This window comes from Dermacentor silvarum, chromosome 11, assembly GCF_013339745.2.
Source record: "Dermacentor silvarum isolate Dsil-2018 chromosome 11, BIME_Dsil_1.4, whole genome shotgun sequence".
In the NCBI taxonomy this organism is placed as follows: domain Eukaryota; kingdom Metazoa; phylum Arthropoda; class Arachnida; order Ixodida; family Ixodidae; genus Dermacentor; species Dermacentor silvarum.
The window spans coordinates 81260188-81404366 of record NC_051164.1 but is presented as its reverse complement, the minus strand read 5'-3'; the positions used below and the strand labels follow the sequence as shown (position 1 = coordinate 81404366).

Here is a 144179-nt window from a genome sequence, read left to right as displayed (position 1 = left end):
CTTGATTTCATACTAAAGCAGGTCTCGAAATGGCGGAATCGGCGTCATCGACGTTATCGGGACGTCATGACATGGAGCGAAATTATCTGACGTCGTATAGCAATAGGGGCAGGTACGATGACCTTGATGAATAAACATTAAGCAAGTTCGCTGTGAGTCTTTTTTTTTCTGGTTGGGTACAGAAACAAACTGGCTCGCAGACACAAGTATTACGGCAAACTATTTAGGATGCTCGGACGTTTGTCAGTATTTATTTCTAAGTGTTAGATCGTTCGAATGTCTGCAATGTCATGTCAGTACTCCGTTAAAGCATGATTCTTCTGTGTTACTGAAGCACTGTACACGTCGGGAGGGAAACTGCAGATTGAAACTTTGAATTCGAGACTTCGAATTCGCTGGAATTCACCTTTTTATCAAATCCCGTATCGCGTAAACTTTTGTAGCCGACTTTACGCTGTAAGTGACGCGACTTCAAAAGTGATAATGGGAACACCAGCCATCATTCAGGAAGCGCAACTATCAGCTTGCTTTGCTTCCAGAATCAAATCAATTTCTAACCAATTAAACCAACGGTAAACTGTCATAATCTGTGCGCTCTTGCGGGGGCGACCCTGTTGTGGCACGACATATCCCGGTTGTTTCGGTTTAAATTTATTTCAATTCCTGAAATAAAGTATTTTCGTAGTTGCGCTTTCTGTGCAAAACAAACCGCCGGGCCTATGATATCATGTAAGGAGAGCGCAAAAGCACGCGAAGGGCCCACGGTGGTGTTCGGACTTTTCCGTACGCTAAGGCGCTTGAGTACGCCAATTCTAAAACTCTCTAATGAAAGAGGAAAATTATCATCGTCCGATGTATTGGTCCTTTCGGTACGGATCGTTACTTAACTTATACTTTTTGGCAGTAAGAGAAAGATATGGCAACGGGAAAGTTTGGCAAAATATCAACGTAAAATAAAGAAGCAAAAAAATAAAAAGTAAAAAGAAAGCCTCTTTCGCGGGGAGCGCTCTTTCTATGGGACTTTCAGATCCAGCGTGGCCCGTTGGGATGAATCATCGGCTGGTCAGTACCGCTTTGAAGAAACGAAAACTAAAAGACGCGGGGCATAAAACCGATCGCAGCCCCAGCCGCCTGCCTGGGTTGCGGGAAAAAAGGGGTTCGTTTCTATATGCGGTTCTCCCCGAACCCAAGCCCGCGTCCTGACCGGCCTCGCCTGCACTGCATGACAACACAAAGATGCTGACAGCAGTTGTTGTTGCGGAAAGGAGGCAGTCCGGGAGGGGAGAGAAAGTGTATGAGTTATGAAAGCCATGGGGGACCTTGACAACGCAAACCAGATTTTGGCATTTCCTATAGCTCTTATCTGACATTTGCTCGTAGTTCCACGCACTTATATCCAGAACGCCTATAATATCGTTGAGTTCATTTGCCTGTTTTAGAGGCCTTGTTGAATTCGCGGTGCAAGTTACTTCAATTGCGTGGGGGCATTTGTTAGTTAGCCGATGCCTGCACTTTGTCATGTTTGATCGAGAAGCTGCTATTATGTAATGTTGTGGGCTGCACGGTGTCAGAAGGACTTCGAGCACATCAGGCTTGCGCCATGCACTCGTGAAAGTTTAAGATGTTTGCAGTTAAAATTATTAATTCCCTATAAACGGACACAGCTGCTTGGTATTTTCTGTCGTGACTTTATCTCATCCTTGTTTCAGAGTATAGGCAGGCGTTGTGCCCCCTTTCAGCCGGCTCCTTCCCTTCCCTGTTGGTGAAATCCGTATGCCCATATGCCCTGTATTCATAAGACTACATGGTCATATGGGATCCTGTATGAAAACCTGCATGTTGTCATATGAAACCATCTGACCATATATGATTAATAAAGGGCATAGAGGTCTTTTACAAAGGGTTTTGTTTTCCTTTTTGTCTATCTGTCTCAAGCAGAGTTAAAATGTACTACCAGTGGCCCAACCGGGCGTTCGTTTCAGTTCGCTCAAAACGGTTGACGTGTTCTGATGTCTGGTGTATTAAAGTGCTTCGTGGATCAAAATTTTCTTCGAAGTGATACAACGTGAAGTTGGCTTGCTTAGAAGTTTACGTTCGCTGCTTACTTCTACGTCCTGTACAGCTGTTTCTTTGTTTGCTTCTTTTAGTTTTTACCGGATGTCGAAAGCGCGCAAAGCGTACAGATTGCCAGCGAGCGACGGGAAGTGGGGAAAAGGGGGGGGGGGGGGGGTAGAGGAGACTGTCAGTGGTCCAGTTTAGACCGGATGTCTGAATGACATGTAATGATCTCTAAGCGAGCGGGGAGAAAAAATGGAGGGAGCGGCTGGATGTGTTCGAAGGGTAGGGTTCCAATCTGCTTCATCAGCGCGGAGTGGGCAGCGCAGCGATAAGTTTCCCTCGCATGGAAGGGCTAGAAATGTGTGGTCCGGCGTAAAGGACCTGAAAGGGGTGGGTGGGAACAGCGGATGCTGAAAAAGGAACGCTCGGGAAACTAAGGGGAGGCGGCTATGGGTGGAGATAAAGGGAAAAAAGGAAAGCGGGATATATAGTCTGTAAGGCTGACGTCATTCATTACAGCAACCGGGAAAGCGTGAAAAAGGGTGCGCTCGGTGATGTAGACAGATATGCCCTGCGCGACGGTGGAATGCTTCAGTGTGCGTTGGCGCAACGAAGCCGGACGCCGATTGGCCGTAGTGAAATTGGAGACGTTGTGGAAGAAAGGCAGACACGCGAAGGTCGTGAAGCGAATCAACAGGCTATGTGTATGTGCACACGCCCGACGATGAATGACAAGAATTTTCAAAAAGGAAGATAAGATTAGGCTGCTTTTTTTAGATGTTGGGACGGCGACGAAGTAATATATAATGAAGGAAAGCTAAGCTTGCTTTTGCGTAACAGGAAATCCCTCCGCAACGGTGCCTATGCATACATAAGCGCTTGGTTAAAGCGTTGGTTCTGTAAGCTCGTTTTGCGAGAGGAGATGAAATGGGTTGAACTTATGAAGCGTGCCGAAATTACTATGCATGGTTTCATTGTAGGAGTACGAGGGATCAGTCAGCTGGATTTATTCTTTCTTTTGTTCTTGGTTTTTCTTTGTGGAGGGCTATTACGATGAAAGATAACCGCCATTTTCGGTTTGGCGGGCTAGTTCCGGTATCCTTAGCCAGGCTGGTTAAAAGGCCGGTGCAGCTCCAGTGATGACGGTGCGACTTTGCCTGACACAATTGATTTTCGCAAAAGATTGCTGCCCAATATCAAGATAGGTGTAATACCGGCCATCCTCAGTGTATTTCGCTCCAAAAGCGTCTGTAGGAGCACATGACGTCTAGACGGCGGTAAGAGCCGTAGAAGAGGTATATGTCAGGAAGTGGTCAGACGCTATTCCTCTATTAAGAATCTAAACGCTCTTTCCATCTTACAGTCGCTTTATTGTTACTTCAACTAAATGTTAATGTTTACTTTTATTGAGTCAGACAGTAATTTGGCTTGATTCTTTTTGTCGAGCTGAGTGCTTGAGGAAACGAGAGGGCGGGATTGGAGTATGGCAATAGGTTCTAAAAGATATTCCTTTTCCCTTCGTACGTACACGACAAAATCTTGCGTAATCTTGGCATAATTTTAGGGATAGTCAAGAAAAGTTGAAATTCTACAGTCAAGTTTCTACTACTGCAGGGCTACCATGAGATGTATTAGATATACAGGGCTTCTGAGGAACAATAGTGTTTCGTTATGCTCGCTTATCTTTTATCGTGGAAAGAGACGAAAGATGTTCATTCGCGACATATCTAGTACTCAATGTTTAGTATTCTATCATACTCCACGCCATAGAAGTGCCGACGAGCAGTGACGCCAACCACTCGCTTTGTTCAGCTTTTTAGGTTGTAGTGACACAGCAAGTTAAGTAAAGCACTTAACCTTATAGATACCTTAACACGTGCACACGTTTTAAACAAAGAAGAAACATCTGTAACATGCCGGAGGCCTTGCCAGAACTCGGTCCGTGAAATTACAGGGCGTATTAAGCAACGCGCTAACCGCAACTTCTCCGAAACGCACAGGAGCTCGCAGGAAATGCCAACGCACTCCCCACGAAGCGGAGCGGTCGCAATACCGCGAAGCGGTGTAACCAGCAGCGGCAACTTTAATTGGAAGCCTCGTTCGCCTCCGAACAGTCTCGGCAAAAGACTGCTTTTCCACGGGCGCTCGCGCGCGCCTATACCAGCGGATTTCCTTGTCCGTCGTCTCGCATGTTTCGCGGAAATGCCAGAGATGTCAGTCGATGAGGAAAAGGGGAAAAAGAAGGAGACGGGGAAAACGATGGGAAAAGTAGGAGAGGTTGTAGGGAAGGAAAGTGAAGGGGAGGCGTTGGGATGAGACGATTTCGCTGCCAGCGAGAGCGGCAACGCTGTATCTTGTCATTACGGATCGAGCTTTTCTGGCCGGCACATTCTTCCCGTAAGGGCGCAAAAAGGTAGGGAGCCGGAAAGCAACATAAGACTCGTCGGGGAAAAAAGGGGGGAAAGAATAAAAAGGGAACTCAAAGCGGCGGACGCAGAAGCGAAGCGAAGAAGCCGGGGCTCTTGAGGGAGAAGAGAGGCCGAAGTGGTGGGGATGGGCTAGCGAGCTAGAGCTCTTTGTGATTGGCTGTTATTGGACGCGCGGAGATCCAATTACAAGGGAAGAAGTGGGAGGAAAAGGATGAAGGGGAAAAAAAGGAGCTGGCTACACGACGATGTTGCGAGAGATGGGGACGAGAGGGGGTGAAGTGGTATAGCTCGTCCGGCGGACGCGAATATAGCAAGCAGGCCGTGCCGTTGGAGCCGTCAAAGTTTCTCCTTGTCGGCGCGATAGGGGCCGGGGGCCCCGGACGGGCGGACGGCCTGTAGCCGATCCGAGAGACAAGTCAAGCCGAGTCCACCACCACCAGCGTTGCTGCTGCTGCTGCCCCGCCATCTGGCCTTTCTTTTTCCCCTCTTCGCGCGAAAGGCTCTTATCCAAGCACGATGGGTCCGGACGGAAACATAAGGAAAATAACTCTCCCGCTGCCGGAGAGAAGCCGCCGCTCTCGCTCTTTCTCGTGCACTCTCGCGCGCGCACGCGCGCGCTCGAACGCGGGGTGGCACGCACTTGCAAGCCATTCCCTCCTTCTCGTCGGAACGAGATCGAACGAGAAGCGAGAGAGGCGGGGGGTGAGCGAATAGGGGGGGAATAAGGCTGGAAGGAATAAGCCGCGATGCAGTGGTAGATGTTGGCAAAGAACGAGATGGCAGTCAGAAGAAGTGAGCGGATAAGAAAATGAGAGATGTAGAAAGGAAGAAAGAAAACTCCTCCCCAAGCGGTAGTTTCTGCGCAACGTGGAAAACACGCCGTTGCCTCGGGATCACAGGCATCATCCCTCGGTGACACATTGATTCATCCGCATGTCAGTCTGCACGCTGCGGGCGAGCATGCGAGCTGCTGCTGCTGCTGTTGCTCTTGCAGCTTCGCGGTGCCGTGCTGCCTCTGTTGCTAGGATGATTAATATTACAATTGGGACGGGGTCACCCGATCGCGTGTTTTGAGATATGCCATCCCTGGGACGCCAATCCTTTTTTTTTTCTTTCATATGCCTCTAGTACATTGTTTTCTGGTTTGGATTCTTTGTTGCCCCGTTACCCTTTCTGGGTTTCATCCGTAATGCCAACCACATTTATTATTTTTTTTTCTTACTCCGCTAGTGGTTCTCCCGTTGCCATCGTCCTGCCATGACCACGTATACTTTCATCGGCCAGAAGCCTCTGCTTGTCCTTGTTTGCTTCTTACCGATCACCACTTCTGCGGGCAGCTCCTCTCCTAACGAATTAATAATGAACTTCCTTTCGATAGCTACCCTTATTTGGAGCTTTTATGTCACGTGATTTTTAGTCCAGTGGTGAATGCACTTTGCTGATTTTATGCGCTTTGTACTTGTTAATATACTTTAAATACCTAGAGTGTTCTCTTAGCTATTTTTCTTGCGACTAAACTTTGCTTACTAATACGTTGGCGGACGATCTCGTTCAAAATGATCAAGTCAGGGAAAGATTAAAATCTAGGGAAAATTTAGAGGTTATCCCGAGGATATCCACAGTTCGCTACCCTGCGCGCTGGGGAAAAAAATACGGGGACAAGTGGCAAGAGAGAACAATACAAAAATGTACGAAAGAAGGAAATATCTGTGTGGGCGCTGTCACACATATAGGAACACGTCAGATCCAAGTCGCACTGTTTAGGCTTTGCCTTTGCTGTTGAACAACCAGACGTTGGCCATTCATTGACCGGTTGATTGTTCTCGGGTGCGCAAATTTTCATGCGGTTTTTTATTCACGTTTATTTATTCATTTTATTTTACTTTTTGCTCCACTCAGCTCTAACCTTTTTTCGTCAACTCTTTATTCTTTTTGTGCGGGGTTGGCAGATTTCCGGAGAGAGACAGAGAGAAAACTTTAAGGATACGAAATGGCACCGCGTGTCGGCTCTCTGCCTTGGGAGGAGCCCTCACTCCGGGACCATACGAAGCCGTAGGCCGCACTCTCCTGGCCAGATCAAGCTGGTTCCCGGGAGTCCCACGCTGGACAGCAATGGATTTCCGGAAGCGCCGGAATAATTGCGCCGTCTAAGGCGGGCATAGTTAACGTTAACTATGCGTCGACGCTTTCGCGGCGATCGTCGGAAGTGTCGGGAAGCCCGCGCTCGGCTTCGAGCCGCTCGTCCTGCCGAAGCAAAGCCACTCACTTCCGCGGAAGCAAAGACGGACCGCGGCCGTGACGCCACTCGTCTTGGTTAGGTGGGCGTTTACGGCGCGTCGGCGCGGCCCCTTTACGAGCGCGTAACCCGCCGCACTTAGCGCTCACTTAGCGCGCTGCTCCCCCTCCCCCACTTTCTCTCTCTCTCTCTCTCTAGGACCGAAGGAGAACGGGGCGTTTTTTTTTGCTCCAGGCCGAAGAACGGCCGGCGTTGCAGCTGCTAAGTAGGCCGCTCTTGGCCGGCCGAACAGCACTGGGCTTATATACTGTGCCCTCCTCCTCCTCCTCGTCAAACTCCTCCTCTCTCGCTCGACTTCGCGCGCGCACCGCTGGCTCAGAGCGTGCACTGCAAGCGGCCTGCGTACCGCCTACAGCGGTATCTTTCTGCCCGCCTGTCTCTGCATTTTCGTCCAATTGCAGAGAGCCCTCTTCTGACGCCTAATTGGCCTAAGATCGCACTCGGAAAAAAAAAAGAAAAAGAAAGTTATCGGGTTACGTAAGCAAGCGCCTTTCCTCGTATTGGTGCAAGAATGCTGGACTACAACCCAGCCGCAAGCCAACTACACCGGCGAGTCCTGCAATTGCTGGGGAATTTCGCCCGTGTTACAGGCATCACCGTAATGTCTTACGCGTTTTTTTTTTTTCTTTCTCTTCTCCCTTTCCTCTAGCGTAAGACAGTGAGCCATCAAATTCTACAGTCTCACTGGCCGGCGTTCAGGTGCCCGTTCCTCGCGACAGCCTTTGCCCAGTATGTATCCCTCAGTGAGGGATACATACCGATTCCTATTGGGAAATCAATCTTTATTGCGATCAATAACCGGAAGTCAATTTCATTTCAAGGAACAACTGGAATTGACCGTTACTTAAAGACCCATTGATAAAACTACAAGTTTCAAGTAGATTCCACGGAACCACGAAACTTAATTACCGCGAAACTTGGTTATTAGATATGCGCTTGCCCGAGACGCGGCGACCGTTGGCACGAGCGAAGCGGACAAAAACGGCGAACCTGGTTTCGACGGCCGCGCTAGTGCGAGACCACAGAGCTCGCAGGACCAGGTCGCACAGGCCGTCCGGCGGCAGCGACTCCGACGAGCGAAGACGACGATCCCCGAGCGTGCAGACCAGGTCTGCGGAGTGCAGACCAGGAGTAATCGTGCCACGAGCGGCCGCGCCGGTAAATGGCCGCCTCGAGTGGGTCGTCGTCGGCGGCGTGCGCTCGTGTTGCCTTGAGAACGCGGCCGCGCGCGGAGATGAACGCGGCGACGCCGATCATGTGGCGACGACTGCGACCACGGTCGCGAACGCGACGAGCTCTATGAGCCTGCCGGGAACGCTAACGCTGTGGGGCGACGCAGGCAGCTGTGGCGAGGCCCCAGCGCCGACCGTGGCGCCGTGTGCGCTCGGCGGTTCCCTTGTGACGCGGTCGACGCTCTTGGTTTTTGGGGTAAATGGAAGCAATGAATGCAAGAACAGCCCAGCCCGCCTTTCAAAAGCAATAGAAAAAAAGAAAGAAAGGAAACAAGAAATATGCTTCGTGAAAAGCAAGGAGGGAATGGGAGAAAATAATTACCATAAGTTTTTTTCCATGAATATCAACACTAAACAAGTACGGTGAATCAATAAATCGAAGGGGGCATCGTAAGTCGCAATATCGGCTTAAAAAAAACTGACGTTACCACAGCGAACAGCGTCGCGAAGTTTTCTTCCTCTTCGCCGCCCTCCTGCTTCCTAATTTCAAAAAAACCGAAAGCCCGCATCCCGGGCTCCAATGCCACCGTATTAGTACTTTCCCGTGCCACATAAACTCATTACTGTCCCATTTCCACAGTCTACGTGAAGACGATCTCGCAAGAAAGTACAGAAGCCGATTTTGGCCTTGAATATAGCTGCGGACGTGGATATATTTACTGGCTCCGTCGGCGGAGTCAAATTCAGCGTGTTCATTTCTAATTCATCTCCTCGGGGTTGGTAATTTTGGCGAGTTGGGTTTCCATGGTGAGCTTAGCGCTGATCATAACGGTGACAGATATGGACGAGCGCTTCGTTTGTCCTCTGCCCCGACTCTGACACAAGTTCATCGCACGCCCTTAATTTTGTTCCTTTTAGGTTACGCCAAGCGAAACGTATTTTAAAAAATGAAATTAAGCTTATTAGTACACAATCCAATGTTAAACGAATACTTTTGAGCTTCAGCTGTTCCTTTGGTGGACGTTCTTGTATCTGATTACTATGTATCGCTCTTCCACTAAGCAAACGGGGCTTATTTGTGAGAATGTTCCGCTCGCGGTGTATGGGAACCCACGTGGAGCAAGATTGAGGGTTTACAGGTCGCGTTTCTGCCTGAACCTCACACCTTTCCACTGAACCAGAGCTTACTAAAAGCACCCACGTTTCCGCGAACTGGGCAGCTAAACGCGGCACTACTGATAAACGGCAATGCCAGTCTTCCCGGAAAAGAAAGGTCCTGAGTTGTCTTTCCAAGAAGTAAGCATGGGCAGGCTTGGCTCAGAGCTTCGCCCAGTTTTCCTTCCCTTGGGTCCAATAGGGATGAGAAATTGTTGCGCCGATCGCGCATGAATGAACAAAAGAACTACGGTTCCTCGCGTTTCACCGCATCCCTCGCAACGGTTGAGGAGGCTCCGGAAAAATCGCCATCTTTTTATCTTCGGCGACGGTTTGACATTCGCGCGTGTCGGCGTTGAGCGATGCCACGCGCAACGACAGATAGAAAGAAAGAAAAAAATACGGAAAATACGAAAGCGAAAGTCGGGCAATCTCAGTGCGGCAGCTTCGGTGTACTGACGGATGACTTAGAATAATGATTTTTTTTTCCCCGGCGGGAACCCGAAACTGCGAACTGTGGAAGCATCGTCGATGGTGGAAGCGGCGAATGTCGTCTCGTTCCTACGTCGCCTGTACATTTCCCGCTGTTCCCACTCTCCCATCGGCCACCACTCTGTCGACACCCTATACAGTTCTCTTAGCTGTCCCCGTTTTTTTTTTTTTTTTCCTTGCACTGCTCGCTGTCGGTTCCTTCGGCTCGCTTGTCTACTATCTTCCTGACAGCTTACTTTATTATTTTTTCTTTCTTTCTTGGGGAGTCCGCACGTAATTCGAAGCCGCGCCGGTCAGCGCTGGTCACGCGACGTTTCTCCCCGGTCACTCAGACAGACCTCGCATCGTGTGCAGCCACAAGGCCCCGTCAGTGAGTGAGCCAAAAATGACAGCGTCATAGACGGGATTATCAGTGGAAGAAGAAGTGTCAGAGGACGTCGTATTTCGATTGTAGGCGAGAATGAAAGAAAGGAAGGAAGAAAGAAAGAAAAAGAAAGCCGGGTTACTCGGCACGCGACAGAAGTCAGATTATTCGGGATTTGCTGAACCGTCTTTCCTTGAACCGCGACATTTCAAGCCGAATGCAGAAATGGGAAGAAGTGGGCTTGGAGGTTGTAAATTTAGAATTTTCGAAGTTTAAAATAGCATTTTGTATAGCTTTCTCAACATTTTTGCGCCGACCCGCTAGTAGCTAACTCCGCTAATAACTCTGTGCAATTTTCTGCGACCTGACCGACAGGCGCTGCCAGACAAGCCCCCTGAGGCTTTGGTAGGCCTGCTATCTGTACTTTGTTTTCCTTTATGCACAATAAAGATTGTATTGTCTTGGAAATATTTTTCTTTCTTTATTTTTATGTATTTTTGTAGCGACGAAGAGCACTGCGAAAAGAGCACTGCACTGCATTATGAAGCTAGCCGTTCAACCGCACCGTTATTTCTTCAGCGTAACCTCGGCCACCTTATCGTGTTAGCATTTTTCCATCTCGCCTTCCGTAAAATTTTAACGGCCAATAACTAGTTTCGTTTAACGCAGTAAGATGCCGATAACACATCTCACTTTCTGTTCGACGCGAAGACCGTCGCTATGCACTGACCCAGACTGCAAACATCATCGTAATAAGACAGCTGCAATAAACTTTTAACGTCTGGGCATCGTTCAGTGTAGAGCAAGTGGCGCTAGGAAAAGTTAATGCAGTAATCTAGCTATGCCACCGGGAACTAATTTAGTAATGTGCGCAGCATTGCGGTTACGGCACTCATTTCGTCATGCATCGCTAGCAGTTGTCGGTAAAAAATTCAATTTGAACACTATTTACCAACGGTGCTAGCCAAAGGCGTTGCTGACAAGATTACTTAAATGAAAGATCGATTCAAGGCGTTCCTCATTTTCTCTTACGAAATGTCATTCGTCATGCAACCATGACTGATGCGCGCAAGTAAAACCTCTTGTAGGTGACGCAGAAGATCAAAACCTCCCTCCCCCACGTGATCTCACTGTGAGGCTGAACATAAAGATCATCGCGCTGCGGTTAGCAAAACTTGCAGCTTTGCGACGTTCCTTAAACACGTGCGCGGTATACAGTATGTGTCCCTGTTGAATGAACATCGCTAAAGACAAAGCCCTAACGAGTGCATTCCCAGAAACGCCGTAGAATAGGCTAAAAATAAAACGGAACAAATTCCGTGTGACGGGAACACGATCCCGAACTCTCCTCCCTCCAATTCCACGTCTGTCGCGTGCCGGCTGGTCTTTGGCGTATAGACTTTATTTGTCCCTGCGTTGCCGCTACCTACACCTTGGGTAGAAGCGCAAAGTTTCCCGACGGAACGAGAATAGCGAAGGGGCGACACGGGTATTCAACCTTTCTTCAGGCCCTCCATTCCGGAAGTATAGGAAGTCTGTTTCCGCGTTAGCCCCCCCCCCCCCCCTCCCTCTTCCGTCTCCTACTCCTCCCTGCTTTATTCCTAACCGTGACAAAACATTCGCTTTCACCTTCGGACGCGCCTGCCACCGCTGTTGTTGACTTTAGCCTCCATCCATCCCGACTTCGCGGATGACGACTTTCTATTTCCGAAGCCGCTTTTGGGGAAGCTGGGGTAGGAAGTGAACTTCCGGGTAGCGCCACGTGTCACCGGTGTACTGTCTCCAAAGGAGCCTCCCACCCGGCTTTTTTTTTTTTTTTTTTTTTTTGAAAATCTGACGCGGTTCTCAACACGAGCGAAGGGAGACGTAGGGTCGGTCGGCCGCTGTAGAAGTGCGAAAAATCTGAACGTTGAATGACCGAGAAAAAGAAGAAAAAAAAAAGGTAGTTTGGGGGGATTCAAAGCAGCAAGGTGCGCGAACGTTTCCTCACGCGACTACTAGTGTCAGGTTCAGCGGGGAGGGAGAACAGACGAAATAGAAGAGGGGAGGGGGGGAATGGGACGCAAACACCTTCTCTCCCCCCACCCCCTTTTTCTCCCTCTTTCTCGACTAAACCGGAAATGTCGTCTTGGGTTATATTCGTAACTGCTCTCAAATAAGCAAACACGCACACACAAGTAGAGAGAGCCGGGTAGCGGAGTAAAATAAACCGCAGGGACACCCTGCTCCCTAGCCTCCCCTGTCAGCCAGCCTCCCTTGAAGCCACGGTCACTTGCTAGTAGCGCGATTGCGAATGCTCCTTCGTGCTTTTTTTTTTTTTGTTCCTTTTCACAATCCGTCACGCATTTAGAACTTTTGTTTACTATCTATATTTAAGTTTTCGTTTCAACTCTGGAGTTGTGTAGTCGTGATTGGTTTATTTCTTCTTTAAGGAAAGCTTACTTGGAGTAAGGCACGGGCGGGGTGCCGGGGACAGTGGAAGTCTGGAGGAGGAGGCGGAGGTTACTTCCGGGATGGCGCGTGGATGACCCTTGGTTCCGTTTTTAGAACTCCCGTCGCTCGAGAAGACAGGCCGGAGGGGGAATGCACGGAGAGGTGGACATTTGGTGCGCTTCGTCCGAAGAAATAAAGGAAAAAGAATTGGAGGATGGCAAGCCGGGAGGGAGTCAGACGAACGATTTCCTTTTTAAGCTCTTCTTTTTAAAATTTTTCTTTTGCGTCTTATGTCGGTGAAGGGCGAATGGCGTCTGGCGGGGAGTGAGAAAAAAAAATTGAGCGGCCTTGCAACGGGCGTCCAACCCAAACCTAAAAGTGAATGAAAAGGAAAGAAAGTTTGAACAAGAAAAATAAACTGAGTTCGACGGCACCGGAAGTAGGAAAGAGAGAGAGGAGTGAAAGAACGATTGCGTCACCTGCGTCGTGCGCAGTTCGCGTGCCGGGCACGTGCTCAACTTGGGACGCTGATATCGCGTAGCGTCCTCCATCTGTATCTGCCCTATCGCGGCGATTTTTCGGAGAGCGTGGAATGGCCTTTGTTCCACCCTGTCCATCTCAGACCCAACAAAAACCCAACGGACACGATACCTTTGTTGTAGTAAGTTCTTATTAGCAATCAGTTCTTTATTTATTTAATAATCAGTTCTTTACAAAAGGTAAAAACGTATCATTTGATGAAATGAAGCAGTATCTCCGTGTACGCGGGCAAACTGGCGCTTTCCCAGGTTTTTTCACGCAAAAAGCAATTCTTTAGTTAGCTAAATAGCAGCGCGGGGCAATTTGTATAGCACATATATATCCGGAATCGCGGTGTAATCTGATGGAATGTCAAAGGTACTTTTTGTCGCCAGTTACGCTATGGTGATCGCACCTTAAGTAGTATAAAATTTCACGCATGACCTGCAACAGCATAATTAAGGCATTGATAAATATTGTCGCATGCATTTGGCTTCAATTTAGAGCACGTTTTTTTTTCCGCTCGTCGCTATTGATTTCATTCTGAAAACAAATCAAAGTCTCAAGTCAAGAGAGTTGACAAGAGAGTGGACAGTCAGTATTAGTGGACAGTCAGTATTAGTGGACAGTCAGTATTAGAGAGTGGACAGTCAGTCAGAGAGTCAAGAGAGTGGACAGTCAGTATTAGGAGGCTAAAGGGGACGTCTCATATTCTTCGTTTTTCTCAGTTCACAACTTTGAATTTTGCCCGGAAACCGCGGATCTGTGACGTCAAGCATTCCAAAGCTCCTTGCGTGTTTGTGCCGCATTTTTGTAAAGATAAAGAAAAGTAAATTTTAAAAAAATCTAAGAACTCACTGCTATGAGTTCTTGGTTCGTTTGGAAGGCTATGTAGTCCATCGTTTTGATTAGTGTGTGTCTCAAGCAGACGCCGTCAAAATCCGTGACGTCATTGGAGCTATAGTGCGCGAACATTAAGATGGCGACGCCACTAGTTTTTTTTTTTCTTTTTTTTTCGTTTATCCTACTTCTTTTCTAGATTATCATGCCTCCGCTTACCGCACGACTGATATTTTTTGCTATTCGACAAAGTGCAGCTTACTGCTAGAAGCTTAGCCTATAATATTCATCTTTAAGAGTCTCCTTAAGACGTTTGTTTACTCGTTTCTACCGATGCTGCAAGATCATCAATAGGTGTGCTTAACGAGTTGTGCCACCGATGTGCACCATTATTCATGCCCGATTTCGCCGCACTGTTATAAGCAACCGTCGTTGGATACGGCAATTAATCGGACTCTAGCGGCGTTTCCGCGAAGCAATGCCTGATGTTTCCGGACAGAGGAAGCCCCCCCTGAACAACAGGTTCCGCGGTTTGCTGGCAGGAATTACAAAGAGCCGTGAACATTTAGTGGCTTACTGCCTATCACGCATCGAAGGTCACTCTGCTCCCACGGCGGTGAAGTTTGTGATTATATACGCGGACCCAGTATTCGAAACGCGTTTCGATTGCGAGTCCTCTTTCTGGCATCATCCCAGTAGAGAGAAATGAAAGGAAGCCGACATGGCGGGAAAGGGTAGGTATGTAGTTGTGTAGAAAAGAAAAAAAAAATGGGGGTCTCAGTAATTTCGATGCTCGAAGGACGCCCCGTGTGCCAGTATAGGGCAGAAAATGGCTCTCTCGAAAGCCGTCTATTACGACGGACGACGCAACGAAATGAGACGCCGAGGAAGACTAGGCTGACGTGGAAGTACCGTAATACCTCACGGACAATGTACTATAGCTGGACACTACAGCGGAAGATGACGAAGAAAGGTGAAACGTACATAAGCGCCTGACACATTCTATACATGTCCTCGTCCGCCGGGGCGCTGTAGTCTTAAGGTAATCAATGAACAATTAGCCAAATTATTTAGGTTGATAAAATATAATGGCATGTTTTGTTCCTTATTTCTACTCGTCAAGTGTGCTTTTTTGTAGAGTAGTCGTGTACCACACTTTTTAGGTCTTCTCTGTGTTTCTTTCTTTCCGGGGCGTAGAGGTATGCGGAGAGGTTAGGAAGACGTTATCCATAACCAAGTTAACATTACCAAGTTAACCAAGTTGGGAGACCAAAAGCTGCAGTTTTCAAGGAATGCATGGGGAAGTGACGGGACCGTATTGCAACGAGGACCTTGATATGATTTTGAATTTCTTGCTGTGATTTTACCTTGTTATGATTTTGAATTTCTTCCTGTGATTTCATTTAAAAACTCAAGGAGACAGAGAACCAAATTGGAAGAAAAAAAATTCAAATTTTTTAAAGTATAATTTTGTCTAGCTCAGTCTCTAGTCAAGCTTCTATGAAAGCTTTCAGTGAAACAGACGTACATGGCGTAGAACTTGAAATGTCTACGTCATTTTGATCGTATTGCGTAATTTTTTCAACTCCTATTACGTACGGATAACTTCTTGATATACATCGCAGTTCCACATTCGCCCATAGTATATTATTCGGCATTCGTATTACGCGCGAGATTCCACGGTATATCTGGCGCTCGCGAGCGCGCGTGTGTTTTTGATTCGAGCGAGCGAGGAAGGGCACCGGCGCACTCTCGATATATACGTTTCACCCTGGAAGCTTTCGACCTTTCGGCGTTCGATAGGAGGCGAGAGAGGCCATTGTTTTCCGCCGAAGGCTGCCGACGCTCGGTCACGATCTCCCCCGGAGGTTGTGTGGCCATTCGAGCGGCGGCGATGACGGCACTTAAAGTGCGGGTGGCAATTATATTTCCGAACCCCCGTGTTTATTTCTTTTTCTGAAGGCGCTGGGCCCGTGCGAACGGCGGAAAATATGAAACGAGAAAGACGGAGTAAAGAATGGAGGACCTACGCCCGGGCAGGGATCGGAGTTTTGTATCAAGGTCGAGACACTTCAGCTTTCAGTCCAAGCGAGGTCAGGTATTGTGTATGTGCGCACTTCGCCGGGGGCTGTGCATTTAATCGAGATGCAGCGGCCAACTGTGGTAACGGATTGAAAGCGACGGCGCTTATTCGGTAAATGTGAACTTAAATGCGGCCCACTCTCACTTTCCGGTGAGAGTGGGTCGTGGTTCTTTCTTTCTCATCGAATGTCTTGCTGTGTCTGCGAGATCTTCGATGAGATGTTATCCCAACATGTGTCTCATCGATGTACCTTCTCCGCCAGCTGAACGAGACACGCCTGCTTAATTAAGGATGCATTATCGCGTTGTACTTTCAGTTTGAAACTCGATATGAACGATCGTGTCATCGACATGTCTTCAGGTAGTTTCGTTGTTTGTCGCCTGTTGGTCGCTTCTAGTGGCCATCTTCCTGAGGTTGCGCCCTGTCATGTTTACACCGCTAAGCGAGCGACGTAATCAAAATTAATTGTACGCGACGCACGCAACATGTTAGACGCTGTGGACGTCTTTACCGACCAAACCCAGGGATATTAAAGCCCGTGAGACAGGTTTTGAAGTGCCTCTTACGCTTTGAAATGTCCCTTTCCTACCGAGTTATAAAATTTAATTTTGCTTTTTCAAGTCGCCTTTTATTGAGAGGCCAGCCCAACTTGCCGCATAACAGGAATCAATTGCAGGCGACTGGAAATTTCTGCGCCATTCGCGTATTGGCTTCTGACTTGTTTAAATTGCGAACGGTGCCGTACATGTTACTGGCCTGCCTTCGCGGCGGCGTTATAGACCGGAACGATGACTTAAGCTACAACCGACGGTCTTCGCTACAGAAGAATCAAGCAGGCAAGCGTAATGCCCTGAGTGTTTCATGCGGCGCGCTTGTTTCTCTGCTGGAGCAGTAAACAAAACGAAAGCAGTCGGAGAAAGGCTCGTCGGGCCAAGTGAGAAGATCGAGAGCGCTTACGACACCAAGGCCTACACGTCCGGCAATGTTCGAGCAACGCTGAATCCCGGAGAGACTGGCTGCTCTTCCAACGCATCGAACCTCAAGAAGGATGCCGAGGGATTGGACACGAAACAGATTGGTAGTGGCAGCTCGCTCGACTGACGGCAACGAGCCAAGGAAAACTGGCATGGTGGCGGCGATATGAAAGGGTGGTGGGAAGTGGGGTGGGGTGGGGGGACACGGGAGAATGAAGTCCGCATTGAGACTAAAGCGTAGGCGGCAGACTAGCAAGGGAATGGAGTGTGATTGGAGACGGGGAGAAGTCCGGTGGCAGCCGGAGGAAGTCGCATCAAAACGCATTTGTCACTGCATGCCTCGTTCTCCCGAGGCTTGCTTGTTCGGATACGCTTCGTTCATCTTTTTCTCCTTTGAGAGGTCCGATTGTAGGCTTTCCTGCCTTATCGCGATCTTTCGGTAAACGGTGACTGTGTTCAGCCCTTTAGTTTATTTCGGTGAAACTATCGCTGTCTCGGCTACGAACGGATTTTTTTTTCGTTCCGTCTTAAGAACGGCTTACGGATTTCGATTCTTACATGGCCGTGTTTCTTGAATATTGCCCCCTTGTACTTGCGTTTTCCTTCTTTTCGCGATCTCTGAGGAAACGGTGCCCGTGTTTTGCGCCCGGGTTCGTCGCGAACGTTTCCCTATACCTCGGCTACGAATATTTTTCTTTCGTGTTATCTTAGTAAACATCGTAAGAATTTAGATCGGGACCTGACCGCGCTGTTTAATAACGCCCGCTTGTACTTTCCCCTCTTCGCGCAGTGCCTCGATCAGCATCCCTCTGGCATGCCGTTCGCCTCTCTTTCAAATAGATTTCCATCTTCTCCCACAACGAATTCGCTATTAACGTCTTTCTGTCCTCCCTTTATCTACAATAAATTAAGGTTCCCGTAATGCGACGTCAGCGGCAGTTTTCAGCCCACAGCACCTTAATACTTTCACGTACCTTGGACCTGAGTGGGCGTAAAAGGCGAGAGAATCACTAGTCTGGGGTTGTTAGTCCGTATACCGTCCGCCCGCTGTTCCTTCTTCGTTTCTAAATAGGTTTAATATGACAATGCTCGAATATCGGAGACTTGAACACTTGAGTTCCGACAGCGTATCGTCGGAGCACCAGCTACGCCGGATACGACAAAGGGAGAGGGGAAGGGGGGGGGGGGGGGACTTGCTGGGCAGACTCCGTAACCAGGCTGCTGGTGAGTGAGTGAACGAATGAAGGAAATGGTGAAGGGTGAAAAGGGGGGAGGGGAGGCAAGTGGAGTGGAATTGTTTTACGACGTGTCAATGCCGCGTCGCGCGACTGCCGCCGCTTGCTCTCGAGTGGAGCTGTTTGTTTTCTCTTGCCATTTGTTCTCGCCTGTTGGCGCCATCGATCGCTGGCGAATCTTCCCATTGACGTCGTTCCTCGTCCTGCTGCTGCTTCTGTTACTGGTGCTGTTTATTTTTTTCTAGTGTACTTTTGTTTTCTTTTGTTTCGTTTGTTGTCCGCCTAGCGTTTGTCGCCTGCCTTTCTCTCGTCTCTTCGTTTCTCCTTCCGTTGTAGTTCATCGAATCAAACTCTGCGTCCGCTCGCTGCTCCCGAGAGTCAACGAGGACACCGCGGGAAGTTGCTCATGTGTGTGTGTCTGTACGTGTGTACGTTGCGTGGCGTGTACCAGCTCCCGCGGCTTTTCTCTCTCGTCCGAGAGCCCCGTCGACTTGGCGATTCACGTCCGTACCGTTGTTGTGCGTTCGGTGCAGGGCGCCGGGGGTGGGAAGGAGAAGAGTGCGAGAGCGTGTGACAGCGTTTTGGACGATGAGGACGTCGACAACGACGGGAAGACGGTGATTTTTCGAAATTGAGTGAGGGCCACCCGATGGTTTCCTGCTGTTGAGCACTGGGCTTACGATTTCTCGCGTCTTATTGTTTGTTCCGTTGCGTTGTGTGCTTGCTTGTCCTTTTTTTTGCTTTGGTTTGTTCTTTCTTGCTTGTCCCGTCACTCGCCTGAATTCACTGACGTCATGCGTTTCAATGTGTGTGTGTGTGTCATCCTCCCTCTCTCGAAGTTAATTGTGTGTTGCTCTTAACTCAATACTGTTCCAGATGATATCAACGGATGCCAAGTGAGACAAGCTGCTAACATTGTGAGGTGCGGGTTCGGCCATTAACAGTTCTTATCTGTACTTCATTCTTTCGATGAAGATTAAGATGTGTCTCCTGGTACATGGAGTTGGAATGTGGGGGGCCAGAGGTTGGACAGTACAGATCGCAGATATTCTGTTGGTTCCCAAATTGAATGGACACTTAGCTAAACCGCAAATACCTTGTAAAAAATAGTGTTTTCTATACCTGTGAGCTCTCGGCATTTTTCGCATCCCCGCAACCGTTTCTCGCCGAGTTGTGTGACGGATTGGGATTGCCCGTTTAACTTAATTTTATCTTTTAGTTGCGTTGGTGGCGTTGTATTAATTGAAGTGTGGCAGTACATTTCTATAACTCATAGTTTCGCTTTCCTCATTTTTTTCCCCCCAACCGCTTTCTTTCTTCCAGTGTTTTTCGCCCTACTGCCTCGTTCCGTACCCGCCTGTTGTCAAATCTCGTCGACGAGCAGTCCAGATTTCGCGACTCGGCGAAGTCGTTGGCGAGGGCAGAGCGTGATGGGTCGCGTCAGTGTTCAATCTCAGCTCGCGGAGCGTCAAGCGTAAAAAGGAGGCGGCCAACAGGATGACGAATTTGATGGTTTCCTCAATTGTCTCTCGTCACTGTTAACAGCAACCGGAGATCTCCCTCCCAACCAGCACCCGCACTGGCCTCTTAACTTAATTCGCTCCTCTCGCAAGAGCCGTCGTTTAGTGTCGCGTTTTGCGTCCTTTGCGAGTTCGTGTTTTTGCCCTTGGGCACCTCGTTGAGGCCTCGTTGAAACGGTTTGTCGTCGTCCCGTCTCTACGGAACGTCTTTCTGCGTTAAGTGAATGGCACCCGTGTTGAAAGAGTGTGCCGCTGCGTCGCGTCGCGATGCGTGTAATGTAAATTTGTCCCCGTGTACAGCGACCGTCAACTACTGTCGTCGCGCGACTCGAGGCGTTCGCGTTGTGTGTGCTGTGGGGCAAAGCTGCGGGCGTGAAACGTCGGCGTGCTTTGGGGGAGTTTTAGATATCGGTACTCCGAGGTGGATCCCTACTCCCTACTGACAAGCTTCAATCAAATAGATTTTTTTCATATTTGTCGCCAAGATATCTAATCTTATATCTACTCTAATCCTTATTTGATGCCTCCCGACCCATAAGAAACGAATGCATGAAATGAAGCAAGGGACAACGAAATACATTAAAAAAAAAAGTTTTATGTCGGAATTTATTCAAGTCCCCAGATGTTGGTTCGGTTGAAGAAGCGGTGTTTGGTGGCCAAATATTACTGTACTAAATTTTCGGCGTTCCTGACTCATACTCCATCGGATTAATTGCACGCTAATTAAGGAAAACGAACCTTCAAGCGTTTATAAAATAGTACGGACCAGCTGCCTCGATTGGTGCATAGTAGTTAGTTAATGCAGCTTTTTCTGCCCGTTCTAATACGCTTTTTCTGGGAGAGAACTTAATGCACTTCATCGTTAATTTTCTTTTTAATTTTTATTTACTGAAGTCCTTACGGCATCGGTAAAGCTTAGCGCTGACAGAGAAGCGCTCACAAAAATCTCGGCGTACACTGTTGCCGGAGCCGCTGTTGGGATATTGCAAAGCCGCGTCGTGTAATTTTCATTCATTTGTATAGGTTCGTTAACTTTCGCGCTAGTCCGTGAATCGCTTGGCGCTAATTCCTCAGAGTCCACGCTTTCGGTAAGAACGCCAATTTAGCGTCTTCGTATTTGAATCGAGCATATAATCACCCTGCAGCTTCGCTTTTCCTGCGGTGCGCTTTCTTTCTTTTAACATTTCTTCAATTACACTAGATACGTTGCAGTAGTTCGTAGGCGGTCCTATTTCGTGTGTTATCATTAGCCTTGGCCTCGTAAAATCCCCACCGGCTATTTGCGCGTTCTATCTTTGAACCCCTGTGTCGTGTCGGTAATTTGAGTCCGCACTCATTACCCACATTTTGGCTCGCCTTTCGTAGCGCGTTCTGAACCCCCCGTGTACTTCTAATGAGCGGTAAGCGGAGTTTGTTTTTGATTAATCGTTCTCGAAGTCACAGTCGCTGCCACTACACGTCGTTTGATAATTGTTGCTAACGATGTAACCGAGCTCGTTACGTACGAGTTGGTAGAGCAGCCGCGGCGTAATAACAGCGACAAAAAAAAAAAAAAAAGTAAGGGCGAATTAACGCGGGATTGCTTCGTTGCATTGCTTTCTCTCGGGCCGGTTGGGAAATGTATATCGCGTGTCTTAGATTTCCTCGTCCATACATCATTCCGTGTAGCAAGAAATTAGCATCGTAGCGTTTCTCCACTCTCTTATCTCAACTCCACCTGCGCAAAGTGCAAAGTCATCTCTCTCTCTCTCTGTCTTTTGGAGAAAGACGCGGCAATATTCTCTTGCGCTATTCGTCTGATGCGCACAGCACATTCGAATTGGTACGCAACTTATCTCAACTCTTCGAAATGACATCGTTCTCACGAATTTTCTTGTTAGTACGCAGGGTTACGCGCTGCTACAACTTAAGATGCATTTCTCACACAGTTTTGCAGAAACCAGACAACAGCAGTCGTATTATACGGGAACGGCTTCAAATCGTGTCGAATTAAGAAGTGCTCCACCACGCGCATTGTTAAAGGGTTAGGCTTTGAACGCACCTTGCCTCCGGCTTTGAGCATGCTTCCTTACAAGTATACGTTCATGTCTGCGTAGTGACGGTTCTTTTATGGTAAAAATATCATCACGGCAGGATGTTTCTTTTTGTTGTCGTGTTTTGCGTACATTTGAAGCACGCGCATCAATGATTTGTTTATTTTTATTTTTTCCACGTCGACTTTCTTTCAAAGTAATTATCATTCCTCATAGCGCATTCGCCCACACAGGAGTGCACAGCGTTCTCTCTTATACTTTCGTCCCTCAATTTTTAAGTGATGTGTTTATATGGTCATGAAGTAGGGTAGCAGGAAGCATATACATATGCTTCTCAACTTCGCCGCCTGATCACGAAGCTAAATCTATCAATCTAACGAATATGTACAGGAGTCTAACCTGAACTTGGCCGTTCTGGATTGTTTTCGGACCCTGCTTCTACAGTGATACAAACAGTGCATTTTTTAAGTTAGTTTGTTCGGCTTTTTTGTTTGTTAGTTTCGTTTTCTTTCGCTCATTCAGGCGAGTTTTGAAACGTATGCGAAGAAGCTTTCGTTCAAAATAAATGAACAGGAGGTGAAAACGCTAGGAGAAAGACAGAAAGAGCGAGAGAGAAATGAAAACAAGACATGTGCAGATGATCACGTGTTGCTTCGCGGGAGCGTGAGCTTCAATTTGTAGCTCTCTGCTGCAGAAGACCGCAGCGGTGCACGCAGGTGGAGTTTAGGAAGTTTGCCACTTGGGATTTCACTTTTATCTCGCCGCCTGAGTTTGGGGATTTAGTTATTTTTTGCCATTTTCTTTTTTTCTTTCTTTTTCTTTTTTATGATGCTTACGAAGCGCTGAGCGAGCTTTTGATAGAACTCGGCGCCCCACTGTTTACATCACCTTCTCCTCTGGAAGTTCATTCATTCATTAAGTTTTGTTGCTTTCTTTTTTTTTTTTTTCGAGGTCAGCCGCCGCAGCCACTAGTATCTCCGCGTCGTGAATCGGCCTGAAAGGGATGCGGGAGCCTACTTTTAGATTGCCGTATACACTCGTATATAACGACCACCCCCACTTCTTTTCATTTTTTTTTTCGGAATCTTGACCAGGTGTTGACGTTACTTGGGAGCGGGAAATTTCAGCTTAATTTTTTTTTTCGGCCGTGCATAATCTACGTGGTAAAGAGTGAACGCTATTCTCATAAAGTCTGTATTTGTTGACGCATAAACGGCCACGCAACTGGTGCTAGTCTATAGTCATTACTGCCATCGCTGTCGCCGCTGATAAGGGCCGGTTCGGCAGCGCCCTCGTGGATACAGTCTTCCTTGATGTTAGCTATGCCTCTTACTATAAAGCTTTTCACGACAACGTGCGCAAACACTGAGTGCCACGCGCTCGCAATCAAAATGTAGACAAGCTGCGGTGACGATGTTATTTTACAGCCTTTTTCTTTTTTCTTTTCTTTTTTTTTCGGTTTTTTTCTCAGAGTTCAGGCTTCCAAGTTGGCGGTGCCGCTCTTACACGAGTGCGGCCCTTACGTGAGTTTATATGGTATATTTGTCTTTCTTTCGCGTTTGCATTCTTTGTTTTTGGTCCTCGCGTTCGCTCAGACGCTCTTTCGTCAGCGCTGCGTGACTCGGCATTTAGCATCTGCAAAAAAGGGGGCGTTAAACAAATAAACAGAAGGAGTGAAACAGTCAGTTGGGACTCCCTGCGTCTCCTCCGAATTGAAGGAAGGCCTCGGGAGTTGGAAAAAAAAATAGAACTCGGTGAATGGTCACAGGGGTCTCTGCGAAAAAGCGTACGAGCTACCCGAAAAGTGAGAGAGCCGACGTTGGCGTCGTGATTAAATTTTACGTTTTTTTTTTTCTTCGCATGATAATTGCCGCGTTTTACCTGCTCTTAGGCGTCGTTTTCTTTCGCGCCCACTTACTTGGTCGGTTTGAACAGATGCGAAAACGTGACGCAGCGCGTTTTGCCGTGTGTGAGCTTGCGGCAGGTAAGCTACGTGAAGAACTTCTAGCTTGCTACGACGTCGGCTCCAGTCGATAGCCCTGGACCAGCATGGGTGTCAATAGAATTAGAAAAGGGAACTATGTGTGTGTGTGTGTGTGTGTGTGTGTGTGTGTGTGTGTGTGTGTGTGTGTGTGTGTGTGTGTGTGTGTGTGTGTGTGTGTGTGTGTGTGTGTGTGTGTGTGTGTGTGTGTTGGGGAAGGCTGGGTGGGCAGTAGGCGGAGTGAGGGGGGGGGGGGGGGCGTCTTCTGGCGGTTGTACAAATTTACTCTTACTGATGCATTTGATTGATTGATTGATTGATTATTTGTTTGTTTATGTTTTTCAAGCGAGCACAATCATTGCAATAGAGAAAAAGATAACATGATGTTGGCACCATGTAGTCTTGCTTAAAGTTGCAGAAAATGATATTTCTGTATGATACCGTCGTTAGCGCTCTAAAATTTACCCCCTAGTTTGTTTTCCAACTTTCATAACTTGATACAGAACCAAACACAAATTACAGAGCGTATTGTTGCCGCGGGCATGCTGTATTTGGAAATCTGGTTTGGCTTTCTCCTGCGTTGTGTGCATACCTGCATTGCACCTGTGCTGTGCGGGGCTGCAGATGTTGCGTGCTTTCTGAAACCCGTCATCAGTGGAGAGGTATAAAACCCAGCCTCAATCTTTGAGAGAGGACTCGCTGTAACTAAAGGGCGTGTTCGCCTGTGATTTAATCCGTGAAGCGTAGAAATTGTCGGCCAAAAAGCTAGCGAAATTTGCGGGAATGTCAATCATTGCGAGGACATGAAACAACGTGCGCGGCGACTTTATTAGAAATTTGAGCTCATCTTTGCATCAATTAGGAGTTTTTTCGTCGTTAGAACTTCAAATCTTTGACTCATTGTGTTATCGGAGTCGTCGTAAACTGCGATTTTTCTCATTTCCCTGCCGATTTTCATATCACCTTTCTCGATTACAGTATCCCAAACAAAACTTGCAAACACGCTATGCAAATTCCCGCTAAGAGAAAAACGTAAATTGTATTCCAGCACTGGTTGCAACTTACGTTTCTTTAAGTTCATTCAGTTGAATTCAGTTGTAGATCTGTTTGCATGCCATACATTTACTTGTGGAATACCTGGTCTGCTTCATTCTTACAAGAAACAAAAGATAAGTTGAATGAGTAAAAGTTTGTTTACAGCAATCTAGACTAAACCCGTAGTTTAGATACATCCCGACCGCGCGATTACGCGCAAATATAGATAATCTACATACAGCTCATTGTCTGCGTACAGGTATATCCGGACCGTTAGATTAAAGCCGGACGTGCTTTTGGTGAACCCTTACGTGCGAACGTATAGGACACGGGAGGAAAGTTCGTCAACGCTTATTTCATTCTAGCCGAATCCGCTGTTATTGAAATACACAAGCCAGATACGTCAAATAGAGCACACGTGCTCAGTTAGCAGAGTCCACGGAGTCCTGTTGTGGCGACACCGACTTCGCCCTTCACATGCGCACAGCTCGAAAACCGACTTGGCGCCCAACTTCACTTTGAGAACGGTATATCACATTTGGGCATCGGCTTCCAACGCCACGCGGAAGTAAAGAACTGTAGCCGAGACGTCACCAAGGTAGACAGCCCGTAAGGACAGTTCGTGACTAGAGTCACACATTTTTTTTCCCCCGGGATTAATCCGCAGCGTCATTATACAAACGCAGAGGGGGCAAGTAAACTAAAGCAGGCTAAATTTTGTTTGCCCGCTCACAGGTGAAACATGGGGTGTTTCATGAATGTCGACACGTTTTTGGAGAGATTCTAATTGCGGTACGTCTTGTGCCCGGCGACGACGTTGCACAGGAAAGTGTAGCGAACGGCGCGGTAAGCGACATCTTTCTGCATTTGCATGTGGAAGTGCTGCTGCTATCTGTCAAATCGCTTTCTCTTCTTTTTTTTCTTTATACAACAACGTCTAAACAAAGCGGCACGGAGGAAGGGTCTCATACGCACAAGCACGGCATTATTTTTCTTTTCTCAAATCTTTCTCACGATCACACATGCACACACCAAGAAACATGTCTAAACGTTTAAGGCAATGTTGTAGTCGCTCCTGAGAGCCTTCAACGTTTATCAAAAATAAGTTATTTATTTTCCTCGACGTCCTGCAGCATTCTTGTACTCTGGGGTCGTGCGCGCGTTAAAAATTTCGCCCGAGGCGAACGAGAAAATCAAGAACACATCACTCGCGCAATATATAGCCTTTCACTCCATGAAAGAAAATGAAAAGCAAATCAAGGAACAGGCGCCATACATGTGAACTTCTTCTGCTACTTGCTGCAGCTTCTACGCTGTAAACGGTGCGCCTTATGTCGTCTGCTTCCTGCCTTCCTAAGAAGCGAAAACTGGTATACGCACTTGCTGAGCAAACAATCGCAAACGGCAGCAAAACACGCGTTGAGCGGTTTCGAATATTATTATTATTTTTTTTAGGCACGCCACGGTGAAGCCTGCCTCGTTGCTTCGTGTATAGCTCGAGCAACGACACCTGTCGGCAGGAATCACCGACCTCGTCTTCTCGGTGTGTGGACTACAAAGCGCTAAAGAAAAGCACGTAAAGACGGCGCCACAACTAACATATATAGCCTCGGCGACCGGTATACGTTTGCGACGCATGACGGCTTCCAAGTTGCAGTGGTTACCGCACCACGGCGCTGCGGTTCGTAGCGGCGTGTAGGGGAGCAAAACGACGCTGAATCTCACCGATTCGCAATTGTTACACCCGTGATTGGTGTCAGCCCTGGAACTTCAATGTTACCTAAGCGCGCCGACTACAGATCATCGTTCTGATGGCTGTCTCAGAACATTTGTGAACATGTTAGGCCTAGCGCGTAGCGCTAGGCCTAAAGCTTATGCGTTGTCATATGCATATATATTTCAAAATAGTGGTTGTGCGTAATATGAAGGCAGATCTTCCCGTGTGTTGACGACCACTGACGTTTTAGAAAACGCCTATTAATTGAGATAAAAATGTTAGCTTTTGCTTCCCATTTTTTTTGTCTAACTCGTTGCTTTAGAAAACTTACCAAGAAACAGAAGAGGTAACATTATTTTACCTCTGTATACCATCAAGCAGCAAGCTTTTTGGGTACTCGGCGAATGAAACAATGACTTACCTTTTCTCCATGCTGCAGTTCTACCTGGAAGTATATAACACTTCGAAGTTTCCGGCGACGAATAGTTCTTTTTTCTATCGTCCGACCATTAAGCGTGTGTGTTCGAGCCACAGTCTCTTTTAAAAACCTTCTAACGAGTATGTCGCGACGTTCGAGCCGGGCGGGCGGCTTACCAAGACGAGAGTCTGCGGTGTAATATTTTGGTCCTCTGGGTTCGACTCCCGTCCCGCCAGCAGGCCCTGCCGACAGCCGGGGGTTCGAATCCCATTTGCGTACTGAGTTCCACCGTCGTTTCGTAGCGTAGTTGTCTCGCATCTCGTCGTTGTCGTCTTTAAGCTTTTGACGACTCAAGCTACGGATTGTGCTTTCACTCTTCCATCATCGAAAGCTGCATGTCTTTCCACTGGCTTTAGACCCGTGGTATGTGAAGTGGCTTACGCTAGACATTGTCGCATTCTTTAAGACACTCGTATAATTCGCATCTTCTTAATTTAGGTTTGAAACGTTTTTTGCTTTATTTTCCTTTTCGTCGTGAGCTGAATAATCGGCTAAACTTGCCGAGAACACAAATGTCCTATCAGCCTTGACAGCATTAGGCTAACGCCTGAATCGCCAGTAGTAAAAGATGTTTTGCATCAATAATATATTAGCTTTTCTGTGAGACTAGACATAATTATTTAATTAGCCAGCATCCTGATGACCATTACCTGAACAGAAAAGGATAAATACAACAGACCATGCACTATTCGTAGTAGTAGAATAGTATTTAACTGGGCTATTTGGTTCGAAGCTAAAGCGAGTGTGAACAGCTGAATTGAAAAACAAGAACAAAGGACCAAAATATTTTAGTACAGCGATGTCCTTCTCTGTCTCCATTATTCCTTTTTTTTTTGTTTTTTTTTTTATTTTTGAGTTGAGCTGTTCACACTCGTCTTACGGAGTATTACTTCTTGAGACAAAAATCCACTGTCCTTAAAGCCCATGTTTTCGAAGCTTCAACTTTCCTGATGTTTCATTCGTGACAGAAAACTTCATTAGTCACTCCACTTCAGTGACACTGTTACCACATTTAAGCAGGCGAATTTCGTGTCATTTCTTACGTTTTCGATTCGAAATGCAGGCGTGGCTCTGTTTCGTCTACACTAAGCCAGCTGTGCACCAGATGTCCTAAGTAATTCACCGGCCTTCGCCTCAGTCAAAGAAAATGCATACTTGGCCACACCGAGCTGGTAACAATACTGCAATTTTTGTTTCTACACATTTAAGATTAGAAGTTAAGCTGAGCCACGTTGTCGGGTTCGTTCCACAGGTCCGAGTACCACGCTTGGGGGACGGTGATTCTTGCCGACGTCAGAGTAGACGTCACGACTTCGGAGAAGCCCTTCGTCCAGGTGGGTTGTTGTAGCGCAGCTGAAACCGCGATTGGGGGCGACAGGTGGGCATGCTGCGAGCCAAGATGCACGACATGTACCATCCACGCCACGTTTTTTTCAGGCAGGCTGAGAGAGTTCGTGCAACCAGTCGCTCAGTGATCACGTGTCAGGCAAGTGCACTCCTCCAGAGTTTTCGTTCTCTCTCTTTTTTTTTTTTTGCTCGCCTTCAAGAGCAGCGGCGGACAAGGTAACTCGTATGCGATCTCGAAGACAACATGCAAAACTTAACTGGAGATCAAAACAAATGTATTTAAAGAAAGAAATAACTGAGGGTACCAGGCCACTGGCTGGCTATCGGCGCTTTCTGTAGGGCGAACAGGAGCACCGTGCATTTTCTCTTACGATGCGTTGAACTGGCTGAACAGGATAACGTTTGCGTCCTCCGAAAGTATCTGCGCAATTGGGCGCTGTGCTGTCGGCGCCAACGCCCGTGTTTTGTTTCGTAATTTATCTATTTACAAGATAAGCTCATTAAGAAGCGTTGAATCGGGGAACATCGAAGAACAGAACAAGACAACCAAAAGCGTATGAGTGCGTAGAGAAACAACGGAATTTGAATACAAAAGGCAGATGGGCCAATCAAACAACGGTGCGAGTCATCGGCGGAGCGCTTTGGAGCGCTTTCGAGCGCTTCATAATGCGCTCCATTTCATAAAATGCAGCTGTTAGCAGCATGTAGCACTGCTCGTGTTCGCCCATCCAAAAATTGCAGTTAGAAGCAAGTAAATAAAAGACACTGAGACAATTTTTTTTTGTGGTTGTTCAATGATTTTCTTCTCCTTTTTTTTCCTTCGGCGTGACGATTTTATTTATAAAAATATGTATAATATGTATATAACACTCTCTGTGGGTTTCGGCGTCATTCCTCACTATGGAGAAACGGACGCGAAAAAAAAAATATCGCAGGAAAAAAAAACAGGAAAAGAAGAAATATGGGGGAAAAGTGCACTGGGATTCGTGAAAATACTACATATGATCGCAGACAAACAATAATAATATAATAATAATAATATTCATAAGAAGGGCGTATAGCGCGTCGGTTGGTCCTTTGTTTTGATTCTGTCACAGTAGAAACGAGCAACTTAGGAAAAAACACTGCAACCAAAAACCGTTAACGTTGCCCGATGCACCGTCAGGTTTTTGAAGTCGCGAACAAAAAACAAACGAGTCACAGTACAAGCATACGCACAGACATACGCATGGAACTAAAGAGACAACAGAAAAATGCAGGCACGCATTCAAGATTTTTTTTCACTTTCGCGTGCTTCCTATAATAACATCCAGAGCAATCAAAGGAGGACAGGGTTACGACACAACAAACAAATAAACACAGAAAACAAAAAAACTAAGACATCAAGAATGAACACATGCACGCAAAGCGCTAAAAATGTTCCGGGCAGAGTGCCCATATGAAGACAAACTTGTACATAACACATAGCACTATAATCAGTGATACAGCGCGAACAGTGGCAAAGAAAACTTCACAGGGACATCATTCCATTCCGGCTAATATGTAGTTAGGCAGCCAATACGGTCCTATATTAAAAAAAAAGAAAAATCTTTCTCTGTACACACTATCATAGATCCTCTCAGTATAAGCACTCGGAAGCTAACATAAAGTGCGGTAGCGTTTTCTGCAAACAAAGACGTACGCTCTCTCTAGGCTCGCTGCGTTTGACACGGCGCGGTGTACTTAGGCAAGCACCGCACCGTACTAAGACGCGAATGAAATATATATATTAAAGAAATAGACGTGACACCTTGTAAGCATTCGACGCATAACAAAGTCGTCGGCGTGCGTCGGCCACGGCCTGACACGGCTTTAACAAAAAATAAAGCAAGAACAGCTGTCGCATTCAGCATGGCGGGAACATCCATGGTGGCGGGAACATCCACCATGGCGGGAACATCCGCTGCTTAAGACAGGCGCTCCTGGCGCTTCGACTCGCCCGTGCCCAGGTCAATAAGCCTGAGACGAGATGTCCGCTAAGCCTCGTCTTTCGCATGCACTTGCAGACAGTGCCTACATACTATAGGCAGCTCGGAGGCGAAGCATTGTAAGCCTGTATACAGCGGGCACTGTGTTCTTTACTTAAAGCCTACAAGTGAGCGGTAGTATGCGGGGTATAGCTTCATACAGTTGCGTTTGCTCTTTTGGTAGGTGAAGACTAGATGGCGTGCCTACAGACCGTAACACAAACATACCGAACGATACGGAATCCTAAAAAGTGAGGAACAAATTGTAGGGGGGGGGGGGGGGGGGGGGCTAGAAATGCGGCTACTGCCGTAGTAACCACACTGGAGGTTACTGTGAGGAACACTCTGAATAAACGCGGCTATAGTAATTGGGAAGAGTGACTGCACCGATCGAAGTGTGAGAAAAATCTTACGATTTGACGCTCACTAAACCTTTCGTACGTGTCATTTTGCTATTTCGTGCACTCGAATGAGGAGGCATATTGGCGGTTGCGGTAAAATAGTTAACGACTTAGCTTCGCCCTGGGATTTCGGTCGACGACAGCTGGCGATTACGAAGTGAGCTTGAATACAGAAAGGGCACGTCTCGCGTACAGACACTTCTAAGGTATCTTGCAAGAAGTAAGTGTTAGAATAAACGAGAAAGAAATTGGGGGGCAAGAAACTATGTACACGTGTCTAAGGCAAGACAACAAAACGAAGAAAAAAAAATGGGACACGAACTCGAGACGTAATGCCGTGGTATATAAAATGTAATAAATAGGAAATATACAAAAAGAGGGGGGGGGGGGGGGTCATGTATGCATAAAAGGTATGTTGTGTATTGGGGAGGGCGCGGGTGCGCGTGTGATGCGATAAAATAATAATTAAAAAGAACAACGTAGCGCGCCATGTACAAGAAACGAAATAAAGTTAAAAGGAAAATTGTGTTGCGAGTGTATGCGTATGCATCGCGTGGGATCAAAAGACACTGTTCTCGCATAAAAACAAAAAAGAAGGAAGACCTCTTAAACTAAGCGTAGTATTAAGAAAGGTTTAAAAAGGTGTTTGATTGTTTAAGAGGGAATGCAGTGTTTGTTTCTGAGCCTCCCGGAAGTGGCGTACTTGTTCCGAGAGCCGCCAGTACTGCAAACGTGGCGTTCGTCGGCCCGATGATAAATGTAAAAAAAAAAAATTGTTTAATTTTTTGTTAACTATTTGTAGCTTCAGTTAGGCCACTGTGTCCTGATGGTAAAAGCTAAAAGTTTACATCAAATATCGCATCTTTTCTTTCTTTTCGCATCTTTCTAGCGAGAATCGCTTGAACTTCTCCTCACAGTGCGATCGAAACTTGCATTTGCTGTGAGCTGATTTTCACGTTGCGAATCGGCAACAGGAATTTCGATGCATTCGCGTTACAAAGCTACATCTATATGCACTCGAGCCTAATTGCGCAGCCTAATTGGAGCCTCTACGCAGCTAATTTCTTCGCGATGAGGAATTTCGATATCGTGTGGCAGAATATGACCTGTACGTGCCAAGTCATTATCTCACAACTTCTCTTAATTGTATCTCCAATGTCTCACTTCACTCATTTCCGCAATTTCCGTTTTCTCATCCAATAAGCGTTTTGCGAATTTCTCGAAGGCTCGAAATTTTGACCTTCGAATAGTTTTTTTCAACCTCACACAATCTGCATAGCTCCGGACGCTCGGTTATTAAATGGCATCCTATACGTGAAAACGCGATCGTACGCAAATTTGAAGAAAGTTCGACACATCTCTCAGCAGAAGCTCGGTAGGATTCTGTTGAGTTCCTACTAAAATTGGGGGCAAAATGCTGATGCAGGCGGTCACTTAACTCGGGGCGGGGAAATAACCTATTCGCGACTTAGCGTCACGTCATCAGCGCAAGAAAGGCAGGCCGTCTACGCGCCCAGCGAGTGCAAGAGTTGTGCAACTGCTGGTTTGCAAGGACACCTTTTCAACAGTAAGAACAGAAGTTTGGAAGAACAAGGGAGGCCGGGGGGTGCGCTTACGGTCACCTGCAAACATCGCCAGCCCTGTCTCGCAATCTCTTTCGATACAGCAAACCAGAACAGACAACCAAGATCACAAACTGTGTACCGAAGGAATGGAGGACAGCTTAAACGCGCACAAAACGCGTTAAGACACACAACGGGAAAGGGAATAAAATCAACGAAAACACACAAGAGACCGCAGCCCTACTTCAATCTACCACTCTCTCTTTCTTGCTGCGTCTCTTTAAAGAACTCTCCTTTTGATTGGTTGCTCGCGGCTGGGCCGCCTCTACGTGATTGGCCAGCCTCGACACGGCTCGGCCTGTCAGGCATAACATTGATACACGAACGAGTAAACATAAAAGAGCGAAGTGCGCGCAATGGAGGAGGAAGGGGAAGGAGAACAGGCTTTGTCCGCCTATTTCTTCTTCTTCGCTCTCACTCTTGCGACTCTATTTTTATTACCTTACCCTGTCGCCTGTCCTCCAGTCGACGCTCTGATACTATCCTTTCTCGAGTACACCGGAGTGGAGTGGGGGGTGGCTGGGGGCTAAGGTAGCAGCAGCTCTGCGGACATTCCGCCCCTTTCCCCTCACCGCATAATCCATTTTGATTGGTCGTTTTGATTGTGTCGATTGCGATGGAGAGAGAGAGAGAGATACACACGCACACACTCGCACCACCTGGGCTTCTACAACGTTTTCTGTGTGTGACCCCAACCTTCGTCTTTCTGCTTGTTTCCATCATCACATTTGTCGATCGTCGCGTCCCCGTAGTAGCAGTAGTAGCAACAGCAGTCGCTAGCAAGGGCATTAAGAAGTGGCGCGGGGCTGTGGCAGCATCTGTTTCTTGAAAACTGGTTCGTCTCGCCGCATCTTGGCTGGCGCAGCGCCCATATCTTCGTTTTATACCCGTATGCGACGGTTTTTTGTCTTCTTTTTTTTTTCTCCCCCCCCCCCTCCCCCCTCAATCGCATCGCGTACCGCCGTCGTTTGTCGCAGCGATCTCGGGGACTCGTTTTCATGATATATGTATATACTCGTTTGTATTTTTCTTCCGATTCGTCCTCGGCTTCTCTCATTGGATGTCGTTCCGAACACCGCTGCACGATCAGACGATGCCGGTTCTCGTTTTATTCGCGCGCCTATAACCTGCCCAGAGTGACGACGACTCCTGATAGGACGCGAGGCGATTAAGTTTGCAGCCGTCGAAAGCGCCTCCTTGAATTCCCCCCCCCCCCCCCCCCATTTTTTTTTTCGCTCTCTTTCTCTTATTTTACCGGGGTTGCTAAACGCCCATCTCGTTTTTTCTCAATCGCCATACGTTAGCTACGGTATTGTAGGGCGATTTGAATGCACAGGATAGCGTCTACTCGAAGCTAGTGTTACTTTATGGAGCTTCATTTACGGCAGGTCTCATAGATGCATCAATCACGTAACTCGAGTTCTATAACGCGTGAAACAAACATATAAAAGTGGCCTTGAACTAAGCCTATGGAAGAAGCAGTGGAAGAATGCAGTGTATACATTGTTGCGATGTACACGGTGACAATAAATGGCGGGGCTCGCCTCGCGGATAGGTTAAAACGGCCTATCACACTACGGTATTATATTCTGTCTCGTGAAATCATCGACCACCGATAAGCGGCGGAACTATGCGAATGTCACGCAAAAGGAGGAAAAATAAAGAAAACGCAATCGGGGGGCACAGTAAGGGAGTGAGATGGTGAAAGAGTTGCCCCAGAACTTCAGCCGTGCTGACTGGTGCCCGAAAGTTCGCTATACGTCCGAGTTTTATCGTCGTTCGTTCACATCTGAGCGGGGGACCCCCACCGACGAAAACCTCTCGCCAGCGCTAGGGAAACGTTATCTACTGCTTGTTTATGTCGACTGCCGGCTATTAATCATAGTGTATGTAAGTGGGCATGACGTTTTGAGAACAAAGAAAGGCATAAGGATAAACATTTACCATGTTGCACAGGGCGCGGGTCTGCCCTCAATCTTACCAAGTGTTTCAACGTTCGCAGACCTTGCTAACTCTCGCGGTTGATGCTCGTACTAATGCCTTTGGCATTTACGACTTTCGGCCCGTTTTCTTTTTTTTTTTCGCCGGGGACAACAAAGCTTAAGCGACGCGGACAGACAAGCACGTTGTCGCATCTGTCCTTCTAAGGCAGCATCGCTTAAGCGCGATATGATCCCGGAGTCAGTATCAGACCAACTATTCCGAAAGTATGTACTCCGTTTTTCAGCGGTCGTCGAGGTTGCCAGTAACAGGCCGTGAAAACCGCGCGTATTTGCTGCTGAGTAGTCTTTTGTTTTAGCCTGAATTAAAATCTAAGTGAAACAAATGATCAGGAAGGGCGTTAGGCTATAGGCGTAAAATGTGTTCTGTATTCGTAAAGAAGACGCTCGAATACGAAGGTTCCTTTTTTGATGTGCACCACTCCTTAATGGCCTCGTAATCGGGAGCGCAAATCTCTCTAACCAAGACACATTCGCCTTCGTGAATTTAGGGAGGAGGAGGAGGAAAGATGGAACCCAGTGCGCGGTTTTCAGGCAAGAGGGTCCGTTGCGCCGACTCCGCCGCCAACTGGCCAGCCGGCATTCGCCTATCGGGTATATATCAGGTCGGAGGACGGGGATCTTTATGCGCTGTACCAGGGGCAGGAAAAACAAACAGCGGTAACCTATCGCCCGGAGACAGCCAGTTACAAACAGCTGAAGAGCGCGGACAAGCCAGGAAAAAAAAAAAAAAAAAAAAGGAAAGCGTCCGTCGGTCCATACGTCTGTTCTGTCCTGTTTCACGCTTGTAGCCGCGAGCCGGCGGTCTTGTAAACTTCGCGAAACCGGCGTCGTATCTGACGTCGAGCGTATGTAGCCGATGGAGAACCGACGCGAAGAAAAGAGAAAAAGAGGCATGAACGAGCGAAGGAAGCCTGAAACAATGAACGAGCGGGGACTGAGAGGAAATGAGACGCGATGTGCGATATATCTTTCAGAAGGACAGACAAAGGGGGGAGAGAGCGCGGCAAACGAGACCGACATAGCTTGTCCGCCAACGGAGCGGAACGGACGCTTACAGCAATCGGCAAGCTGCGTACGGCACGCGCATGCCGTGGTTTTGCCTCCCGCTTACGCCAAAAGCAACGTCATGTACAAACAGGAGGGGGGAAAAAAGGAGGGGGGGGGGGGCGAGAAAAACGAGCCGTATCCACAGCGATCCATACGGCCGGCTGGCCGGCCGAAACTAGCCAGCTGACGCTTTCCGTCTGCTCCGATGTTTCTTTTGTTTCCCTCAAGATGTAAGCAGACAAGTGAGAGAGAGACTCGAAAGAAACGTTTGGGGGACGCGATGTCGATGCGACTGCGTGGTCACGGAGGAGGCTCGTTTTCGGCAACGAGATCCATGCCGAATTCCGCACGTTGCGGTTTCGGGAAGACGGAGGCGTAGAAGGAGACGAAGGTGGTTTACATCGAGAAGACGCCCGCTCGCGGAGACAAACAGTTTAGTCTGGCTTCTCTCAAATTGATGAGAAACGGGCCGAAAGAGAACTGCTCCCCCCAGTGCCCTCCTACGTAAGTACGCGAACACTGCGACAACCTCCGCCCCCCCCCCCCCCCCCTCCTCTCGTGCAACCGCCCATTGCCTTCCCCTGTCCTGTCAGGCTGGTTCTTTATCCCTTAGACTTGGTTTCTTTTTGTGTGTGTATCCATGCTTTCACGGTTGCATCGCAGATATCCTTTATCTTTGCTTTGGCGACCTCTCGCTTTCTGACAAATGTTTGGATTGCACCCTCCGTCAAGCCGGACTCGCCTTCCAGACTACGCGCGACCAGCGGTGGCTACGGCGCGTCCCCAGCTTTCTCGTTTTGTTGTTTCGTTTTCCGGTTTTTGTCTCGCGCACAGAGCCCGCAGGATTCTTGTCGGGGAGGAGGCTTTCGGTGCATATATGCGTCAACGGTTATAGGCACGACGGAGGCGACGGCGCGGGGGGCGAAGTTGGGAGGGGGTATATAGTCGGGAACGGAGCTGGGGGCTTCGAAGGAGGAAAGATGGCGCGCAGGAACGTCGGAGGATTGTTGACGATATGCCGTCACGGGTGGTCCCTCCCGTTCGGCTCTTCCGAGAGAAAGTTAACTCTCTGCCTCGAGGAGCAAGCACGGCTTCGTCCTCCGTCTTGTCTCGTCCTTTTTACGGATTGTGTTTAGAGCCGCGGTTCTGGTAGCTCGGCGCCGAGGCCACTGTACCGCGGCGAACGCGAAATTTCGGATGCTTCCTTCTTCGCTATGGGCTGCTCGGCTACCGACACGCATTTGTTCTCCGCCGAACGCTGTCGGACGCTTTCCCCGGCCGCTTCAAGGGGAGGCAAGCATGTATGTAGCGAGGGACGTTTTCAAAGCGAGACTCTTTATAGATGCGGGGACGTATGCGGGGACGTCGTCGGCCTCCTAGCTGGTGTTTCCGACGCAGTTTGACAGGCGCCTGCCCAATAAGTGAATTTCCGTCTGACAATGTATTTGATCGTTTGACTCTTTTCTACAGCCGCCTTCCTGTTCGGTTCAATCAATCGATCGATGAATTAATCAATCGATTGCGCCAAGAGCAAATTGATTTCATGCCAGATGTTTGACAACCGAAACGCGCGAAGCAAATCGCAAGGGAGCCTGTATAAAGGGAGGCACGGCTTTCACCATCGTGTTCATGTTTGTGTTTCGTGTTTTCTTTCGCTATAATTACTCTTTTTTTTTTCGTGAGATTTACATCGACACCATTTTGAGGGTCCTGCTACGCACTGAATTCGAACGGATTAAGGTGTGTTTACTTTCCCAGCACGAATTGCCTACCAATACTTTCGCCTACGGGCTTGCTTAGAGGATTAGGAAGAATGCAGCGCTCGCCACATCGTCTCCAAAGAGCGAGAGAACTAAAAAGGAAAGAAGAAGTGGTTGAGGCCCGTGAAGGGAAAGGAAGAACGAATGCGGGGTATAGCTGCCACCGAGATGTTTCCCAGCTGCGGCGACATTTAAACCGAAAAAAAAAAAAAACAGAGAACGCGAGATCGAAGGAGTGGAGATGAGGAATGCGACAATCCGACAGGGCTACTTGACGGCGTCAACTGGTGAGGGGAGGGGGTGGGGCGAAATCGAAACGCGAAGGAGGGCGGCGTGTGAGATTGAACAACGCCGACCGCAAGCTTCGCGGCCCCCAACTCCTCTCAACTCCATCGAACCGATTGTCTGTGCGAACGGCGCGTGAAACAGGTGGTTCGCGTCGTTCCCCGGGGGGTGGTTGGTGCCCCATGCCCGATCGAAACTGAGCGTCGAGAACGTCGCGCGACGCCTTTTGAAGAGCCCCCTCTCCACGGCTTGGCTTCGCTCGCGCTTTTGACATGAACCGGAGGATGGCTTAGATGTCCGAAGATAGAAGTACGCCCAAAAAGAGTGTTGTTTTTGCACTACTCTTTATTTAAAAGGAAAAAGAATCTCGCGCAATTGACTTGAGCGAATTGCTGGGAAATGGATCTAATCGATGCTCCGACTTTCGGAAAGTGCTTAAACTCTATCAGAAGTATTTTTTTTTTCTGTTTTCGTATTGATGTTTGCTTGCACGCGCGATTCCTGCTTATTTTTATGGCCTATTTCTGAGACATTGTGTCGCCTCTGTCTCACGCTATCTTATCAAATCGCATTGTCTTTCAATGAAGAACGAGATTGCATTAAGTAAATGCAGTCTGAATAACAGTTTAGTACATGCATTCCAGAAGCGATATCAACTGCAAAAGAAAAATCCCTAACCTGCTCATCAACACGGCAGATCGAAATAATTCATTCCATTTTAGTGGCAGTAGGTAAACGTGAAAAATATTTCGTTAAGGTTAATGTCAGAATTGTACTCTTTGGTATCAGTGCCCTCTGTCTCTTATTAACATTTTGTTGTTGCAGCTTTCTCTCCTCTTCTAATGGGCTGGTATCGGTTCATGTTCGAAGGCTACTTTTCTGATTTTTTCGCGAGTAATTAATTCTGTTTTATTTCGAGCGAGGATTTCACTTAAATATAGGCTAATGCTATTTCGATCTTGCATTCGAAGATTAATCATGCATCTTAAGACACTACATTAAGGTAGCTTTACGAAAAGTTCGTTTAAACGATTCCGACATCCGATAAAATTGGCTATTGGGTCACGTGAACTAACTAAACCTTGAACAAGCACGGCTATTCTGTACCGTCGAGCAAGCTGCCGCAGTTCGTGGAAGATCAACTGCCTCCGAACTTACAGTTAAAAAAATACATATACTGCGATACGGCGAAATACCATTAAGTCCATTTGCCAGCAGAACGACAAATTTGGCGAAGGCTGTATGGAAATGAGACCAAGATGTTCGTTTTCTTTTTCTCTTACTAAATCTGTAACCAATCTCGACGTAGACTAGGCAGTTATCCAACTTTCCACTCAGACCTCCCAAACTGGAATGCTTGACTAGCGTTTTATCATTTTTTTTTTTTCGCGCTTATTTTGAGTGCCACCTCCTTTTTTTTCCACTCTTTTTCTTTCACGTATGGTTTCGCTCTAACCTTGGTCCGTTCGAGACGGGCATTCCGAACCACGCCCAACTGTGGCCGGGCGCTCGAGTAATGGAAGGGCCGTTTATTATTTCAAGGTTGCCCTCACCCACGGTTCTTATAAATTTCGGCAGCTGTGAAAACAAACGCCACGTCGCCCGCTCCTGTCTGTTCGCGGACAAGCGGTCCGAATTCTGTCTGCGTAACTCGAAAAGAAAAAAAAGAAAGCATAGAGACGGGGAGATTAAGAACAGGAAACCGAAAGTGTGCGAGCCTTTGGCGCGGAAGGAGAGAAAGAAAGAAGAAAATAGACTAGATGAAAGAATACAGAGAAGGAGAGCCGGCATTGAAAAGAGCGCGCGGCCGTCCAGTTGACAGGGAGGGGGGCGCGTAACGGGAAAGGAGGTTGAGGAGAGCGGGGGAGGGGGGGGGGCGATGGGTGGTACTACATCAGTGCTCAGCGATGACGCCATTTCTCGCTACTAGATGGCGCTGGGATACCGCGGCGTCCCTACGTGGAGGTAAGTTGCGCGCGCGTATGAAAACAAGATGCGAAGGAGGTTGGCGCCTTGCTGCATAGCAGGCATTACTACATTACCACAATCGGCCCGTTATGAACGCACCTCCGAGGATCGGTGGGACAGTTTCACCGTGGCATCAGGCGGAAAGAGCGCAGGAAGGCCAAGCCAGGAAGACGCCAGATCAAATCAAATCAATTAAACTAAATTGTTAGGTTTAATGTACTGAAGCTGCGCGGTGAGCTGCGGGGTACGCCGTAATGGAAGGCCCCAGCTTAATTTTAAACATCTTGTCTTTTTTTAACGTGTACCTGAATCTAAAGAACCGAGCGTGTTGGCCATCTGTCGGCGTCTTGTCTTCGCGTTGCGTGTTTGACTTGCGCACGTGTTCACGAATCTTTCCTTTTGCGCGGGACCTGTAAATAATTTCCAGTATAACTTTTTTTAGCGTCATATCGGACGGATACATCCTCGCTCTAGCTATGAAACATTGGGTTGGAGCAGACAAGGAACAACGAAAGCCCTCAAGATGCTTTGTCGTATATAATGCTTTTGTCGCATATAAGAGGATATCAGAAACTTCTCAATATATCTGCAAAGATGTTGCGAATAGCAGCAAAAGTTTTCTTTTTTCCGGACCGACAGGACAGGTTGCCAGTTTCCGCGAACGCCAAGCTGAACCATTGGGATTCTTACTGTTTACGCAGTCTCAACTTCCCTATACGAACGATAACACAGTTTTTATTCTCGGTTTTATCTTTTCATCCTTATGTCTAATGTGCGCAGACTGTCCGCCCCCCCCCCCCCCCCCCCCCGGGCCGCCCCGCCCCGAAACTATCTTCATCTGCGGCCTCCTTATTGTCAGTTTAGTTTATCTCTACACTCCCGTGGCATCTCAGTGGTGACGCAGGTGGTTCGGCGCGTAACAGTCGGGAGCGATTTTCTCTATCGTGCGCAGCGGAGATAAATTTATGCGCCACTTATCATAAATCGGAGTGTCTCTCCATCTCCCTCTCGCCTCCATTTGCTCCCTTTAATGGATTTTCAATGAGACTTGCTCCAGCCTGTTTCAATTATATGTATCTTCTTTTTCATCTATTTATATTACTCTTCTTGATTTTGTACCTTTCTCTGCCTGAATCCCTCCCCGATGTTATTTTTTTTTAGATCTCTCTTCTCACGGTATTTCTTTACAACTCACCGACCTCAGTAACGTGAGACGCGAGCGCAAAAGGCGCGTAGCGGCTTTGATCACCATTTCACCGCCGCCTGCGTGAATTGCGTTCCCTTCCCCAGTTTTTCGTTCTTTCGTTCTGTTACGGTTCTCTCTCTTTCTCTCTCTCTATCTTTGACAAAAAGAGCATGAGCAAGTAGATTAGAAAACGAGATGTAGGAGGGAGGGAAACGATACGGCAGTGCTGCCCTCTATATTTCTTCTTTTTCTCAAGTTCAGTGTTATTCCTCTCCCACTGTTGATCTTCCAAAGACTGCTTCTTTCTTTTTTTTCTTGTTTTCCCGATTCTTTACCGACCCCAGTCCTAATGCCCCGGTCAAGAGGCTTCCCCCGTCCTGAAAATACCCGAAGTATATATTTTACAGCGACGGCCCGGGCGCGAGCTCTTTTCACATACAACCTGGCGCAATTGGAGTGTTTAGTCTATTTTTCACTTCGTTTTTTTTTTTTTTTTTTGCTTGCGCGGTACCTGTCTCCGTGTCTATATCTGCCACTCACTGTTCGCTTTCCCTGCGAGCGTTCGACCGCCGCCCCAGACTCCCCCCACCTATTACTACCTCCCCCCCCCCTCCCCCCGCAGTCCCAACTCTGGGCACCATACGCTGGCTGTGGAAACTGGCGCTGAGGGGCTCTCCGTGAAGCTTGGGTCCTTTGTTAAAAGTAGATCGACAAAAAGAGACGCGAATTGAGCCCGCTTGCAGGTTCCGTGGTGCGGGGGGAACGAAATTGAAAGAAAGTAAAATAAAGACCGAAAACAATGTAAAAAAAATTAAAAGAAAATTTTGCACAGTGTACATTCGGAGGAGAGGCAAACTTGTGTGTGTAGCCGAGTGGTGGAGCTTATCGGCGCGCTGCGTAAATTACACCCCACGTGGTTCCTCGGCTTGTCTTCATCAAAAGAGGGGACAGGGAATAGTGCGCGCTTTTCAGTGCCGAATGAAACGGGGATTTAAGAAAAAAGAAAGAAAAATAAGGAATAATAATTCGGAGGCGGCGAATGGTGCAGCATCGAAAAGAACCCCTGCGATGGCGTTTGCATTACTTTTCCTGTTTTTTTCCAATTTTTTTCCTTCCCTGATAAAAACTCTACATTGCGTTTATTTTGCTGCGTAGTGTATGCTTTTTGCTTCGTTCGACACTTTCTTTGTACTACTTGTATTACTTTGTTGGAGGCTGGATGAAGAGGCCGTTTGGAAGTTGTCGATTTTTTTAATCGGCACGGAAACGAATGAAGACTGCAGGAAGAATACAGGACAAGCCCTTGTCCTATGTCGTCCCTGTTGTCCTGGTTCGTTTACGCGTTGATGGAAATAGTCGTATTACGTTGTTGGAGAGATGCTTACTTTGGTATTCGTGCTTACGAGGCAGTTGGTGCACATCTGACAGACGCACGTTGCGGGTTTACTGCGACTTCCATTTCAAAGTGTGCGTATGCCAATGATCTACGGCTTCTTTTTCGGATACGTTATGTCGTCCAGCGCTTCTCCGTCGCTTATACGAGTCATATACTGCCGGTGACGATTCCTCGCAGTTTAACAAGTCTAGAGAACAGTAGTAAAAAAAAAAAAGAAAGAAAGGAGGAATAAGGTGTGTTCTTTTTATATAATATATTTCGAGGCTGCAATCTTTTTGGCACCTGACTCAGGAGTAGATTCGTAGCCATGGAAATTATAATCGCGGCTTCTCCGCGAACGGCGCTTACTCGGAATGTTTCAATTTCGTCACCAAAACGCAAGTTAATTTGGCTCCAGCTGCGTGCCGCGCTGAACCTTTGAAACGAGCGCGCGCTGTAGTAGGCGAGCGAAACCTTGACTTCAGACGTCTTCGCAGAAATTCGTCAGCGAACTCCAGGATTACCCCAAGGTTGAGCGTTGGTTGGCTATTTGGCGCTGCAATAATCAAATGTTTTACCAACGCATTACGCACGATTAGGCCTCCACGGTAAGGCCTGACAGAAATTGTTATAGGAATTATGTTGTATTTCTAATACGTTCTATGGCATTCACTATACTTTCCGTTGAGATGCGATTGAATGTTAAGGTCCGCACAACCAGAAATGCGTGTAACAAGCCCAGGTTAGCGTGTGTGCGTGGGTAGTCTCTCTCAATCGTCGAAGCCAGCCTCACAGGCTGGCGTTGGAATGATTCAGTTTGGGAACAAAGATCGTTACGACAGTGCGCCGACACAGACTAGCTTAAAACAGAAATTGTAAAAAAAAGTAAAACTCCCAAAACCGGAACGCAGATTTGTCAGGCCTTAGTTCGCGGGCACCTGTAGAGGGTGTACGGAAAACAGTCTGTCGGCAAAAGTACGTAACAAACTATAGAAAGACAATCGCGATACACTCGGCATTCAGGTATGGAGGGAGAGGGTGTGTGCACGTGCAAGAGGGCATACGCAAAGACAGGCAGCCAGTAATCCATCATACACAACATGCGAACAAACAGGTTCAGTCCGAAATGAGAACACGCCACGTACACACATAAATACACAACAAATGTCGCCGCCAATCGCCGTGCACGGTCCCTCGGAGCACCCACCGCACTTCACTGCTGGCATGTCGAGACAAAGTGATTAATGACGAACGTCGACAGCCGGCGATCGGCTTAAAGCGAGATGTCCCGATTGCAGCGATCACTTCGACGAATAGCTTTTCTCTCTCTGCTTTTTTTTTTCTTTATTCCGACGTTCTCTCTCTAGAATTGTGACCTTGAACTAACCGTCTCAACTGGCCAAAATCGGCGAGACGTCACTGCAGTGACGTCATAACGGCACGAAACTATCGCTGAGCTAAACACTTTCGAAAAGCAACGCGTATAACCGGTCATGTTTTACATCTACCATGCTTGGTTAAGCCTTCCGTTCTCGAACTAATCTTACAGTTACAGATCATTGCTAAAGCTATATGTTGATACGCTGATCTTTAGCCACGGCGAACAAGCATCGCGCCCTGAAATTTGGACAACAAAGTGTGCCAAGTTGCAATATTCTTTACTTCGAGCTTGACTGAATCTGCACTATATACTTACTTGTAGCAAAACGTCCAGCTCTTTCTAGGTGCGATAAAACTAAAGGAAAATGCGTAATGGCCATCAGGTTAGCGGCGTCATAATGAAGTGGGTTTGTCGATTAGCCAACGCGGCTTAGACTTTAGATTTTATAGATACGTCTTATCTCTTCGACCAGTCAGAAAAGGCACAAAAAAAAAAAGAAATACTCTGTTCGACTAGCTACGCTCACGGCATCTTCCTTCTTTCAACACGTCCTCAGAGAAGACGTGTTCGCACTTTCGACGTTATTGCACTTCGCACTAAAGCCTTATACCACCAATCTCGGAGGCTTTCCTCTTTGCCTACACGCCCTCGTTTGTCAGCTGAGACCGACGCAAACGCAAAATAAGCTGCTACAGCAAAGTGCCATTTGTTTTTTTGCTTTCCAGAATTATAGCCGAGTCAAAAAGACGACGACAAGTGGGCGAGTGAAGCTTCACTGGGGGTCGATGCCCACGGTGCATCGAACGATAAAGAAATAATAAACGAAGCGACTTTTAGCGCAAGTCGTAACAACAGCGTGTCTCTTTTGATTTGTGGCCTGCTCAACGGCGTGTTATCACAATGCGACTAAAGTTTTGATTCTCAACGCGCCACCTAGCTTCAACGGCGGCACAGGTTCGGGCATCGACCAACTCCCACAGCGCGTTCACTCACTCACGTCTGACACTCGGCTTCCCTGCAATGCATTCTGGGTGATCCCTGTTCTTCAGCAGACGCGAATCCGAGGTTCGAAGCGCTTGTGCCACGTGATACAGCGTTTCTCTATAAGTCAGCGTTATTATAACCTGAAATTTAGACTGCCATGAAAAGTTTATGCGGCCAATGGGGCCGCGCTGGCAACCCGGTAGCTTTTGGTTCGAGGCCCAGCCTGAGAGCGATGAGTAAGGCGATAATTTGTTCATAAAAACACGGCTGACTCTCGTTTCGTGACGCGTATTATTGATCCGTATTGCTGAGTTTTCCCTCGACACTCGCGCGTCGTTGAAAATCTCAGTATGGATTACGTCCGGCACCTTGGGAATGGCACGATACGTATCATGCCAGTCACAAGACAGTCGAACGCCAAGTCGATTTTGAAACCTCGGAGCGGCGTCGCCGATCAACTTTCCGACCGGAAAAGGGCTGTTCGAACAGAAATCTCGGACTGAGCACTTGCATGGCGCGCATCAATATACCATCCCTGTGGTCATCAATCTGGGCGTCGTCCCAGAATAGACATGCGAGCTTCAACTAGACGAGGGATGGAACGGGCAGAGACTGACCTTGTCAAAGTCGCCGCAAGCACATCCGACGCACAAGAAGACAATGCGGGGTCAAGGTACGAGGACAAAACAAAGAACAGAAACGAAATTATACGGGCGCGCCGGTTAATCCCAGGTCGTCTTTAGGAGTTGAAGGAGGCTGGCTTGTCGGCGAGTCCCGCTGACAACACGGCACATCGGGGCGACGACTCACTCTCGAAGGAAGGCTGACTCTGAGGTGCAGGGTCGGCGACGACCGCTTCTGGCGTAGACGGACGCTTTGCGACTGTTCCCCGGTTGTACAGGGAAGGTGACGCTCGGATGCCTGGCCATCACTTCGTCCTCGGTACGGTTGTACTGCCGGGTCGAAGACTCGCTCGGTGCCGACGAGTCGGCGAAGAACCACGGGAGCGTCGTCTTCGTCGAAGAAGATGCGAGACGGCTACGTTACGGACACGGTGGACCGCACAAGACGCACTGCGGAACCCACGAACGTCGGGGCACCTCCGAAGCGAACACTTTCCGGAGGCACACACAAAAAAACACACACCTCCTGAAGTGGTGGAACTGGTGCAGCGAGTTCCGCGGAAGAAGTAGTAGTTCCGGAAGAAAAAAAAAAGATATTACGGAACGCGCATGACACGGGAACGTCCCACACTGTTTGCAGCGAAGAAGGAGGTCCGACGCGTCACCGGCCGGTGGACCCCATTGTTGTAGTTTTGTCTTGCATCCCTGTCGGCGGGGCGCGGCCGAAGGCGCGAAGGCCAGTCTTCTTCTTTCTTGTATAGGCTGCGAATGATACGGTACTCTCCCGCAGGGGGCGGGGGATAGGGGACGAGAACAAGTTCACGTAGCGCGCACACACGGAACTGTGGCGAAGGCGCTGGCAGCGGTCGTGTGCCGCCGCTGCTGATCACTTGCTTTGTGGCTGCTGCTGCAGGTGTAGCTGATATGCTGTGTTCGGTCCTCCCAAGCGAGACTTTGGGAGGACCCGAGGTCGGTGCCTGCCAGGCTTGCTGCTGCTTTCCCCTTCTTGTTTTCGTACTTCGCGGAGAGCGACGACGCGAGGCCTGCCGAGGGGCGACGGAAAGAGAAAATTGCACGTATCTTCAAAGGAGGGAGGGAGCAAGCGCGCGATCGGCGCGCTGCCATCGTCGTCTTGCGTCTGGTAGTACACCAATACGTGGCTGCGTCTCCGGTGTATTTCTTTCGCTGTTGCCGCGGGCAGTCTTCGGGCGGCGTGTGTCTTCTCTGTTGTGTCTTTGTGTGGTGTGTGACTTTCTGGACCCGTCGCGAGGCTCGCGTCGAAGAGCTTGCAGCCGACACGCGCGCACCCTGGCCGCGAAGGAGCGAACTACTGCGATGACGTCTCTTTGGGTGTCCGCGTGCCGTGCTTCCCTCGTCAGTGCGGGAGGAGGGGTACAAGTCTTCGGGGGCTTGCCTTGCCGAACAGCGGGCCCGGCTCAAGCGGGCGTCAGCGTGAACGCCACGGTCATGGGTTGGGACACCTTCTGGCAGACGGGCAGGTATACGAGCGACGGCACGAACGTGTCGTTCTTGGCGTCCTCCGACTCGGGCTGCGCTATTAGGAACGGTTGCATGATGAAGGTGCCGGCCGAGGGCGGGCTCTGCGGCATGGCGTACGTCATGGGCAGCTGGCCCGCCGCCTTGGTGGGCGTTGGCGTCCTGGTGGGCTTGCCTTCGTCGTCGGTGGTGCTCGCCGCGGCGGGAACCGAAACGTCCGGCTGGCTGCCGACGCTCTTCTCTTCGGCCGCCTCCTCCTGGTGCTGCTTCATGATATGTATCTTGAGGATGTTCCAGGCCCTGGTGGCGAAGCCGCAGACGCGACAACGGAACGGTCGGCCGCTCTTGATCGGCCTCTTGGCGTCGTGCGCCGTGTAGATGTGGTTGAGGCAGAGCTCCCGCGAGCGGAACTTTCGGTTGCACTTGCTGCAGCGGTAGCGCTTCAGCTTGGACGGCTGCTGCTGCGTGGCGGGGGGCGCCGCGGAGGACGCCCTGGCGGGGTCAGCCGAGGACAGGTCCTGGGGCTGCTCCTGGGAGGTCTTGGGCAGTCTGACCGAGGCGGCGGCACTGGCGAGGCTGGCCGAGGCGAGACCCGCTGCGCGGTGGTTGAGGAGGTGACGCTGCAGCGAGTGGTTGTAACGGTAGGCCCGGTGGCAGATGCGGCAGACGAATCGCTTCTCGCCTTCCAGATTGACTCCCGTGTGCCTCTTTTCGTGCGCGTAGAGGTTGGAAAGCCATCGCGTAGAATAGACGCAGTAGGAGCAGTGGTAAATGCGGGTGCTGCCGCTGCCGCCCAGCGCGGACGCCAGGCCGGGCCGCTTGAAGAGGTGCGCGGCCCTGTCGGCAGGGTGCGGCGGAGCGGCGCCGTTCAGCTTCACCGTGTCTTGGGCCACGGCAGCCAGGGATTCCGAGGCAGCGGATGCCGGCGAGCAGTTCATCAGGCCCAGCTCCTCGCTCGTGGTGCGGTGGTCTTTGATTAGGTGAATCTGAAGGGCCACCTTGTCCGGGAAGCCCTGTCCGCAAATGATGCACAGCTTCGCTGCGCCCGGAGGAACGCTGTCCATGCGGCTGTAGACGTTCTCCTTGAGCATGTCGCTGTGATCGTTCACCATATGCGTCTTGAGCCACTTGATGCTCTTGAAGCGCCTGTCACACAGCGGGCACACCTCTGTGTAGTGGTTGAAGCTTCGGTTGCTGCCGTCGCTCACTTCGCCAGGCTGGAAGGAGGTCGGCATCTCTCCCCTGTCCGCACTGCTGCCTCCCGCTGAGCTGTGGTTTGAGTTCTCCTTGGCCGGGTCCTCGATGATGCCGTGCGTGTTCTGCTTGTGAACCTTGAGGAAATACTTGCTGCACAGCTCCTTCTGGCAGATTTCGCAGGTGACGCCGCCGATGACGCTGTTGCGGGCCGCCTCGGCAGGGTGTTCGTCTAGGTTTATGCCGTGCATCTTCAACATGTGGGTCTTCATGAAGTACTTGTTGCACAGCTCCTTGTTGCAGATGTTGCAGTAGTTGCGCCCCGTCACCGAGCTCCTGGCCTTGTCGGGCGTCGGCACCGATGGCATCGCCATGGACAAGAGCGGCGGTGGCGGCACGGGAACCAACGGGCCACTGACCTTGCTGACGGCGTTCTTGGGTTGGCCGACGTCGTCTTTCTTGGGAGCCGGAGCCACGTCGATGTCCATGTTGATGCCGTGAATGTTCTGCTTGTGGGTCCTGAGGAAGTACTTGCTGCAGAACTCTTTCTGGCATATCTCACAGAAGGCCTCCGAGTCGAACACGGGCGACGGGAAGGCGACCGCCGAGAACGGCGGCGGCGGAAGGTCTCCGGGACCCCTTTGCTGCTGCTGCGTCGAGGCAGCGCTCGCGGGCGATGAGGAGCCCGGTGCCAGACTGCTGCCGTCCTCGTTGAGGAGAACGCCGTGTTCGTTCATCATGTGCGCCCGTAGGAAGTACTTGTTGTCGAACTCGGTGCGGCACACGTTGCAGACGACCTTGTTCTCGTTGGCGATGGAGGCCGTCAGGTCGCGTATCATGCTCTGCAGCTTCTGCAAGTCCTGGCTCGCCGCGTCCTCCGTGTGGCAAGAAGCGCCACCGCCGGAAGCTTCTGGCTGCCTGCCCAGCCGCAAGACGTCTTCGCGCGCCGTGGAACACAAGGCCCTGACCTGGATGTTGCTGCCGCCACTGATGGGCGAAGGCGGCTTGGACTCCTCGTCCTCTTCCTTCACGTACGGAACATTGTGGGTGTAGAACTTGTGCATCTTCAGCAGGTACTGGCTGGAGAAGGGCCTGTTACAGATCTCGCAGGTCAGGTCCGCTGTCGGCTCGAAGTCGCTGGCGAAGGTGGACTTTAAAACTGCGGATTCCGGACTGGTCCCGCCTCCCGCTGTTCTTGAGGGAGTCGTCAAGTTCTCGGGTGTATCTTGAGGAGTCGTCATCGTGGTGGTGGCGGCGCCGACGGGCGGTGCCATGGAAACAGCCGGCGGCATCAGGTGGTGTGGCATCGAGTGCTGATGATGCTGTTGTGGGCCCAGCGGCGGGTTTCCCTTCGGCGCATCTGTCGCCGGAATGCCGTGCTTGTTCTGCTTGTGGGTGCGGAGGAAGTATTTGTTGCAGAACTCCTTGCAGCAAATCTCGCAGAATGCCTCCGCGTTGATGACGCCCATCTCTCGAAGCTTCTCCGGCGTGAACACGGTGGTGGAACCGCTCTCTGTGCTTGAAGAAGAGTTCTGATTGAAGAACGCCGGAAGCGACTTCGGGTCGCCGCCAACGGAGGAACTGACGATGGGCGAGTTGCTGGACGCCGACGTCACCATCGTTCCTGTCGGTGGCGTGAGACTCGGCATGCTGAAGCGGCCGTTGACGCCCGGATACAGGCTCGAGAAGTCCATGCGGAACGGATCGGGAGGCGGCTGCTGTTGCTGCTGCTGCTGTTGTTGTTGTTGCTGCTGTTGTTGCTGCTGTTGCTGCTGCTGCTCAAGAGGCATCGGACCACCGTTCTTGTCGTTCCCAGTGCCCGCTGCCACGCCCGCAGGTTCTGTAGAGGTGACGCCCGTCGGTGACGTGCTCATCTTTCGCTCTCCAATATTATCGGCGGAGCTGCTCTGCTGTGGGTGCTGCTGCTGCTGTTGTGGAAGTTGTTGCTGCTGCTGCTGGGTTGCAGGGTCCACAATGCCGTGGATTTTCTGCTTGTGCTTCTTCAGGAAGTATTTGTTGCAAAACTCCTTCTGGCATATCTCGCAGAAAGACTCCATATTGATGATACCTTGACGGCCGGCCATGCTTGGATCAGACATGGGCCCCTGAAGCATCAGTTGCATGGACGGTGGGCCACTCAATCCCGGCGGAAAGAAACCCGGTGCGTACGGGGAGCTGACCAGGGACTCCACCGAATAGATGCCGTGCTTGTTCGCCTTATGAGTCTTGAGGAAGTACTTGTTGCAGAATTCTTTGTTGCACAGCTCACAGAATGCTTCCGGATTGAAGATGCGCATGCTCCCCGAGGGCGCCGAGCTCCCGTTCGGAATGGGCGTCGACGCGTTCTGGCCCTGCTGCTGAAGCACGGGAAACAGGAACGGCGCCATTGGATTGGGGAACATGCCGAGAGGCACGGGCAGGCTGCCCGGTTTGACTTCGTTGCCGCTTTGTGAGATCGGGATGAGGGGCGGCATCGCTGGGAACGGGAACGGGTGATTCTTGGCGAACTCTGCTGTCTCGCTGACCGTCGGCTTCCGGTCCAGAAACGGCGGCGGGTTCTGCATGTCCAGCGAGCTTGTCGAGCCAGAGTTCTTGTCCCCAGCGGCGGCGGCAGCCGCGGCCGCGGCGGCGGCGAACGCTCGATTGTAGCTCGCCTGTTGCTGGAGCTGCTTCTCGAGGAGCTTCTGCACGTGCTCTTCCTCGATGTGTAGCCGGAGCTGGTCGTCGGTGGCGAATCCTGCGTTGCAGTGGTGACAGCGCAGCGGGCCCACCGCTTCCAAGGACTCTCCGTTCGACTCGTCCCTGCGGCGACGCTTGCTAGTCTCGAGGTTGAGGACGCCCGAGTCGACGACCGTGTCATCGCTCTGGGCCGCAGGGCTCGTTGCCGAGGGCGGGACATCGTCGACACAGTCGTCGTCGGTGGGCGTCCCGACTGGATCCGTTGCCGCGGCGACGACCAGGTCATCGGGGCCTTCTGGAAGGACCACGGGCGACGTGTGGTAGCGGACGGGGTTGCTTTGCTTGCGCCGCTTCTTGGCACGAGGCTCGTCGGCTCCGGTGCGGCCCGGGTCTGTCTGGTAGGCGAGCGGGTCCTCGTCGCCGGATCCGCCGGCGACGTCGGCGTGGCAGGGCGCAGCCGGTGGCGACACGTCTCTCGGCGGTGGGGACATTCCCGCCGTCCCGTCGGCCGGGTAGCAGTCAAGGTTCATGGGTTGCAAGGCGGCGGCTGCGACTAGCGGGCCTTCGCAGTCCCTTGTCGTTTTTCGATTCTGGTACGTCTTCTCGCGGTTAGTCTGGTTGCTTGCGGACGACACGACCCAGCGACGACCCCCTTGCGGTCGTATGTCGGTTTGGAGCGCGGCGCGCTCTCCGCTCTGGTGGCTCTGGCCGGAGCGGTGCTGACTACATGGCGGTCACGAGCGGCCTCGCTGGCTCTGGGCGGATCGAGTGCGACGCATCTTAGCTCCCTCCCTGTCCCCGAGTTGACTGTGCTCGCGCTGTCGCTCTCTGTGTGTTGTGGTGCGGTTGTAGTTCTTCGTCGTCGTTTTCGTGTAGTTTCTTGTTTTTACGGGTGCTGCGAGCCTGGCTTGTGCTTGTGTGTTCTCGCTCCCTCTCCCGTTCTTGCTGGCCTGCGCGTAACAAAAGCAAGAAAATGCACACAATGAGTTCTCGTAAAAAAAAAAAGAAAAATGCATGACAAAGTATGTTCATAGTAGAATTTTCCGAGACTGTGCAGGAGCTTTTCTTGATAGACCTAATCGTGGCGGTAAATACTGATATTAAAGGAAGTACGCAGACATCTGTCACGCGGCGACGAAAACGCTATCAATGCGCAAAATTTGTGCACAATGGGGTACTCTGTGTAACATATGACACACGCGCAGGCAGTGGTAATTCCGGCTGATCCAACAATATGAATCTTGCCTGGAACAATGGCTAGTGGCCTTGCTATCAGGTATCTTTAGATTCGCGGATGCAAGCGGCTTGCGTGAACAAGATCCAAAAGGCTTCTTGGGTCTTTCTGGGACCAAAAGCAGCTTGCGGTGTTCAAGCGGAAAGCAAGCCTCTTGGTTCCTCTAACCTAAAACTCTATCATACTTTGCGGAGCTCACATTCTGGGTACCGCGCTAGGTCACAGAACTTTGCCGTCACATTGAATAAATAATGCCAAAACACGCTGTGTTGAAGCATTTAGCTTCAGTAAGTTTCAAGTGGTCGTCTAAATCACTTGCACGTAGCGGGTTTGTCGACGAAATTTCAGAGACCGTTGCAGACCCGACATGCCCGTGCAACTACGACCAATTCACACAGCTAACCCTGAGCAACAATTAAACAGCAATACATCACTGCAATACAGGGCACTCGAGACAGAATGCGCACACAAACGTCTAGTAAGCGGACATCTGCTACCGGAAATCAGACTGCTTAGCTTCGTTATCCGACAAAGCTTGCGAAGATGCGTATTAGATGTCGCCGTAGAGGTGGAATTTCATGGCATAAACGCAACGTGTACCCTTATCCGAACTGATGTAACAGAGCGCGTTTACAACACTGCACGCGACATGTTACGGCGACGCAAAAAAACACATTCAAACACCAAACGAATTGAGATTTGTGCGAAAAGCCTGCTGAATACGGGAGTAGTAGTTCTTCAATAAATTAGGGCGGTTCGAGACAGCTCGGAAGAGAACATGATGATTCAGAGGTCTTTAAACAATACAAACGCGCGCTAGCTTTAACAGCTCTGAGGTGTGTTTGCTGCTGAACAAAATTTCCACTGACCTCAGTTAAGAACTGCAAACAGCCTTATGGTTTGCTGTTCCAGGCATGTATGAATATCGTACGGAACAGGTTTGAATGAGCGCGCACAAGTACACACGGGCTCCTAGTCAACGCTCTAACGGTGCTGAACACGGGTATACTCAAGATCAGTACGATAACAGTGCTATCTCGAGGCTGGTAATGTAGTCATTCTACTCGAGAGAAATAGAGAGGGATAGCAAGAACAGGAAAGGCAGGGAGGTCAACCAGACGAGCCGAGTCCGGTTTGCTACCCCACACTGGTGGTAAGGGAAGGGGAAAATAGAAAGAGGGAGATATTTAACCCTGTGCGCACGCAGTAGGACGCACAGTAGGTCTACAATCGGTCACTGAGGTCATTGTTCTTCCAAAGACTCTCTAACACTTTCTGAAACGAAAGTTCTTGAACCCTGGCCACATTCTGTTCGAAGTTTGTGTTATTCCCACGGCCTTATTCGCAAACGTTCGTCGACCGTAAGCTTCTCATCTGCTCTGCCGGGTGGAAGGTGGTATCCTTCCTAATGACGGCGTTTTACCACCGTTTTCAGAAACGCGTCTTAACATGACTTGGGTCAAAACAATGCCCGGGGCGGACGTGCCAAGATGCTCATTGCGTTTCCTCGGGCGCGTCCACGTCAGGCGTTATAATGACCAAATCAAGCTCGGGGTTCAAGTTAAGGCGCGTTTCTGAATACTGAGATCGGTAATGAAAACATATTAGTAAACGTAATTTCCTATAAAAATTGTTAGATGGAAATCCGGAGCTAGTGTATATATAAAAGCTGCAATCATGGCGGTTTAGCTGGTACGGAAATGGTGGCTATAGTGCATGAATTTCTGTAAGCTTCATCCTTCTGGTTTAAAACGACTTCCTGGGTATGCAAAACGATCACATTCAACAATGTATTTCGATGTAAATCCAACAGTTTGCAATGCACATGCATGTGCCCAGAGTCCTATTGACTTCAGGCGTTTAGAAAACTGCGATTGTTGGGAAATCTGGGCCAATAAAGGCGGTTCAAGAACGCGTGAAGCTGCAAGCAGGAAGATATAAGGCCAACCCACGTTACTATACTTGTCATTCCCGTTTTAGCTGAACGATTCGCCGCGCCCTGTAGCAATTTCAGTAAGAAATTCCATGGTAGGAAAGAAATGTTGTACAAGCTCCCCCTCATGATACGAATCGCCGGCGTGTGCAACAGAAGCGCAGTGGCCAGTTGCGTCGAAGTGCTGCGTTGCCACAGCGTAGAAATGAAAGCAGATTTTTAGGTAGACTCCTTTCCTTCTCGGCCATGTCATAGTCTACATAATGTCTCTAGACAAACGTCACTAGGAAGTCGATTACCTTTGATCTATATCGGTTAGTATTATTCTGATCGGTTTGTTTTCAGAAAGCTTACGCACATTATTCTGATGGGTTAGTTATCAAAAAAATATATATATGCACGTTAGAAGAACAAGAAAAAGACTGCGAGGTCACGAGCCTGTGGGTTGTCTATTGACAATCTATATTATTCGACAGCAAGACGTCTATAAACGTTTTACGGAATGTTTGAATGTTTTTTAGATGTTTCTGCGATCGGTGAAGTCAAGGGCAGCCATCTTATCGATTAGTGCAGCCAAGCTGAGTTTGGGAGAAAAGAAGCATGATTTGAAAGCGACCGCTCGGACGTGATGGCTGGGACCGACAGTCCCGTAGCCGAATAATGGAATAAGTTCAATCCCTCCATGGTGGCTCAGTTTCTGCTGCGTTCTGCGTCAGAGCGAGAGGTCGCTGGTTCGACTCGCGGTCTCGGCGGCCGCATTTCGATGCGGGCGAAATGCCGAAACGATCGTCTGCAAGATTAATCCGGATACCCCGACAATGCGTCACTCATAGCCACAGCGTTGGTTTGGTACGTTGAGATGTTGATCAGCGTCTCACACCGCCATTTCACTAGTGCAACATGGCTTCATAGACGCCTAAAATCAGTCGATTTACAAGTGCGCAAAGCATATATGTGTATTAAAGTTATGACAAAGACTAGTCCAGCGACGTGTGCTATGAACACAAAGGATATGATATGAAAGAGGTTATACACTAAGTTTATATATATATATATATATATATATATATATATATATTTGTCATTGACCACACCATCGACTGCTTCATACCATTTCATGGCCATCCCTGATCCTGGAACCATAAAAGCACATATATCATCATCTACATTTCAGTACGAGTATTTCTCGATTTATAGATGTGCCACATATATAAATCCCGCGTTGAACAATATAGAGCAGGTTTAACGATGCCATTCCTTTCGCTCGATTCTGTTCCTTTCCTATCATCAACCGTTAACTTAGGCCGGCCGATCTCTGTGATAATATGGGCAGAGCGCTGCTCGGACCACTGAGAAAACGGGGGAGAGAATAGGTGATATCTAAAACATGGCGACTATGACGTGTTTTCGGCTCTGCAATCACTCTCGGTATATGAAGCCTGCTAAAGCACAGCTTTTGATATATCTGTGTTACTCAGAGGTAACGACCTCGGGGTCGTGAATTTGGTGACAGCTCGTTCGCCCTTGAGCGACGCAACACTGAGAGGGAAAAAAAATCGTTCGCAGCGCAGCCGCATGGGACTTTGTCATATGGGTACTTATTGCAAATACTTGAGTGCTTATTTCCAGTACCAGACACAGCCGGATACATTCAGCTGTCGACCAAATAATGTAGTAGCTCGACAATCAAATCTGAACACCCGAAGTGCGGGATACATTCACAGAAGAACTCTTAGGATGGCCGTTCAATCATCTGAACTTTCGCTCAGAGCTCAAATCAATTCAGAACCAATACAGAATAACGCCCACTGAGCGACGATTTATCTGAGCTGCCTCTCCGATCTTATCAAACGAAATATGAGTTGGAGCTCCGACGCACATTGAAGGGAACATTGAATATACGAAGATTTCACGATATTTGCGGTTCAGAGCCGAACACGATAACCGTGCAGGCTTCACATTTTTGTTAGTACGCCTTTACAGCACCACTCGCGTAAGCCTGCGAGAGTGGTGTTCGTATTCAGTGCAGTATGACGTTGATGAGAGATGACGTCGGTATGACGTCTGTGCGTTCCAATGTAGCGCCCAGCCAACCTAGTGGTCGATCCGAGATTTGTGCCGAAGAGCGTCAAAACTATTGTGAAAACACTGAAAGGTGGCGTTTTGAACAGGCTTATAACATTGAACACAAGCAGTGGGAATAGTCTGCGAGTGGATATGCGACAAGCGCTTAGGTTCTTGAAACACGCTGACTCTCAACGACGTACCTGAGGTATGTATGAGAGGTGTGAACAAAGACAAAGCTGACCACGGCGTTACACAAGGTTACAGCCGCAAAAAATAGGTTACCTTGTTTATATCCAGTAAGACAGCCCGGTTTTCGCATTTCAGAACAGCAATGTCTCTAACGTTGTAGCTTGCTTAAAGGATGGGAACTATACGGGAATTGTTGGACCCCAGTCAACACTGGCCATCGAGTCTGAACGAGCAGTAACCTTTTTTGCGTGGACGGGCTGACCGATTTAGGATTCGAATGATTGACGTAGCCTACATCTGCACAAACACTCAAGTATGTACTCGTACAATCCTTACTGACAAGTGCGAATAGGTAAGCAAAGCTTGGCGCGACAGAAGATGTGCTTTGTGTGCTACGTTGCATCGTAACTGCATCATCAATATCGTTCGACCTGACAACCATCACCTCTGCGTGTTCATGGCGCCCCAACGCCGGTTCTCTGTAGCTGTAGCCAATGTAGCTGTAGCTTTGTCAACCGATGACGTCAGCGCTCATTTCAAAGAATAAGCAATGTCTCGTGTAATAGTTCTGTCCCGCTCTTTTAACAATTCGATGTGACTCATCGCGAAATAGAGAAAGGGCGTCGCGTTGTTTCACTTACTATTGCGATTGCCTCGCGCGCAGCACGAGGTAACAATGAATCACGTCGCCGACACACGTCGACGATGTCAGTGGCTCTCGCGTGGCACGACGCCTCCTAGGCGACGCTGCTGGACTGTGGAACCTCGCGACGCGACTCGCTCAACGAAAACTCCCGGCGACGACGATGAGGAGGAGCAACCACAACGGCGCACGCCCAGCACTTCGCCAACACAGGCTGGAACGACGAACGCGAAAGGTCGCAACACCGGCACGACCGGCAGCATCACCGGCCTCGCTTCGGCGACACTGTCGGGACACATTTCACACGCCGTCTCTCTCGTGCTCTCGGCGGACGACGCCAGGTCGTGCGGATGGGTTATCCGTTCCCTAGAGGATGGGGATTCTTGCGTTTCGAATATCCCGCTGGGTAGCGGCTACATCGGCCTCGATGGCGGCGAAGTCCGAGAAAAAAAGCACGTTTGTTCGTTGTCACCTTCAGCGACGCAGACCGGGAGGCGCGCGCAGCGACGTCGTCGTAAGCGGAGGAAGAACGAATCAACACACGCTCACACGCGCGCACACCACATACACACACGCACGCACGCACGCACGCGAAACACGGTGGTGGGCGCCCACACTAGCGGCAGCCGCGTATCGCGTTGCCTGACACGCGCTCTCGGGGGCGCTTGTGAAAGCGGGCCGCCGCCGATCTGTCGCCTTTCGCGCGGCGTCGCCGTCGTTTCCAGGGGGGTGGAGTCTCGCGCAACACGGGCGGAGATGCACGAACGGGGAGGTGGAGCGGCGGTTGTCAGAAAGAGAGAAGGCCACGCACGGCGAGTGCGAGCAAAGCAAGCAGCGGCTGCAGGGAGGCCAGACGCACACGCGGCACCGTCGGCTCTCCGTCGACAGACTCTCTCTGGACTTCGCACCCCCCCCGCTCCTTCCTCCTGCGGATGTCGGAAGATGCAGAGCGTCGCACGTGGTAAGGGGTCGGACGCGGCTCGGCGCTCAGGGAATACGTCGCGCCCTGGGCCCACAGACACACGCACCACACAGCCACGAGTCTTGTTCTTCGCACAGTGTACGATCCAAGCGACAAGCAGATGGAGTCAGGTACAGTCAGTGACGTGTCAAACCAGAGAGGAGCCGTGCCGGTGACTCCGAAGAACGTCGCGAATGAAACTAAGCAGGCGCGGACAGTTGTGAGAACGGCGGCCGTCCGTGCCGGCCGGGCCTCTTCGACGTCGGCGGCGAAGCTCCACTGCCCCGCAGCGGCGCAAATAAAATGACGAGTACGGCCGCTGCTGCCGCTTGCAGCCAGCGCGAGCGAGTGAACGTGTGTGCTTGCTGTGCTGCGAGCGAGCGGAGCACGCGACATCGGTAATGGCACCCCTCCTCTCTCTCTCCCCCCTCTCCCGCCTTCTCTCTTTACGTAGCGAGCCGCTGTAACCGGCGGCCCTTTCCACGTCGTACCCTCCTTACCTAACGCCGCCGTCCTTCTCTCCCTCTCACCGCCGTTCTGTTTATTTCCCTCTTTTATATACACGCCGTAGTCGTTTCCTCCTCGCCTATTTCGCGGTACTCCCGCTCTCTCTCCCGCCTCATTGGCGTTCCCTTCTCTACGACCTCCGTTTTTACGAATCGGCATTTTGAAGGGGGCAGAAAAATAATAATAATAAGCGACGTGGTGTGCGCCGGGCAAGAAAAAAAAAAAAAAAAATGAGAGGGGGTATGACGAGCGATGCGGCTCGCTGGTGCATATACTGCCGAATGTGGAGAGAGGAGACCGCCGCCACCACGGCTGGTGGAGGAGGGTAAAGCGGAAACCGACAAAACGTATATGTTAGGAGTAGAAATGAAAACAGACAAGGCGAAATAAATGGAAATAGAAAAGGGCCAGCCTGTGCTGCTTTAGCGTCCGTCCGTCCGTCGCTGCTCGGGAAACGACGAACGAATAAATCAGAGGGCGAACCGAACGAACGAATGACTGGATGTGGGGGATGGCAGCGGTGTGTTAGCTGGACGGTGTGTGTGTTCTTTTGTTGTTCCCCTGTTTCGTTCGGTTCATTTCTCGCTGGCACCCCCCCTTGCGCGCTGTTGTGTGTGTACTTCTTTCTTCCAAACTATTCCCAACCTTAACCCGCAGTATTTTGTGTTTTTATGACCCGCTTATGGCCGAACCCAGTCTTCCCCTTGCCCTCGATTCCACCCCCTTCTTATGCATACAAATTTCCCCCTTTGGCATACTGCGCGCGTTCCTTTTAGATGTTTACCGGGCCGTACGCTCCCAGTTCGCTCCTAACTCGCCGTCTGAACGTGCGGATGTACGGTACGGTTGTACCAAACAAGACCTTCGTAAGTCTCTCTTCAAGTCGAGCACCCCTCTCTCTTTCTCTCTCCGCAATGGAAGGATAAAGACGCGCGATTTTTCCAGAACTTAGTCGATAGCGACGAGAAGGCGGATATTTATTTTACCGGGAAAAGAAAGCTCCGCTCACCCACGCGTGCGCGGGGTACCGCTTGCGTGCGAAACCTCGGTGATCGCGCGCGCGTATGAAAACAAACACGCTTTTTTTTTTTTTCGCGAAAACATAAGCAACAGGGTTGTACGAGCGGTGATCGGGGCATTTCTCCCTCTTTCGGAGATATCGACCGAATATCCGGAATAAATCTCTAACGAACGGAGTTCGGTATTGTTCCAAGATGCGCCCACTGGTACTTCGTAGCGAGGAAGGCTCCGGGCAAGAAGTTAGAACTAAGGTAGGCTACTTAAGCGACAAAGTTTCGACGAATGCTGCAAGAAATTCCGCGAAGCCAGGTTTACAGGGGCATCGATACAATTTTCGGGGCCGTGGAGCGTTCGGGCGATGCCGAAGCGCTCACGAGTACTCGTTCTAAGGTAAAAGCCAATCGTATAAGTTCGCGTAAGGTCTTCGGTTTCAACGTCGTCTACGATTAGGACCAGTCAGCGACAACAGGATAGCAAGCTAGTGGCCTCCTGTATGCACAACAGCTACTTCTATAGCTAGCTCCCCCACAAACAGCTAGGTCAACTTCGCCGCTATAGCGGGTCCCCGAAATAAATGGTAAGAGACTAGTGCCTGCACTAAGATGTCTAGTATACCTTTTAGTGGAGTTCGCTACGGACGGCGTCGCTCACTCGCAAGGGCACCTCTACAGCGATGACGGCGAACCCGTCGGGCCAAGCGCCCGAGGGCCAGACGGAGCTCCTAACAAACGAGCCGGCCACAGCCAAGACGAGCCGGAGTACCGCGCCGCTTTTTTTTTTTTTTTTTTTTTCCCTTCGCCTTGTTTCGTAGCCTCAAGTTTCCGCCGGCCATAAGGCTCCGCTCGCTTCTCATGGCGTGCCCGTCAAACCAACAGTAATCCATATATCATACGTGCCAGGAAGGACAGGCCGGGCTCCCACAGCCGCCGCCTTTGTTTTCACAGAGCCACCAAAACAGATGCAGCGGAACGGTGGGGGAGAGAAGGAGAGGATGAATGAAAAGACGGTCATAAAAGCGAGGAGAAAGGAAAGAGTAGGAAGGGCTGGAGGAATACTAAGCGCAGGAACAACTGAAGAGAAGAGAACAAAAGCTGAAAAAGCAGGACAACGTATAGAATGAAGTTACGAATTAGGCTTTTAAGTGTGCGTCGCACGATAACGTCTAAAGAAAGGCTATAGGGCACGCGAAGAAGTGGTGACAGCAGTAAAGGTTGGCAACGCGACATAGAAAAACTAATGTATAGTCGAGATACGATTTACTCTGTAAACAGAACGACCACTACGAATCGAAGGCACAGGAAACAAAAGTGAAGACAAAGACGAAAGTTACGGCAGGAAGAAATGGAGAAGATCGCAGTCGGAGTATAAGTAATTCAGGCAAACAAATTAGCAAAACATGAATAAATAGTAGTAAAAAAAAAGAAAGTAGACTACGAAGCAAGGCTATGGCAACGAAAGAACAGCGAGCAATGTGAAGTAGGTCCGGACTGAGCGTCTTCCACGCCGCGCGACCGAGTCCCTTACTGTTCAGCGTTAGAAGTACGTGGATGGAGGTTAAGGGGGTACGAAGCAGAGGCATCGTCGAACAAGACGCCGGCATTATGCGACCGATTCGTGCCCGCTCGGGATAGCCAGTATATAGGCGTTAAGCTATAACGCTCTGGGGACGGCGAGGGGATACGTTCGTAGCCGGCATTTAGCGCAGCTTAGCCGAAGCTAATCCGGCGCGGTCGTCTTTCCTTCGCTGCCCTCGGCCTGCACTGAGGCTCCCTTGTCTTCGGGGCAGTGAGGAACGGGGCGATCGCCGTAGTAAAATGAGATGTCACATCGGGATGCCTCTCAACGACGTCTTTATGCTGCGGAGACGTGTCTGCCTAAGCTGCGAGGACGGCGACAGCGCTGCAGGCGTAAATTTCAGGGCGTCGGCAAGAAGAAACGAAATAGAACAGTTCAGTTTATTCGAGTTGGTATATAGAATGGACATTAGTGAGCTTTCAGCCTCGCGTGCGTTCGTTTCCGTCGCCGTATTACCATGACACCTAGACTCATTTGGGGAACCACAGCGTTGGTCGCGGCACCAGGTTGAACTACAATCTAATAAAAGCGTCCCGAACGTCAAACACAGTTGATTGAAAATTTACGCGGCTGCCAAAACACCTGCGCCAGCGGGAAAGCAGGAAGTAATTTCACGTTGCAATGAGCGTTGCGCAAGCTTTGGTTGGGGCGCAACCTTTAATGCGGGTGTCGCCCGGCACACTTTCGATTGTGATCGAGCCCTGTCGGGATCGAACTTCTCTGTCGCGATTGGTTCCTTTGCGCGAGCTGCGGGAGGCGGAAGCCAATCGCGGTCGAGAAGTTCGCTTCGGATCGGGCTCGTTCGTGATCTAAAGTGTGCCTTGTGACACGGGTACAAAACGTGGACTAAAGCGATGCTGTTTCCGGCTGTGTAAGCCTTTGTCGAAAGAAACGAAGCCAGTAGAGCGTGAAAGCCTCCTAGCTGCAACGTGCCGCGCCCGTCGACCTTCTAGCGTTGGAAAGCTGCGTAGTATAAGGGATGGCAACAACAGCCGCTAAGACTCACTGCAGTGCGCACGCTGGCCACGTTTCTTTTGCTGCACGTCTTGGCATCACTCGGTAGTACGATAGCACTAATACTTGCAGTTCACGTTAAAACTACTCTCGACGTCACGTGTGCTGAGCTGCTGATGATTTACTCACCGTCTATCGTAAGTTTAAATCAACTAGGTCACAACTTCTTTTTAATTATTATTATTATTTATTGGAAGAAGGGAAAAGGCTGAGGACGTTCCGTCCAGCTGTACCAAAATTCGAATTATCTCGAGTAAACAAGAAATTAAGAAATATAACTAGTCAAGAAGAAGAACCGACAGACCCAGGGCCTAATCTACAAAGCTATTCGTCGTTGCTATTTGCCATGGGCTAGCCGCCTTCGGCCTAATATGTTCAGCACGCATCAGGACAGGGTATAATTTGCTCTTACGAACAATTCTAGCTTAAAAGGTATTTTCCGAATACGGGGCCCAGATTCCAACTATGAGACAAAGATGCTCAAACGGCCGGAATGAATAGGCGAAAGGAATTTCAGGCATCCCAACCTGTACCCGCCATGTTTTCCTTCGCATCCATCCCAAGTGCACCGCAGAGTCGTCCATCCGACTTCACAAACTTCATCCCCCATCTTCCCTCCCCCCCCCCCTCTTCTTTTTTTCTCTCGCTTTTACCGGCGGCCACGGCCGGTCTGTGTGTGTTAGCGCGTGATGTATGCAAACGCGCCTCGTCTGGCGTTTACACAGACGGCCGAAATGCCTGTGTGTGTGTGTCTGTACGTGCGTGCCCGTGCGCGCACGCATGCACGTCTGTTCGAAGCGGCCGCAGCAGAACGGACGCGTAGCGTACAGAAAAACCGCGCCACTGAGAAGGGAACCGCCGGTCGGCAAAGCGTCTGTTTAAAATCCGGTTTGAGGGCAAGGGGGGCGAGATGGGGGGGGGGGGGGGAGGGGAAGAGGCGGTGTGGCACTGGGGTGTGTTGGGAGGTGGAGGGGGCATACGGTTGTCCGGGTGAAACAAAAGCCTCGTATTCTTCCCGCTCCCCCCTGCCCCCCCCCCCCCCCTCCTTACCAAGCACCCCCTCCCATTCCCGTGTCTTTGCGTTCTTCCTCCATAAAGAACACGGAAAAAGGTGAGGCGAAGGTTGAGGCGAAGAGTTTGAAGAGAGAGAGAGACATGCGGAGAAAACGTTAAGGCGGTGAGATATGAAAAAAGGAACTTTCTCGAGTGGCATCACGGATTGAGCCCGCGTTACGGCTGCGAAGGTGGCACGCAGCGGCCTGTTCAAAGGCGACGACGACTGCGAAGGGCCGTGAATGCGTTCCAATCAAATTGAGGGACTGTTGTCTGGCGCGGTAATTTGCGTTTTCAATGGCAGCGCCGCGTCGCTCGGGCGCCTTGAAGACGAGGATGCTGCGGGAAATGGAAACGTTGAAGAACCGCCGTAGCGCCGATGAAGGATTGCCTTAGCGGGAGGCAACATTGGTACGATCGGCATGGACGTTGGGGCGGTGGAAGCCAGCTGAAAGCTCCGGAATACGAAGCGTCGCAGTCTAGAATTAGGGACAGCCGGTTAACGCGGAGTTCCCTGTCGTCGGAACGCTCCTGCAGTCAATGCGAAAGTAAGCTAAAGGAAAAAAGAGGCGTGAAGCGAATGTGAAACTGGTACTGTATGTATATGCAGTTCTCCTACGGAACAATCTGCCTTGTAGGGGGCGAAATGCAACAAACACCCATGTACCGTGCATAGGATGCACATCAAGGTGGTCAAAATTAATCCGGTGACCCCCACTACGGCATGCCAAACAATCATATCGTGGTTTTGGCACGTGAAGGCCCAGAATTAATTTTTTTTCTGTCTCGTGATAATTTCATCGTCGATATAATGCATTCCCAAACCTCGACTTGGTTTCAAACGTGTCTGTGTGGCTCCTTGAAAGGCGTTCGTCATAGCTAGCTTCTCCACATTACGAGTCATTGTGAGGTGAAGCCCGCTTCCGTAATTGCACAATTGTTTTCTTCTCGCAGGTGATACGACATTGAGTATATTGGAAGTATGTATTGTGCGTGGGAACAGCGACCATATTACCATAACGATGATAAGCGTTGTTCAAAATACTCTTTCACTTGCTTCGAACTGGGTCCTAATGATTTCGGCAGCACCTGTTGTTTACCTTGAGTGACTGTTGCTAAACTTGTTTGAGGCGACGCCTTTGGTCGAAGATGTGTGTGTGTGTGTGTGTGTGTGTGTGTGTGTGTGTGTGTGTGTGTGTGTGTGTGTGTGTGTGTGTGTGTGTGTGTGTGTGTGTGTGTGTGTGTGTGTGTGTGGGTGGGTGGGTGGGTGGGTGGGTGGGTGGGTGGGTGTCCGGTGCTCTTTCATAATCGCATAGCCTGTACAATACGAACCTGCAAGGTGGTGCAGGGACGCTCGCTTGTTCCACGTCTCTTCTTCGGAGACCGTGCGCCAGCAGTCTCGCTCACACGGAGGGGCGCGCTTGTAAATACAGATGGATCGACAGGCAGGCAGACAAGGTGGAACATAACAAACCTGTAGGGATCGGGTCCTGTAGCCGACAGAGCCAACAAAAAAAGCACGAGGAAGCGGAGGAAGAAGCCGAGAAGGAGGAGAGCAAAGCTGGGAGCGGTGATAGACGGAGAGAGCGAAAGAGCTCGTGTGTGTGTGAGTGCGTGCGTGAGGAGACGGCGCCTCAACAGCGGTGGAGACGGCGCAGAGGTTATTGAGATTGAGAAAGATGCCGAGTTTGGAATGATAATTGCGACGCGACGTGAACGGAACGAAAGAAGAGAAAGGAGAGACGCGAGTGAAAATAAAAAAAATAAAGGAGGGACGTGCACCGCCAGGAGCGAACATGATGATGCTGGTCGTTCGGAATCGCGTGGACTGTCTGCTTCTGTTCTTCTTCTTCTTCTACTTCTTATTCTCGGGTTGAGGTCGAAGTAAACGGCGACGCCGGAAACTTCCGACCCGCGAGTCGAATGTGAAGACGAGGCGGAGGAGGAGGAAAAATTGTGCAAGGAGGCAACGAAAGAAACAGAAAAGTGTATGGGAGGAGTGTGGAGGGGAGGAAATGAGAAACGAAATTTGAGAGTTGCCTAGGGGTTCCACATGGATCTTCGTAGCGGTATACATCTCTACAGTGCTGACTGTCCGCGATATTGAAGGAGTGATAGAAACACAGTAAGGAAAACTGGCGAAGCGTACAGTACATAAAAAATGAAAAAAGAGAAACGTTACAATAATAACATTGCGTACATCATATATTGCCTTTTGGACATGTTTGGTATTTTGACGTCGTCTTCACGTTTGCGTTTCCCTACGTTAAACTGAAAGTCCTGAAGGGTCGCGCACCATAAAATCCAGCAAATATCCTTGCGTTTAACGTACGTACGGCAACAAACGCTATTGTAAAGCTGTCAACTGAGTGAAAACGACAAGGCCGTTCAAAGAAGAGTGAGGGAATTTGAATTGTCTAGAGGCGTACGCGGATGTGATAGACAGGTGATGCATATGTCTGTCCCGTATCTTCAAGGAACAACGTAAACAACGGCAGATAGACGTATTGCTCGCCCCCTAACTCTTTAATAGATAGATAGATAGATAGATAGATAGATAGATAGATAGATAGATAGATAGATAGATAGATAGATAGATAGATAGATAGATAGATAGATAGATAGATAGATAGATAGATAGATAGATAGATAGATAGATAGATAGATAGATAGATAGATAGATAGATAGATAGATAGATAGATAGATAGATAGATAGATAGATAGATAGATAGATAGATAGATAGATAGATAGATAGATAGATAGATAGATAGATAGATGACCCGGATGAGACTTTCGAAAGTGTGTACAATCAGACTATTGACTTTTCCAAGAAAACGATAGGTGTATTCAGTCGCGGAAGAAGACTTCAAGGCACACGCACATTTGCCGAAACGTCCTCGCAAGGAAAGTGCGCGGCGTAGGTGCAAGGATCTCCGCGTTCAGAAAGAGCGAACCTCCGCATAGCTGTCAAAAAGAAAAAAAAGTCATCAAAAATGAGAGAGAGAGGAGGTGGTGTCTGTGTTCGCGTGGAGGTATTACTCTTAAGCTTCCCGACGCGGTTGGGCGATCAAAAGGGCGACGCTATAACGCCACCTCCAAGTTGCGTTCGTACTTACGGCAGCCAGCCCGCGCGCTTACTGTCTTTATTATATCTGCTTTTTTTTTTCTTACGCATTTTCTTACGCTATCTTTGCACAGAAGCGGCGACGGCGGCGGCGGCAGCATCGCGCGCGCACTCCCGCCGTCGAGCGAATTGGGGGCGAGGGGGTGCGAAGGAGGTGTCAGTCAAAATGGATTGGGTTGCCCGAGACGGAGCCGACTCCGCGGTGAACCTCGGCGTCTTCTTCTTCGTGCGGAAACGTGCAAAACGTAAGGAAAGAAACGAATGGAGAATGGAAAGAAGCTGAGGAAATAAGAAAGATGTAAGAACGCGCGCGAGCGTCATGCGTGCCGGGGAAGAAGAACCGCGCAATCGAAGATGCGAGAATTGTGTGCGAATACATACGCGAGGGCTCTGTTGCTTTTGCTGCGCGGTGCAGCGGCAGAGCACGCCACCACCTCCGGCACAATCGTCGACTGAGCGGCGCCGACGACGACGACCTCCCCGCTTCTTTTAATCGACCCGAGAGTATATTGAGAAGTTTGATATCTCAATCCCGTCCCAGCAGCAGTGGCGCGTGTTCCCGTAAGACCCGACCTTACGTACAAGTGACGTTGCGGCGAGGAGGCTGCCATCCAATCGAGGCTTTTCTCTCTCTCTCTCTCTACTGCTGCTGCTTCTTCTTTCTCTGTCCCTGGTGTTGTACTTACGTAGTATACGCGCGTGTGCTTGCATCGCATTTTCGTGCGGACCCCGCGGATTGGAGAGAGAGAGAGAAAAAAAAATGAAAATGCGGAGAAGTGACAAAGACGCACGATGCCGTCGATGAAACGAGGTGGTGTTGTTCGGAAGAAGTATATAGCGTCATTTCTTTCGTTACCTTTGTTTGTTTGTTTTTCTCTGACTATGCGTGCTCTGTTGTTTGTCTGCATGCTATACGGCGCGGCGTGCGGGTGAATTGTGTGTGTGTATGCGCGGAATTGAAGCTGAGAGATAGGTGGTCGTGATGTGCTGCGGTACAGATGGAGGCGGCGCGGCATCCGCGGAGCGTGCGGCGGTTGTGCATTAAAAGAAGGAATCTGGAATTCCGGCTTCGTTTGGCGGCTCCTGTGTACGAGCTTTATATTCGCGTACGCCCTCTCCCGCGTCGTGATGTGCGTTGCGGAGGATTTGCAGAACGCCGACAAAGCGTAAAAAAAAAGCAAATAAAAAAGCATACACAGGTGGAAGCGTATACAGGAAGCAGACGAGGGGATTTGGGCGCCTTCTTCTGTATTATACTGACTGATTCGAGAATGCAATCTGTATTCTCACCATATGTCGTCTCTGATGTGTTATGCTCTGGCAATCTTGATCCTCTGGTGCCAGTATATACTGACTCCCACTCCCCCCCAATGTCCCCCTTTCTAGTTGACTTTTTTTGTTTCCTCTGCTTCGAATACAGCGGCGAAGATTGAGGCGGAAACGCGAAGCTGTTTTCGTTGTACGAAAACGAAAAAAGAACTGCAATCTCGACAGGTATATAATGTACAGGTGACCTTCCAACTACGCGGAAGGACGAAGTCGCAAAGGGCGCAGCATTCTGCTACTTGAACTCCCCCCGGACGAGGTCGCAGGTTTGGTTGGCTCGTCGAAGGCAGTGGCGACGTCTTCTCTCCGCCCGAAACGCAATAAGTGATCGTGCGGTGGCATTTAAGGATAGGCCTAACGGTCGCGCAGTGTCATTTAAGGCTACTATGCACGATAGAAACGAGCAGGCAACCGCAATAAGCTGACGGTGTCTCCGACGCCGCTGTCGCGCGAGGCTGCGCGGCAGTTCCAAGTAGAACAAACCCGTTCTATCCCGGTTGTCATTAGGCGTTTTCGGGCCTATCCGAGCACGCCGTGCCCATCATAACGACTTGGCCTGGTACAGGCTGGGCTGAAGCTGCGGTTGAATTTTAGTGGCCCTTAGCGCTCTTCAAACGGCTTGCCCGACGCTTGAAGGGCTCTAAAGAAACAAATTGCGCAGAAACGATCGACGATGATTCTTAATATAACGAGTAGCCCGAACGAGCGAAAGAGAGCGCGAGCTAGAGAGAGAGAGAGAGAGAGAGAGTGAGTCGACGAATGAGCAAACGAGAGAGGGAGAGAACGAACGTTTTCCTTGCCGAGTCTGACAACCGACTAACCACGAAAACGGCTGAAAGAGCCAAAGGAAGTTATTCGCTTTAGAAAGTATTCGAATTGAATCAGTAAATTACCTTTCCAGACTGCCCATAAAGCTGCTCTTACCGTGGAAGTGGCTTTGGTAAGTCATAAAAGCCGCAAAAACGAGCGGCGACACCGCCTTGAATTTTCCGCGCCATGTTCGTCGTGACGTCACAGATTTTGACGTCGCTTGCTCCGGCCTAGTTAATTCGATATAAGCAAAGATGGGACTACATAGTATTCTCGAAGAGCCATATAGAGAATTTGAAAATCAAGAATTGTAAGCTTCCTACCGATACTAATATACAAATTCTCGATGAATTGCTGTTTTCGTGCGACCCAGCATTCTCCGCAACAGCGAACGGACGAAAATGATTAGCGCGAGCGACGGTGTTGCAACTTGGGACAACAACAACAACAACAACAACAACATATTTATAAAACAGCGACAAGGGCGACAACGATATGTAGTCGCCGCGTCGTTATCGATCAACGCCCATGGTTCCTCCTGGGGCTATGTTTCCAAGACACACTAGCGACGGTGGTCGCGCCTAGCAGAGTACAGCTTTGCACAACCATGAATGAAATTTTGCTAAACAGGTTTCCGAGCGCTCCACAATATCGCTCTGTACACAGCACCCCCCCCCCCCCCCCCCCTTCTTACAAGAGCGGCGCGCCGCGCCTATGTGGCTCGCGTCGCACGACCGGTGAGACACGATTAAAATCCGTAGGGGTCGTCAAGGCGTGATCGCCCGAAAGCGGCGAAAAAGAAATATACAGAGGGTGAGGGACGCCGAAACGCATTTACTCCACGGGCAGCGAAATGGCCAGCCAGCACCGCCCGAGCTGCTCGATCGTCCTTGAAGCGCCATTCCCCTCTTCCAAAGAGACTTACACGCGTCGTCGAATTAATGCGGGACACATCATTTTTCACCGCGGGGCCAACGCGTTGAGGCCCCGCACCGGGCCGTGAAGTCCGAGTAATAAAGGAGCGATACTTTTTTTTTTTTCCTGTTCATTTTAAGCCCCTTTTGTTGCGTGCATGTCCATGTCCGATACACGCGCCACTATGTACGGGCAGCCAGGTGCCGGTGGGACACTCGCTGAAACCTCGACGGGAGAGATATACCGTAGCCGGACCTGTATTACGCCCCTTCCCACGCAAGCGAGCGCCGCGCTACATTTATATACTCCACGATGGTATGTGTTGACGCAAGCGTATGAGGCGCCGCATTTACAAATTCCTATTCATTCCTAATAGGAATGGCTAACAGTGCGCCGTGCAATTTGTGCGGGTGCGATGAGACTCCAGAGCACCTTCTGTGTCACTGTCCATGCTTCGACGCTCAACGACGTACTCTACAAGCTCAACTCAGCCCAATTAGATAATGGAGTTTTCTCTGAGGAAAAGATCCTGGGACCATGGCCTCTGCATCCTTGCATGCGAAGGGCCACAAAAGCCCTTCTGCACTGGGCTGTTATGAGCGCTTGTGACAGTGGACCTTCCTCTGCGACTGACTCTGTGAATGACTGACTCTTTACTATTTTTCTTCTCGCTCCTTCTTATCTATTCTACCCCTTCCCTCTCCCCAAGCGCAGGGTAGCCAACCGGGCTTTCCCTTCTCGTTTGTTGGTCTCGTATGTATAGTACAGAGGCCACAGATACACAGGCACGTGTGCACGTTCATCTATGCTCGTCGAACGTGGCCGGTTGCGCTGATTTTCACTGGCAGCGTTCAGACATTAGTACGCGTAGGAAAAAACATCGCGCTCACACAGATTCTCCCAAACTACGGAGTCATGGTCGAATGAAATGGAGAAGGACGCAAGAACACCAGTCTCTCTGACAGATGTACCAAAATGAAAGAGGCGTCCCCATGGGGCGGTGTCTTACAAACGTTGTCTTAGAAGCAATAAGCCCTCACCATGGCAACGAAGCCCAAACAGAAATTATTAGCAAGCAAGCACGCGCACGCACGCGTAGTTCATTGGATAAAGTTCTACGTCATGAAGCAACATCTTTCAGTGCGGCTATGGCAGGCGACGTGGCTTAGGTAGTGTGCTGCTGAATAATCCTAATTACCTCCTTGTAACGAGCGCTTTTTGCATTCCCCCACTAGCGGATTGAGGCCGCCACGTGCAGGAACAGAACCCGCGACCTCGCTCTCAAGTGCAGGACGCCATAGTCGCCGAGCCACGGCTGAGGATGCATACCAACACACACGCGCGCGCGAACGGTGGGCGCCACCAAGGGTGGCGATACAACATCCCGTCTGTACTTTGTGAATCCGAACAAGAATGCGCGCTTATATGACGACGTCTATACGCTCCTTAGAAGACGCACTCGCGCACGCGTCCACAGTAACATTGAAGAAGCGCGCTCTTCTGAAAGAAATAAGAAAAGAAGCAAACACACACACCACGTCGCGGTGTCGCATTGAGATGCCCAGGGCGCGAGTCCCCGCAACGCCGCGATCTGGACTCAGCGGCGCGTGATGATCGTCGCGCACGCCTCTGATGCGATGAGCAGCGCGTAACACAACGCGTGCGGCCGGGATTTTTCTTTCTCTCGCATGCGCATACCATCTTCGCAGCTTTCGCGCGCGTGCAGCCAACAGAGAGAAGTTAGATAGGGGGAGAGAGAGAGAGAGGACGTGCGAGGCTGCAGCGGCCGGGTGCTATAGCTTATTGTTTAGCACCGTCAGACCGATGCCGCCGCCGCCTCCTACTCAGGCGAAGAGATTTTTTTTTTCTCGCGCTGCGTGTGAGCGCTCTTTGCTCGCGAGAGCGAATCGTCCTTTCAAAGGAGGAGCCGCGGTGGCACTCCCGTGTCGCCATAAATCACGCGCCGGCCCCTAACGTAATATTTAAATTGGTTTTTCGCCTACGGGGCCGCGCTTTCTTCTCCTTTCGACCGCCGCGCGCGGCCAGCTGGGGGCTCGAGGTGCGAAGCAAGTGTCCGCGGTCGCAGGGAGCGGCTGTACTTACGCGATGCCGAGCCTTTTGTTCCGAGTTCACGTTGTTCCCTGTACACTGAGAACAATGTGTTGGTAACTGTTCGATGGAGTTCTATAAAGCGTAGACCATAACTACGAGCCATAGACTGTCTGTAACGACACATATACAAGTGTATGACCTTGCAGTGTTTCGCCGATATTGCCCATGCGTGACTTCTATAAGCCAACCCGCATGAAAGTCTGTGGACCACAAGCATGCCGAAAGAACGATATCTCCCGATTAAACGAATGTCCAATGTTCATATACTCCTTATCAGACGATGCAGCGTATCACATATCACACATCGGATGCTCTCGTATCGGACACTGTCGTAGGCTACACGTCATGTCACGGAGACGTCTTCCAGACGGTTCCATATCCGCTACATTACTTGGGCTCAACGACGTCTTCTTAGCTTTGAACGTGGGCTGTCCACAATGCTGGTCGGAACGCACGCCATAGGTTGCCCTTCATGACGAAAACAAAGCCTTCTCGTCGAACGTTGGCACCAACCTGACACATTCATTGCTCGGCGGCCACTTGTACGCTAGCGTGGACAGGAAATAGAGGGCGCTTAATTATTTCGAGCACCGACCTTTCCTGTTTTATCTAGCCAGTAGAAAGAAGCAGACGAGAAGTAAATTACGAGGCAAGAAAACGTCGTTACGAAAGCTGTATCGACAAGCCTATACATAGCCTCTAAATGCTTTCTTCGAGGCCATATATACATGTGAAGAATAGACGCACGTTCGCTCCACGTGCATTGATCACGCGCACCGCCGCTGTCGTGCCCACGCGCGCGCCTGTAGCGGCAGCAGGAGCAGCGGCGGCGGCGGCAGGGAGCAGCCATTGAAAATGAAGCGCACGCTGCGCGCGAAGCACCGGCCGTGCAACAAACGCGCTCACTGCCCTACGCGCGGGGGCGTTGCGCTTTATATTCCCTCGCCGTCTTCGACAGCGCGCGCGCACCTCCCCGTTCGCGGTGCCCTTCGTTACTTCCTCGCTTCAGCAGCACCCCGTGGTTTCGGCGCGTCGTCGAGCCCTTTTCTCTCTCTCTCTCTCTCTCTCCTGGGTGCCCTCGGTACGCCAAGGTTGCGTCGTTTCTCAACGTGACGCCCGAACTCGACGACAACGCCGTTTTTATTTCATTTTCTGCGTCGCGGTCTGCCGCAGGAACGGCAAAGGAGGAGCATGCCACCGACGGGATGAGAGTTCAGGCCTGAACTCGATACAGGGTGTCACTTCTGCATGCCAGTTCTGCGCTAAGACGAGTAGTGAGAGAAAAAATTTGATTTGTAGCAAAGTACAGACGACGGACCTGAGCTCGCGAGCTCTAATCTGCAACTATGGGCGTGAGCAGAGTACACTTTAAAATAATTAACACCTTTGAAAATGAATGAGGGTGTAAGTCGAGCTCACACACCCTTACACCCTTTTTGGGTGTAAGGGTGCGGGTTATAAACCGATTTACACGCTCCGTAGCTTTTAAGTGTGTAAAATGATTTTACAGTGTAGGTTCTTTTAAACAGGCATTCAAGAGCGAGAATCAGCTGACTTCAGCAGTTTCTCCGGTTGGACAAAGCTTCATCCTTGTCTGCCGTGTGGTGAAGTTCAAACTGGAAATGGGGAGGTGGCCTGACGGCGATGATATGACAACGTCGGTGGGAACAATATCTTTCACTTTTCGTCTTCTTTTCCTTCTTCAGCCTGCACGCAGAGTCGCGCTATACCTGCCAGTTCCAAAAAACTCCCGACCATTCGAGACTCCTTTAGGACGTCTTCGTAGAATGTTCAATCAGTCTTTGACACGCATCCGTCACTCGCATCCCAGCCACCGACACAAACGCAGTCACGTGCGCTAGACACACGTGCGGCTTGTATGCGCGAGCACGTCTGCGTTCCCATACATAACACGCTTCGGGGGCTCTCATTCTTTTTTTTTTTTTAACGAAATGCGCCGATATTACGTACGCGCACACACAACCAGGTACGCAGGGGCTCGAAAGGGGGTGCCTCTATTATTATTTTTGCGATATGTATAAAGAGAATTCGCAAAACCACGCGCATTCTGGAACAGCTCCCCTCGACTGCCCAGGCTTTCTTCAACAGATGATGAGCGTTCGGCACGCGAACCCAGCGTTGCGCGAGCACGCATGCGCAATGCGCACAGCATGGCATGTTCACATATAAAGTGAATCCGCAACGCAGAATCCTTCATCACTCATTCCTCGCCTCCGGGAGGAAGAAGGTGCCGCCGACGACGTCGCCGCGCACGTTCACTTATGCAGAGTTTGCGCGCCAGTGGCGAACTTTATCCATCCTTGGCTGCGCGCGCCACGATTCAACCGAGTTTATAGTACTCTCGCGGTATCTCCTTTTCACCTGCCGTCGCTCGCCTGAATCCTTTGTGTGGTTTCTTTTTTTTCTCCAAGCGCCTCACTCACGCTGAAGCACCTCTTCGCTTAAAAGAATATGCCGTCGTCGCATTCGCGTTACCGCTCGTGAAGTGGCCCGGTGGAAAGCAGGTTTTGTTTACGGCGATATTAAGCCTAATTTATTCGCATTTCATCGCCGTCACTTCTCTCTCTCTCTCTCTCTCCGCCTTTGTTATTCCAGTCTATGTACGTATCTTCTCGTTTTATTTTAATGGTCTTTATTTTTCGTTTGAATAAGAGCGTTTTGATGTATAAGACTCTCCTATAGCTTTATTATACGCCTTGTGGTTTTCTTTTGTCTACCGTCGTTTCGTTTGAATAAGACCGTTTCTCCCTGATGTACGTTCGCGCAGGACTTTTCTTGAACGAGAGCCCGCCTCATGAATGAGACGCGTTCATACGCCGCGCAACCGTTAGTTCGAAGCAGCGGGGCCAAAGACGGCACACTTGCGAAGAACACACCGAGCGCGCGTTTTCCTGTGCACGCTGGAGAAGCCGCTCGACTGCCACAAACGCTGCACCTTACTAGCGCGTAAAACGAATAAACGCGTCTTCGAAAACCGCATAAATGCACCAGCAGTGCTGGAGCAGCGGAGCTTATATTGAGATATCGGTACGATGAGCTGTAGTTGGAGGCCACTGAGTGAACCGTCGATGACCGCGCGTTGTGTAAGCACTGCACGGAATTATTGGGAGATATGTGGTACAGCGAGGTGCGTGGTCCCGGATCCTTGGAAGCGAATGGGGGGGTGACTGTGACGTCACGCACGAAAGCGCGTGATTGGGTCGTGGCTGAGGCGCTCGAGCAATAACATTCGAAGCGCAGAGAGATGTGATTTGCGAGAACGCATGTCTTGAACATGTCTTAAGGAAAAAAAAAAAAAAAACAAAAAAAAACATCGCTTGCGAATTTTGGTCAATGGCAGATGCAGTGATCTAGCGTTTTAATCTAACTTTAGAAGGTGATTCTGCGCTTACTGCTGCTTCCTTATCGTTTAAAAGTTGTCTATGTGATATTGTCTTCAGGTTAGTATCGTGTAATAACACACTTGGCGTCCTTGCTTGCCCAATTTGTGCAGAAAAGAAAAGAAGCCCATATGCGCTCACCTTGGCATTGGAGAAGCAAGGTAACAACGATGCCATGTCTATAACGGAAGACGAGGGCCGGAAAGCGCAGTCTTGTTGTAAAATATGGGCGAGATTAAAGCAACGGTAAGCCGAGAACCTCGTTTTAAAGCTGTTAAAAAAATTAAAACACAGGTCACACAGTACGTATAGGTTCACTGCCATCTTCGGGCCATTCATTGCTTCGGAGAAATTGTCGATCAGCGCCCGCCTGTCTCTCAGGGTCGAGGAGACGCGCGCGATTTACGAGTACGCATTTTTCGATTGCAAATCGACGTCCACGAACGGTTGGGAGCATGAGCACAAGCCAGACGAAACAGCCACATAAATCTGTATGTAAGTAATGTAACAGGGAGTGAAAACACAAATCGGAACACGAGACAGATATCTCTAAAGAAGCGAAGCGTAACGTATACAATCTACCAATGGTTAGCGTCTCTCATTCATGCCACAGCCGAAGCCGCATTCTTACCGAGCTCACTGTATGTCGAGACTATAACGGCGGCACCAGCAATACCCAGCGGCCTCGGCACCGACATTGCAGCAGTGTACGAGCAACCATAACGGGTCCGCGATCTTTGCGCCAGCATTTGCATGCACTACAGATGACGCCTGCGAGGCGTTAAATTGGCCGGCCAGGTAGTACAGAGAGGTCGGTAAGTCAGCGTAACGAAAAAAAAAAAAGAAAGAAAAGGAGAAATGAAACAAACGAGAAGCAATAGGAATGTCACAACAGGAGCAAGAAAAGTCTCAGACGCGTGGGCATACACGTGCGAAGTGCGAGAGAGGCAAAGCTGCGGAAAATAAAATAAATTGCGGTATGAAATGTAGGCATAATTGTCGGTATACGATCGAGAACGCCGCAAGAGAAAACGGCCGCAGGTCGAGAAAGAGGAGTCAAACTGAAAATAGGTGAAGGAAAACGGAAACGGCGAAAGAGAGAAAGCGATAGAGAGAGAGGAAAAGACTTTGAGCGTCTCGAGTCGACGGCCTAATCGCGTCCCAATCGTAAACGCATAATTAGAGTTTAATGGCTGTCCGAATTCAGGACAACTGCTGATCGCCGCTTTGAAAAAAACCAGTTGTCGCCTCCCCTCCCCCCCGTGTAGCCCCGCTCGCGGGTTGGGTATACCTTTGTTTCTTTTTATCACGCTTTCCCTTCTCCTGCCTCGACGTCGTAATTGTCTTTGATCGTGTCCTCACTTATTACACAGGTCGGCATTCTCATCGTCTCGATCTGCATTTTATTTGCTATCGCGCGGGGTTAGATGACAGCCTGCGGTGTTTAGGTGTAGAACGCCTTTAGAGGCAAGGACGACGCCGAAATGAGAGATGGCGGCAGAAAAAAAAAGGGGGAAAAAAGGAATAAAATAAACGTCCAAAAAGAAATTGAAAGTCGCGAAATTTATGGCGCCCACCTGGAGGCACGGCCTCATTTCGACCGAAATCTTCGCGGTATTTCCCCGTAGATGTACGCGTTCGTTTTTCGACGTTCTTACGGTTCAGCGACGTTCTTACGCTTGCTACCTTTTGGTACTGCGGTTGCTCAGTGTGTGCAACGCATTCGTAAAACAAAATCGGGTGCCTTCGCTTCCACGTGCGTTCTATTATGCCCAATTTTTCTTTTTATTTAGATCGGCGCATACTGTCGCCTAAAGAAGTAGCTGGCGTTATGAATACGATTCTCTTCAGCAACAACTATGCACTGGTTTAATTTCCTGGCTCTTAAAGCGAATAGCCCTCTTTGCCTCTTACATGTTTGTCTGTTTGGTCGATGGTCGGTAGGCGATGGTCGGACTCGTCAAGGAAAACGTTCGCTCGTTCGCTTGTTCGTTCGTTCCGTTCGTTCGTTCGTTCGTTCGTTCGTTCATTCGTTCGTTCATTCCTTTCGTTTCAGTTTTGCTTACATTGACAATCGTTGTCGGTGGTTTCTGAACAATTATGTTTATTTAATTCTGCAGGACTTGCACAAAGCAACGATGCGCAGAGCTGTCAGTCAGCGGATAATGTATTGTGTCCGTCGGAGATTGCTTAATTTATGCACAAGCACACATTGGTGGCACTGCGTGACAACTTGATGTAGCTGCTGAAGCGTTGCGTACGCTTCCAATAAGTCCGTAAGTTTCGACCCTTATGAAAATGACGCGAAATGTATACGGTTCCCGCATCGTTCTAGCGAAAGTGACACGAAATTCAGGTAACCGTAATTGATTCCGTGGTACCGTAGTTACAAACCGCGTGCGGAAACGTTTCGGAACGGTTGAACGACCTCAACAAGCGCGGCGAGAACCTGTGACGTCAGCAGTGACGTGGGAGGAACGCCTCTAGGGAGATGCCCCCCACTTACCTTTCTTTCTTTCTTTCTTTCTTTCTTTCTTTCTTTCTTTCTTTCTTTCTTTCTTTCTTTCTTTCTTTCTTTCTTTCATTTAGCAATGCCGATTACCACCGGAAATGCCACGATATCAGAATTGATGTACAATTCCCCAAAACATAGATTGAAGGCCTGTAGACTCGCTTTTCGTCAATGGATGCCTGCATTAGTCTTAAAATCGGCATTTTTCCCCTCCTAGAGCGTAGATATAACGGTGAAGTTATGCTGGTTTGAACACTGAAGACGTGTTCCTCCAAGTGAATTGGAAGATCTGCGATGTAAGACTTCTGATCGAAGTGAATTGGAAGCCTTGAGGATTAGCTCAAAGAAACGTTCATCAGGGTCCCGTGCATATGTTAGCAGTTTATTATGCCAGCCCATGCCATAGGTCCTAAATATATTCAAGGCACACTGATTCGCGGCCACAATCTCAATCTATTTTTCATACCGCCGTTAAATAAAAACGAACTTCAACAAAAAAGACAACCGCGGGACGCGCACCACGTGCGACCGAGCATCACGGACCTTCACCTCGTGCCGTCTTCTGAAAACGTATTATTTTTCAATCGCGACCACTCCTTCTAAACCGTGATCCGCGCGTGAGACCCCATCGAGCACATCGAGAGACGGTTTTTCTTTATTTCTTTTCTCTCTCTCGGCGCGAAACTTTTCCTCCGCCCTTCACAATTCTCAATTCTCTCGTCCGTGTTGTTTTATCTCTGCTTCTCAGCAGCTTCTCCCATCACACACACACGCACGCATACACGCTCGGTCGGTGTACACCTGCCAACGAACTCTCGGGGGAAGGCCAACTTTACGATTTCTCGGCCGCCGTGGCGGCGGCTCGCAGACGTTCGTTTTTGATGGAGCCTCGGGTGGCGTAAGCGTGTAATTTGTCGCGATTAGGAAGGGATGCCCGTCTCCCTTCTTCCATCTTTCCTTTTCCTTTCTCTCGATGCACCCTCTCTCTCTCTCATTCGCTGTCCTCGCAAAGCTCTCGCCACACCATCTCTGTTAGCCTTTTTCTTTTTTTCACTCCTACCGTCGTCCACCCCTCCGCCCCACCCACCCTCTCAGCGTTTTTGGTTCCTTCAACAACTTCGTTCGGTCGTTTTGTTTTGCGAGATGATTCGGCGGAGAGCGCGAAATGCCACGACGGCGCACCATCGCTGCCGACCAACTCTGACGTCTCGAGCGCCTCCTTGAGGAGCGCTTGTTTTAACTGTTGTTGTTGTTGTTTCCCATTCCTTTCTCTTTCTTTCTTTCCTTCTAGCGGCGAGCTGGCACCAGCACCAGATCTCGCCCGTATGTACTCTATACGCCACTACACATACGATTCCTTTTCCTTCTCTCTTACTTCGTCAACCCCCTCTCCGCCATCAGTTCCTCTGTTAAATACAGGTTAGGTTCGGGTTATAACCTCCCCAAAAGGCGACCCGCCCGGTTTTTTTTTTTTCTTATTGCTTCCTTTTTTTTCTTTTCTTCGTCCGTTTTCATCAGATCGGCTTCGGGCATCTCTGGCTATACAACGCTCTCGCGAACTCCAACCACGCATTTCATTGGCAAGCCGTTTATATACGTTCTCTCCTAAACTGCATGCTCCGGAGAGAGAGGCGGGTCTCTCTCTCTCTCTCTATGTGTGTGTGTTGTGGACGTATCTGCCATTTCGCCGCCCATTCCTCTCTCCCCCACCCCCCACTTTTTTTATTCTCTCGTCGGTCGTTCTTTATTTCTGTTCCTCTATTTGAATCGTCTCATCTTTGAATGCAACTTAAAAGAATGCAGAACGAGAATTATCGAGAAGAAGCGAGAGGCGTGTGCGCACCGAGACTGGAAGATGACCGAGGACTCGCGAGAGGCGTTTCGAGAGCTATCGCTGGCAGCGCGGAGATCGACGGACAGCGCAACGAGCCAACAACTTACGAAAATGGGAACTAATACAAACTAAGAATGAATTGAGAGAGAGAGAGATGAAAAGGCATGCCGAGCGGTTGTATTGTGAAAGGCGCTGCCGAACGAAAGAAAACTATTGTATAAATGCAGGGAACGACTTGGAGATGGGGTGGGGTACGACGCATCGGAAGGTGTGCCCACCATGCCGGCAACGCTCTTCATTCCTAACGTGTATTGCGTGCAGGTGCCGGCTTGCGGGCATTGTGGACCGCTGCGCGTCACGTGTTTCGTTGCTTCGTTTCGCTTCGTTTCGCTTGTCCGTCGTTAACTTATAGATAGCGTCGCTTTTGTCTATTTCTCGCCGCATACTTGTTAAGTCAGGTTGGCTTTGACTGCAATCGCGTTTTCCCCCGTGCGAAGCTTCGCTTGCGTTAGGCTATAGATTAACCAGACCCCCGCAGTCGGGCTGCCCCCGCAGACGCGGTCATCACTGTAGCGCACCGCAGCCCATCATCTCCCGCGGCGTGATTTGCGTGGATTAATCCCCGACGTGGCCTCTGAGATGTGCTACGCGCGCAACCACAGCGCGTGCCGCCTGATTTCGGAGGCCGTGTCTCTGGCGCATAGGTTCCTTCAAAAGCTACGAGAGAAAACTCTTGCGCCCCGATTGTTCCACTTTATCATGGGGAACGGTGACTAGAACATACGTCTAGTCTTTGTGCTCTCGGCTCGAAACATCCTTGCGGCGCTATTTGTTGCGCCGGAACATCCTCCTAAATTTCCAAGCAACCATATTTTTCCAAAGGCCCGGGGCAATAAATCTTTGCGCGCACGCATAATAACTGCGAATTGCTTCATTTCTAACCCACCATTTCGCTGAAGATGATCGATTTACAAAATCGCAAAGCCGTTTGAAGTTGGACGACGTTCAAGAAATTCCACGTAATGCCCAACACTCCTACGCTGGCCCGGGCAGCCATATACTCGCAGTTTCCTTAGATACTAGCAACAAAGCTACCTCTAGTAATTTTTGTAGGACAGTTTATGATCACCGGCGCCGATACGGCAGGCGTGGTGTGAATGGGACTTGTTATAGGAACTCTTCTTTACAGCGCACGGGCAGGAGAGATGGGCACGGCGAGCCACCGCTTTCCTGTCGTGAATGAAGGCAGCGTGCTCCGCGGTCGAATTCTCGCACGCTTTCCTCGATCGCTCCTAATTTGGACCGTTTGGACTGGTTCCTGGCACGAGACACGGCTATATAGTGCCGGGATTCCCGACGCCATTCGGCTCGCCTATACTGACTCCCGTGCGTCTCTTACGAGAAAACGAACTCAGAAAGTCGATAGATTGTCAGCGGACTTTTTTTGTAGACTGCTTTGACTTAAAGGTGTTCCCCTATAAGTTCACTTCGATGCGTTTCTCAAAAACTGAACGTGGACAGTCTACATATTGCCATCACAATTTTCATTGACCGCTTTGCCTTATATCATTTGGGCTGTGTAAAGTCTATTTAGGAGAAAGATTAAAATTAGGGGAGGCAAGAAGCTTCCGTTCCTCTTACGTATACGGAATTCCGTTTGAGTTCCAGCAAATGCCACGCATGCTTTTGATTCGTGGCTACGCAAGCAGCCCTCGTCGCCTAATCTAAGTCTATCCATAATGTCTTTAGATATAAAAAAGTTGTTAACAAGTATACTTCTTTCGTTTAATTGTGGTCCACAGATTTTCGAACGAGCTGTTACGGACATTAGCCGAAAAAAAGTTTAAAGTTATATATAGTTGACAGGCTGTCTATACAGAATATATTGACTCCGTGGTGAGGCGCTCGGCGCGTGTGCGCGAACTCACCGCGTCTTTCCTCCTCACCCGCTCCATCTCTGTCTCTCATCTTTCTATTCCCTCTTTCCCGTGCCCCAGTGAAGGGTAGCCAATCAGGCGCATTTCCGGTTAACACCCCTGCCTTTCCTCTTTCTTTCCTGCTCCGCCTCCACCTCAGAAGAATAGGTATAGATTTTCGGTATATTACTTAAATATTTTTGCGAGGGGTCAGCATACCATCGAAGACCAAAGCGCGAACAACGATCGTGGCCTTTCGGATTACAGTATCGCGAATGCACATACAATGGTTTCATAGAAAATGGCTGTAATTCCTTTGTAATAATTTACTTTTTTTATATAACAGACATCTGTACGTTGAGGCTTGCCTATTATCGTACGTGCAATCTATTACGCAGCTTACCCAGACTGTCGTAGCCCACAGGCAATCGATAACGGGTGTACAAAAGCCGTTGCAGGTCGTATATCTGTAAGAGACCCTGACAGATAGCCCTGCATTTTTAATCAACCATTGTTCTCATCATGTGCACAGAGCTTGTATATCGTGTCACCGGAAGCGCAAATAGCAATCCTCGCAAAAAGTTTTCTCAGTGCAGTTTGCTTTAAATGCGCAACTCTACACGGGGATGGCCATTGAAATATCTCGCACATATCGCAGTGTGGATGAGGTGATTAAACGGCTGATGGGAAACCAGGGGCTTTCATTCAGTTGGAATGCTTCTGATAGCACTTCTTACTCGGCGTTGGAGATAAGCGAAACGCTTGTGGCAGAAAGGGGGAGGGGGGGGGGGGTGAAGCGGCCGATTTCGATAAAAGGACTTCACTGACAATCGCACTAATTAAAGTGAAGCCAAATTTTAAAGAATACAAGGGGCAGTTAAGCCCTGTACTCTAGTAGCACCGGGCGACTAGCCCCCCCCCCCCCCCCCCCCCCCTTTTATATCGTATCTCGTGTCTCATTGCGATACTGAAACCCTCTCAGTTGGCCAATGCCGAGGGAATGTGGGGAAATAGAGAAACAGCTCTTTAATACGTTTATCGATCGCAATTATGCGGGTGCAATGAATTCCCAAGCGCTACCTTGTATCGCCCGCCGCATATTCTTTTCGAGAGCGTCGAAATTGTCCCCATTCCGCGAATCTTGCATCCACTTATCGACGCGGAGACGCGCTGGCGGGGCTGTACGGTGACGATAAAGAAACGATAAAGTTTTCGACTGCCAGTTTATCGCTATCGTTTAAAGTAGTTCGCGATAGGCAACTATCGATGTCGACTCGAGGAAAGATTTTAGAGGCTCTCGACAAGGGAGGGAGGGGGGGGGGGGGGGCGGCGACATTTTTTTTTTTTTTTCCGTTGTCTTCGAAGTGCTCAGTCTTCTTAGCTGCGCCCTCAAGTGCTACTGCTGCTGCTGCTTTCGTGTCCACGCTGCCTAGAAGTGCGGATGCTTCTAAGAATTCGTGAACACTGCGGGGGCGGTTAATCGCATGGTGAGGTTGCACCAGCTCCGGTATTTCAAAATGCGTGATAACGCTCAAAGTTGAGGGTCGCGACGCAAATACAATAAAGAGATAGTGGACGACCGGCCTGGATTAAAAAAGAAAAAAGAAATAAAGTCGAAGCCGGCGCTCGACACGTGGAATTTTCGCAACGCGCACAATATCGTCATTCGCCTTCCACAATTCTCGTAATATCCTTGGTGAAGCATTGTCGCGGCAGATATCCTGTGAAAAGCGATACGGTGTCGACTGCGTCAGGGTAAGTGCTGTACAGATTCGATCTGACCTTCTCTGATAGCGTTTGGGGAGAACATGGCAAGAGAAGGTATAAACTTTAAATGCATAGGGTAGATTCGACAATCTATACTGACGTGCAACTCCGGGTTATTAAAATTGAATTATCAAAATAAACTGTCCCAGAAAAAACTAACAGGCACAATCGACGATGATTTACAACGTCCGCGAATGGCCGAACGCTTCCAGAAAGCTATTCGCTTCATTCAAGAACGATGCGCTTGAAGACGTGTATTTGTTACAGTGGGAAAGTGTTTAGGTAGGTTTCGTTGTTTCAATTCGTAATTCTGTGGATAACAGAGCCATTAACCAGCGCACGTGTAGCGACAGAATAGCTCAAAGAGGTATAGGCGTTCGGCTACGAACGTGCTCCCGAAACTAGGTTCCTCAATAGCACACGCCCCCTGTGCGTCGGCGCCATCTTGTGTGGCGGCGATGAAACTCCGACCACCGCCAACCACCTTAAGAAAGGCTGTCCCCATTCCACCCTGTGAAAGTGGATGCACATGGAAGCTGTTGCCGACGTTCGACAAGCAACGCCATCACAAGCGACGTGTGTCACGCGCGCATGCACGTGTGCGGAAGTGCAGCATATACATCCTCATTCTTCTATATAGGCCCTCCGCCAAGCGCCTTATTGAAGACATTGAATCTTTCAAAGTAAACTGCGTCAGACAATTCGTAAAATTACCACTTAGACACAAGCAACGGACATGATAGCTTCGAACTGTAATTGGAATACACGAGAAAACACATTTCTGTTACGCGGAAACTCAAGACAAAGCTCTCTCCCAGTTGTCGTTTGAGGTCTGTCTGAGTGGCCGCGGCTGCTAGGTGGCGGTACTGTTTTTGGGCGAGCACAGAACGAGCTCACGAAAAAATCCCGGACCCGCTAGATAGAGGCTAACACGCTAAATAGAGACTAACAGTGTAAAAGGGGCGGAAGAGCCAAAGGCAGCGATTCGCTTAAAAAAAAAAAGAAGAAAAAAAGCCGTCCCGTGAGAAACGCTATTCCGTAGACACGGCACCACTCTCGGACGTTCCCAGTGGGAATGCGTGTAAACGTCTCCAGGGAAGGGCGCTACAACGAGTTTCAGCATCGTTTAGGCGCAACCACGTCTTCGTTATCACCGCAGCCCAACACGTTAACAACGCCGTAACCTGCAACAATACGAATTCGCAGCCCATTCTTCCAAATCACCGCCGAAACTAGGCATACAAACACGCGCGACGGGTCCAGTTTGTCGCGCTTCGGCGGCTGCGCCGCCTAGGGCGACGCGCGGGCCGGCTCGCTGTGTGTAGGCAGCGGCTACATTGAATACATCCACTGCGCGCAGCAGGCAATGACACTTGCCTCGGGTTTTTCGGGGGCGCCCCTCCGGAGGGGACAGACGTATACACGCGACAAAATGAACGCCTCGCAATTGTCGCTGGGGCCACTTTATACCGTTTTCTTCCTTCGAGAGCTAGGCCCCGCGCCGAAGGAAACTGCACCCGTGTAGCCCGAAGGGGTCTCATTTTTTCTATTTTTTTTTTCGGAGGAATTCAGCCACCATTTGTAATAAGGAGCTATAAGAGAGGAAAGCAGTCGGTAGAAAAGAGGAGGGGGCTCGGGGTTATATACGAAGCAGCAGAAACGGAACGAAGCAGATCTCAGTGGCATTTGGAAGAGTACTATTCAACAACAGGGCGCGTTGAGAGGGTAAGAGTGGAGGAGAGAGGTCAGTAGGAGTAAGAAGGGTTCGAGTTTGGCCCCGAGAGAGCGGAACACAAACACACACACACGCGCGCGCGCGAGTTTGTGCCTCCTCTTGCCCCCTGGAAACGTCGTCCCGCTCGCTTTGCAGCAACCCGTAATCGGCGGCAATTAACGTCGCGAGCACAACCCTTTCGGTGCCGGCTGTGTGCGTGCAGCGAACACGAGCAAGGGCTTCTTATACACTGCACTCCTTCCATCCTCCCGCACCCCTGCGTGGCGTCTCGGATTCTCTGCTGCGTTTCTTCTTCTTGCTTGTTGCATGACTGCTGTATTTTGTTTGTGCGTGCGTGCGTTTTTCTTCTAGCGCGTACTGGTCGTCCTTGCCCGAGCGTTTAGATTCGTAATCCGTTCCCTTCTCTGACCCCCGCCACCACTGGCTGCTTTCTGTCTGCTGTTGCTTCTGCTAGCTGTGTTAGCCTCCTCGTTGCTTGCCTCTGGCGAGCACTAGGAATCGTTCTTTTCTTGCTCTCTCTCTCCGCTCACCGTTCCTCCTCCTCCTCTTTTTTTTTTCTTCAACGAGAGCTTCACCTCTTTCATAGAGCTCGTCGTTCGTTCGTATAGAGAACGATGACACCGCCCCTGGCAGCGCCAGCAATCGCTTCTTCGAAATCGGCTGCGATTTTCTTCGCTCATTCGTCTGTTCGCTCGATGTTGGATTTCATCACAGTTTGTTTTCGCACTTAGACACGCGCGCTCTGGTCGGCAACGCTTTTAGGCACGGAACCGTCCGTTACAGAAACGTACGTCGTTGTCTCGTCTACAGACTCACTATTACGGGATGCTCCCACTCAACAACTTTTAAGCACGAAATCTAAGGCGGCGATGTAACGTCCCAAAGCGACACTAGGGTTATCGGGAGACGCTTCGGATTAACCCCGGATAAGGTTAACCGGGGATATGTTAAGCGTGTCTCCGAAAGCACGGTACAGGAGTGTTCTTGGTTTTCGCCCTCATCGGAATGCTCCCGCCGTGGTCGCGAAGCGAACCCGCGACCTAGAGCTCTGAAGCAGACGAAGCAGTCATTTTGTATACAGCAGCGCCTTACGGGTTATTGCTTTGCGTTACGGACTTGTTGCTTTCAACTACCTTTGGTAAACTTCCACAACCAGCTATGCGAGCATCTAAATGACAGCACGGAGGGCTTACGTGAAGTGGCCTTGCTGTCCCGTGTGAAGAGGAACACGATGCAAGGAGTACCGGTAGAAATGAATAGAATCATTGGGGACACCGGCACCAGCCAGTGTAGACGTGTTTTGCTTGGGCGCTGTAAAGTACCACCACGATATATTTATCCGACATTTCCCACGACCTCTGCTGCCGTCGCAAAGCGGTCACCTGAACCACAAACGTGGCCAGTAAGGCCGATATCATCGTTTATAATTGGCCTCATTTCTTCGGTACGACTAGGCCGCTAGCATCCTATATTTCACATTATCCCTGTAGAAACGACATTAATATTAGCCGCAACGGATTTGGTGCTTGCTCGTGACTTTCCATGGTGCGTGCGTAACAACGCAAATGCTAGATACTAGATAACGTTTGTACTCGTCACGTGTTACTCTATCCTGTTGCGTTGTTACCATTTGGTCGTTACCCACGCCCCACGTACTTGTCTTCGTTTCTTTCTGGCCTTGTCCGGTTGCACGCTGTGTTTTTGTGATAGCATGGGACACCAACTGTCCCAGCCCCCGCCTCCTGTTGCATATGTGTTGTTACCGTAGTTAACATTAAGTGAGTTTCTTGCTGGATTCTGGGTTCGGATACATCTCGGAACCAGCGCGAATGAACTGGAAATGAACGGCAAAGCGCTCGTCCCGTCTTACTCATTCCCTTGCTCCTTTCGCGCTGGTTCTAAGATGCACTGCGAGAATAGACGACGCTGCAGGTTTCCTTTCGGACCGACAGCCGTTGCTTTCTCGCAAATGCGCCATGTAGAGTACGGGTGGGCTCCACTGGCTTAGTGTGTTAAAAAAATAAAACGCTTCTTTCATAAACGGGGAAAAAAAAAAACGAAAACTGCCACGCCTCCGAAGACAAACGGCTACGCACACAGCATCAATTAGACGACTCCGCGCGAACAAAACCTAGCCGGGGTAAATGGCGAAGGCGGGAGGACGGTGACCGTAGAAGAGGCAAGAACAAATCGAGATTCGAAAGAGGACACGAGTAAGCGTGCGGCGACCACGCATGCGCCACCAGTACCGCCCCCCCCCCCCCCCCTCTCTACCCCACACGCATGCACACGCACTGCCTTGTCTCTAATTCTAAGCTGTTTTTGAAACAAGACGGAAAACAAGCTAAGAAAGCACGGTTCGCTCCGCATTTGGAAGGCGCGCGGTTGCTTTACCGATTGTCTCGCATAGCATTTTGCCCCGACGCGCTACGTGCTCATTTGGAGCCACTTTCATCCGGCCAATTTTCGCTTTCTCTCGTCTTCTATATGATCTGTCTCTCTCTCTTATTTTTTTTTTTTTTAGGATTTCGTTTTGCCGTTGTTTAGAAAGGACTTCGACACGGTACGTTCTTCCGACTCGTCTAACAAAACGCGTCGCCGCGTGGCTCACTCCCCCCCCCCCCCCCCCCCCCCCTCCATCCCGAAGCAAACACACCTTTCGGAGAGAAACGAACAGAAACGAAGCGAGACGTTTTAGGCGAGGCGAGCCAACCGAGAGAGGCGTTGTGTGATGGATCAGGAACGGAGGTGCTTGTATAGGCCTATCGATTACACTTTTCGGACGACGCGCAGTCGGATTAATTGGCGGGGGCAGGACGAGAAAAAAAGCCTAGAGGGGGTGCTGGGGGGGAGCGGCAATGCGAAATGCGAACTAGCGAGCAGAGAAATGAGTCGGTATCTTCTCCTACCCAGCGGCGATTACGTATACAGACGGACCGCCCTCGGGCGGCAAACGCTCCCGAAACGAACCAGAAAGACAAAGCGAACGAATAAGAAAGAAAGAAAGAAAGAAAGAAAGAAAGAAAGAAAGAAAGAAAGAAAGAAAGAAAGAAAGAAAGAAAGAAAGAAAGAAAGAAAGAAAGAAAGAAAGAAAGAAAGGTAGTGGACCGGGGGACTACACGAAAGACTGTACCAACAAGCGCGCGCACGAGAGGTGCATACCTACAAACTCTTCATTCTCTCTCTTCTCCATTCTAGACTCGCGGAGAGAGAAACCGACTCCCGAGTTCGATTTCTTTTGCGGCGATGCTCGTCGAGTTATCGCGGCGTTTCGCTGTTGATTCGCGAGCTCTTTCTTTGACTTAGCGCTTCTTTTTTTTTCTCTCTCTCTCTTCCACGAGGGCGACCGACAAGATAAGCGGAGCAAGGGTATAGAGGATAGGTGAGGAGGTGGAGAAAAGGGATAGGCTATTCGCTAATTTGCACACTCGGCAAAAAAAAAAAAAAAAAGGAAGTGAGGAGGACTGGAAAGAAGAGCTATAGAGAAGAGAAACGATATGTGTGTGAGGGAGTGCGCGCTTTTTTTTTTTCCTGTCTCTCTCTCTTTAAACGGCGCTAAGTTCTCCGGCGAATCAAAAAACGAATCCACCGAGAGAGGAGCCCTGTACGGTACGCGGCGGACCATCAACGACAACAAGAAAAAGCCAAACACAGACAAAAAGACAAACACAGACACACAAACCAGTGAGAGGTCTGTGAACTGTGCTTCAACAGCTACGTACCACTCTGCCGCAGAGGCACTTTGCGTTCTTTCTGTCTGTCCGTCTCTCTGTGCGTAAGTTTTCAGAGAGAGAGAGGGAATGATGAAAAACATGAAGAGCGAGAGAAGAGAGAAAGGAAACAGTGAGCCGAGGCGAAGAGGAATCACAGTCGGCGGCGAAGCCGCGCGGGTCAAATTTAATGCGCCACTTGAATATGAGTAATAACTTTAATTGCGCGCCGGTCGCGGCCGCCGACGTCAGGGGGTCTGTAACTCGCCGTTTCTCTCTCTTTGAATCGGTCCGCGGTGTGTTTTTTGCGAGCGGGCGCAAGAGTGACCGGGAGCGGAGGAGGAGGAGGAGGCTAGCGGCGAGCAACCCCGAGCGGCGTTGAGTGTACCGAGAAGGAGTAGGTTGAGAGCTATGTACGAAACGAAGATCCTGGAGGTACAAGATCGTTTCGACTTGTACATCTGAGCGCGTAAATCGCACCCTCCCTCCCAACCTTTCCTCCGTCTCTGTTTCTTCTATAACTGGCCCGGGCAAGCAAGAAGAACGCCTGGCGTATGACTGAAGATGCGCATGATTACGATTCCCGAGCGTTCTGCGCGGATTGCCCCCGCGTGCTTGCATGCCGAGTGCGTGCTATTTGGTGGGTCCGACCCGCCGAGGAAGCCTTGGCTGGGTTATAGAAAGAGAGAGAGAGAGGACAGCTAAAGAGGTGCTCGAAGGCAGCTAGGAACATGACAAAGAGGCTTCGTTTCTTGTTTTTGTTTTCTGCTTCCATCTTGGAGCATTAAGGCATTGCAATCAAGAACATAAGGCACGCGGGGCGTGCAGCCTGGCAATTTTCTTTTTTTCCTCGTAGGAGGCACATTAGAGCGTCTATTTTGCGCCCGAGAAGGTGCGTATTGGTCGCGCGATCCGAGACCTGCCGTGTTCCAGCGCCGCCATTTCCTCGGAGCGAGCACTTGAATAAGGCGATGCCGAGCGCGTACTGTAGTTAACACTTTATCACCTGAACGCTTCCCGAGAGGAAAATATAAAATGCCAGCCTCTTCGTGATTGATAACCCGCGGCCAAACGCTGAATTGAGCTTCTATGCAGATAAAGCTAAAGCTTTCTTCCGCTGTGTGGGAACTTCCGCGTCGCTCATCCCTCGACCTTGAATCATTTGAACACACGTTTACGAACGCCGCTTATAGCACTCCCAGTACGACGTAGTTGGGACGTAGAGCTAGTTTCGTGCTTGTACATTCCACACTGCACCGTAAAGACATATGCTCTTTTGAGCTTTAAACTTTGTGCGTATCCCATTACCCGTATACGATTGCTTCCCTGGAGACAATGTACGCATCCCTTGAGTACAGGGACGCTGCACAAGCTACCGTGATTTCGTGCACAGAAGACCCCCAAAACGCCCTCACAGCACAGAAAATGGTGTGGTTCCTTCGGGCAAAACTGCCTGTAAGAACGCTTCAGCTTTTTTTTTTTTTTTTAGATTCTGCGCCTGGCGTTTGCTCACACTGATGGTGCACCTTCTCATCTCATCTGCTTTTGACCTCTGTGCCCTAGTGCATGGTGGCAAACCGGATATTGTCACGTGGTTAACTTTCCTGCCTTTCGCTTTGCTCCCTTCCTAAAGACGTACGGGTACGTTTCGCTCGATTCGTCGACAGCAAATGGCGGAATCCGAAAAGCCGTCACGAATGTTACATTGGACACGTCGGCTTTCGTCGGAGCTCCGAGGCTGATAAACAACTTCGGGCTCGCGATGAGTTCTTAAACGGGAGAATGCCCGGAAACGCTGGTGGCAACCCTTCTGCTTTCATTTGGCCGGGCCGATACATACAGTTGCATTGTGACGGGAGCGTAGCGCAACCAAACAAAGGACGCAGCAAAAAAAGACGCATGCACCGTCGAAACATGCAGTTATAAGGGCGCGGATAAGGTAACGATTCCACTCCAACGGGACATTCCCTTTTCACGCTTCCTCAGTGGTCTGCGCGACACTCAGCATGTACGTCACCAGGAACAGTAGATTGTGAACGGTAGATGATAAGAAAGGAACAGGATCACGGAAGATGAAGTTTTACCTGCAACGAGCTCGCACAGCTATGGTGTCTGCGACTATTCAATTCTTTTACACCTTCTTCTCAAGATAAGGCTGTGTTAAACGTAACAAACTTCGGGAATTCGACGAAACAAAGAGGGGATCGGGCGTGTAGGCACTTCGTATCCGCCACGTGGCCCGACTGGATCAAGTGGAACTCTTCTCCTCTTTTGAGAGTGCCCCCACACGGTGAGCTTATTTGTCGACCTTCGTCACCGGCGCCGCAGCCATTCGCTCGTGTATACTCTATAGTGCAGCTTCCTTCCCCACTCTGTACTCGACTCTGATAACGCTTTGACCCACATGAAAAGAGTTTGTTCCACTTCTTACTTTCCATGCTTTCCACGAGAACACGCCTCCCTCTCACTCGACACCCTCCCAACATTCCTTTATCTTGCGCCCGTAAACAAGGCCTCGGGCCCTCAATTGCTCGTCGACATTTGCGCGCGACAGCTTGCCCGTGCCACGCCGAGGGCTGAACCCCGTTTTGAAACCTCTGACGTCAGTGGCCGTGACGAAGACACCTGTCCGCGTGTGCGCGCGAACGAGGGATGACTAAATAAACGAAATTCGCTGATAGCGATGGCTTTCTGCCTTCGTTAATTCGTCCCCCATCTCTCTCCCTCTCGCTCCATTGCTTCCTTCAATGCAGATGGATTTTTCACACAGTTCTTCCGTTGACTTCCCGTCAGACCTTGTGACCGAACTTGCGTCATTGCAGGCAGGCATGCATTTAAATCGGAGAGGCAGGCTTTCGAAGGTTATTTAAGAGGGACATTAAGATTACCTGTATTCGCGGTTTATGCTTCTGCAGTATCAGAACGGTCACCGTTACCGTTAGACGGGGCTTGGTAAAACATACAAAGAGGGGGAGAACGAAGAACGGCAGCGACACCGATTTTGATGGCGCCAACTATGCTCTGGTTTATAAGTTATCCGTAAGGGAGAACTACGTCGCATTCTAAAGGGGCAGGATACTCAGCAAGTTGTCGTAGCTCTTCCTGCGCCAATCTCCCTTCTTTTAATGTCCGGTTAGACCTTTCCTTATCGCTCCCCACCTGTAGCACCACCTGGTCTTCGGCGTATCCACAAATTAAACAAGTACAAAATCGAGTGAAAAAACAACCACGTCCATCCGCGTTATGTAGAAATTGCGCCATTTGGCGCTCGCGCGCTCCCTGGTGCTTGTAAAGTTATCTCACGTGATTGTGTAAGCACCTAAGGAAACCATATGCGCAGGAAGCCATGTGCGGACACTCGAGTGGGCGAAGTGCAATCGATAAGTCCACCTCACCGCCCCCACTTGTCCAGTGCGCGCACTGCAAAACACTTTACGTCCACGCCGGCTTTTATTAATTCCGCGCGACGTTCTAACCTTTGACACTGTCTGCACTTAACGGGCGTTGAAGCGAAGGTCGGGAGTTGGAGAGACGAAATTGGAAAGCCAGCAAACTTATATAGCGTAGGTGCAACGGACAAACGGAGCCGATAGCATTTTTTGCTGATAACCACATCATTTATGAGTTCTTGTGCCCGCAAACTTATCGGCCTTTGCTGTCCCTTTATATTCGACAGCAAGTTAGGCGTAAGTGTTTGCAGCAGTTCCTGAAACGTCTTGTCTGAAGCATTTTGTGTCATATGTGCCTCTGAGACGTGCGTTCACGGACGAAGTAACTTGCGATAGCCAGTTGTACTGAACGTTAGCGCTTGCTCGTGTCGATTTGTCTGATAGATCTGGTATGTCACACTTGTAATCAAGCAAAAAAAAAAAGAAATAGAAACACGATAAAAGCCACACACATTTGTGAATTCTCGGAAGCAACATCTGTTACTCGCGGAGTGCACGTCAGATGGAGCCACAATCCTCCACCGCATCATACACAAGGGCTTTACCACGTTGCATATATAGTACGCAAATAGTATACATATAGTATGCACAGTGTGCAAGCGAAAGAACATGCTATAGCAAGTTCTTTCAGTGGCAGTTTTGTGAAGAGCGCCTGTAACAAAGAACACGGTAACGACAACGCCTTCAATTTCCCACCCCATCTCGCCATGACGTCATTAATTTTAACGGCGCCTGTAACAAAGAACACGGTGACGACAACTCCTTCAAATTCCCGCCCCATCTCGCCATGACGTCATTAATTTTAACGGCGTCTGCTCGGGCCTAGTTAATTTTTATCTATAATTTTTTATCGATGAAATGAAGGGGAAAACGCAATTTGCGCGCATCGTTCAGGCTGCACGGCGCAATATAATTTAACACTGAGAGTCGCGCCACCGTTTCTGCTTGTGCACAATGCGGGGAATTTCGGATTGCGCCGTTTGAGCAATTTCGCAAAATTCATAACGAGGCCGCGGTTTGCCGAAAACGGAAAGAAAAGTAAAACGAAAAATCAGCCTTATCGGCACACAATGGTTTGTTCGCACAGTGCGAAGCGCTGACGAATAAAGTCCGGCCGTGCCACTATACGAAGCGTACACTGTCCACTTGTGTATTTCCACTCGTTTTGTAACATTCTTTTGAAGCTGGGACTTTGGCAGGGCTGCTATGTGCAGATAACACGGCGATATATTGGCCCAGTCTGGGAGAACGAAACCTAGAAGAAACACAGAAATAAAAAAAAAGCGGCCCCAGTTCTCGTTGCGATACGCAAGGCTAGCCTGCGGGCTTATTCCCTGTCGCGAAAGTTGTGTAATTTTCCGAGTACTCCGCGTTTACGAAATGTTCCACTATAGCAGAGAACCGCGAGGGCTGAGGACACTCAACTGTGTGGGCGAAAGGCATATATATATATAGATGTCTCGAATCCGGGTAGAAATTTTCGACGTCATCAAGTGCCTTTCGCTCTCTCATAGCACTTTTTCGTAGAAATACTTACATTTTTTTTTCGCTCTCTCTCTTTGTTCTGCCATTGACACTGCCGTCGTATCCGTGGGTCCGTGTGAAAAGGATCAGTGAGACACTGGTTACGAAACTGGCGCTTTTAGGATCGATAAGAGGACGAAATGTTCCAAGGTTTGCGGTTCATTTGCGTTACATTTGCGGTGCCATTTATGAAGCACTCAACGTGGACTGTTCAAGTGCGCACGCACGCATGCACCTACCCACTTACCCCATGGGCACTAAATCAAACCACTAAAACAGTTTAGACGGATAAGGCGTTCTTTGGAAACTCTGTCGTCCTTAATATCGAAATAATAGGTTGTATATTAGAAGAGAAAATGAAGGTCAAAGGAAGTTTCAGTTTCTTCAATTTCGTGCCGAGTCCGAGATGCCGTTACGTCACTGTGACGTCACGGATTTGAAAGTTTTTTTTTTCGTTTTTAGGCCGCGGTGGCTCAGCAAAAGTTCCCGAAACTCGCCATGTTCTATCTTTCGCTCCTTTAGAACCCACTGTAGTCTATCTTTACCGCTAAAGAATTAACTACGCCCTACAAAAGGTTTTCAAAACACATAACGTCATAGCGAGCTGGTGCGGGAACTTCAAGGGGGTGTCGCCACTAGTCTTCTTTTAAGTGCACTTTTTCTGGCTTACCAAGCGTCTTATGACATCGTAGAAGAGTAGTTTACCGATACAAACAAAAACATGTTTAACGCCATAGCGTTAAGGGCCCCGTGTGGCAGAAAATTCGGCGTCAGTGTCGGCATAAGCGCCGGCGTCCATGGCGGAATAAAATAATCCCGAACCAACCCGACCACGCAGGCCCTCCGCATGGCGCAGAGGCGTTAGTGATCTAATTGAATTTCTCAAAGTTAAATACGTCTGAAAGATCGTAAAGTACGACTTAACCACAACCTACAGACATGACAACGTCGGATTGTAATTTGAATATACGAGAAAACATAATTCTGTTACGAGGAAACTCAAACACAAACCTCTTCTCCAGCATTTCTACCATTCATACAGCGGCGCGCCCAAGTAGGTTACTTGGAGAAACACCATCCAGGTGGCGCTCGCCTCCTCGGCAGCGGCGCGCAGAGGCGAATGTGTAGAAAAAAGAAAGCTGCAGTTGCCGGGAAGCCTGACAAGTATTCAGGGATCTTTGAATGCTATCGCGTTGCACTCTTAAAGGCGAAGCTTAAGCGTCCTCGAAATCTTTATCTTTAGTGTCCCTAGGGTTAAAGGGACCCTAAAGGTAGACGCCAAAGTTTAGTCTAATGAAGGGTTCTTTCAATTATATTTTAGTTCATTTCGTAGTAACAGTTAAATGGCCCGGGAGAGGTTATTTAAGGCTAAGCTGCAATATATATCTTAATTTATTATTTCGCGCCGAAATCCAAGCGCCGGTAGGCCAGTTTCAGGCCAAGGAAAGCGACGTGTGTTCTCGTATTTCGGCCGTCACGTTGAAGTGAAAGTTTTTCGGAACTTGCTAAGTTCTCTCTCTCTGGCGCTTTGAGAATGCAGTGTACCGAAATGTACAGGCTTCCACACTTTTTGCTTAGAGCGCTTGAGTATTGCGCTGAGAGGCGAAGAAAGCGATATATATATATATATATATATATATATATATATATATTGCGCGATGCTGCTTGGTTTGACAGACTATGTTTGTGAGGCCATAAGGTTCCCCTGGACTACACCTTGTATTTAATGATCTCAGTGAAGATAAGCTCCGTATTTCAGCCTGGCGAGTAATGGCGAGAAATATAAGTGGAGATCAGAACCGGCGGAAGAAAGTTTTTTGCTTCCTGGCTTTTTTTTTTTTACTTGTGTTTGACTGGAAATGCTTTCGCGACAATATTAGTAATATTGTCTTACTTTCTTACTCCTAATGGAAAAGAGCACTGGGTATTTGATATGACGAGAGCGCGCATTTGCTAAAGTTTCGTTATGTGCCTTCAATACTGGCGACGCTTCGCCACCTGCCATATCAGGCGAACAAGTGCTTTGTGCTTAGGCCCTACCAGAAAAGTTATGTGCAGGTATATTATGAGGGCAACAATAAAATGAATTGAAATGAAATAGCTTTGCGGCGCTATAGGCAAGGGCAGTGGAAATGTCTACAGTGCTACTCATTGTCATGAGTTGTTTAAAGGTCAACATGTTAAAATGTCTAAGCGTTCTGCTATAGGTATTTTGAGGCAACCGGTCTCAATTAAGTCCCGCTGCACTCCCCACGAGCAGCAGTTGAATCATGGCTGCGCATCGCTGTACCAGCTTTGTGGCGTTTATCGTTTGAACAAAGGAGTTATCGTACATTTTACAAGCGGTACGCCCTCTCGCAACTTTCGATAAATGCCGAAAGTTGCGATATTGCCACGCGCTCTTCAACATCAGTACACCATGACAATATGTTGGATCGGCCCGTGCTGCAAGTTGGTGGTAGCTAGAGGTGTAGAATGACTTTCATTAGCCGTGCCGTGCGTTTCCACGAAGGGACTAGACGACACGTTGTGCCCACGATGATGAATTGGTGACATAGCGGTCACCAATCAAATCGATTTCAATTTCAATTTATTCAGGCATGTCAACAACACGCGCACGAGATGTTACAAAAAGAAGGCAAGTACTGCATCCCTCCTGACAAATCAAGTTTGCATCTTCCTTTGACCCCTGTCTGTTTATTGAAGAAAGAAAGAAAGACAGACAGAAAGAAAGCAATGAAGTTATACAAAAGAAAATGTTGGGAGGTAGCAAAATAATTCAATGTTGCTGTACGTTGGCTCGTACTCTATAACACCGATGACTATTCTAAAACCGCACCCCCTCAACAGAGGGCTCCGGGCTATCAATGAACATTTGCCGTACTTCAACGTGACAAAACTTGCCAGGCAGTCTTTAGAAAGCCTACAGATGTTTTGTTAAGACGTCTACAGAACGTCGTAAGAGAGACGAAAAAGCAGGGAGGTTAGACAGGGAGGCGCGTCGTTGACTATAGCCTGCACTTGGATAGTAGGAGGGGTGGACAGCACCATTAGAATTCAGGTAGTCCGGGCGCGCATTGCCTTTCTACACATACTTTTCAAGGCTACCACTTAGGACAGTTTAATCATAAATAGCAGTATTAGAAGCCACTATATGAGTTTTTAAGAAAGCGGCACCGAATCACTGAAAAATCCATCTTCTGATCACGATCCAATCCCCACTGTGGTGACTAAGTGACTGAACCGCAAGATTGCTCTGTAGTAGTAGACAACTTTAGAAAAGCGTTAAACGCAAACTCATTATGTCCGTAAATAACTGACGTCGCCCTCACTGCGCTTGCTCAGTATTTCCATGGTTTACGTACGCTATATTGGCTTGTACGTTATTGGGCGCGTTCGGCGTAAGTAATGTTAACGTACTACGCTGCAGTGTAAATTGTCGTGACGGCTACGCTCTCACCATCCTTGATCGCCAGTGACTTTTGAAATGACTGTTGGAAGAGGGCGAGGGACAGGGGAGGGGGAGGGAGAGGTGTAGAAGCGTGACGCAAGATGGGAAGCGAACAGCTGACCGGCCCCCTTGAAAGGCGCTGCAAAAAGTGCGCTGACCACAACGCAGTTTACAGCGACGTTGGCCGAAATGTCAGCTGCCAGCTTGCTCGCTTTTGCTGTTGCTTGACGAGAGAAGAGAAAGTTTTTTTTGTCGAGATAGTGGCCGACCTGGGGGGGCGGGGGTTAGAGAGAGAGGGGGGGGGGGGGGGGCAGCTGCGCAGGCACTCGTGGCTATCGCACCGTTGAGCTCGGCACTCTTCGGCGCCACAGTCGAATGTTTACGTTTTGCTTCCGCGCTTTATTATTATTATTTTTTTTTCAGCGAAGTTCTTCCTCATTGCGTTCTGGCTCCACACGTTCTTGCTGAGCTGCATCTCTAATCTGTTATTTTACATAGATAGCTGATAGCTGCTGTGATAAAGGTGAAAAGCTAAACCAGTTCAAATGTACAGTCGATATCTGTATCGTTCCGGCCTATCTCAAGAAACTTTATTGATAAAGGCCGGTCCTCGTCCGGAACGTCGAAATAAACGTTGGTGCTTTTCAACGTGCATTTGACTCAAGTGCACAGCATTCAAGTTTGCCTACTCCCACGCAGGTACAAAATGCTGTCATGCGTTTCATATGAGAGGCGTAACAGGACAACGTCGCTTACACGCCCTCTAGTGTCAGCGCCAACGTCGCGACAACAATGGATTCTCGATGATTTCCAAACGGCGTGTTTTTTTGTTAGCCCTGCGATAGGGACTGTTGCCAGTGTTTTCTTTTTTTTCTCAAGGATGTTCCTGGCTACACTTGGAGATGTTGCCATTATTATAGGCGCGCTCGTGGGTGAGGGAATGATACCGAAGCGTGCCGTTACAGCAGTTCCCGCGGTTTTACCGCCTCGCCACTTGGCCTCCAGCTTTGCGCCCTCTGGTGTTAAAACGCCTTGTCCCTGGAGTGTTATTTCGACGAAACAAGAATGCCCGCCATTTCCTCTCTGGGGGAGAGATTCGAGCCCCACTTACCTCGGTTTACGTTATTATTAAGCCTTGAAGATAAAAAGGTTTGGAGCGCCCGATAAGATAGCGCCCTCGGTTCCGTTGCTTTGTGAGTAAGGACGTGTAGAAACAGTTTTGAAATGGTGCGGAAAAAACCGAGCGGTTGCACCGGGGTGTTGGTAGCGCTTACGTGGGCCTGCTTTGCTCTCTAGAGAAAGTACGTAATGTTTACGTGAACAAAGTGAGACTATATCTATACGCACCACATTTCGAGCGCATGTAGTCAGTAGACGGCCTGTTCAAGTTACCGGAATTATGGCTCTACACGCTTCGTCAACTATTGTAGCAAAAATTCCGGCAGATTACGTGTACAGAAAGAAACATTTATAGACAAGCAAATCGGTCTATAAGACATCTATAGACGGTGTAAATGTAGACCATAGAATGGTGCAATTAATGGTGGCTGGTTTTTGATGGTGGCCTGCAGTACGTCTTTCGGAAACTGTTTCTTTCGAGCGAGTAGCGAGTAAATTAATCACGAAGTTAGCGAGTTATGAATAAAACCAAATAACCAAAACATCATTGCCATGGCAAACGCAGATAATGTTAAGTGGTGATTATATACCAGCTAAATAGCTTTGGAGAGCAGCAACCGCACGATCCGATGACATGCCACACATACTTATTCCGTCATTCCCGAATTTAGTGTTTGCATTCGACCCCAATCAATCAAGCAACCAATAAATCCAATCAATCAATCAATCAATCAATCGGGGCCTTTGGAAACTGTAAATCTTGCTTTCTCACAGTGGAGCAGCCAACCGCAGTAATATTCTGCAGATTTTCTTTTCTCTGTCAAATACAGGCGGTTGGGTAGCGTGCTTAGAATGACGTTGTGCTCAATATCGTGCTAGCGTGGTATACATTTTAGGTTACTATAGTCATGACGACAGTGACGATCGTTACCCTAGGAACAGACTGAGGGCCGGAAACTCAATTTGCTAGTGTAACTGCAACTGCCCTCTTGAACTTTGGGAGGCATCGATCTCGATGTCTACGGCGTGTATTAAGTAGAGCGAAAGTGCTTCGTCAATAGTCATGAATAGTCATATAGTCAATAGTCAGAAGTGTCATATATTAGATAAACAGTATTACTCCCCCCCCCCCCCCCAAAAAAAAAAAAAAGTGTTACCCGCATTGCCTTTCGTTCCGGAAGCTTGCCTACTACGTCACACACTACGTCACACACTGTGTCACATACCACTACTTCCACGCGACACGGTCGCGGTATGCAGTATATACCGGCGCTATCCGGATTCGTTCCGAAAGCGGTCGCGGTGGTAAGCATTAATTGTGGCAAATCGTTCTGAGAACAAATAGCCGCGCCATGAAGCAGAAGGGCAAAGAAGTGGCAATGTGCACGCACGTGCCTGCTAAGTCACGTTATATGTGTGCGCAAAATTCTTCCGGAAACGGCCTGTTTACAAGCGATAAGAAAAGTGATCCGGAATGCCACGGAGGACTCGCTTTTTTATCTGTATGCGCAGCTCAGGAGAAATTCTATACAAGTCACGAGCAGAACAATAAACTCAACTCAGAGGATGTGGACACGTTGCTTTGAGACATTGTGAAAAAAAAAAGACAGTAGTAACGACAGAGTCCGCGTCGTCTACGCGTAATTTTTTATTAATTTTTTTAGTAGGTTTGTGACCCTGTGTGGGGGCTCACAGGGTCACGTGTTCGACTCCCGGCGGCGATAGCTGCAAGTCACAATCGCTTACCTCCTGCTCTGAGTTCTTATTAAAGGGTCTTTCTTATCGAGCACGGCGAATTGCATACCTTACTTTGCCTCTTCAGGAAGTTAAACTCCTTATTTCTTCAGTTAGTTCTTTCAAAAAATCACTTGGTTGTTTAATGAGGGATTATGAATCAAAGGCGAGTAGATAACGATCTAGCTGCGATTACGAGGTAGAAGTGGAGCTGCGGATGTGCACGTAATGCGCGTAGAACAGATAACCGGTGTTCCATTAGATTAACAGAATTGTTAAAGACCGTTGAGGGCGGGTTTAGACACATAATTAGATTAGACATTTTTCACGCGTAATGTAGTTTCGATTGACTCGAAACAAGCGTCTATCAAGATCTCCGGGTGCGACCATTATCGGCCTGCATGGAGCCTAATTATGCAAAAGGTAGTGCAACTTCGGTAGTGCAAGGCTGGGCAACACGTGGCAGGCAATAGAGCACGCGAAAAGCCGCAGACAGCGCACGCGCTCAAGGCCCCCTGCTGAAGCAACGAGTCATGCTTGAAGTTCCACGACAGTGCTGTTGATAGAACCCTGCTTACGTTGTCAAAGTTTGTGATGGCGTATGTGACGGCAACATTTTCAACCTAGGAAGTATCAATTCGTCTACAAGCGTATAATCAGCTCGTCATGCAAAAAAACACCGTCGCAAATTTTTAACCATGTGGAAGACAAGACTACGTAGTGACGTAGACAACGAGCAATATGCTATGAAAGCAAGCCGTATACAGCGATAGTGCGCGTTGTTTACGTTCCAAGAGTCGCAACGTGGCTTCATGCCACGTTGCGAAAACAAGTGCGCTCATCCAGCGGTAAATTACTAGTCCCACTTCAATTAACAAAAGTTGTTCGAGAGATGTGGACGCCCACTAGGGCGACAATAGGTTCGTTGACAGAATTGTCGGCAAATGCAGCGTTTCGCTACTATACCTGACAAAGCTGGAAACGCCGGTTTAAGTGCCACACGAACGATGCTGCGCAAACGGGAGGTATCGAAGAACCTCGTCCCCCCCCCCCTCCCCCCCCCCCAAAAAAAAACATATGCGTGCCCGGCTCCAGAGGATAAATAATAACAACAACAAAAACAAACAAACAAACGAGAAAAACACAGTATACAGTAAAATCGCTGGAAAAAAGGTCAAATAAAAATTGATGTATCCAACTAAATTAAGCAACATAGCGAAATATCTACGTGCGGTAACATAGCATATGAGCGTGTTTTTTTTTTTTTTTTTTGCGTGAGCAACTTATGGCTTGAGTGCCCATTAAGAATATCAAGTGAACTCACAATCGTCATCCATTAGTCAGTCTAAATGATGGACAGCTACTTGGGAAGCAAAAAGAAAAATGCGCAGGCAACGGAATTAATAAACACCAGGGCACTGGCGTATACAGTAACAGGACAGCGCTCAGATACCTGGTACACGCAGAGACTATATAACCTCGTCAGTGCACGTGACGGAGAAGCATAACAACATCGTCACGTCACCGCGTTACGTCACCGTCGCTCCCAACAATTGCCCCGCCCACAGCGGGAATGCCCGGGCCGGTCTTGATTGCGAGGTGCCGTCCGACACTCGGGAGAGATCGCGTAAGCAGCAGGAGAGACAAGCGCGCCAAACAACACGAAAAGCCGACGCCGGAACAAGACTCACGATAGCTTGATAGCCGCCATTCACTCTCCCTTGCGGTGGACGAAACTCGGCAGCGCGGTGCTAAGGGGGAGAATCCATCGCGACGTCACAGCGAGGTTGCGTATACAGTCACACACACACACAGTCAAATCAAGTCGCAGTCGAAACCAAAGTCGTTGAGAAAGAAAAATCCGTGGCGATCGCGACACCGTTTGTCGCACCCTGCGTGTATGCTTCGTCGGGGCCCGCCGGATCACACGCGTCGCACGTGGTCCACGCGGTCTTGGCGATCGAGCAACAACGCGAGCCTGTCTATCCCTCTCTCTCAGGTCGGGTCTCGTGGCCTCCTTGCCGAAACGTCCTCGTCGCGTACGCGTGCTCCAGGGAGTCCCCAACGGCGGCTCATCGGAGTCGGTCGTGTAACGGTCTGCCCGCCGACGTCGAGAGCGAAGGAAAAGAAAATGCGAGCGCGACCGAAGGGAGGAGGAGAGAAGAAAAGAGAGAGAGAGAATGAAGGAAGGGTGCGAAGAGCTTGCGAGAGTGACACTACGCTCGAAAGGAAAGGGAGACTCTCCTACGGTAGGCGGTGAATAACGCTTTCGTACAGCTTTCAAAAAAGGCGCGTGCGACAAAGCGGACTGAAGAGAAAGAGAACAAGAAAGAGGGAGAGAGCGAAGAGGAGAGAACGGCAGTGTGAGGAGGCGGAGAGGTTGCGAGAGCGCGGCCTCTTATCGGAGCGCTTAACTCAAACGTTCTTCTCGCTGAAAAATTTTGCTTTTCTTCTTTGTTTTTCATCTCTCTCGTCTCCTGTATATTCGCTTATTGCTGCGACGTTTCGTCGTTAAGCTAGCTCGCTGGCTGGCTGGCTAGCTGGACTGGCGCAGGGCGCGCGTGGGTCCGAATTCGGCGTCACGGGGTCGTGAGGCGTGACGTGTGTGACGGAGCCGAGAGGTTTTAGTAAACAGCGCGTCGGGCGAGTTTGCGCCCACGAAAACCGAGCGACGGAGAGAGGGTGGTATTTTTTCGGGTCGGTGAAAGCGAACGCGCGGGGCATGTGCTCCGTAATTGAAACGTGCAAGAAAAACATCGCGAAATGCGCGAGAGGCCTTCGGCGGGGGTGGAGGCGGAAACATTGATAACGCGGGTAGAGAGAGAGAGAGAGCGAGAGAAACGGCACGGGATGAAGAGACAGGTTTATAACGTCACCGTTATCGGAAGGACGCCAGGCGATAAGGTTGTTGGTTTAGATTGAAAAAGTGCGGATGTGGTGAGGGGCGCTTTCAAAGCAGGGAGAGAGTAAAGAAAAGAAAGAAACCGCGATAAGACCCTGGTTTACTTTGTGTGTGTTATTCACGCGTGGTTCACATAACCGACAAATGAACTGAAGTTGGTGGTAGTAGTAGTATACTGTGTACTGTAGAGATGGCAAGGGTATGTGCTAACGTTTGGTTAGGCAGTGTTAGGTTAGGTTAGATGTCCACGTCTATTCGAATGCGAAATGAAATTGGCAGTGTAAAATGCTTCCACAGTGTCCTCACGGTCCCCACTTGAGCGTTCTCCCCTTAGTGTGTGACCCTCGGTGGCCTATAGCGCTCTTGATTCCAGGCCATCGATTATCGGTACACCGTAGCGGAAGATATTTAAGACCAATAGTGCGTGCCAGTATTAACGACCGGAAAGAGGGTCGTTGTCCGTTTACTGAATGCATACTGACTAGACGTCTTCTCTACATCACTGTGTATATACATGTGGAGTTCTCGCAAACCAATCCCAAATTCTCACTGAAACATAATTCTAGATCTAACACATAATTCGAGATGAAATATAACATAGATCTGATTACTTCCCATATCTTATTTATCCCGCGCAATTCAATGGGCTTCAGAAAGATATAATCAGAGCTAAGTGACGATCAAGAAAACAGTTGGCCGGATGCGAAAGCGAAAAAGCAAGAAACTATCGCTTTCGCGCTGAAGTGTAACGCCGTTGATGTCATGCCAATATCGCGGAGGATGAACAAACAAGTCGAGGTGATCCGAAGCAAGGTCATAAGTTCCATATAACGCGAAGGCTATTCCATATACGATAAAGACTTGTCAGTCGGTAACATACGGATGTGCAACATGGCCTTCGAGGAGATCAAAAGAAACTTTGTTCTAAGTTATTGGTTATTTCCCGTTATTTTTTTTTCGTGGCGTGGCTGCATATGTTTGCGTCTAGTGCCAGTGATCGGAAATGTGACGTGGATAATAGCGCATCTGAGAACGATTCCAGCTTCAGAAAGTATCGCTCGACCCTCAAGATTCCCCTAAGTCAATAGACAGTCATATACACTTTTCTGACGCCGTTTGAGATATATATATACGGTCGAACCCGGAAATATCGAATCTGAAGGGGATCATAAAAACAAGATCGATATATCAAACAAAAATTTTATTCAAACATTTTCAAGGGGATTTTACTGCTGTTCGTTATACAGAATAATTCGTTATATGTGGGGTCGATATATCCGGGTTCGACTGCATATCTATTTGTCTTTCTCGCTAAATAAATTACACGCAATGTCTATAGAGAGAAGTTATCAACAAGTGTATTTGCTTTGGGATATGGTGTTCTATACACATCCTGAAGGGTCGTTCACCGTAAGTCTTATAAAAGCATTGCTCACCGAAGGTGTAATACCACAAGCCCGAAACTTGCGTGTAGACTAAGTTTAGCAGTAAACCGGCTACAGACGTTACATAGACCACGTTGCGTAGACAACTAAACATAGCGAGAGAGGAAAAAGCAGATGTGTTAATCAGATGCAAGTTCACGAAAAAAAAAAAAACGCGAACGATTTATTCTTCTTCTTGCGATGTACCGAACACCGTTAAACGATAAGTAAACCTTGTTGTGAGACCAAAGGGGGGTTCGAACCGGCGACCTTAGCGAAGAGAGGAACAACTGCGCATGCCCCGTTTCCCGCTGCGCAGTAAGCGCACGAGGCCTGGCCGAGTGCGGACGGCGCAGGTGGGGAGCGAAAAAACAAGGCCGTAAACAAACAGAAGTGCTAAAAAGCAAGTAAAGGCAGCAAGATATGCCCGAGGGGGGGGGGGGGGGAGGGTTGGAAGGGGGAGGGGGGGGGGGGGTCAGAAAAGAAAAATGGAGCACCTGGCATGGGAAGAGAATGTAAAAGTGTCGAAGCCAGACAACAAACTCGCCTTATCTGCAACCGAGTTAGCGCCTGGGGCACCCTCCGAAGCGAGATAAGAGGCGGCACTCCCCAACCACCCAGGGGTCGACCTACCTATGCGCCCGTTTTGAAGCGTCGTCGTAGAAAAATGAACTCCCGACTGAGACTAGAGCTCCGTTTACGAGGTTCGCTGCATAACTTGTATACTGCCAGCGAAGTTCCTGCTGTTTTTCTTTTGGGTTTCTCAGTTTAGGATGTGCGGCGAACGTCCCACCGCATCGCGAGCTGCCTATAGGCGACTGGTTCATGTTCGGCAAATTGTTTTGCTCGGGGTGCTTCAGCCGAAGCACAGAACGGTTAACTTGGACATAACTCACAGAACCATTAGCAAGACACTTTGAGGCGTGACCTCTGCAGCAAGTGCAGCTCGTAGTATGTGCAGGGCACTTGCATCTAACTATATAGCTTTGGCTGGCATTCTCGTCACGAATTGTAAGATCACCCGAAAGGGTCGAACCAGAGTTGTTATCAAAGGACTCTGGCCGAACTGGGGTTGTCCGAGACACGCTGACTGGTACATATCCGCATCTGAACGACTGAAGGAACAAACACTTTGGGTATTTCGAATCGATCAGAAATGTTTACCACGAAAGTGGATGTTGCGACCATTGGCGGTAACTGCAGCGGTGTTAGTGTTGCTGATTCTTGCCGCCTTTTTTTTTTTTTTGTCCAATATGCGCCTCTGAGCTTGTAGTCATACTGATAGTACAATGCTCATCTTTTAAATATCATCAACTGCAGTTATTTCGCTGAGACTGAACGATTCGCGCCGCAACGTTGTAACATAATTCAATACATCGACAGCTACTAGAGGCCCCTGGTGGTGAAAGGGCGAACTTCTGTAATGTTGGAACCGACAACATAGTTGAATTTGCGCAGGTATAACGTCAAAGTAAACGTTCGGAAGCAGTTATCATATTGCCGTGAGTACGAAACATTTTGCCAGAGCCATCAGACGGGGCACCACACAAACGTTTGTGGTGCCTTGTGTATACTGCTCGTGTCCCGTCCAGCTTCGCTGGTAACATGCATTAAATGCGGTAAAATTGTACAGGCAAGTTGTCGGACTTCGTTTCTGGTGACGCAAAACTTCAAGCGAGCTGATCTCGGAGGTAATGTAATTAAGGCGTGGGTAGGCCAATCCTGATGTTATACCAGTGCACCATATGTGTCCTCGGCTCCTCGCGAGGGTCGTAATGCGACAGAGGCGCCAAGAATGACAAAGGCGTGGCGCTTAACCGCACTTTGCGCGTTTAACTGCAGCCTTTGCGCTGTTGCGTTACGGGTGGACTACTGAGAGTGGTGCACGATAACTACCATCGTATGACGCATCGTAAGTATAGACAGAGACAGCAGGTCATAAGGTCGGGGATAGCAGAAGTAGGAAGTGTCGGTAAGTCAATGTCGTAAGATAGCATCAGTCGGTAGTAGGTTGTAATAGTTCGCAGACGGTCACGGGAAAGGGTGTGAAATACATGTCGACGCGGAAGTATAATCATGGAATGACAGGACGCGCCATAACGCTATCGCATTAAGACGCTGAGCTGTAGCATGAGGACCTACAAGATTTCAGAAGAAAAGTGGAAAGCCTCTTGTGGAGCACTCACACGGGCATTCGAACCAATTTTACTTGGCGATAGCATTGCGATAGCAGACTTGAACGGCATATCGAGAGGCATTTCGGTGTGGCGACAGGTCAGGTCGCACTTCTTCAAGTCTTCGGTGTGAACGAGTCCCTATAGTGCACGGCTATGGCGTTGAGCTGGTAATCACGAGGTCGCGGATTTGACTGTCAGCCGCGGCGGCCGCATTTAGATCGGGGATTAAAAAAAAAAAAAAACACTCGCGTACTTAGATTCAGGTGCACATTCAAGAACCCTACCTGGCGAGATTCCGCAGAACTAATTTACCAAAACCCAAGAATTTAATTACCTTTAATTTATGTATCGTAGTGCATAAAAATCTACGCATCCACGCCACCAAGGAGGAAGCTCTCACCCAGACCTGTAAAGGGAGGCGCTCAGACGTCGAAGGAACACGAACGCAACATAGATTATACAGCGTTGCGTTAGGCGCTCTCGTACGGCCTTCTATAGTGCAAACACGTGTGCATACTCATAGTTTTAGTAAAATAGGCGCACTTGACGCAATCAAACGCGTAATCATTTTAGTGACTGCGTAACAAAACATAATAAATTTAGCGGCATATATGAAACGAATACGAGAGCGCGCCCAGACACAGTGACCCCAGCGACATTTTGTGGTGCTCTTATCTTAAATAACGATTTCACTATTTCGCACTCTGCCTTTGTTTACAACTTCGAAACTTCAGAGTACAGGCCACTGGCGAGTGCAGTGCCTCTCAGTCGCCTTTGCGTCATTTATGAAGGGGTGATCCGATGACCAGTGCATTTGGGAACTTAAAAGATTCGAATACTCACCTCCGAATACACAGCCAAGCCTTTAGAGCAAAATAGAAATAATGTGGCGCGTTTGGGAGCGTTCTACACACCGCGCACCTGTGTTTCGATTCAAGAAGACCTTTTGAACCCACGGATATGAAAGGTGAGCTTTCAAAGTCGTATATTACTTCCCAAACGCCCCATTGTGCTGGAGAAACTGAGTAAGGCGTAATTTTTTTCTCGTTTTGTGCTTCTACACGTCTCAATTGACCAGTCCGCCGATAACTAGCAGAAATCGTAAACCAAACTCCGCAAAGAATGAGCGGCTATAGGTTGATATAGACGGAAGCGTATATATTTTGACAAGCCGCTCATGATAAGCAAATTGAAATTTGTTAGAGAACGACAATTGGAACGGATGCGCCGGGAACGAACGCTGGCCGCTATGTTTCACTAGCCCAAGGCTTCCGATGACCGCGTCTTGTGTTTCAGATGCGCGCAGTCTTTCATTCTACACGTACCAGCCGCTTAATTTAGCACTGTATACTTACGGCGTTATGCAGATGCGCGACGTCGCAGCTTCGACTGCAGACCGCGGCGACCGCATTCCGATGAGGCTGAATGCAAAGGGCATTCGGACTATGTCAAGGGATCTCAGGTGGTCGAAATTAACCCGTTCTGAGCATTGCACGAACTGGGTTTGTCCACGCGTTTCTGGTGAAAAAACGTCCAAGCACGATCTCAGCTCATCAACAGTACTTTGCATCTTCTTAGCAATGCCACGGACTAGCCTAGTTTGGTCTCGGTGCTTAGTTGTGCTTTCCGTAGATGGCAGCATACAATCTATGGGATAGCGCAAGCTGAAGCGAAGTTCTTTGTGAGGAAGTAAAGAATGTTGGCAACTGGGGCTTTTGCCATTTCTTGGTCAGAATTCGAGATGATAGTGTGGCACGGAAGGGGTGGTTAACATCCCTGCATTTCCCGTCTTCCCATATATCTCGCTCTAAATGGCACAACTTGAAAGAAGAAATGTATATTCCATTTATCCGTGATTGATGGCGCTCGACAACTGGATGCCGCTGCACGGGAAAGTGGAAAGGTAATTCAATTGAAGTGAATTCTGGGGTTGTACGTGCCAAACCCGCGATTTGATTATGAGGCACGCCGAAAGTGATGTGGTGAATGGGAGTGTGTGCAGTCAAACCTTTTGGTTGTTTCTTGAGTTTCATAGTCTTCGTAGTTTTTATTATTTTTTTAAATGCTCAGTGGCATTGAAAAGCTCTGCGTCTGCCTCCTCCCCTCCATCTGTATGTGTGGAGCTTCGATTTCTTTCGTGGCCTGCTTCAACGACAACCAGCCATCTTGATGGCTGTGGATTCCGTAACTATAGGCGTGGCGTTCCCACCAAAAACGTACGCCTTCTGCGTTTGCATCCCCGACAGCCCAGTTTGCGAGGGATGTGGTTTGTGGTTAAACGATGGCACATCCAGTCTGCAACCGCCCTCGACGGGTTTTGCCGAACAGGGGCAGGCACTTCTAAACGCCCTATAGATAAGGCCGACGGCCGTCATCTTTATGAACGAAGGGCTCTCGGCTTGCTTGCCGGTCTCGACGTGCAATTGCCCAGCTAGGCTTTAAAAGCCGAGTTCCACCTTCCTTTTTAAAGCCGACGAGCGTATCTGGCAGACTTTGGACGTTCTAAATGTCAGCGTCTGACCTCTCGTTTTTTCCCCCTTTGTGTTTAAATTGTCTCTACCAGTGTGACGCCAACGCACTTGTTCTCCAGTTAGTCTCCCTGCCGTCTTTCATTTCTCGCTTTGAGCAACCGATCAGCTGGTTGTTTAACATATTGTTTCATTTCTTTGTTTGTTCACTTATTTGTTTACTCACTTATCGCCTGCTTTTCCACGACAACTGACTTTTCCTATGCGAGCATCTTTTCCGCTCATAGTTCTGTATTCCGAAATCGGAATCGGCTTCTTTCAGAGCACAAGATGGCGATTAAAAACGAATTACGTCCGAGTGTGGGTCCCGTAGTCAGTAAGAAATCGGTTACTACGTCCGCACACACGTTTTCTTCGACAAATGTGCATCTAATGACTCATCACTGAAGACGAGAAAGCCACCATCATTGGTGGGTTCCTCGAACGGTCGATGAGACGCGGACACGTTCGCAAGTACATCTCTGTGAAAAAGAGGAATAATATGAGAGTAATGCCGTAGGCGATTATTATCCACGAATGATCAGTTTCCGCGGATTGTTGAATGTGCTGCGCAGAACCCGATCCTATAGAGCCGCTTGGAATGAACGAGATAAGATGTAGAGATAGCCAAGGAACAACTGTGTCGGCGTCAGGTGCTGCCAGAGAGCACCTTTTAAAACGAACAGCCCCGCACTAAATCGGGAGTAGCCCCCACGTATGCACCGGCAACGAGACGGGAATTAAAGCGGTCATCCCGACGGAGAACAACATCCCAGATGAAGAGAGGGTGAGGGAAAGGAGGCGACGATGAAGAAAGCAGAGCGCGTAGGAGGAAGAACTCGTGTAGGCGACGGTGTAAATCACGCTTAATGGCGGCTACCACGGCGGCTCCAGCCGAGCCCCGAGCCGAGCCAAGCCTTCTACCGCCGCCGCCGCCGAACGAAGAAGCGTTCGGCTGCCGCAACAGCGCTCGCCTCTTATGTGCCTTTCCTTTTTTCTTTTTTTGGCTTTGCATCCGTCTGTCTACAGTTCTCCCAGCGTTCTTCTTCTTCGTAGCTTCCTTCCGTTCATCCGGAGGCGAGGCCAACGCCGCGAGCGCGCGGAAAACCAGATTTGGACTCCCGTGCGGCGGGAGAAGAACAGGCTCCTCTCTGGAGCGTCCGAGGAGCCCGTCGCGAAAGCGCGCTATATGCCGTGGCCTCCGATGAGAGCGAGGGATGGAAGAGGCGTCGAACGAGAACGAGAAAAAGAAAGAGGAAGGATAATAAGAGAACAAGGAGGAATTCTTCTAGCTCCTGCTTTATAACCCCCTTAGCTAGCGTCGTTGTGTTTTGTGCTTTGCGGTAGCCTTCGTACGGAAGAAGAGGGGCACGCCAGGATACTGCACCCCATTTAGGGGCGAATAATGAAAATCTTCCACCCCCCTCCCTCCCTCCCTCCCTCCTCCGCCCAGCAGTTTTCTTGTAGGCGCTGTGTATGTTCGCTCGTTCCTCCTCGTGCTGCTGCGGTGGTGGCGGCGGCGTTGCCGGTCTCTTCATCTGCAAAGTTTGCGGCCAAGCCCTGCGCGGCTGGTGACTGGTGATTTATAGCTAAGTAGCTGCAATTTCTCTTTATTTCATCCCCCCCCTTCCATTCTCTCCCTCTCGCTCTTTCTCGACCCCCCCCCTCCTTCTGCTTTCTTTGTGCCTAGCCATTTCCGCGCCGTATTAACGCCGCGCCAGGTTCTTGCAGCCGAGACCGCCGCCCTTCCTTCATAGCTGCTCGTGACGCCCACGAGGTGGGGTTGTGAAGTAGTGAGGGAGGGGGAGGGGGGGGGAGTAGTAGGGCTGTTGAGAAGTGGAATGAACAAAAACAACGCGCGCGCGCGCGCGACCGTGCAAGGAATGAACGGAGGAAAAAAAAATGAAGAAACAAGACCAAACCAAATGTTTTGGGCGAGAGATGAAGCGAGCGGCACCAAAGGCTGCCGAGAAGGCGGCGGCTGCCGCGGGTTTGCCACTGAGGTGGCGCGCGCTCTGCTTGTTCCCGATAACGAGCTGCTAAGGGCCCCGTGGTTGCCAGACTGTTGCTCCGCGTGGGGCCCGCTCGGGCACCTCACGTCTCCGTGAGCTTATATGTAACTCTTGACGAGCGCTTCGAAAAGCTGACTGCCCCCTTTCGCGGTACACCGGTAGTTTCACTATACAGCCTTACGTAGAAACCTAATTGCGTTGGTAATTATAGTCTCGTTGGAGGCGTTAAAAGGCGTCTTCGCTCACGTTCGGCTGTTGCCATCAAAGACGTCTTTGGAGTCCATTTCTCGCTACTGTGACGGACAAGAGGCTCGCCTAGCTTCGCGTGTTGCCATGTCGGTGAGGGATGCGAAAGTAACGCTGATGTAATTAGGAAGTACCGGCAGTTTAAGTGCTGTTAGGAACACTTCGCTGTTGGTTGTGATCGCAGTGACTCTTCGTGGGCGCTGCAGATGTCACAGAGCCCTGCGGAAAGCACGAGCAGTTCTCCTGGTTGGGTATTGCCGGAGCGACGCTGAATGTACTGTACACTAGATAGATTGGTGCGCCAGATCAACTGACCAGCCCTGAGCAAAAAGCAAATGTGTGAAAGCTCATACTGCCTCCAATCTGCTAGCCTAACCCAACAGGAAAACAGAAAGAAAGAGAAAAAATCCTACGCAATGTGCGAATCGGTGGACGCGAAGCTTCTCTTATGTACGTGGATGCTTGTGTAATTGATGCTCAATGTGTTGACGTTATGTGATGTCACATTAATGTTTACGCTATGCAGATACCATTTTTACGTCAGCTGATATACTGTGTCATGTATAGTATATGTGATGCCACTGCTTGTGTCTAAGCAGTACGCAGGAATATAAGTTCGGTTGACTTGATTTATTTAACGAAGCGAATGATCGTCATTGCTTCACACTCGAACATCGATTGCACGTCCCAATCAAGACGCTGATAAACTTCCTTTAAGGTGTAACTGAAAGCGAATGTTTCCCTTGCCGAGACCGACCATCGACCGACTACCGACCATCGACAGACCATCGCCCATCGACTGATCATCGATCAACCACGAATACGCCCGATAGGGTCAAAGAAATCTATTGGCTTTAAAGCCGGTACGACGGCGATCTTCAGCGTCAGCTTTAGCGCAACGCACCGGCGTTTTAGCGCAGCGCAGGCCCGAGCGCTCCATGTGCTGAGTACGAGCTCGTCGTATAGTGCGGTGCGGAACGCCGTCAAGGCGGCGGCGGCGGCCGCCAGGCAGCAGCTTACAGCGATCGCTCAAAAATAATACGCCAATGAGGAGGAGGTTGGGGGTGGGCGAGCGCTGAGGGTAGAAGGGGAGGGGGGGGGTGGGGGTAACGAACAAACAAAACAAGCAGCAATACACCGAAAACAGCGGCGTATGAGAGAAGAAGACGCGACAGGGACGAGTAAGGCGGTTGCGCCCGCCGAGCGGCAGCGGGGGATCCACGGGGATTTACGGCGCGGAACGCACGCACGTACAGACACGCGGGGCTTCTGCTGCCGCCGACGCCGGCATTCTCTTCTTTCTGCATGAATTTGAAATGAGTTACGCGCACCCGCAAAGCGTGCTGCCGGCCGTGCGCGCGCTCTCTCTCTCTCTCTCACGCCCTCCTCTTCCTTCCGCCTCCTCCTCGCGTCCACTTCGTTCATCTTTACCTTTCCCTGCATCTCCTTCTTTTCTTTCTTTTTTTTCTTTTTTTTTCTTATTTATCTGTCCCCAGCACTGGCAACTGCGTCTGACTCTCCAGCTTTGCCTCGAACTTTCTTTATTTACCGCCTTTTTTTTTTTCTTCTTTTTTTGACGGACTGGATTTTGGTTGCCGACCGTACGCAGTTTGGCTTCTGAAGAGACGGCGCAGGCTGCGTACACGGCGTCGTAGTTAGGCATGGCTCAAGCAAGGGGGTTTCGAATTGTTCGCTATAATTCCATTATACACCGACATTCTTTTCCCCTCCTTCTATTTTTTATTTTATTTTTTATTTTTTTCTGCGAGAATATAGCATGTGGACCGAGGCTCGGCAGTGGCTTCAAGTGGGAGGGAAGCCCGTGATGAACATCGAAGCACTTTTCTTGTCGTCGGTCTTAATCTGTTCACCTACCCTTGAGCAAGACCGCGGTGAAGGCGGACTTCGGCGGATTTGCATACGGCGCCCCCAACTTGCTGTGGTTTCACGGCAGGTTTCGACGGGTTTCATTCCACGTCGAGCTGCAGTACACGCGGATATAAGCCGGAGAGCGAACAGAGCGACCTGCCGAAGGTTGTGTACTGCACAACATCACGTGTGCGCTTTGCTTTGAACTGACTAACAGCCTCCTGCTTGTCAAAGGTCAAATTCGCTGGCTATGCAATAAGCGTGATTTGTACATTCGAAAGTTTCTATCAGGTACTTGGTATGTTTTCTAGTGTGCATGCTTCTTTCACCATACTCTATGCGATTGCGAAAGTACTTTGATTATTTCTTTTTCCTTTTATATTGTTCTCCGATCAGCGTTTTGTTTGTTCGTCTTAAGCTGCGGTTTTGGGATAGCGCGATTTTCAGAAGCCGTACTTCCAACACTGTCGCAGTTGGTAATCAACAGCTGCGTACTTCATGTGTGCCTACTCCTTGATACAGTGAAAGTTGCTGTCGCATTTCCGCCGCGGTGACTCAGTGGCTAAGGCGTTGCGCTGTCGAGCACGAGGTCGCGCGATCGAATCCCGCGGTCGCGGCGGCCGCGCATTTCGACGGGGGCGAAATGCAAAAACGCCCGTGTGCTTGCGTTGTAGTGCACGTTAAAGAGCCCCAGGTGGGCAAAATTAATCCGGAGCCCTCCACTACGGCGTGCCTCATAATCAGATCGTGGTTTTGGCACGTAAAACCCCAGAAAGAATAAGAAATTGCTGTCTATCTGTGTGACTTGGAAAAGCGGTCGGGACACAATATTCTCAAGAAGGTTGTGGAGGTCCCGTACACGAAGTGATGTGCTGGCCAGGCGACAAACGTCTATGAGTTGTTGTTGTTTTGTTTGTTTTAATTTTAACGAGAGAGCCGGCTCGACGTTTGTCTTACAGGGTTGCTTCCTGTGTTACAGGGTGCTTCCTGTTGAGATGTAATTGAATGTCATGCATAATTTGCGTAAGGGTATGTCAATTTTTGTATCCTCCTATTGTTGACAGAAAGATAATGAATGAATGAATGAATGAATGAATGAATGAATGAATGAATGAATGAATGAATGAATGAAAGTCCACAGGGCAGTGTATTGTAATATCACTATGCAATTAGACAGCGCATTCATATCGAACGCATTCAGAAACGGGCGTTGACCTTTTACATATGCTCTTAATTTCTTTTTTTATATTTTTTTGCATTTTTATTATTTAATTTATTGTGCTATGTCCGCCGCTGTAAAAAACAAGTAGTGCTTTTAATGTTTCGCGGCGAGCGTCTAACACAATCTCGCCTGCAAGACAGAAAACAAATTTCGTTACATTTTCACTACGTTTTTAAATCCCCGCGCGCCCCAGGTGTAGAGAGACAGAGAGAGCGAAAAAAAAAAAAGTGACAGCGCAAACAAGGAAGGTCGCAGTCAGCAATCGTCGCGCTACAAGAGCACGCACCTGTCCTCTTCCAGCGTTAGAACGTCAAGCGACAACTTCGCGAACCAGTTCTCTTTCTTTTAAATTTTATCCGTTCCCCCTCTCGCGCACGCCGACACAGAAGTGTCTCCGCGCCCGGCGTTCAACTTCTCCGGCAATCGCAGATACAAAAAGCGCTCGCACGCGCGCGAACACACTCCCATCTCCCTCCCTCCTCCGAAGCTTCGTCGGCGGCCTCCCCGTTTAAAAAGACTGAGCACACACACGCACACAAGTCGACGGATCGCGACAACTCGAGCGTGGTAATTTTATAGCTGGAAAGCGCGCCCCTCCTCTTTGAACGGGAAGAAGTATGGAAGAAGAAGAGGGGTTGGCGGAGTTGATGGGAAGGAAAAGGCGACAGCCGTCGCGGTCGCGTACAAAGGAGGCGGAAGACACACGATCTCTTAAAGTGTCCTCGAATCGCTTTTCATGCCGACAAAGATGCCGTGGGGGAAGCGCGACATGTCGTAGTATATATAATAGGCGAGGAGGGTGGCGCGGTTATCGCCGAGAGATGAAATCGAGTAAATGTGGAAATAGAGCGAAAGGGGGAAGCGGTATATATATCCGCTGCGGATAACTGAAGAGAGAACGTTTTGGAGGAAAGACGAAAGTACGTACCGCGTTTAATCGTTTAAAGGCCGCACACGTACCTTACCGGTGTTTTAACGCCTCGCTAATACATTGTGCGCGTCTGTGCATCGAATCATTTTATGCGAAGCGTTCTTCGCCAGTTGCCAGACACTACGGTAGGTAGGTTCCTTTCTCGTTTGGTTTGGGGGCCTCTTCGTGAGACAAATGACGTGTCTGGCGGTGGGATTCGAACCAGGGTGCCCCAGCGCAGCAGCCAGATGGGCTCCGGTGGTGGATTTCCAGGCAGTATTCTGTTAATTACGTTTAATAATTACCTAACTGCTTAGTAAGATCATTATATCTGCAAGTAATCTTTAAGCATGTGAGCCATTTTAATTACCTTTCTGTGCAAAATAGTAGTAAACGCCACGGTACGTAAATATTCCTTCCTTCTATTTTTTCCCCCTCTTTCTTCATTGATTCGCTTACAGGACATTACGCCTACGCTATCGCCGGTATCAGGCACTTGTTGCGATGGGTGACAGCAACAGAATACAACCGGAAAAAGAGAATTGTTACATAATACGGATCTATTGATCTCTTAAAACCCGCATAGGTTTCCTTTGTAGCTACAATATCCCCTTTAATGTACTTTGCACCTCCTCGCGGGCTTCCGCCGAACTGATTTCCCATATTCAGTGTCTGAGTGTCTCGAGTTGTCGATTAATTCGCCTTCGCTCTGCGATCTGCTATACCCATGGGTTAGCTCAGACCTATCTGCCTTTTTAATATAATTTTCTCTCCTCCTTCAGATGGTAGAGCGACAGCCCCGGAAAGACGCTGGTCCCGGGTTCGAATCCCCGTACCAGGAAAAAAAAATTACTGTAACTTTGAAGCTTTCTTTCTGAAGAAACCCGCAGGGGTTTCCTTTGTAGTTTCGTGCTGCAATTCGAGTGGGCGATAATTTTTTTCCCTTTCATTTCTTATTTTCATTTCGATAAATGAAGCGCGCTGTGCGCGCGAGTAGGTGCGGTATCTGGCAGACTCTGACGATGCGGAATACGAAAAAAGAAAGAAAGAAACAAATGGCTTGAAGAGAGCACTAAAACGAATAAGTGAAAGAGCAGCCCAAGCGAAGAAGGAATTGGCGACGCGCAGGGAATCAAAAAGCGGCCCTGCAGGAGGAGGAGGAGAAGCCGGCGAACGGGGCGGCGGATATGCGCGGTGTTCTAAGAGGGAGTTTGGAGAGTGGAAGAAAGATGGCGGCTGTAAGGGGAGAGGGATTCAGAATTTAGCGGCGGCTGGGCAGGCCGTTGTGGCCGCACTGTGATTGCCGCGATGAGCCGGCAGCTAAGGCGCTGAGAGGAGTCGATAAAAAAAAAGCAAAAAAAGGGAAAGGAAAGCGCCCTCGCGTCGTCGTCGGTGGATGGTGTCCTCCCGTCGGCGGCGCTGACGTGGTAAATTACGCCGCGACACTTTTACGACTTTTATACGGGTGCGGACGACCGCGTGCGGCGCGGCGTCGCTTCTCTCCTCTGAGCGCGCCGGCGTTTGCCGCGCTTTGCCGGCGCTGAGGTGAGGAGGTCCTGCCGACCGCCGCGGCGGCTGCGGTGGAAACGTTGGTGCAGTGACGTCATCGAGGCCGCCATTTTGTGTCCAGCCGGCGCGGTGAAAAGTACAATTATGTACGGTGACGTCGCGCGAATAATTGTTATAGAAGCGAAGAAAGCAAAGAGCGGAACGACTGTGAGGGCGATTAAAGGGAAACTAAAGGAGGTTAACAAAGAAGCTCGAGAGCAAGTTAAGGACCGCACAAAGAGCGATGGAACGAAGAATGTTAGGCTTGACGTTAGGAGACAGGAAGAGAGTGGTGTGGATCAGGGAGCAAACGGGGATAGCCGATATTCTTCTTCTTCTTTCTGGGGTTTTACGTGCCAAAACCAGTTCTGATTATGAGGCACGCCGTAGTGGAGGGCTCCGGATTAATTTTGACCACCTGGGGTTCTTTAACGTGCACTACAACGCAAGCACACGGGCGTTTTTGCATTTCACCTCCATCGAAATGCGGCCGCCGGGGCCGGGATTCGATCCCGCGACCTCGTGCTCAGCAGCGCAACGCCTTAGCTGACTGAGCCACCCCGGCGGGTAGCCGATATTCTAATTGACATTAAGAGAACAAAATGGGGCTGGGCAGGCCATGTAATGCGTAGGATAGATAACCGGTGGACCATTAGTGTTACAGAAAGGGTAATAAGAGAAAGCAAGCGCAGTCGAGGACGGTAGAAAACTAGGTGGGGTGATGAAATCGGGAAATACGCAGGCGCAACTTGGAATCAGCTAGCGCAAGACAGGGTTAATTGGAGGTCGCAGGGAGAGGCCTTCGTCCTGCAGTGGACATAAATATAGGCTGATGATGATGATGAAAGGAAAATATTAAATCGAGTTAGATTGACAGATTATTTGTCTGGAAGTGTATCGTCGTATTCTGTATGCCGATATACTATATGACTTGCTTGCGTAGAGTATGTCACTCTACGCAAGTCACTCTCTGTGCCTCTTCGATTTGAATGGCCCGCGCCAGAACGGAAGGGTTGTCGCAAAGCCCACGCGACGTCCCTCTCTGCCGCTGTCGGTAATAAATCAGCCAGCGTTGACGTTACACGAGATGTAGCATAGTCGAAAATTGGTGGCGCCAATCCGATTTTGTTTCCCCCGTTTTCGGCATTTTTTTTTTCGTTTACAAAAGTTCTGTTGTGGCTACCAATGACGGATTCCTTATAGCAGAAACGTAGTCTTTCAATTTAGCTCGACTTGATATTTTCCTTTAATATTCGCTTAAATATGGGACGTCGGAGGGCTGCATTGTAGCACTTCATTCTACGTACAATATTCACTGGGCTTCTACGAGGCCAGAGGCCTATAAAAAACTTGCAACAGAAGCGGCCCGGTAGTAGCGTTTTTTACGGGAGTCGTATAATGGAAAATCTGAAGTTGTTTCGTTGACGTTTTGGCTTCAGTAGACATTCTGTTGAGTTTCAACGTGTTATCGTGCGTAACATATATCCAAGAGGCCCGCCCCGCAGGGATCTTGCAAGGCGTGTTGCCGTCCCTGTGTATCAACGAAGCCCTAGACCACAAACGCAACGTCCCTGCGTTCCCGTGGCCACTGCCACCTTTCCATACTCTTCGCCGATCACTTCACGTGCTGCCGGCGAGCTACGTGACTCGTTGTGTCCTCGAGTCAACCTCCATTTCTCACTTCCAGAGACACGGTGTTTTCTGTACTCTAGAAGCGATGTGGCTGTTGTACTGGCCACTCCCGAAAAACGGGGGAAACCGACAGTGGCATCTCTTTCGAGCTTGTCGAGCGCGGCAGAGTCGGCACGCCGAAAGCGGGAACGAACGGACGAGAAACGTTGGTGGTGTAGTAGAGGGAGAGAGAGAGACAGAGAGATCTCTTTAACGAAGAGCATAGTGTTTAGGCCGCGTATATTTGTCTACAAGCTGCGCCGCAGGTAGTTGTAGTAAGAGAAAGAAAGGCCTAAAGGTGCACTTTAGGACACAGACACGTTGCGCGTAACTTTTAAGATTTAGTTGTGGGCGGGCGCGAAACTCCGTCCGGCTGTGTAATCTGGCGTAAGTGATTGAGACACAGAGCAGGAAACGGGGTGTAAGTTTTTCCACCAATACCTGCACCTCAAAACAAAAAAAAAAAAAAGAAAAGAGGCAGAGAACGAAGCAGGTGCCCTTTCAGAAGGCAACGTGAGAAGAGAGTGTACTCTGTAAATGTCACGTGCCGCGGCGACTGTTACGAAACTACGGCTTTCCCCGCCATGAGTGGAGTGCGGAGCGTTTGACAGGTGCTCTTTTAACACATTGCAGGCTTCCGGAGCGCAAAGACAAACTTAGCTTAAACGAGCGCTCAGACAAGAAGTCGGTTTGGAAATTGGGGGGGGGGGGGGTCTTTAGACTGTCAACTGGGTAACAGCGAGACGACGTCGCATGCGAATGTAGGCTCGGTTCACCACCCGGCATATGACTGTGTAGGTGCTAATTAAAGTTAATTAAAGTGCCCCTCATCTGTCACCCCGCAGCGGCGAACTGCGCACGCCTGTCGCGTATTTACACGCGACCGAGCACGTCGTGCTTTGCGTGGAACTGTTGTCGCATGCGTCGCCGCAACTGCGAAATGTACTTATCCCGAGAACTAGGGGGCGCATGTGAACGGCAGCTTGTTGGCGCAGTACACGCGATACTTGGACCACTTTAGGTACCGGAATGCGTAGAGAAGCAGCAGGTGCATATGTCTTGTGTGTCTTTATTATGAGCGGAAAGGGAGGAGACTTGGCCTGGGCTTTGGACTGGTTGGATTGGCCTGGCTGACTTGGCCTGGCTGGATTTGTCCTAAGTGCGTGGCTCTGCGAACGCGCGCAGATTTCGTAATTGGACGTTCTTCGCTAATTATGGTACGACACTCTCCAGCATGTAATTGTCAAAAATCCGGACGAGACTGTTTTGAGAAGCATCGATAATATGATATTGTGCAGTCTGTGAGGCGCGCCTGCGTGCAACGTTCTGTTCCAGGACAAGTTACGGAACGCGGGCTGACGCCATGTTTAATCGCTGCTTGCTGCCAGTGGCCGTTGCCCAAATCAAGTCTGTGAAGCCTGTATTTCAAGCTCTATTAAACGTTGCGGGGGACGACAGGCGAAAAGCTGTCGTAGACCATTTAAAATTGCCCGAGTGCCACTAGCCAATCAATCTAGCTGTTGGAGAAGTTTTTAAAATTATAACGGAAAGCACGACACCTTTAACGCTTTGTTAAGTTCTGTCGTGGTTTGTTTTTGTTACAGATAATTCAAGGTGAAGCACGCCTCACGAGAACAATGAAAGCGGGACCTGCTCACACTGATATGCTCGGACGGCAGCTGCGCCCTGCATGGTCTGATTCATCTGGCACCATTGCTGGTGAGGCGTTCAGTATAATTGAAAACTTTAGGCGAGTTGGTACGTGTTGTACATGGTGCAAACCAGCGGAAACGACATAAAACCGAGGAGGAGAAGGAGAAAGAGGTGACTGCACTAGAACGCTACTGAATTATCTGCCGAGTGAGATTCACGCAGTCCGGTCGCCACGCAGTCAAAATATAACGCATGTGTTTTATCTAACGTTATCGTTTCATTCGTTCATCCATTCATGAAATTAGCGTTACTGAAGAACTGACTCCCATTCTCGTACACAATCAATCAACGTTCGTTTGTCGAAGGCGATACTAACAGACCCCTATTGATTGTTTGATGTTTTTTTTTTTTTTTTTTTTGCGCCAAGACAGCTCATATGCCAAAAAGCAGCATAACTGAACCCTATAGAGATCGTTCGTTATTCGTTCCAGGCGGATATTTTGTTACTCGGAGCTCCGTTCGGCAAAACGAGCTCCAATCAGTGCGTTTAGAGCGCCGCAGTCGAATGCACGTCTCTCTTAGGTCTTTGTCTGAACGAAGGATCTAGTCTATATGTAATCTGCATGCCTCCCTGCAAGGTCCATACGTATATACTATCCACCACCCACTGTGCTTCATGCCGCAGCCATTCGCACGCACTGCACTCGGATACATACATAGTAGCCCGGAGGCAGCTAGCAGCGGCGGACCGTTAATAGTTCAAAAGCTTTGAGTCAACAACCGCTTAATCGCCGAGATTGAAGCACGAGCGGCCAAGAGCCCGGCATGTATGCCGGACGACGGCGTCCACCGCGTTCTGTACCTTCTGAGGGTATGCGTATAGCCGTCCTCGAGTCGTGGCTCTCTTTCAAGTATAGTTGGCCTTGTTTCCAAAGCGTTGCACACTCATCTCGTCCCGTACGTACGCCTTTCCCCGATGCAACAAGAGGGTGGGCAACCGCCGGTTGCGCATCAGAAGGCGAAGCTCACAAAGCCCCCGGAGAATCAAACGGTCGACCACGCCAGAGGGAGCTTGAAGGGGGTGGTCTCTAACGAGCGAGCACTGTCTCACAATCACTCAGGGCGATGCGTCTCCCGCATCGTGCCGCTGGCTTCGAGGGGGAAAACAATGACCCGCCGACGACGTTACGACGACCACCACCACGACGACGCCGCAGCGCTCTCTGGCGAGCACAAGACTTGTCTTATCGTGTCCTACATATCTCCCGCCGCTTGTATACACACACACATTCACTCGCAGGATGTGAAGAGTTGGAGCCCAAGAAGGGGGAAAGGGGGAGGAGGCGTCCGCCCGCAGGAACGTTGTTGCTCTGATTAAAGAGGATGCCTTTCGGAAGAGCCTTATTGCCAGACTGTTGGCGTCTCGCGGCGCTCCTTCCCTCTCTATCTCTCTTTTTTTTCTTTAATTCCTCGCAGCCAATTTGTCCACCCCTCCCTCTCCCCCGCAATCAACCTTCACTGCACTCTCTGCGCCAACTTGTGCATCGCGCGAAGTCCACACAGTGTGGCTCTTCTTTGCTTTCTCGTTTCGTCGCGTCTTTCTGTATGCGCGCGGTTGGTATGGCGATATCGCGCGGCAGACTATGTGCGATCGCTCGACCGTGCAGCTTGACCACAGAGGCAGGCGCGCCGGCTTTGAGTTCTTTAGCGACGCGTTCGAATTGTCTCTCGCCGTTCTCCTTCTTCCGCGCACGGCGGCACGGCGCCGAGGCAAGGTGGACGAGTGCGCGACGTGTAACAAAAACCTCGCCGAGACGAGTCCGGAAGCGCGTGCGCTACGTTACTGATGCGCGTCCCTATAGATTTCTATCATCTGCACTATCATGTACGAAAGAGAGAGAGAGAGAGAGAGAGAGATGTTCTCTGAAGGCAGCTTATCTGTCCTCTCGATCGTGAAAGATGGAACCCAGTTCGCGTGTGCGTGTGCGTATATATAGTATACTATATTGGCTAGATGTCGAGTCGAGAACACTTGATGACTTTGCATAACAGCAGTGGAAGCGAATTCGACACCCCTATACCGCCCTGCGATTTCTGACGCGAGCCTCATTAGCGTGCGCGAGTTGAGCGACCACGTGAGCTAGCTAACAGATATAGACATCGTTTTCACTGAGTGCATCAGCAGCAATGAAAACGAGACCGCGTAAGAACGGGAGTCCAGAAATGCGCCACAGGTATAGAGACAGCGGTATGCAGACGAGTATATGAACGAATGCCACTCTTGTTAGGAGAGATTCTAGCGGCATGATCTTCGTGTTCCTTCGACCTCCATCGGCGCAAACCGTAGCCGGCCTTTTATGAAAGGAAGTCGTATAAGGGTCAGTTAGCTCGATCTGTTGTCGTCCCTGCATGCCGCCCACATTCCTCGCCTACCATATGCGTCAATCCAGTTCGCTACTATAAGACCTTGCTGCCCCCTATAGGAAAGTGAGGTAGCGAACCGTTATATAGCCGTGATATGCATGAGTATACAGCTAACGCTGTTTGACGGTGCTGAACGCTGTTTGACGGTGCTCGTCCCTCGAGTTTCATTATACCAACGGAGCCGAAGCCACGCCAAACCGAGCCAAGCCAGGTCATGGCAGGCCGCGAAACATCTACACGGCAAGCGATTTGCGGCAGAACGGTAACGAAATAATGATAGGAAAAGAAAAGCATGGCCCGTTCCGGCGAGCTCCTGCAGAAGCGAGGCCAGACAGGGCGAAGAGAAGAAGACGAGTCTGCGAAATGATTAAGAAACGAGATATTCGTCGCCCTATCGCGTACGTGATCGTTTTCGCGCGCATGCCGACGGGTTTGGTTGCGTCACACGGTGCGCGACGAGCGAATGCTTCTAGCGCGCTGGCGAAAAAAAAATTTATGTGAATAGCAAAACAGCTTCTCGAGGCACGAGGAGGGGTTCACGAAGGCGAATATATACAGAAGATCTACCGAAGAAACTGGAAGCAAAAGAAAAGAAAAGCCAAGACAGAGGCGAGAAAGGTAGGGCGGGAAGGTGATGGCGGCGGTGACTTACGGCTGCTACTTCTTCTTCATAAATAAATATGACGCCTTTATGGGCGGCCGCCTTAAAAGCTTATACGCCACGGCAGATCCGTCCTGCGGGCGAAAAAGAAATGCCCGTACGCGCGCTGCTGCCGAGAAAGTTTTAAAGGAAAGCCCGGGGATTAGCGCGCAACTCCCATCGGGCATTGAGAGCTAGCTCGGCGGGCGGGCAATCGAAGTCGCTTCTTGTTCTTCTTCTCCTCTACTACTACTGGGCGGTTGAATCCGGGCCCGGCGCGCAACACATGCGTGGCCACGGTGAAGGCGTAAAAGCGCCACTCGGGCGATTCGCGTAGATTGTACGAAGCCTACCGGGTTCCTCCCGTGGCGCGCTATAGCGATCAACAAAATCTTCGCCCTGGCGAAATCTGTTTCAGGGCGTGTTGCTTCTTGCCGGGGCCGCTGGAGGGGGGAGCCCCCACGATGACGGACTGTGCGATCATTTCCTTGGGATCACAGCGGCGCGGTTTCCGACAGCTTCGCGCGGCCATTATATAGAGCCTCGGCAATACTGCGAACGGCGGCGCGGGCGTCTTCGGTGAACGCCGCGTTGCTGAACGTGCAATGTGTTCGGGCTGTTGCAAAGAGCAGTTGCAGGTGTGTGCGGCTTTGCATTCGTTTTGCAGTGATGGTTTACTTACGAAGACGCGGTTTCTCTGCGCAATAAACAGTGCCTGCACCCTTGGTCGTGCTCGAACGAACAGAGATTAGCGCTCGAGGTTTACACAGTGCACTAAGCACTCCACAGCAGGCAGGTAGCAATCGAAAGATGTCAGGATCTAAACTTCAGTTGAAATGAGTATTTGAAAAGTACTCATGTGTTCCTTCATGATCCAACGTGCAAAAAATAATAATACATAAAGAAGACTGCTCGGACATGTATATCGTCAGTTCTCCCATACGGTGTCATGAAATGAAATAGACTAAGCGATATTCGGGCACCCATTTCTTAGCCTTGGCTTATACGGCGCCTGGTGCGGCTAAACACACGCGTTACAAGCGCAGGCGTCTTCAGTGCTGTTACCCTGCAGGTTCACGCCAATTCATGCGATGCGGCCTCGAGCACTCGAGGGCACTGGAAAAACACGGCACCCGCAGGATGTTTTACCGTATTGCAACGTCACGATCGCAGGTTTCCTCCGCGCGAAGATGACATCGTACAGAACGGAACCTCATCGGGCGGAACAAAAGGAACTCGTTTCGCGGAAACGCCTCCCCGTTCACGCTGCCGACGCTTTTTGCAGGGCGGGACGAAGTCATCTCCGCGTCCTGGCCCGGTCTTGTCTCTCCTTCTACACTGGTTTCGGGACGCCGGGCGGCGCGCTTACGACAAATCCTTGATTTGCGCATTGTTCCACGAGCGCCGAATCAAGAGCGGAAAAACGCAGCCTGCGATCAGCGGCATGACCGACGACTTCATTCGCTCGAGCAACAAAGGCAGCATTGAAACCTGCACAGAGGCGTCGGCACGACGTCGCTTACGTACATGGTCCTAAAGTTCTCGCCGCTTTGATGAAGACATCGTAGCCCCTCGAACTAACCCCCCCCCCCCCCCCCTTCCCTACCCTGGTAGCTCATGGCGGGCTAAGGCGAATCGGTGCCGTTTTGGCTGCCACAGTAATCGTCGCCACAACGCACTTATCTCTTTTTTATTTTCAAGTGTGCGAGGAAAGGTACACGCCCATCAAGCCCGAGGTGTAGGCGTCTTTACCAGAGATCTGGCACCAGCTATGCCCTGGGCGCACAAGCATTTGCCAACTGGGCGGCTGTTGCAAGGCACTAAATGACGAGGGGTTCGACAATGCACCTCTATATTGAAGCGGTCATAAGAAACCGATGAATGACCGCATGTGCACGGGCTCAGTAAAGAAACACAAGCATATCAAACATAACGTCGACGTTCTCACACTCTGTGCCTTTAACAGCAGCTTCCAAAAGCCGAACTATAGGGTACTGTTAAAGAGAAGGGTACAAGAAAATGTGTCGACGCGAACAGAAAAACAAAAAGGTCTGTATTAGATACAGGGCAGCGAATAAGGTGTTCACCGGCCCCGTGGGTTAAGTATCTGCTTCGACAAAACTGAGGCATTAAGGGATTTGCCCTCCTCGCACGTTCGCTTTCATTTAAAGCGCCCAGAACATCAAGCGACAGCCTTGAGCGTCCGAGGCCCCCGCCCTTAAGGAACCCCTTTTTTTTTTCTACGTCTCTGTCCCTATTACGTGCAGTATGTTCCCTTCGTGTCGCTACGTTTAATTTTACCCTGTAAGCTTCTGACGTGCGCACATGCGCGAACATCGAACCATCTCGTCGGACGCACCACCACAGGGGCGAGACCCGGAAACACTCTTCATACACGACCGCGCAACACAACGGCTTGCGCTGGGGCCGCTCAGCCCATGAACACGCGTTCTCATACGCCCGTCATTTCGGCGGTAAAGCCGCCCTCCTTCCTGTCTTAGAGAATTCACAATCATGCAGTATTCACCCCAAACGCGAAAGGTGGAGCCTAAGTACCATAAGGCCGCCCGCCTCCCCTGTTTTATTATTTTCCACCCCCTTAACTCAGTCGGGGAAGGCGGTGTCGTCGTCTTTTGTGTATAAATGCCGCACTTTTTTTTCCATCTACTCACTTTTTCCATCTACTCACACCTTCGCGGGCGACCGAGCTGCACCCGTCGACCCATTTGTCTCCGCTTCGGCGCGCGTTTTCTATCTTTCGATCAATCTTGAGAAGGGTGTTCTCTCCGAGCTGTCGTTCTCACCGCCGCTTCGCGGCTCCTTCCTCGATTTAGTGTTTCGACCTGGTTCGCGAGTGCACGCCCATGCCTCAATTTCTCTCCCCCTCTTTCCTCGCGGCGCGACGACGTTCTTAACAACGGCGGGCTTTCGATGGAGGGTGGGAGGGGGACAGGACTAATAAAAGAAGGAAGCCAGGAAAAGCAGGTAAAGCCCTTCGCGATAGACTTCGAGAGAATCTATCGCGAAGCGAAGTGAGTCTTGCGCAACGCCCCTGAACAACCGAGCTCCATTCGACGGGTACGCGCTCGGCGGCGGGGCAAAGAAAAGAAGCAAAAATGGCCGCCGCGTATCGTCGCGGCAGGAGGAGGAGAGGGAATGGAGCACGTAAAATAGAGAGAGCGCGGAAAAGGAGCGGTCTTATATAGGGAAGAGAAAGGGGGTGGAGGGGGGGGGGAGGGGGACCCCGAGGGCGGTCCAATCATGTTTTATAGAAGTAGCCTCTCGGCGGATTGAAAGGTGGGCCGGACCCTTTCGCCGCTGCGTGTGTGCCGACAACGCCGAGCGACGACGACGTCGCCATGTCTTGGCTCAGTCGCCGACTTCGTTGATATTCGTTTTTCTCACTTTCGGTTCGGCTTGTCGACGCGCGCCCTTGCGCCTCGCTTGGTTGTAGTGCGTTCCCGCGGCGACGACGACTTAGCACGCTAGCACTGACGCTGTCGTCGTTCTTCTTCCAGTCCTTTTATTTCTGCCAATCGAGTTTTTTTTTCTTTTTTCCCTTCTCCGTTGTAGGACTTTCTCGTCTTCTTTATATCGTCGACTTCACAACATAGCAGTCTCCTTGTTTTAGTCGACTCTTCTTCTGTCGGCTACTTTGACCACGTAGGTGGGGACTGGGAGAAAGTGACTGCGCTGCCCTTGTCTGTTTATGCGTTATCTTTTTTTTTATGTTCAACAAGTATCGTGCGTCATTCAAGCCTTCTGGCCACGTTTTAAGCGCTGTTTTATTTATTTACTTTATTTTATTTATTTTTTGCGACTGCCCGCCTTAGTTGGACGGCTGCGACGTATTGCAGGTCGGCGAGCTAGGCGGGCAGGTGTTATGTAAAAGGAGAGGGGTTAGAAGCCCCTCCGCCCTTATCATCATCGTTGTAGCTAAGAGATGGAGGAAATGAGGGACGTTAGGGCCAAGGCGCGTTGCCGAGGAAACGCAAGAAAAAAAATGGATAGAAGTGGCGAAGAGGCTCGTGGCACGAATTTCTGATTTACTGGCCTGATCGCGGAAATGTTTCTCGCAAAATCTCAGATGAGCGAACCTGCTGTCAGATTGGTGCTTGTGTTCCTACACTGAAACGCGACCAAACATTTAAATCGAGGTGACGTGCGTAGCCCTTGCCGGAGTTTTGAAGCAGCTCGGAAAGTTTCGACCGTTACCGAAGACGATGTCGGTGCTTCTACAGGATATCTAACTATAGCGCTCCGGAAGTCAAGTGAGAAGCATATATCGATAATTAGCGCGGGGAAAAATTGGCCCCTGTTGTTATTAGCACCGAGAAGACCCCCCCCCCCCCCCCCCCCCTCTTATAAGTCTCGACGTCAGTGTAAAAGCCGACGCTCCAAATGCCGACTCTAAACAGGGCGGAGGTATACACTGAAACGCTGCTTAGTTTCCTTAGAGCAGTTTTTACTAATGTGCGTGTTTTGTTTTTGTTTGTCACTCTGTACATTGTTCTAAGTTTATCTTCCTGCCGTATAAGTGAGCATGTGGTAGCCACTGGTCACCGTGATCTTCCTTACAAAAGTCTGCGTTGAAATTTTGGAGTGCTTCTATCGACTGTCGCTGTCTTCGTTCAGATGCAATGAAACAGCACGCCTGATACTTTAAAGGGCAGCTCCTTCTGGACGACCGGCCGTTTTTGGTATGCATACAGTCTCCGAACGTCAGTCCACCATTCGTGACAAAAAAGCAAGCAGTCAGCGCGCTACCGAGTTTCCTGGGAGCACGGGACTTCTGCAAGCAAACGTGCGTTTCTGACTCGTCTCCTGTGTCCATCTTTGTGTCTCTCCTCACTCCTTTCGCAGTGTAAGGGTAGCGAACGGATATGAATTCCGGGAAAACTCTCTAAGGAGTTGACTTAGACAAGTCAACCCGCTCTCCCTCTAAAACTACAGATATATAGTTATAGGTTAGTTATAGTTAGTTATAGCTTCACAAAACGACTCGGGCAGCATGCGATGCTCTAGGAAGTTTTTTATTCTCGGCGCGTATTATTTGCGCCATGAGCTCGTGCTTTCTTTCGTGGGGTCGACGTGTATGTACGTCACAGAACGCTGTACGCAACATCTCGGGGAAGCCAGTAATACAGCAGCGACGCGACGACGCTCCCTTACGGCAACTAGCTGCACGTGGCGACGCGAATTTGTGTGCAAGGCGCGCCGCGGTTTTTTTGAGGCGCCACGTAGTTGACACGTTTGGAGGGATTTCCGAGAAAAAACGGTCCTCGTCTTCGTGCGGCGACAGTACGCGCCGCGTCGCGCTGCCGCGCCTGGTTAAGCACTGCTCGCTGCCGCCTTCTCGTTGTCGTCGTGACGTAACAGCGACATGTTGCTTCGCAGTGCTGCCGCATCTCGCGCTTCGTAACACACAGTTTCGTGCAGCGTGCCGAAATACAATGTCGCGGCGTTCTAATAGGAAGAGCAGTAAGACCTTCTGAGCCAGCACGACACTTCACTGCCATATCGTCAACTGCTCTAGAGGTCTCGGCGACTGTGCATTATAGGTGCAGCAGCTGTTGCCGTGAGTTAGTCTCTTGAAGAAGGGGAAAGATAACCAGTTATCTTTTACCCCGTTCACACGCAGCATTTTCATCGTGATCGCGCCTTATCGTGATCGCGCGTGATCTAGATAAAATTTATCGATCGTTACTGGTTCCCTTCCGCAGCTAGCGCTTAGGATCCAATCTCGATCGAAAACTCTGATCCGAATGGGACACAATCGCGATAGAAAGTGCCCCGTGTGACGGAGGTATTAGAGGATTAAAAAAAATGAAATTAATGCACAGGTCGGGTTGAAGTATAAGCACGGCTTTGCAATATAAGAGGTTCGGTGTGGTTAGCTCACATTTTGCAAATAGCCTTCCTGTAAAGACGATCAACATTGGGCGAACAACGGGAATTCTCGGTCTGGTACCAACGCCCCGACAAATTGACTTGTCTACGTCTGATTCTAGATGAAGACAAGCCATGACGTCATCCTCTGGTGCAGACCAGTCCCCAAGTCGAAACGCTGGCTCCAGACCCTTGTTTCTGAACAAGGCTTTCATTGTTACCCCTTTCTTGATCACTTGGAGTCTTCATGTCCTTGTGACGCTTTTATCGGGTTTACTTGTGAATTTTGTGTCGCTTGGTAGCTAGGGATACGCGGGTAGAGTACGGGATCACTATCCGCAAATTTAGACGATTTCATATCCGCTGTAGATTCTCCGTGACCCTCTGGTATCAGAAGGAGCCGGACTCGCCAGGAAACGAGTTTTTGTGAACACGACGAGAGGACGTTGCAGGTCCTACAGAATACCGCAGCCGCACGTCGTCCGGAGCTTCAGCTTGTGCCGTTACTCGTGCTCTTAGCTTCAGCGCTGCTGCATCTTACTTTATAGGCGTCGTGCGCCCGACTCGAGAGGCCTCGCCAGCACTGATGCAACGACTGCCTTCGGAATAAGGCACGGTTTGAAGTTGCCGCAAAGCGAGAGGGAGATGGAGGACAAGCAAAATAAAGCAAGAAAGAGGAGCCGGGAGAGAATTTTCCGTAGAAGCGTGGCGTCGAAGGAAGCTCGAGAGAGAGGGAGAAAGAGAGGGGGGGGGGGGCATTGATTTGGTTAACCGAGTTCGCGCGTGCACATTCTAGCCCGCTCATGCTTCGATGAATCCGAAGCCGGGAGCTGAGGAGGCGAGGGTGAAGGAGGCTGTAGAAGCAAGGGTTGGGGGGGGGGGGGGGGCGAGGGAGGTGTAAAATGGCTCGCGTGGTAAGCGCGCCCCTTCCTCCCCACTGCCCCCGCAAACCTTCGTCTTGCGTGATATGCACCCGCTGACTCTCTGGCGGTCGCCTCCTGGTTACGTCGCTTCCTGTTCCACATTCCTCGATTGGCCCTCGAATTGCTTGTGTGTTGTTTGTTTGTGTGCGCGTGCTTTCTTCCCCAACCATCGTTGATTTCTGCGAGGGTCTACGGATGCTATGTACATAAGGAGAGCCTCAGAGGGAATCAATGCTTAGTGACTGAATTTGCGCTGGCGTACGTACTATCGGTGTAAGGAGCTCACGGGCCACGCGATGCGCGAAAAAGCTTAATTCGCGCGAGGCAGCCTGGCCGTTAGAGACTGACACTCAGAGTGAATGCGAAAAAACCCGTGTGCTTAGATTTAGGTGCACGTTAAAGAACCCCAGGTGGTCCAAATTTCCGGAGACCCCCACTACGGCGTGCCTCATAATCAAATCGTGGTTTTGGCACGTAAAACCCCATAATTTAATTACGTAGGCTCCGAGGAGGCCACAGTTCAGGTGAATGTTTGGCTGGGTTATCTGGTATACCATTCTTGAGTCCGGCAGCGCGAAAACTACCACGACAAAGAAAGAGAGTGGTCATATATTGCGCTTAAATAGAGCCTCCATAGCAGATTCGAGGACCGGGCATCGTTAGGGGCCAACGATGCACCAGCGCTGAAATTCATCGTGTTCCACGTAGAACGAACATTAAAGTTCATTAAAAAATGGTAACGGTCACAACGAACGCTTTCATAGGGTAATCTTCAAGCACACCGGACAGGTAGGTTTGTTAGCAGAGCTTCGTGCACGTGCTGTGTGACTGCTGGTACCAGGCTGTTTCCCTCTTCGTCCTTAGCGGATTACTATCGAATGTGGCAAAGTATAGGCCAGAACACTAGTTTCTTGAGCAAGTTCCTGGAGTCCACGGGCCTGCATGATACCGTTGCTGCCGCTTGATTGTGTACGCGGTTTATCTCGTTCGTCTTCCTCTTTCTTTCTAACCCCTTATACCCTCTCCACCCGTGCAGGGTAGGGAACCACAACTACCTCTGGTTGACCTCCCGGCCTTTCTATATATATTTTTCTTTTTCATGAACCTTCCCTCACCTTGTAGAGTTTTACTATTCACTGTGTTATAATTGTTAAGAGGTTCCCTTTACAGTGATGATCTCTGGGACCTCCTCTCGTATTACTTTAACGCTTAATAATAAAATGTGCGGGCTTCTGCAGAACTGATTTGCCGTCTTTTCTTTGGACATTAAAGTGAGAGCATGCTAGGTTTGAGCAATGTTTCGTGTGCTCTGACAAGCCTGCACGATTCGAAGAGACAGCTAGTCTAACAGCAAGCCTCAATCTTAGAAGAATTGAAGTGCTCGTCGACAAGATTTACAGCAGGTGAGCCGGCTGCCCTCACCGCTTGGTCAACTAAATATTCCTGTCGTTCCGAGCGAACACAGAAAACGCCAGCGCGAGAAAAACAAGACGGCGGCCGCCAAGTAAGAAACAGCGATGCGCCGTCCTCCGCTTGTGACACTCGCGTTCAACAAGACGGACACAACAAAGTACTTATGCGTACGCACAACGCCAGACTAGCAACGGCGGTAATCCCGATAGGAATTATATATACTTCAGAAAACCGTTTTGCGGAGATGGGAGGTGGGGGGGAGTCCACGCGTGGCGACAGTATACGACGCTTCCTCCTTGTCTCGAAGCAGAGCGCATGCGCAGTAAACAGGCGACCGCCGGTCATTTTGACGGACTGCTTAGTAATGAGGCTGACATGGTGCGTCGCCGTGTACATCGCTTCGAAATCACAACAGCGACTACGCGCGGGGGTGGGAGACGAAATAAAAGGGAGAAAAAAAGAACAACGGAAAACCTGGAGAGAGCGACAAACGAAACTGTATAGTTGATGAGCGACTCTAAGAGGAAAATACGCAGGGCAAGGCCTGCTGACGGCGGCGCATTATCCCATCCCCGCCGTTCGACCGGCGTCTTTTAAATGAAAACCCGTGCTCGTCGTCGTCTCCGTAGAGGTGCACTTGTTGAAGGAGCAACGTCGGTTGCGTATCGTTCCTTCCTATTAACCCGAGTGCCTACTGGTTTTGCCGTCGTCTTTTTCTTAATAAATTGAAGGAATTGATTGACTGATTGACTGATTGATTGATTGATTGATTGATTACATTCACTGATCAACGAGATCGCTGTTCGATTCCCTGCCACGGTGGCCACATTTCGATGGAGATTGAACGCATACTCCCACCAAACACTGTAGGTGCACGGTGAAAGAATCCTAGGCTTCCTAACCATCTGCGTGGTAGCAATATGGTTCCGAACGCTTCTGGTTAACCGGCCGCCGCGGTAGTTTAGTGCTTATGGCGTAGTGCTGTAGAGCTCAAGGCGGCCACATTTCGATGGGGCAGAATGCAAGAACGCTCCTATACTTGGGTGCACGGTAAGCAACCACAGACAGACAGTCAGAAATATTCCCGAGTCCCCCCCCCCCCCTCCCACTACGGCGTGCTTTATAATCGGATCGTTGTTTTGGCGCGTATTGGTCTTCACATTTCAGTTGTCATACTGTGCTTCTGGAAGCAGGAAAAATCATCCACCAAGTATCGGTTCGGGGTTATCAGTGAGATCGACTTAGGGAAGGAAACCTGCGCCGCAATGCGCTGTACGTTCAATATTAGTTAAATTGGCACCCCGTGGTATCTTGTTGTAGGCTTCCTACTCGTTTCACGCACTTCCTTGTACTCGGAGTTTGTTTGGGACGTAGGCTCAAAACAGCGACGTTTACAGTTTATGCGGCCGCATAGCGTCAATCATTCAGCGCGTTCTCTATAATGGTATTGTCCCGCGGTAAAATTCCGCACTGTCTCAACCTTGAGCGAGCCTCTTCTCAAGGCGCGCACGCATAGTTCCGAGGGGGAAGGCAAGCGAAAAAAGAAAGAATGGTAATCATTTAGAAGCCTAATGACATCGATTGAATCTCTACACGCATTTTCTTCTTGGCTGCGCAGTTTCGGCATGCCGCGGGTACCATAACGACTATATTTTCCTTTCTTTCCGTCGCGTCCCTCGACTGTGTATACACTCCGCGCGCTTGCCGCTGACGGAAGAATTATCTTTCTCATCGAACATTTCGTGCGTAAGAGTCATAATGACTTCGCTTCTTAATTCCTATCCCCCCCCCCCCCCCTACCGGACGAAGCAGATGTGTCGTCTACATTTTCTTTCCTTCTCGAATTGTCTGGACGAGGAAAGGAAAGAAACAGACGAAAATTGATTGCTAACAATGAAACGGCGACAAAAACATGAGGAAGCCTGCATGATGGAATACAAGACGATGTGTGTGTGCATATGTGAGCGTATAAGCCGAATGCGACAAACCGCATCGTGTATAGAAATAACAGCAACAACAAGAAGAAAAAAAAAAGGTAACTCGAGGAAATCTTGAAGCAGTTGAAGCGATATTCCGGCCGCGCATGTATTACAACGTAAACATCCCCCACGTTTGGAACCCTATCGTGTTTGCCTTCGTCTCGAGGAACCCTCGAATAACAAGGAAGTTTCACAGGGATTTAGGCAAAGTGAGTGGACACCCTTAAGATGTATTGTGTATGTGCATTAAAAAGAAAAGAGCGAGAACAACGTGAAAATGTTAACGTGAAGGTGTTACTGTCGCTTGTGCAATTTGACGGGTCGACGTTGAATTATTGTGCGGTGTGGCCGTTGATTGAAACTTTCTCCGTTTTTTTTTCTTCCGCGTAATTATCGGCATATTGCGAGTTGCAATAGAATGTGGCTGTGAAGGTCCAATTTAGAGGTCGACGCCCGTAGGGGTGCTGGCGCCAGGCGCAAAAAAAAAAAAAAAAAGAACGCGCGCGATATTCGTCTCGCAGATTTGTCATCACAGCCATTCGCGTGTACAGAAGTTGTCAGGATCACGGTGGTGATGATGGTACAAACGTCGTTATTCCGGTTTGAAGTATCAGAGGATCGGGGGATGTAATTCGCGCGTATAAGGCAGAACCCGTTGGAGAACAATCTTCTGAAACCGGTTTCGAACTAGCGCAGCAACCAGCAGATAAATAGATAAAGCAAAAGGCAAAGACAGAAATATAGAAGACTGGTCTACACAACGAGTAATAGCTTTAACCGGCTTAATGGGACACTATAAATAAAAACGCTAGGTCAGCTGACTTAATATTCTTAGAAAACTCTGTTGCCGTTAACTTTGCGGAACGAGACTGATTGTTAAATGAGAAAATGGAAGTCACATTTATCGTTTTCGAATTTCGCGCAAAAAACTTCAGCGCCGCTATACGCGAGTGTGACGCCACAGATTTCAAAGTAGATTCTCGTATAGTTCGACGGTCCTGGTAAGTTTGGTAATTTGGTAAGTTCAGTCTTTGGCTCCTCTAACCTTTAGAATACAAGGTAATACATGTCGACTGAGTAAAGATAGTCTTAACGAGCAGCCACCATCAAAATCCATGACGTCAGCAGTGGCTGGTGCGGGAACTCGGAAGGGGCGTCGATCGCCACCTGTCTTTAATTCTTGTACGTCATTTCCGGCTTATCGAGCCTCCTCGCACGGTAAGAGCGTCTTAAGAGTCTTCTTAAGTTCAGACCAAAGGTACGCTCACCGACGCGCGCAAGCTTGCGCCTGCGCGCCTTGCGTTTGCCAAGACTCGCGAGGAATGGTGGCTCGCATTTACCAGAGACGTAACACGTATTCCGGGCGTATACTGTCGACTAGTTATCGCCCAGCGTCTCTCGGATTCTGTGCGTCTATATCACACCAGGTGATGACTGCGCTGTTAAGCAAGTCGGTATGTGTTGCCCTTCGTTACTGATCAAAGCGGTTGCACCTCGGTTTAGGCACTGAGCTCGATCCGATGTTTTTTTAGGCCCGTTACAAACACATTTCATTAGCAGTTGTCACGTTGACAACTAATTAACATGGACCTGGCAGTCCTTTCTCAATATGCCGCCTTCGCACCGCTAAAACTTATTAACCGATAAGCATCGTGGCCATCGTACAGTGCGAATCGCACTCAGGCGGTCGAGAGGCTGGCTGCGGTATGCGCTAGCGTCCGCAGAATCCGCTGGATTCCAGATCCGTTGCTCTTACTACACTGCATGAGGCGATCACGTGGCATGACGCATGCACAGTCTTATTGCGTCTACGACCTGTACTTTAGTTGTTGTTTTTTAAGCGAAGCTTGTATACGCTAACCTGCGCCGGCGATGTAACGCAGAAACTATCATCATCAGCAATGGCTCCAGCGTCGTCGTCGTCTTGCACAGCAAGCACGTTGGCGCCGTTCAGGGCAACCGCGCGAACGCGCTCGTGCCATTGCTACCGTGTTCGTCGTCGTCGTCGTCGTCGTCGTCGTCTTCTTCTTCTTCCACAGCTGGCTCCGTTGCCGGTCATATCACTCTAGCGTAGATTTTCACTCCTCTTCTGTCGTCGCAATGGGAAGGCCGCATTTACGGGGGTATGAGCCATTGTTTAAAGGGGCTATGAGCCATTCATTCTGAACGTAACCACTACTATAAGACGTACGTGTGTAGATTTGACATTTGCAAACGGCATGTGTGACATCGAGATGACCGAACCCTTTTGCAGTATACCGCAGCGATCAAGAGGCTATTCTGCTCACTTTCACAAAATTGACCGGTGATGTTTCCAATGTTCAATAAACGTGTGTTTCACTGCCAACTTTACTTTATTGATGTCACCAGTATCAACACAATGCAAATCTCGCTTATCACAAGGGCACACTCCAGTAAACATAATGTTGATGGTAAAGGGAATGGTTAGGTATACAAAGGGACAAGCTTCGCTTGCCCTTTGGAAGGGCCGTCAACATTTCAAAAAAAAAAAATGGCGGGCAAATTTGCCGAATGATCCCTCTCGAGAAGTGTGTGATCCACGCCGAACATTTACGCCGGAAATGTATCCCATACGGGCTGAAGACTCTTCGCAGACAAGAAAAAACGCCGCGGAACGCGAGAGAGGACAAAAAAAACGAAGAACCTTGGGTGAGATTCTTCTTCGTGCTTCACTCCTCTATACACGCGTGCGTTCACGCAGCGGCGGCTATAGCTTCTCACTAATCACCAAGCCGTGGGACCCATGGCGGCGGGAAACACACGTTTGTCGCCGGTCCGGCGTTGCGAATCGCAGGCTCGCGGTAATGACGAACCGGCGGCGAACGACGAAGAAAGCAAATCCGAAAGAACAAAGGCGACGAGAAAAAGAAAGTAAATAATATCCGCTAGCACCTGCCTTTTTTTCATCATCGCGCCCGCTATTTCAGCAGCTCGGCACCCCCTCGAGCGAAGGATCAACCTCGTATTGGCGGCGGCCTCTTCACGTATTCGTGCGTGTGTAGTAGTATCGGCGAAATACTTCGTCGCTTACCGGCCCCGACCACTAGCGAACGTCCCTAGCGGGTCCTCACGCAGACCTCTCAACCTAGACGTCTAAACAACGTCTATAAAAAGACGAGAAACAAGCAAACAAACAAAATCGCGCTAGCGAAGCTGTGTACCGTGCGGTGTGGGATGGTGCGGGCACGATTTTGAGGCCTCTTGAGTATTCATGGTCGCCTCCTCTCCTCCCACCCCTCCCCCTCTTCTTCTCGGTATCTCCGCGCTGTTTAGCATGGCTTCGATCTCGCGTGGTTTGACCCCGTGGCTCTGGCCGCGTCGATGGAGCGCGCATAATGCGATGCACCTTCGAGCGCGCACGTATCGATATCGTCTCTTGCGCGCAGATCGAGCGTGAAGGATGCGAACACGCGCCGTGGCGAATATCACGAGCCTTACGGCAACCCCCCCCCCCCCCTCTCCTCCTTTGGCGCGAGCCTCCCACGACATGAACCCTTCGCCATCTGAATATACGGTACCGAACGCGCGCGGAAGGGCCTGCAATGCGCTCGAGGTTACATTAAAACGGCGATAATGAAGTGCCGCGTGAAAAGCAAAATAAAGGCGAAAATCATTTGCGAAATATAAGCGGCGGCGGCGGCGTGAGCAAAGGCGCTGAACACAGTACGCGTGTAATGCCGGTCACGCTTATGTTAACACTCGGTCGCGACTCCAGTGCATATGGAGGAACCAACGGCGAAATTAAATTAGCCTTTTACTTGCACACCCGTTTACTGGGGAGTACGAGTGCATGCACGGCGATACGGGCAAAAAGCTTGTAAGCAAGACTGCTGCATGCACCTGCCGATATTAGGGTTGCTATCCGCGACCTAAAGGTGTACTAAACAGCGACGCTACACATCACCTTATGCTGATAACGTATTATTTCGAAACTGTACATTGTGATCATTCATATGTCGGAAGTGGATTGATTATATTGGGCTACTGAGCACGAGGCCGCGGGATCGAATCCCGGCCACGGCAGCCGCATTTCGATGGGGGCGAAATGCGATAACACCCGTATACTTAGATTCAGGTGCACGTTAATAAACCCCAGGTGGCCCAAATTATTCCGGAGTCCCCCACTACGGCGTGCCTCATAATTATATCGTGATTTTGGCACGTAAAACCCCGTAATTTAATTTTTTTGATTGATTATAACAGGAAGAAGTAAGAGAAAAAAAAAACATACATCTTTTGTTATTTCCTTCTTTCTTTTCTTTCATTTCTTTTTTCTTTTCTTTTTTTTGTCTTTTTTTATTGCGCCGAAAGGTCAGAGGTCGTTATGTCAGAGTGACGCTCCGGTGTGGCTTAATCGATTTTAATCACAGCTATTAGTTCAAACTTCTGGCAATAAGGACAAATCAGTGTTGTCGTGACCGGGCGCTTGGCAAACCACGTACGAAATGACACAAACGAAAGACGGTCGGAGACGCAAATTTCATGTTCTCGCAATAGGCTTCTGCGATGCCACAGATTTCGTGAATGTAACTAACTGCATGCCAATAAACACGATTACGTTCCATTTGAGAATGCGGAGCGACTCAACCTGGCAACCTTCGTCAACGGTGACATATACTTGCCGTCAGAGTGACGTAAGAAGCGCCGCAGTATAGCGCGAAATTCCAGAAGGAAAGCTTGGCATTCATTTCTTCCCGCTAATAGCGAACGTCTTTAATTAATAAATAATTTAATAACGATGATTACATAATTTAATTATCAGGTTTTACGTGGCAAGCCGAGGATCTGTTTACGAGACACGCCGTATAGTGGCAGACTTCGGATTAATTTTGACCACCTGGGGCTGTTTAACGAGCTCCCGAATCTAAGTACATAACAGCTTTTTTTTTGCATTTCGCCCCCATCGAAATGAGGCCGTTGCGGCCGGCATTCGATCCCGCGACCTCAGCAGCGCGACGCAATAGCCACTGGGTAGGGTAGTCTTGAAAGAGTGACCCACCAGCATAAGCAAACACAGTAATTATCCTTGGTTGGCCCATTAGTAGCATCTCATTGGCTCGGGGCGACATCATTTACGTCGCCTAATAGACTTCACAGCCACATAAAAGCGCAGAAGTTTGTACTTTACAGTATTGCGCTGCATATGGGCGTGGCGCAGTTATACGTTGGCCACCGGCCAGACACCGTCTTTCATCATTTCCCCGAGTGGAAACAATTATCCCACTCGCTCCCTTCCCCTGCGCATGCGCAAACCCCGGGAGATACGCTAACTGCACGCCACAGCGCGCGGGCATTATGTTCTCAGCGCCGACAGTTCAATCTTCTGCGCGCGCGCTAAACTGGATGACTGAGTCGCATGACTCACCACTCATCCCTGCCGCTATTCCCACAGAAACGGCGCTATATGCTGCGCCGCTAAACGGCGCTATATGCTGCGCCGGATCGCACTCAGCAAAGGGAACAAACAAGACAGACATATATGCCTGTGTGCATATGAGACCGAAAGAATAGAACAGTTGAAATAAACAACAACAACGAAACCGAACAATGACAATCGTCGGCAGGCTCCGCATTCCGTGGGAAGAGAATTGAGCTTCGGTACGCCACGCCGACCGACCCTGAGCGGTTTTACGGGACCTCCTCGGCGCTGAAGTCTACAGAGCGCGCGCCGATGATCCATCTCCTTATGTAAACCTTCACCGACGACGACGTCACCGGCGCCATCTTGGAAAAACGGGTTCCATATCGCGTGACAGCAGCGCTCCGCGAAGAAGCTACATCGAGCATGCAGCGACGTGCATTGAGGAGAAGCAGGTGGTGCGTTACGCACTAGCACTAAGGTATAACACGCAAGCGCGAACGCGTGTATTGAGACGAGATTCGAGCTCGCTGCAGTTTCAGGAACTGTGGAGAGATGGAGATAGAACGGGTCGAGGAGGAGGCGGGCGGTGGTGGAGGATGAGGAGGAGGCAGAAAATGGAGACTTTACCTGACCTCAACCCTTAAATCGTCCGCTGGGAGCATCCATCACTCTGTCGCCGATGCAAATAGGCAGAAAAAATGATCACGTTTAATCAAAGTGCGTGCGTGCGTGCGTGAGTTTGCTGCAGGTCTCTCTCGCTCTCTCTCTCTCTCTCTCGTTACAACGCTCCCCCGGGGTCGGTCGTCGACGGCGCGGTTCTCGTGTTTTCTCGAACGCGTCGTGATCGTGTGTGCGGTTCATGCAACCCCGCGCTCGTCCTGCCTTAACCCACCGGCTTCATGCTTTGCTTTTCCGACTTCTACGCCGTTCTCCTCCTCTCCGGTTATTCTGCCGATTTCGGGGCTGCCTCGTGCGCGCTCGCGCGCGTTCATTGCTTATTCTAATTACACCCGTGCCGTCTTCGAGCGGCTTCCAAACCTATCCACCCTCACCCATCGGTACCTTCGTATTCACCCCCCCCCCCCCCCCTCCCGTTTTTCTCGTCTTAGTCGTAGAGGGCATTTGACTCCGCGTTTCGGTCTCTGCTTTTTCGTTTCTTCGAATCGTGGCCGTGATTATTGCTGCTTCTGATGCTGCTGCTGCAGTGTGATGGTGATCTCGCGGAGTGCCGCATGCAGAAAGAATAACACGGCAGCGCGATTTGGTGAGTTGAAACCTGAGGTAGAGAAGCGAAGAACGAAAAGAAGAAAGAAAAAGAGAGAGAAAGAGTGGAGGACCATCGCAAGCTTACGTAATGTGCGAAGCAAGGGTTCAAAACTTCTTCAGGAGGGGTCAGCCGACAAGCTTTCTCATTTTTGTCGTTTTGTGTGCGGGCTCGTAAGATGTTTCTTCTCTCTCTTCGTTCACATCCCCTCGAGCACTACTAGCCAAGCCGACGTCCGCGGTCTCGATCGGCCACTTTGAGAGGTTAAAAATGAAATGACGGTGTCTCGGAAGGAGAGAGAGAGAGAGAGAAGCGAAAGAGGAAACAAGCCAAGACAATCCGGAACCCCCGTAGAGCGGGTGATGCCAAATAGCTAGCTGCACGCGCACGCACGCATTCGAAACGTCCCTGCCCTCCGCTTATGGTCATCTTCCATCTTTAATTTTTCTTTCCTCTTTTTTGATGCACCGCGAGGGTGGAGCGCGTACATATACCGGTAATAGAGAGAGTAGTACCGGTTGCGTAATGACAAGCGTTTCGATTGCCCTTCTCCCGGGTTGCCCGTATACATGTATGTATACGTGTCCGAAATGTGTACACGTACTGCTTCGTGAACTTGCGAGACGCTCGTGTGCGTGTCGACAAGAATCGTGACTGCCTTTATCACTGTTTCTTTCCCGCGCAATCCCTGCACGGCGGGCACCAAATCCTGGGCCCTTACGTGCACTTCTGATGAAACCAACGAACTTTGCTTTGGCCCAGGCCTCCGAGCTTCGGCAGGCTTGACTTTGGCGAGCTGCTTGACGTTGCATTCGCGTGTCTGCGGTATATACGTCGTTGCTACGTCCATATAGAGGTCGGCAGGCGCACTCCGCTCGTACGTGAGATCGTGGCACTCATTACAAGCAGCCGAGTTGTGACCGACCGCCACGGGTCGCGATAGAATGACCAAAGCTCACTCAGACAGGATCACTCATTCACAAACTCAAGACTCAAACCCGCGAGAACGCCAGCCGAAATCACTCAGGCTTAGCGACATCTGGTTTTAGATAAAGGCTCGTTCAAACTCACGGGCTCACGGAATCGTATGCTCGCTCGGATTCACGGAATCAACTACTCACGGAATCACGTGCTCAAACCCCGCTCGCGAAAGCACATAGTAAGATTCCCTCGAGATCACGTGAGCGCAGACTACGCACCAGTTTGCGATTTAGTGCGCTCTCGCTCAAGCGTAAGAGGTCGTGGTGGCCGCATTTCGGTGGGGGCAAAATGCAAAAGAAAAAAAAAAACATTGCTCGTGTGCTTAGATTTAGTTGCACGTTAAAGAACCCCCGGGTGGTCAAAATTATTCAGGAGTTCCCCCACTACACAGCGTGCCTCTTAGTGAGATCGTAGTTTCGGCAGGTAACCCGTAATTTATTATTTTGCTTAAACATCGATCTCAGACTGCACGCCTGCTAACGTCGAGAGGTCGTTTGCCTCTCTCGCCGATATTGTGATCCCCGGAACTTCTTTCTTTCTTTTCCCGCCGATTTGTTTGCGCGTATTACGTTATGCGAAACACCGAGTGACGAGGCAGCGCACCGCCTTCGTGTGAGATTTTCCCACACAATCCATTCTCGAAGACGTACACGCCGTACACCGCAAAAACCCTTTGTTGTGGCAACTGGAACGCGACCCCCGTATCATCAGAGAACGTCTGTTGGCGCAGCTAGCTATACCCCCCTCCTACTTTAAGGGTCGTCCTCGTCTTCTAGAATACGGCGTCTGATTGGAAGAAGACATTTGGAACGGCGCGCATCATTCTAATCCACCCGGCCCCGCTCGCCTGATCGAATGTCGCAACAATATAAGGGACCCATATGACTCGGTCGAGGTTCAAAGGTGCCATTGTTCGCCCCCCTCCCTTCCTTCAACTCTTCGTGGCCTGTACCTCACCGGTCTTGTTTGCTTGTCGTTGCCGTATTCTTTCGCGATTCGATTGTCATCATCGACGAAGAAAAAAAAAAGAAACCTGCCGAACTCGCTTGAGGATCGCGACGTATAACGTGAACGCTAGCACGACATCCATTCTTCCTTGGCGTATGAAAAAATAATAATAATAAAACAGAAAAAGAAGTCGCGTTCGTTGTGCGTAACTCTGCGTCGGCTGAAGCTTCGTTTGTTGTTCTTTCGCGGAGTTGTTCGGTTTCGGCGCGAGCATTTATATACATAGACGATTTCCGCGTGACGGCCCTATCCGGGACGTCGCCCGAGCGCCGTTAGCGCTGAAATAATAAAGCACGCAGGATGATCACAGTTGCAGAGCGAGGTTGAACCACGAAGAAGAGAAGGTAGGAATACAAAGAAAAAGAAAATACACGCAGTACAGGACGGCATGATTCGTGCATTACGCAGGTTTCGGGGGTATAGAAGTGGGGGCCTGAGGGGGGCGATGCACATCCATAAGTCTCGATCATCTCGCCTGCCAATACCCGTTTTCGTTCCCGGAATAAGGAACAAAATGTACAAGGAAAAACACAATAAGGGAAGAAGGTTCAGAGTTGTGGGTAAGGGGAAACGAGTTTGATGTCTTCGTACGAAGGGGGGAGGGGTCAGAGTTCAACATCAACGTCTCCTCTGCCCCCCCTCTTCGTCTCTTCTTTCTTTCTCGTTCGCTCTGCCGCATCCATCGTACATGGAAGGGGGGGTCCGATTTTTGAGGGACCTAAAACCAACATTACGGCGCACGGCGCGATGTGGTACGTCTATATGGCTTTCGGTCGTAAGGCCACGTCGTATAACGCCGATAACGCGAGGCACGGGATAGAACACGCGGAAAAAGGAAACAAGCAGACGACGAGTGTATAACGACGGCGTGCGAACGCAGCAACAGAATCGAATTCGCGCTAGCGCGAGAGAGAAAGCGCGAGCCCGTGAAGAAAAGAGAGAAAGAAGGTCAACTCCGTGAGCCACCTCGGACGTCAGCTATATACGGGAGGGTCGTGCGCGGAGCCCCGAGGCCGTGCACGCTAAAACTCGCCAATCGGTGGCGAAGGCGCCATTGTTTTTCAATTTTTAGCTGCAGGCGAGCTTTTCTCTCTCTCTCTCTCTCTTTCTCATGCATAGCGCAAATCGCGGTGCAGACGTGCGTCTTCCGTTTGCTTTTTTTCGCCACTTTCGTCTGCTATACTCGCAGAGAAACGCATCGGTGTTCTCGTCTGTTTCGCGTTCCGAAACGTCTGTTCGATGGTGCGCGCTCGCCTAGGAAATATGTCCATTTGCTTTCTTTCGTTTCTTTTTTTTTTGTTTTTATTTTAGTTTTTTTCTTGCGTTCACATTTCGAACCGGCCGTTAAAGAAGGCCGAGCGCCTGGCGTGCGTACGCTCTCGGATCCATAATGCTCGCCATGCCGCTCGAAACACTTGCCAGAGGAGGGTCCGTTTTCTGTTTCTTTTTCTCTTTTCGTCTGTTTTCCGAGTGGTCTTCCTTTATCATCACGTGTCAGCGAGGGCTGACGCTTCGCCTGGCATTACGTCGTGTCCGCGCGATTTCTGCGCCGTATCCGATGGTTTATTTTATTCTCTCGTTTGTTTTGGTCACTCTTTGACATTGCGAACTGAATTGGTCGAAACACAGATGCGTATACCGAGGAAGGGTCTAGAGAGGGCAAGAAAACGAGTCCCTCTGGCCAGTTCGCCATTGGACGTAGCAACGAGAACAAAATGATATATATATAAAGAAACGAAAGTTAGCGCATAGAAAGAAAAGGGCTGGTTGCTCTGTCCATCTATCCTGAAGGGACCGTGGGAAAATTTGACTTGCACAATAGAAAACGGCGACGCATCGTTCTCCCGCACTTGGCTGAGCGCCGCTGTGCCGTACTATATACTCGTACACGTGGAAGGGCTGCACACCTCTCTGTCTCTCTCATGCCTCTCTCAGCGACAGGCGCGCTTTCAAGTACGTGCGTGTTATTGTTGATTCGCTTCCCGTTTATTATTTTACGCGTGCAACCCTGCGGGCAGAACTGACCGCCCGACGGAACACGAGAGAAACCCAGCCGGAGGTGGGGCTAGTGTACAGCTAATCTCCGGACTACAGTCCGCATTGGTAAATTGCGGCTCAAACTAATACGAAGACAGGTGCCATTGCCGAAACGGTGACTCCAATCCGCGACATCCCTTGTTCGATCACGGCTGATCGGCTGAAACAGAGTATTTCGTACGATCGTCCGTTCGTGATGGATATGACAAACCGGAGTAGGCGAAGAACAGAGTTGTCATGACGTTTGAAGGCATTGCTCTCCCTAAGATGATCCGCACTTGGGGCCGAATTCACAAATCTCTTTTGTTAGTAGGTGGTCTGTGTCCTATGCTTGCCTAACAATAGGCTTGGCATCAGGTCCCGGATCAGCTCTAGCGTAAGGTTGTCTTGCGAATACGGGCTCTTTCGCATAGCCTGTAGTAGACAAATACTTTAGCGATAGGGACGCAACTGACGGAACACCCGACAGTTACTTCGCGGTAACCACTGATAATGCGAGCAAAGTAACGTGTATACTTGAGAATTCAAGGACCGAATAAATGTTTGTCTTTTGAGAAAATTTGCGCGAGCTACCTAGTTAAAGATATATAGAGACTGCAACCGGGCGACCGCACGCGCAGCGTATAATTAGTACACGTCCGCGGACTGTAAGCGGCAAAATACGGTGCATCCGCGCGCTAGGCGTCGTTTTGTCTTTGGCGTACACTGCGCCCTCCTCTTCCTCATCGCCGCATCCTCTCCCTTCCTCGTTTTAGACGGGAGGACCACCGCCAAACAGCCGGCGGCTGGGGCGCGGCATTGCGCAGTACCGGTCAGTTTGGGACATCTTGTTATTACCATTGTTTTGCGGGAGTGAAGACAAAAAAAAAAAAAAAAAAAAAAAAAAAAACGATAACAAGAATGAACGGAGCAGCGTGCAGCAGCAGCAGAAACATGGTGGGAGCGGCCGGCTACAGCGATGCGCTCTTTGCGCAGCTTGTTGTGTCCGAGTGGTAAAAACAACGAAAGAAAAAACGGCTCGAGAGGCGACCGGGCGTAGTGTGTGTACGTTGGCTCGTTTGCTCGCTCGGTTGGCTCGTGTTTTGTTTTACTTTTTTGCGGTAGATGTGTATAATACGTATGCGAGCTCGTGTGAAACGGACGCTTGTTCGTTATAAAAGCGACCAAAATGGATTACGGCTCCCGACGGCGAGCTGGCGGCGGAAGTTAGGGGCCGTGTAATACCGCTCGCGCACACTGGACAGGTGTCTCCACCTGAACGTTTTTTTATTATTATTATTATTTCAGG

The 144179-nt window shown here is 49.7% G+C and overlaps 1 protein-coding gene across 2 annotated transcripts; it reads right to left on the bottom strand.

Annotated features, from left to right (window-relative positions):
• Positions 1 to 40058: 40058 nt before the first annotated feature.
• On the bottom strand, positions 40059 to 100894 carry LOC119433307 (uncharacterized). 2 transcript variants are annotated; one of them, XM_037700452.2, is made up of 2 exons: positions 100501 to 100894; positions 40059 to 51122 (listed from the first exon to the last, which is right to left on the bottom strand). In XM_037700452.2, the coding sequence occupies exon 2, from the start codon at positions 50700 to 50702 to the stop codon at positions 46239 to 46241; it is 4464 nt and encodes a 1487-aa protein (XP_037556380.1). In that variant the 5' UTR covers positions 50703 to 51122; positions 100501 to 100894; the 3' UTR covers positions 40059 to 46238. The 2 variants fall into 2 exon arrangements, with proteins under 2 accessions (XP_037556380.1, XP_037556381.1); XM_037700453.2 differs by lacking the exon at positions 100501 to 100894 and adding an exon at positions 56237 to 56791 and having other exon boundaries at positions 41070 to 51122.
• Between the last annotated feature and the right edge of the window lie 43285 nt (positions 100895 to 144179).

Bases quoted from the DNA above. Each gene is read 5' to 3' on its own strand.
- LOC119433307 (XM_037700452.2), bottom strand. From the start codon at position 50,702: ATGAACCTTGACTGCTACCCGGCCGACGGGACGGCGGGAATGTCCCCA.